The sequence below is a fragment of the Amblyraja radiata genome, chromosome 28 (genome assembly GCF_010909765.2).
Source record: "Amblyraja radiata isolate CabotCenter1 chromosome 28, sAmbRad1.1.pri, whole genome shotgun sequence".
Taxonomy (NCBI): Eukaryota; Metazoa; Chordata; class Chondrichthyes; order Rajiformes; family Rajidae; genus Amblyraja; species Amblyraja radiata.
The window spans coordinates 12,225,678-12,369,856 of NC_045983.1; the positions used below are offsets into that span (position 1 = coordinate 12,225,678).

At 42.3% G+C, this 144,179-nt stretch overlaps 1 protein-coding gene across 3 annotated transcripts; it reads right to left on the reverse strand.

The window, feature by feature from the left end:
- Positions 1-4,932: 4,932 nt before the first annotated feature.
- On the reverse strand, positions 4,933-111,916 carry tbx4 (T-box transcription factor 4). Of its 3 annotated transcripts, none has more exons than XM_033045805.1 (9): positions 111,768-111,916; positions 70,551-70,709; positions 64,162-64,256; positions 41,615-41,734; positions 40,364-40,511; positions 27,048-27,200; positions 17,434-17,546; positions 15,195-15,430; positions 4,933-7,381 (listed from the first exon to the last, which is right to left on the reverse strand). In XM_033045805.1, exons 2-9 carry the CDS (start codon positions 70,704-70,706, stop codon positions 6,765-6,767), a joined length of 1,638 nt encoding a protein of 545 aa, XP_032901696.1. In that variant the 5' UTR covers positions 70,707-70,709; positions 111,768-111,916; the 3' UTR covers positions 4,933-6,764. The 3 variants fall into 3 exon arrangements, with proteins under 3 accessions (XP_032901696.1, XP_032901697.1, XP_032901693.1); XM_033045806.1 differs by lacking the exon at positions 111,768-111,916 and adding an exon at positions 104,279-105,490 and having other exon boundaries at positions 17,458-17,546; XM_033045802.1 differs by lacking the exon at positions 111,768-111,916 and adding an exon at positions 104,279-105,490.
- Positions 111,917-144,179: the final 32,263 nt, after the last annotated feature.

The window sequence follows — 144,179 nt, forward strand, 5'->3', positions numbered from 1 at the left end:
GCAGACCCCTCCCGATCCTGTCCATAAGCCTTTGGAATGCCTGCGCGGCGTTCTTTAATCCAAAGGGCATACGCAGCCATTCGAACAACCCGAACGGGGCGTTCTTGGGGACGTCGTCCGAGTGAACAGGAATCTGATTATAGCCCAAGGTCGACTTTAGAGAAGAAGGCGGCACCCTCGAGATGGGCAGAAAAGTCTTGGATGTGGGGCACCGGGTAGCGGTCCGCAGTTGTCATGGCGTTCTGACGCCGATAGTCCCCACATGGTCTCCACCCCCCAGATGCTTTGGGGACCATGTGTAGCGGGGATGCCCACGGGCTGTCCGAGCGCCGGACGATCCCCATGCCCTCCATGAGCTGGAACTCCTCCCGGGCGATGCGCAGCTTGTCCGGTGGAAGACGGCGCGCCCGGGCGTGTACCAGAGGGCCCACGGTGGGGATGTAATGGACGACCCCTTGCTTGGGGGCTGCCACGCTGAAACGGGGAGTGCAGAACTCAGGGAAATAGGTGAGGAGGGAGGAATAGGGGCCATCGACCTCGGCGACAGCGCTGAACTGTGAGCTGGGTGGGGGCGGGGGTTGAGGGCCGATTGCGGAATCATGCACCCGCCCTGCACATCGACTAAGAGGGAGTAAGCCCGTAGGAAGTCGGCACCCAGGAGTGGCTGTGCGACGTCGGCCACGATAAACGTCCACTCATACGGGCGGGTGTCAAAATAGATCGAGAGGGACAGCGTGCCGTAAGTGTGAATGGTACTTCTATTAACGGCCGTGAGCACAGGACCCGGCTTACCAGCACAGGTGTTGCGTCTGGTTGGCGTGAGGATGCTAACGATAGCCCCGGAGTCGATGAAGAAGCGCCTGCCGGAGGCACGGACATAGAGGCGGTTGTTTGGGCCCATCGTGATCGCCTCTACAGACGATCGGCCGAGGCATTTCCCTGAAACAAGCAGGGTTGACGGCAGCGTCGAGCCTCAGCACCCCAGCGGAGGTCGTAGAAGCACCATTTGTGCTTGTCCCGGTCCCCGGCGCGTGGCTGTGGCTCTGCGATGGAAGCCGAGGGCGGGGCATCGCCGCAGTCCCGCCGAGGCGGCTGGGACGGAAACCCGGTTTATGTAGCCACTATCTTGCTGTTTTGCCAGCCAGAGTTCGTCGGCTCTCTCGGCGAGCTGTATGGGGTCAGCGAAATCGGTGCCGGTGAGCATGAGGCGGATGTCGTCAGGCATCTGCTCTAAGTATGCCTGTTGGAAGAGCAGCTGAGCCCGAACGTGCAGAGAAGGAGGGATTTGAGGCCTTCGTATTTAGCGAGCGCCGGCGGGTCTTGTAGGAACGGCAGATGCCGCGAAGCCGTCTCCTGTGTGAGCGCGCCAACGACATGGAAGTATTTGGTGTCGTCCACCACGATGTTGCAGAGCTGGAATTGCGCTTCCACGTGGGCGGACCAAACCTGTGGCTGTTCGGACCAGAACACGGGCAGTTTGAGGCCAACGGCATTCTGCTGAATGTCGGGAACGGTGGCGGCTTGCATTCTCGGCGTCCAATATACGATTGGACACGTCAAGGTCACCAGTTTGGCGAATCAAGGCTGAGTGAATTCAACGGGTTATATTTTGAACAGTAAAACAATGAATAAACTCGAGTCGCTAAGACAGCCAACAAAACGATGTTGCATCCACAAGTGTGGCGCTAGAATGAATTAACTCGGTAAAAGCGCGCAAATAACGCGCCCTGACTGGAGCAGCCACTCCGAGGGTTTGACTACTCCAAGGCACCAGCAGGTGCCGCTACAATATACAAAAATGTTGTTAAAGTTATGGTTCAGGCCTCTAGCAAGATGCAGTTTTCATTAGATGTAATTCTGCTTGATGGAACTGTTTGTTATCCAAAAAGTGGAAAGTACTAATGCAAGTCCTTTTAACAATTACAATGACAACACATTCATTTTAAGCCGTCATGATGTTGAATGTCACATTCAGCCAATGTTTTCAAACGAAGATGATTTGAGATGCAGATGAACTTTGTCCAGAAGCTTTCTCTTTCACAATTTAATCTTTCTACTATTTATTCTGTTATAATTTCTACCTATTCAGTTCTCTTGTTCTCTCCTTTACTTCCAAAGACAATGTGACCTATCAATATAATGCTAACTCCATCGGCTCCCTATTGCAGCTGAAATAGGTCTACTGAGCATCAAGGCCAATGCATGTCTTTTCCCAATCCCCTGTTTTAAAAAAAATGTTAATTGGTTACTTTAATACAGCAGCCCAGTTAAAACACAATTGTGGTATGGTTCTTCCTGATGACGATATTCACGTGGCTCGGGGACCTGACAAAATATTTCTGAAGGTACACAAAATTGCTGGGGAAACTCAGCGGGTGCAGCAGCATCTATGGAGCGAAGGAAATAGGCGACGTTTTGGGCCGAAACCCTTCTTCAGACTGACACATTTCTGAATGTGTTATTAGTGTATTACTTCTTGACTTTTCTTGCATAATACAGCATATTATACAAAAATGAACCCTGCAAATATACAATATATGATTTTTAAAGCTGAATATAATATAATATAACATAGTTAGAATGTTTTTTATATATAACCAAGCTGCATAATTCTTCATTTGGTGCAAAATCATGGACAAATTCCATAGAAGAATTTAGATTATTTTCAGGTAAAACTCATAGCAGAGAATATAGGAAATATCTGATTAATGCTTTCAGAATCACCAAGGCCATGTTGTTGCATGTGAAGCAGAGCTTTGCCATAAGCCAACATAATTTGATGGAGAAATGTGATTTTGTAAAGAATTATAAATATTAGATTTTCTTGTTGGTGTGTAAATGTTGTTATCAATTTGCTTCATGTAAGAAGAACCCACAATTTGTGCAACTAAGACTCTATTTCTATGAATCCAGCACCAAAGAAAAGTAGATGCTGATTCTGCTTCTTGTCCTGCACATAAATATCAATTTATCTATAAACATAGAAACATAGAAAATAGGTGCAGGAGTAGGCCATTCGGCCCTTCGAGCCTGCACCGCTATTCAATATGATCATGGCTGATCATCCAACTCAGTATCCTGTACCTGCCTTCTCTCCATACCCCCTGATCCCTTTAGCTGCAAGGGCCACATCTAAATCCCTCTTAAATATAGCCAATGAACTGGCCTCAACTACCTTCTGTGGCAGAGAATTCCAGAGATTCACCACTCTCTGTGTGAAAAATGTTTTCCTCATCTCGGTCCTAAAAGATTTCCCCCTTATCCTTAAACTGTGACCCCTTGTTCTTGACTTCCCCAACATCGGGAACAATCTTCCTGCATCTAGCCTGTCCAACCCCTTAAGAATTTTGTAAGTTTCTATAAGATCCCCCCTCAATCTTCTAAATTCTAGTGAGTACAAGCCGAGTCTATCCAGTCTTTCTTCATATGAAAGTCCTGACATCCCAGGAATCAGTCTGGTTAACCTTCTCTGTACTCCCTCTATGGCAAGAATGTCTTTCCTCAGATTAGGAGACCAAAACTGTACGCAATACTCCAGGTGTGGTCTCACCAAGACCCTGTACAACTGCAGTAGAACCTCCCTGCTCCTATACTCAAATCCTTTTGCTATGAATGCTAACATGCTAACATACCATTCACTTTCTTCACTGCCTGCTGCACCTGCATGGCTACTTCTAATGACTGGTGTACCATGACACCCAGGTCTCGTTGCATCTCCCCTTTTCCTAATCAGCCACCATTCAGATAATAGTCTACTAAAGAACTTACAGCAATGAAACAAACCCTTTGACCTAACTGACCCATGTTATAATGTATGTTCATCATAAATCTCATCCAATCATTCATCTAATCTCATCAGCAAATCGTTTTCCCTTACTCACTCATATTTTGATCTACTCCTTAGCTACATCTATGCGATTCACCTCAACCAAGTGAGTTTCACATTCCAAACACTTTCAGTGTAAGGAAGGTTTTCAGCGATTCCTGATTGGAATAATTTGTCATTATTTTTTATCGATGAACCCTAGTTCTGGTCTCACCCATAGGGAGAACCATCTTTTCTACAACAATCTTATGAAATTGTTTCAAAATCTCAGAGCTCTTTCAAGTAAGCATAGCCATACTGAACTTAACCAGTGACCTGAGTTCTACCTGTATAGAGCCTGCACGCTCTTCTCAAAGCTGCACAGGTTTCCTCCGGCTGCTCCAGTTTCCTCCCGCATCCCAAATACATGCTAGTAGTTGATTAGCTGTTATATATTACTTCTAGTGCAGGTTTGTGGCAAGAAAATGGAGGAGAGTTGATGACCATATCTGGAAGAAGACATATATAAAATTAGGACAGGCATAGATAGGTAGATGGTGACATTCATGTTTCCACGGGAATGGTATCAAAAACAAGAGGGCATAGGTTTAAGGTGAGAGGACAGAGGGCATTAACTCTGTTAACAGTCCTGCCGTTAACTGTATACTTTCCCCTTAAATCCAATCTCCCAAAATGCAACATCTAACATTAGCTTGGATTAAACTCCATCTGCCATTTCTCCATCCATTTCTGCTGCAAACTTACTAATCTATCCACCTACATTTATGTCCAAAGTCATCTATGTATCATCAAATACGTGTTTTTCCTAGTTTATAGGTAACATCACTCTATGCACTGCATCATTTATGAATTTGAGATGGTAGCTGCCTATTTTAAACATACAACGGTGCCATGCCACAAAATACAACCTGGGCATCTCATCATGTACATTTGTCTTTTCTTAGATGTGTTGTAGATACAAAATGGTGCTGTAAAAATGTAAGTTCATTCCTTCACTCAGCAACTCAGTAATGTTTGGACAATGAGCAAAATAGAACTATCCGTTTGCAAAATGCAGAGAGATGATATTAAACTGATAGCTTACATTTGCATATAATTGCATTTCAATTATTCTTTGAAACTAGTTGAATATTTGCAGAATAAATGAAGGTTTCTGATGAATTAGTGTTGCAATGTCATTACCACATTTTCTGCATTCAATGGCCTGCTGATGTCTGATTTTAAGGGTTGAGGTTATCCACAGAGAAGAGAGGCCAAACATAATTTTAAAATCCTGCTTGGTTAATATCAGACTATCAGCTGAAACAGACCAGAGGGCAGGAAGATCATTTACCCTTAAACTGAAATGTAGCAAAAGAAAGGTGATTGATGAAAACCAAAATGAGCCAATTTCCCTGTAGATAGAATTGGGGGAAAATATAAACTCATTCATAAATAACTTTTTTTTTTGCTTCGTCAAACATATGGAGAAATATTCCCTTTCGCAAAAGTGTAAGTATCTAATACTCCTGATCTAAAACACTTTGGGATGCAGCACGATAACACAAGTAAAACCATTCTTTACAAAAGCTCCTTTGAGTGCTTGTTCTTGACAAGCTTTCTTCAAGCGGTTTAGTGAGCGGCAACAGTTAGAAGGTTAATTGACAGCTGACAAACATAATTTCTATGCAGCATGGACTCTATCATGAATTAGAATATAAATGGATTGGAAAACTGATACAGATGTGTGAAATGCTTCAAAGATTCAGAGCTGAATTTAGCATGGGATTTCAGAGAAGTTCACTCAATGTCTTTTAATATTTTTAAGCCATAATTATATATCAAACTGAACATTTGCATAAAATACTTACATTTTTTTTCAAATTTTCTCTGCATCAATAATTGAACATCATGATTTACACAGGTTTTACACTGCAAACAATTGATTACCAAAGTTCGCAAATATTTCGCTTTACTTATCAGAAACTGCATGTAAAAAGATTGTATAATTATGCACATGAAAATGGCTAGTTTACATGGATAATTAAGCAAATGAATATATATTTGGCACTAATCAGCAACTGGGCACTTATTCAAATATTAAATTACAAAAGGAATTACAAGTTGGTGATTCTGCAGTGGATTCATTCACTAGCACACGACAATACAGAATGAGAGGATATTCATTCTCCTTAGTCTCCCTGCAGACGGTGGACCTCAAAGATCAACAATTGGAAGGTGCTGGGTTCAGTTATTCCCATTCCCCGTGGAAGAGCAGAATGATGCTTTATACAAATGTTTTGCATCTTTCTGTGGCCAGTTCAGTACAGCAACAGCAGCCAGCTGGCAATGAAATTCTTGCCCACAGTCTACATAACAGAATAAAATACCACGTGAGCACACAATAGGAATTGGTGGGTAGGGTATAAGCTAAGAGAATGGAAATTAGTTAGAGAAACAGAAATAATTACTGCTCCAGCCACTGAATTCACAGTCATCCAAAATTATTCATAGATAGATGAATTTAAAAAAATATTATACTGTTATTTATATATTCCATTATTGGATATAAGCACATAATACTTGTCTTTTAGTGCTGTCCATAATACATAAAATAATTTGCAGAACCCTTAGATTCCCAAGTCTAGTAATAGGAGATTACTGCAGGATTGCCCCCTTATGTTTTTCTTGGTTTTATGCTTATTTGCAGAACTCATCTTTGCCATTGATTTTGGGAATTCACCATAGACCAAGGAACTTATAATCTCAAGCAAATGGTGAGAAAAGCAGTATCGTTGGAGAAGTATTCTGGGTGGTTTCTTTGGTGTGAGGTGGAGTCTTGATATTGACCTTTTGAGGGCTATTGTAAGCATCTGAAGTGGGACAACCGCTGGACAGTAGACACCCAGGCCTTTCCTACATCCTTGGTAATAATACTGCTTCTTCATATCATTCTGAGTCAGCTGTCGGTCCAGTTTGTCACGGGCCCCAAACCAGAATGGTACTGGCTAGGTAGATCCCTCGGTAGGGAGAGGCTTTGTGAGAAAAGGAACTCGCGAGGGTTCTGGGCATGAGGAGGAGGTGGGACTCTGTCGTGGGGGGAGAGGGGCACTCTGTCTCGGGGTGAGCAAGAGGAGATGGGGACTCTCTGTCGGACCTGCTGTTGCGGTGGCGAGTGATAGCCACTGAACTGTGACTCGCACGGGGGCTGTGAGCTCTGTCCAGGAAGACTGGAGAGATGTGGCATCATCGCCGTGGTGGTAAAGTGGGCTGAGAAATGCTGGTAAGGAACGGTCTCCATGGTCTGAACGCTGCAGTTACCGTACGGTGGAACAGAAGCCCACATGTTGCAGTTTAGCGTTTGAGAAGGATGCTCTTCGACCGTGGCTCCCGCAGGCACATCACTTCCAGGGGCGGAAAACATACAGGCATCCCTTAAATCTTGCTCGTTCCGATACGACGGATTCATCACCTGCTGGTCGTAAGGTGGTGGACGGAAATAATGGTCATCCGCAATGGAGGCGGGAGCTTCGAGAAAAGGCCGCTTGCAGGGCAACTCTGGATGGCCATGGGCTTCTGAAAGTGAACAGGAAAACAGGGAAAGGTGAATGTTACGAGCGGACACTGGGCTTGAGGCATCAAACGACACCGATATCAATCAACTTCAGCGACACAATATTGAAGGCAAGAAACTGCGGATGCTGGAATCTTGAGCAAAACACAAAGTGCTGGAGAGACTCAGCGGGTCAGGGAACAACTGTGGAGGGAGTGAACAGACGACGTTCAGGATTGAATTTGTCTGAAGAAGGCTCCCGACCCGAAACGTCGCCTCTCCAGTTCCCAACTCAGATGCTGCCCGACCCGTTGAGCTCCCTCAGTCCCTTGTGATCCAATCAAAATATTATTCATCTTCAGTTTCACAATGACACCCGGTAATGTGTTTATTAGTTCAAATGTCAAACGTTTTAAAATGTTCTTCCATGAACCGATTGAATTATAATACGATATATTAGCTATAATGGTTCAAAGGGAGAATTCGGCACTCGGCTTATCTTTTGGGCAATAGTATTCACATTCTTGTAGCTACAAAGTGAAATAAACCATTTGCCGAGTGAAAAATACATATCTGTTTCACAGGTTCTTCTTGTGACCTAGAACAATACAACACAGAAACCGACACTTCGGCCTACAATGTCCATGCCGAACATGATGCCGATATAAACTAATCTCTGCCTGGACGTGATCTGTATCCCTCCATTCCTTGCATGTCCATGTGCCTATATTAAAGCCTTTTAATCGCCACTATGGTATCTGCCTTCACCGCCACCGTTCCAGACACCCGCCACTCTCTGTGCAAAAAATACTTGCCCCGCACATCTCCTTTAAACTTTGCACATCTTATCTTAAAGTTATACCCTTCTGTCTTTGATATTTCTATATTGGGAAAGGGGTCCTGACTGTCTACCCTATCTATGCTTCCCGAACTTTAATATACTTTTGAGTTTTCTCCCGAATCCCAAAGACTGGCTCGATGGCGGGTGAATTGCCAGCGGTATTGTGGTTGGACGGTAGAGCGTCAGAGTGGAGTTGCTGAAAGATAGAAGAAGTTACAGCGAAATAACTGCCGGAATGGGATTGCTTCAAGCGCCGATATAGACTTGATGCGCCGTGGCCTCATTCCGTGTATTAAGACAATATGAAGAAAAGAAGTGAGAACACCGTAACAGATACTGCGTTTTCTTGTGTCATCGTGACACACTCTCGAGTTTCTTTTTCTACTACCAAAGATAACCAGTGAATTCAGTCCGACAGGTAGAGCTGCGGCCCATCAAAGTGTAGCTAGAGACTCTCCCCTCCCTTACCAGGTGGATAGTATTGAAGAAGGACTGGTTTCCCTTCACTTTCCTAATCCCCGCAGAAGTGTCTATACCCTCTATCAGGAATCGACATACGGGAAAATATTGTGGAAAGAAACAAGTACAACCAAGTATGTAGGAGGATTACAAAGGACTTGGCTTCTAATGGTGCAAACTTGCAGTTAACAGTGAAAGAAGCAGTTTGAGAGACAAGAATCTGCAGATGAAAGTGCTCGAGTACAAAGCGGGTCAAGAATGGAGGGAATAGATCAGCGACCTTTCTTGATATTGTCAGTGTAGTGAGATGGCCCACTGTTGGTACAAATGGCCCCCAACTAGTTCAAATTTGAAGACGAGGAAGAAAAGTCCCGACCGGAAACATATGTCCGTTCCCTCCACAGATGATGCCAGGCCCGCCGAGCTCCTGCAACACGTTGTGTTTTGATCAAGATTCCAGCCTCTGAGATCTCCCAGTGCAAGATTGAGCCGGGGACCTGAGGCGCGATTACCACGGGACGCGTCGCAGCGGCTAAACGTCTTAATATTGGGTGAGATGTTGATAACAAAATATGAGAACGTTTCCCCGTGTTGACGAGGATGCGGGAGCTGCAATCAGTAACCCCTTTCAACGCACTGCATGACACGAAACTCAAAAGCGAAAGAGCGTCTAAGAACTGTGTAAGTGAGAACGTGAATGAAATAGCAATACATTAAAAAATATATATCTTCTTAAAGAAACCGGTGTCGGTAAATGCGGTTTCTTTTCATTAGCCTTTTTTTCCTAGAATATATACGTTTCAATCATTTACTGCCATCCATAAGTGGAAAAAGCTTGTCCAAGGAGGAATCGGAGGATCGTTTCAGCTCTCTGTTGTAAAAATACCATTACTGTATAGCTACAAAGACAAATCGCCTCAAACATCGGTCAACAGAAGGAATGCTTATCAGCCTAAGGTCAGTTAATTACTAACCATCTGCTGTCAGGCCCCGTTCTTGCACTTACCCAGATAGCAAGAGTCAATTTACCGTCACATTCCCTGACAAGATCAAGCAACCTTGGTCATTCACCTTATCGCCCCCTGCCCTCTCATCCTCACCACAGTCAAATTGCATTTCCCATTAATGTCAGCAAGATAATATCTCCAGAGAGACACTAGAAACTGCAGATGCTGGAATCTTGAGCACAACAAAAAGTGCTGGAGGAATTCAGCGGATCAGACAGCGTCTGTGGAGGGAAATGGGTGAGCGACATTTCATGTTGGGATCCTTCTTTAAACAACAAATATCTTCGTCTGGATAGACGCACCAGTGAATAAAACATCTATTAATATTAAGATATAAACTGGATTGCCTATTTATATTAATAATGTATAGTATATACAACTGATGTACAGATTAATAAATACCTGTTACAAATAATGATAGCCCAGAATGTGCGGAGAAAAGGAAGCTTTGGGCGATCGAAGCTGATTGTCAGTGTGGAGAAAATGTGTAACCTCTGTGCCGCACATGCAGCTAACCGTGGATGTGCTGAAGTTGATTTCAGTTTCCCCGTCCGTCCACGGGGAGCGCAGCAAAGTAGCGACTGTTTATCGTATTTCGCTTCAGATAAATTGTTCTATTGACGTAATGGGGCCGAAGTTTGGAAGCAGCGTTTAGTCAATTCCGTTTGTGCGTTTAGCCTCGGTATTTATGTTATGCGATTGGAGCAAATGGCTACGGAGGTAGACAAAAATGCTGGAGAAACACAGCGTGTGCGGCAGCATCTATGGAGCGAGGGAAATAGGCAACGTTTCGGGCCACTGTGATCAGTTCAACATATAACATAGAAAAGTACAACACAGGAACAAGCCTATTTCCTTTGCTTCATAGATGCTGCCGCGCCCGCTGTGTTTCTACAGCATTTTTGTCTACCTTCGATTTTCCAGCATCTGCAGTTCCTTCTTAAACAAATGGCTACGGATACTGGTAACCCGAACCAAAACAGGAAATAGAAAATTTCAAATTCTAAAAAGTTATCGTTTACCTGAAATTCATTTATTTTCTCCTTGCTGAGATCTAATTTCTCTCTCCTTGCTGCGATCTTCCAGTACTATTTGTTCTTGTAATACATTTATGTAAAAATGCATTTAAATTGTGTAGAAAGCCCGAAGCATCGCCTGATAACATCTCTAGGCCGAAACTAATTGACATTTTTGAGTCTATTTATATTGTTGTTTGTTTATAATATTTCAATTTCTACTTCAATCTTGAGACTTATGTCACAATCTTTATTTTGCTCCCGATAAAATATTTAAAAAATGTATTATAGATAAGCACATTAACTCCATTGAGTCTGAAGAAGGGTCTCAAACCGACACATCATCTGTCTATTCTCTCCCCAGATGTTGCCTGACCCATTGAGTTTCTCCAGCACTTTGTTTTTTTGCTCAGGATTTCAACATCTCTTTCTTGGGTGAGCACATTGGACACATGAAAGATGGTTGGATTAAATTACATTTATTTCAATGCTAAAGGCATGACAGGTAAGTTGGATGAACTCAAGGCATGGATTGTTACGTGCTACTGGGATGTTATGGCCATTATGGAAACCTGGACAAGGGAGGGACAGGACTGGTAGCTTAATGTTGCAGGGTTCTGGTGCAACAGGCGAGATAGAGGTGGTGGTATAAGAGGAGGGGGAGTGCGTTACCGATTCAGGAGAACTTCACGGCAGCAGTCAGACATGACTTTACTGAGGGATTGTCCAGTGTAGCTAAGAAACAAAAAAGGGATGATCACCTTGTTAGGATTATACTGTAGGCCCCCAAAATAATCAGAAGGAATTAGAGGAGAAAATATGACAGGAGATTGCAGACTGCTGCAAGGCTAATAGGGTAGTCATAGATGGGAATGTTAACTTTCCCAATATAGACTGAGACTGACATTGTGCCAAGGCTTGAAGGGATGGAATTTGTCAAATGTGTTCAGGAAACTGTCTTATATAGAATACCCAACAAGGAAAAAGACAAAGCTTTACCCATTCTTAAGGAATTGCACAGGGCAAGTGCCTGAAGTGTCAGTGGGTGAGCACTTGGGGACCAGCTTAAATGGTTATGGATATGGATAGCTCTGGTCTACAAATGAAAGTTCTAAATTGTGGCAAGGCTAACCATGATGGTGTGGGGCAGGAATTTGCTAAAGTTGATTGGGGTAGGTTATTTGTGGGGAAAGTGACCTCCAGAAAGTGTGTTGGTGAGAGTTTAAAATATGCATGTTCCTGTTAGAGTGAAGGACAAGTTGAGTAGGTGTAAGGAGCCTAGTTAAGTTTAGTTTATTGTCACGTGTACCGAGGTACAGTGAAAAGCTTTTTTGTTGCGTGCTAACCTGTCAGCAGAAATACAATACATAATTACAATCGATCCATTTGTAGAGATACATGATAAGGGAATAATGTTTAGTGCAAGGTAAAGCCTGCAAAGTCCGATCAAGGGTAGTCCGAGGGTCACCAAAGAGGTAGAGAGTAGTTCAGCCCTGATCTCTAGTTACGGTAGGATGATTCAGTTGCCTGATAACAACTGGGATGAAACTATCCTCAAATCTATTTTCACACTTCTATACCTTTTGCCCAATGGGAGGGGAAAAGAGGGAGTGGCCAGGGTGCAACTCATCCTTGATTATACGGATGGTTTGTGTGACGGTCTGGGCTGCATCCACAATTCGCTGCAATTTCTTGTGGTCTTGGATATCAAGAGAAATTAAGGGTCAGGAGAAAGAAGGAGGCATGAGTCAGGTATAGGCAGCTGGGATCGAGTGTATCCCTGGGCAAGTGTAGGGGATTGAGAAATATACATAAGAAGGAAATCAGGAGAACATACAGGGGCAAGAGATAGCTCTAGCACATAAGATTAAAAATAATCCAATTCGATTTTATAAGTATATTAAGGGGGAAGAGTAACTGGGGAGATAATATGACCACTAAACATCCAAAATGGTCATCTATGTGTGGAGCCACAGGAGATGGGCAAAGTCCACAATTAATATTTCTCTTCTGTTTTTACCACAGAGAAGGACATAAAGACTAAAGAACTTGGGAAAGTTAATGATGATATCTTGAGGACAGTCCTGATTAGGTTGATTAGGGATAGTCATCATGGTTTTGTGTATGGGAGAGCATGTACCATGAATTTGTATCTAATGCATTTGCAATAGGTTTCAATCATAGAGTCATAGTGATACAGTATGGAAACAGGTCCTTCGGCCCAACTCGCCCACACTGGCCAACAATGTCCCAGCTACCCTAGTTCCACTTGCCTGCGCTTGGTCCATATCCCTCCAAACCTGTCCTATCCATGTACAGTACCTGTCTAACTGTTTCTTAAATGATGGGATAGTCCCAGCCTCAACTACTTCCTCTGGCAGCTTGTTCCATACACCCACCACCCTTTGTGTGAAAAAGTTACCCCTCTGATTCCTATTAAATCTCTTCCCCTTCCCCTTGAACCTGTGTCCTCTAGTCCTCGATTAGAGGTGGGGGCGATCCCCCTCAATTATTGTAGTCCGGATTTTACAACCCGGTGGAATCTCGAGACAGTGGGGGTGGGACTGATGTTCGAGGGCGCCGATTGGACGAGAGAGATGTCAGTCAGCAGGCAGTGGGGGCGGGACATGATGATTCAGTGCGATGATTGGAGGAGGGAGGAGTCGGTCAAAGGCGGAAGTAGGGGGGTGGGACTGAGGATAGAGCGCAGTATTGGAGGAGGGAGACGTGCCCAGGTCATAGGGTCACAAGCGAACAACACTCTCGGCAGCCCTGGACACAGACCTGCATCTCATCCGCAACTAGGATCGATCCCGGCTCTCCAGTGCCGCAATTGCTGCCGAACCGCCACTGGACCATCCCTGTCCCCATCCGAGTGCCCCCCCCCCCCACCTCCCCACTCATGGGAGTGGCCAGAGATGTCGGGAGTCAGACGGGAGGCCCACAGCCAGCGCAGAGAAGCAGCGCTAAATCCAGCCCAACTCTGCCTGTCCCGCCCGGTTAACCTACAGCCCTGCCTGGACTTACGGGAAATATGGCCATTCCTCCGCCCACCTGGCCAATCAATCCTGATCCTGCTGCAATCGTTCACAACCAACTTCACGATCTGCAAAACCACCAACTTTTGTATCATCAGCAAACTTGCCAATCTTGCCCTATATGTTCTCATCAAAATCATTGATTTAGATCAGGGGTCAGGCAACCATTTTTGCATAGGGGCCAGGACCCATGTTTGTGAGCGGATGGTGGGCCACATCTATCGCCATAGTTAATAAATGGAGGTAATAATAATACATACTAACTAAATTAGTAATTAGTAATAATACATACTGGTAATATATAAATTAGTAATAATACATACTAATAATATAGTTTTCACGTGTTTTTCAATTAGTTTTCTGCAGTTTCAAGATTGCTTGTGTGCCCTGGGACTGGCTGCAGTTCCAAGATCCCTCGAGTCCCCCGTACGAGCTGCAGTTTGAAGTTGTCCTGTGAGTCCTGGGACTAGCTGTAGCGCCCAGGTCACCTGCAAGTCCCGGGACTGGCTGCAGTTCCCAGGTCGCCTGCCCCGGGACCGGCAGTAGCACCCAGGTCGCCTGCGAGGCCCGGGACTAGCTGCAGTTCCCAGGCTTCCAGTCTGAGAAGCAACCTTCTACTATCACCCTCGGCTTCCTTAGGACTGTCCCTAATCAGCCCTTGCCCATCCAAATGCCTGTATATCGTATCCCTCAGAATACTCTTCAGTAACTTAGCAACTACAGATGTTCAGCTCACCGGCTTTTATTCCCAGCATTTTCCCCTTTTGAAAAGAGGCACAACATTTGCCACCCTCCTGTCTTCCAGCACCTCTCCTGTATTTAAGGACGACTAATAAATTTAAACCAGAGCTTCCACAATTTCCTCTCTAGTTTCCCGCAATGTCCTTGGAGATTTGTCTACCTTCAAACACAACAGTACCTTCAGTACTTCTTCGACGAATCTTGACTACTCTGAAGACACTTCCAGTGACTGCTCCAATTTCCTCCGTCCTACTGTCTTCTCAGTAAATACAGAGGAGAAATACTCATTTAGGATCTTGCCCATCTCCTGTGGCTCCACACAGAGGTGACCTGAGGAGGTCCCACTAGTTACCCTTTTCCCCCTTACGTATTTATAAAATCTTTTGGGATTGTTCTTAATGCTACCCGCCAGAGCTATCTCCTGGCCCCATTGGAAGAATAACATAATCATTCTTGGGGAATAGGATATGAATGACCAGGGGAAAACTTAACATGATCGTGTGTGTGTGTGTTTATATATATATATATGCATACGGACACATGCACACAGTGGGGGATAGAGGCAATTAGTGTTCATTGTGCATTTAAATCTCAAATCAAAGGAACACTTTTGAAAATTAACCGTACAATAGAATTTGTTGGAAAGACTGTTGCAGTACCATCCTTTACCTTTTCCTTGAACCTTATATATGAATCACCATCTGTTTTTGCACTTAAACATTGCTATTAGTTACCTCGTGGTTTAAAACAGTGATAGATCAGTCCTGAATCTCTTTGAGGTGCGAATGGGCTGATTGCCAGATCTTGGGCGCCTGCTGCCGTTATTTGTATTGGTCCATTGTTGTCGTAAGCATAGTGCTGATGACCCTGTGTTCCATGAGGCCCGCTGCCTTCCATCTTCGGTGTCAATTGACCGTGGTTTGAAATAAGTCTTTGTCTTACAATGCTTTTTGAAATAACTGGATATTCTCTGAAAAGGAAACAAAGCAGATGGGAAGAACATTCTGCAGGTAGGTTCACCTGTAACATTAGATATACATTAGATAACATTAGTTAAGACTAAGAATGAATTCAAGAGAGGTGATAACTGGACTTAGTTGCCCAGATAAAAGACTGTTAATAACATATTTATGTGGGAAATATAACTGGCAATTTTGGGAAGCAACACCTAAAGTATGAAAGCACCACCAGACTTGGGAGCTTGCAATTGCAAGGAACCATGTCATCAGAATTATAGTAAATGGGTATTTGCATTGCATCTGTGGATATTACATCTTTAATTATATTATTAATAATACAAATGTAACTAAACTGGGATGAAGTATGTAGATTCTGAGATTGAAATATAACATTTTTATGAAGTTTAAAAAATTGAACTGAATCAATAGTTCATTCTTCACAGACAAAAATTATATTTAAAAATCTTATAAATTCTGATGACAGCTTCCCATATTTACATAGAACATTGAACAGGAACAGGCCCTTTAGCCTACAAAGTCAGTGCCAAACACAATACTGAGTTACTCTAATCTTATCTATCTCCATATCCCTCCATTCCCTGCACATTCATGCTCCTACCCTCATTCATCTGTTTCCATATTTGGTCTATCCTTCTTTTTTCCATTTTCTGTCATTCTCTCATTTTCACCATCCAAATGTTCAACTTTGTATATTGGAATTTTGGATGTTGACAGTATCCTTCTGTACGTTAATAGTTTTGTTTCCAGTAAATTCTATGCTTGCTTTTGCTTGTTTGAACTCAATTTTGCTTGTTTTATACCAGATAGTTTTTTTATATTCATTCACCTCATTCTAGACTTCTAGTTACCGAAAACAGTGTACTTCTGTCAATGCACACCCTTCTTTCATTATTGTAAAACCTTGCATGACTTGTCTCAATGTATGTATTATTATAGGTAGAAAACACCAATGTTTCATAGATTCTTTGTTTTGGGATTTCCCTATAACAGGAGGCACATTGGTACTCTGTTTATGTTCTCATGATATCTCTTCCACAATGTGGAAACAAACATAGTACACCATATTCCTGGGATGTTATTTTGATACAGACTCATCAATACCTCTCAGATCTAAACCTCATAAGATAAAATCAAGAATTACATTACTTTGTTCTATCAAGCTGTTTTTATTAATCTGCTCCAATTAGCAAGCGGAGAAGAGACAGAATGAGTGTAAAAAGGTGCTTGTGTTTTGTGCTTTAAATCTCTTCCAACTTCATCATTCTGGAACCTCTGTCTATTCACGATTATTCTCTTTTCTGAAATGCAGTCAACAGGTGGTATAGTGGCGCAACCATAACCTGGGTTGAATCCTAACCACTGGCGTTAGCTGTGTAGAGTTTACATGTTCTCCCTGTGACCATTATCTTTCCTTTTGTTACTGCGATTTCCTCCCACGAGGCATGTAGGCGGAACAGGTTAATGTCACAGAAAATTCACCCCAGGTGATAGGTGATAGAATTAATGGGATGAGGGGTAAATAGATTACAGAGATAATTAGTGGAGGAATAGAGTAAAACACAAAACTCAGGGTCAGGCAGCATCTATGGAAGAAACGATGTTTCAGGTCAGGACCCTTCTTCGGGACTTGAGCGGAGGAATTGGATTTGTCTGTGTGTTGGCATAGATTTGATGTGACAAATAGCCTCCTATTTTGTAAGGGAATATTTAATAATTTACTTACTGATTTTAAAACGTACCTGAAACTTTAAATCCATTCACATATTTTATGGATTAGATGTATTCTCCATCCATTTTCTGATTGATTTAACTTATTACATTTGGAAATGGGCATTTCTGATTGGAAAATAAGATTCCTGACTTCTAACCTACTTTGAAAGAGTTAAAGAAACTTAGAAATAATCCAGTTTGCCAAGCCAGGAAACACATTGCGTTATACACAAGGGAAATGTAAACATTAGAACAGAAAAATAATTTAAATAAAATGTAGTACCTGCATGTTTGTTGCATAACGTACCTCTGCAAACGAGATACGCGCAAGTCACTGTCATCTCCTCCTCTAAATCCCTTAGCAAATGGATTGTTTTCAATCTTCAACTGGGTAATCTGTGAAGATAAAGCACAACATTCATATTAATTTGGTCTTCATCTTATTTCCTCATTTCTTACTGAAAACATCCTTTTAAGATTGTAGTTCAAAGTCTGCGACCACTGCCAGTTTATGTCATAAACGATAAGCCCATGTCTTGTGAATATTGATTCCATGTTTTAATTTGAATTGGTGCCCCATACAATGTAATAGAAGCCACTTTGTCTCAGTAGTCCATTAAATCTGAAATAGCGCAGAAGCCTATTTCAAATTAAGGAACAAATGAACCACAGAATATACCCCTGGGTCCTTCATGTGCTGAGTTCAAGTGGAAATTAATCCCTATCTGTTACAGAAAAACTGAAGCGGGGCAGTGATTCGGAAGCCACCCTCCCCCTCATTTTTAAAGTGGCTCTTTCGTACTCCTAGCATTTGCTTTCCTCTTGGAAAATAAAGATGTCTTCAGAACAGATTTAAAACATGATAACAGGATCATCATCAAGATGTCAACATTCTAACTGAGATGGAGCGCAGGAGCTTTAAACCAGAGGGTAAATGTGTGGCTGTTATCCAGATGAGGGCGAGCTGAGGTCCAAAGCTTCCTGCCTTTGGAGCTTAATTGGGTGTTTAGTCAATATTGAAGTATCACGTCTGAAACTGTAATACATTCATTTCATGCAGTCTATTAAATCACAGTGAAGTTCATGGAATTAAATACTTTGAAAGCTCAGTTCCAATATCATAAGTAGTTTCATCTTTGATCATGTTTGATATATATTCTCATATTTCTTACCATCCTACATTTCCCTGTGATACTATTTTCCTATTTAACTAAACATATTTCATTCATATTAATTATAAGAAACACAAAAGCAAGCTCAAGGATTTGTCATATTTGGCTCATTTTGTCACCGTGATTCGAGTTTATTATCATATGCACGCATACTGTGAGGTACAGGTACAATGAGAATCTTTCTTACAGTAGCATCAAAGGCACATAGACAAACACATAGACTCAGACATCACACAAAAACATAAATTAAGCATAAAGGCAGTGAAAAGAAAAACCCTGAAGAAGATATTAGTGCAAAAATAAACAATTAGTGCTGGAAATTGTCCATGAAGTTCAATTGCTGAGGTAGGATTAGGTTATGCTGGTTGGTTCAAGAACCTGATGGTTGTATGAAAAGTAGCTGTTCCTGAACCTGTTAGTGTGGACTTCAGGGTTCTGCCCGGTGATAGCAGTGAAAACAGGGGACTGAACATTCCTGGTGCCTGGATCCTGACTACATTCCTGTTAATAAGAAAAGTTTCTTGTACAGAAGAGCAACCTTTCTAGACTTTTGTATCACCACACTGTCCTGTTGCAAAACAATTGAGTGGCATAATAAGTCTCCAATCCCAATAACCCCCAGCCCATGTTTAGCTCAGTTTAGTTTAGTTTAGTTTAGAAATACAGCACAGAAACAGGCCCTTTGGCCCACCAAGTTTGCGCCAACCAGTGATCCCCACACACAAATACCATCCCACACACCGTGGGGACAATTGACAATGATACCAAGCCAATTAACCTACAAACCCATATGTCTTTGGAGTGTGGGAGGAAACAGGAGTACCCAGAGAAAACCCACGCAGGTCATGGGGAGAACGTACAAACTCAGTACAGACAGCACACATAGTAAGGATCGAACCCGGGTCAATGACTAACAATCCAACATATTAAACAAAATATTGTCTTAACATGCTGCTAACTGTTAGCGTGTCATTTATGATATTAGTATTTGGCATGAGGCATAGCTTTTAGGTGAGAGGGGCAAGATTTAAAGGGGACACGCAGGACATGTTATTTACACAGAACATGGTGGGTGCCTGAAAGCCTTTGCCAGGGGTGGCGATGAAGGCATATATGAAAGTGGTGTTTATAAGGATTTTAAATAGACACATGGACATGCATAGAATGAAAGAATATGGATTATGTGCAGACAATTGAGAATGGTTTATGCTGGCATTTTTTCAGCACAGACATTTTGGACTGAAGGGCTTGTTCATGTGTTTAAGAAGGAACTGCAGATGCTGGAAAATCGAAGGTACACAAAAATGCTGGAGAAACTCAGCGGGTGCAGCAGCATCTATGGAGCAAAGGAAATAGGCTTGTTCCTGTGTTGTACCTTTCTATGTTATATGTTGTACTGATCACAGTGGCACAGTAGCACAGCAGCCACTGTGTTCAGTAGGCTATATGTCTATGCCTCAGCCACCGCTCTATATGGTTTTCTACTTTTAAAATATTCTACTCAAGACGACAGCCTCAGGAGTGCCAGGTTAGTGTGAGTTTCTTTGAGTAGTTGCTATATTATTCACGATTAATTGTGTGGTACTCTATGATGTTTGAAATGCTCTCAATGGCAACAGAAGTTGCCAAATCTACTGTTTGACTTTTTAATTATCTTTTAGCAGAATACGAACGAGTTGTGAAAACCGGTGGAATATTTTTGACTTTACGTAGTTACTTAGCCATAATTTTCAACTAACACATATATGAAAGAGGGTCAGGTTTGCCATGATGTATTGTACTGAAGTATGGAAGTATTTAATTTCAAGTTATGAATGTTTTGGCCAGTCTCCCACCCATGATCACTCAATTAGTAATTCCTATTCTGCAGCACATGAAGAAATCTCAAAGATACATAGCTATGAATAAAGGACAAAGGTCAAGCTTCTGTATAAAAGTGCCTGTTCCTTATTCCCTATCCTTCTTCAGATGGTTTCTGATCCAATATTTGCTCTCCAAACAGGTTTTTCCCCCATCTGTATAGAGTTTTACGTAAAACTGGGAAGGGGGCATTCTGTGGCAATGCTATAACTAGCAGAAATAATGATTGTGTATTTCCAGCACCACACTACTATTGGAAGAGATTTTATATATTTAATTTATATTTAGTTATCTTTCACATTATATTTTGTTCTGAGAAATGAACCTCATTTTACTGGTGGAAGCAGGAAATAGTGTTGGGTAGACTGATGGGACTGAAGGCTGATAAATCCCCAGGGCCTGATGGTCTGCATCCCACGGTACTCAAGGAGGTGGCTCTAGAAATCGTGGATGCCCATTGGTCATCATTTTCCAATGTTCTATATATTCTGGATCAGTTCTTGTGGATTGGCGGGTAGCTAATGTTATCCCACTTTTCAGGAAAAGTGGGAGAGAGAAACCAGGGAATTATAGTCCAGTTAGCCTGACATCAGTGGTGGGGAAGATGCTGGAGTTGATTATCAAATATGTAATAGCGGCGCATTTGGATAGCAGTAAAAGGATCGGTCCAAATCAGCATGGATTTACGAAGGAGAAATCATGCTTGACAAATCTTTTGGAATTTTTTGAGGATGCGACAAGTAAAATGGACAGGGGAGAGCCAGTGGATATAGTGTACCTGGACTTTCAGAACTGAGATGAAGAAAAACTTTTTCACACGGAGTTGTGAATTTGTGGAATTCTCTGCCTCAGAAGGCAATGGAGGCCAATTCACTGGATGCATTCAAAAGAGAGTTAGATAGAGCTCTTGGGGCTAGCGGAATCAAGGGGTACGTGGAGAAGGCAGGAATGGGGAACAGATTGTGGATGATCAGCCTGATCACATTGAATGGCAGAATGGCCTACTCCTGCACCTATTGTCTATGTAACTATGTATCTATCTGTAGATTATTATTCTGCTATTTAAATAGACTGTTCAATGAGTAAATTGAGTTTGCTGTAGATTAGACTGTTTGCTTGGAGTCATTTGCCCCACTCCACTTCCAATTCACTGGCTAATACAGGGTTGGTAATAAGTACTCTGAAATGGAAAAAAAAATCTTTCATGTTCCTTAATGGATTTGTATAATTTAAAATTTGAGATTGAATGAGCTGAATTTGCTTTGGAGTATTTAACTTATTGAGGCTTTACGTTTTAATTGAAGATCACAACTTGGTTTTGTGTGTTTTTTAAAACGTGAATGTGATAATATTTCTGGGCACAATCATATATTTCCAATCAATATCTATTGATACACCAAGTTAAAATGTTACTCTAACTAACAGGGTGTTAGTAATAAAGATCCAGTCATATTTTAATTTATTTAGTTCAGAGATACAGCACGGAAACAGGCCCTTCAGCCCACCGAGTCCGTGACGACCAGCATTAACACTATCTTACACACACTAGGGACAATTTACACTTATACCAAGCCAATTAACCTACATACCTGTACGTCTTTGAAGTGTGGGAGGAAACTGAAGATCTCGGAGAAAACCCATGCGGTCATAGGGAGAATATATAGACTCCGTATAGACAGCACCCATAGTCAGGAATGAACCCGGGCCTCTGGCGCCGCAAGCCCTATAATGCAGCAACTCTACCGCTGCGCCACCGTGCCGCACCATGTTTTAAAAGCGAAAAAGACAAATTGCTGGAGTACTTCAGTGGGTCAAGCATCATCGATGAAGGCAAAGGGTTTGGCTATGTTTCAGATCAAAGCCTTGCATCAAGGCTGAAAATGTAGAGGGAAGATAGCAAGCAAAAAGAAATGAGAGGGAGAGGTGGAATGGATCTGCTCAACATCCTCTCTTATCTGGTTCCACCAGCCTCTGTCCCCTCCCTCACTGGGTTCCATTGCCCATCATCTCCCCTCTCTTACCTTATTCCATCTATCACCTACCAGCCACTGTCTCGTCCCTCCCTCTCATTTCTTTATACAAGCATTTTCCCCTCTACATTACGTGCAGGAAAGACATCTGCATTGTCCCTCCACATCTACACTAATGGGGGGTCGCAACCCAAAATACTGACCATCCCTTTGCCTTCACAGTTGCTGCCTATCCATTGAGTTCCTCCAGCAGTTTGTTTTTTGATCCAGACTCCAGCAACTGCGGTCTCTTATGTCTCCAGTCAAATGTTTTTGTTTGCGGATGCTCCAGCTCAATCTAACCGATTCATGGATAGAATTAATTCATCCAATGTGCAATTTTCATGGGGCGACTTGACGCAAGATGTAACCAGAGTGAAGTGGTCATGGTCTAGCACGATATCACACGATATAACGGGGTGTAGATAAAGAGTTCCCACGGTACTCGGCATTTCCGTTATTTGTGCGAGTGACTTGTCCGTCTCCTGAGCTTTCCCGTTAAATCTTGAATGAACATTGTGAACTACACGTGGCACAAATGATGTCACTTTTTTTTTCACACACTATAAATATCCTCCCTTGGTTGAATTGGCTCATTTGGAGACATGCCTATACTAAGTAGTTTCGAGTACAGGATGGTGGGTTTTTTCATTGACGCGCTGTATGTCCTGTTTATCACTGCTGCTGTCCTAATTCCCCATTTACTCCCCCAATTCCCCATTTACTGGTGCGCTCCCCTAATTCCTCATTTACTGGTGCGCTCCCCTAATTCCTCATTTACTGGTGCGCTCCTCTAATTCCCCATTTACTGGTGCGTTCCCCAAATTCACCATTTACTGGTGCCCTCCCCTAATTGACCATTTACTGGTCCCCTCCTGTATTGTTCTATTTTCTGTAAAAATCACCCTTCCCATTCCCAGGTTTAAAGCTGGGCTGGGATATTAAAACACACGCAGACAGGGAATTTTGGAACGGCACTGCGGCACAATAGTGGAGTTGCTGCCTAACCCAGAGATTAGTGCGGGTGTCACAGGTTATGGGGAGAAGGCAGGAGAATGGGGTATGAGGGAGAGATAGATCAGCCATGATTGAATGGCGTAGACTTGATAGGCCGAATGGCCTCATTCTACTCCTATCAGGGAGAGTTAGATTTCGCTCTCAGGGCTAACGGAATCAGGGGAGATGGGGAGAAGGCAGGACGGGGTACTGGTTTTGGGTGATCAGCCATGATCATAGTGAATGGCGCTGCTGGCTCGGAGGGCCAAATGGTCTACTCCTGCACCTGTTTTCTATGTTTCTAAAGCCACACCATCATCTCTCATGGATGGACGGATGCTAGCCACAAGGTAACCTCTAACAACCTCTCTCCTCCCATTTCTTACCCTTCCCTCGCCCGCACCCCACCCCATCCCACTGTGGCCCATCTAGACTCGCACCTCTTTCAGCCCTCCCCTCACCCCTCTCACCCCCCCCCCCCCAAACATTCCTTCCCCATGCTTCACAATCCTATTTTACAGACTATGCTTTAATCTAGGGTCTTTGTTCAAACCATCTGCCCCCTCGCCCGTGTCCATCTATTACCTGAGATAGACACAGAATGCTGGAGTAACTCAGAGGAACAGGCAGCATCTCTGGAGAGAAAGAATGGGTTTAAGGAATGGGTGAGTTTGGGAACCCATTCCTTCCATCCAGAGATCAAAATGCTGGAGTAACTCGCTGAGTTACTCCAGCATTTTGTGTATCTTCGATTTAAAGCAGCATCTGCAGTTCCTTCCGACACCTGCCACGCTTGATCCTGCCTCCTCTTTCCCAGCTGGAACCGAAACGTCACCTATCCATGTTCTCCAGAGATGCTTCCAGCCTGAGGTTATTCAAGCATTTTGTGTCGAAAAGTGGAACTTGCTACGAAAAGTGGAATCAGATACAATCAACAGGTTTGAGAGACATTTGATTTGAAGTTTGAAATTTCCAAACACTTTTTAATCAACTCGCACCGAACGACTAGTTCCAAAGTTTTCGCCAGTTAAAGGATATTGAGAACACCTTTTTTACTCACCTTCTGTCCCCTCTGTCCAGCTTCCGGGTTTACCGTTCGCAGGAGTTCCCACGGTAACCGCAAGAGTTATTACGGATATCGCACTGGCCACTACGTTCATATAAAGTTGCAATGCTCAACCACAAGTGTACAGTCACTCTTGGAGAAATTCAAGCTTGCTTGAATTTTCTCCCGAGTCACCAAGTTACACGATTACCTGCCGTTAGCGCCACGGTGGTCCACGGTGGTCCACGAATGCCGTACTGTTATCGCACGAGGTTCCCACGATGTTAAACTCTGGTTAACTCTTTTAGGAAACTGCAGACGTGGTTAATAGGAGTTTGGAGAAGTAAAAAGTGAAAACATAGGACTCCATAGGTCACAAGGTCATAAGGAATAGGAGTAGTATCAGGCCATTCAGCCCATCAAGTTTACTCCGCCATACAATCATGGCTGATCTATCTCTCCCTCCTAACCCCATGCTCCTGCCTTCTCCCCATAACCTCTGACACGTGTATTAATCAAGAATCTATCTATCTCTGCCTTAAAAATATCCACTAACATAGGAATAGTCCATCTAAACACTCTACCCCATTGTGCCATTCTATTACATTGTGGTTCATCTGTATAAATGTATTAAATGGCATTTTGCCTGATATAAATACAAATCTCTTGATCTCAGCTTTGAAAACTTGAATGAGGCAACCCACCCCCAATTGCGCAGGCGCGGCTGACGGGGCCGGGGGTAGAAAGTTAATTTAAGTTTATAAAGGGAAATATTTTGTAAAATCAAACAAAACCTGCTACTGCACACCACGGGCGAATGGTGAGAAAGACACCTCTAAAATTGTTGAGCTATCGTGTACCGATTTGGCTGTATTTTAGGAACATACAAACATACCTACATACATACAAGATGAGGCTTTTAGTTATATACTATATGACCCGTGGACCCGTTGGGCCCCCGTTGTGACGCCAAAGATCCCCGTTGTGACACCTGTCAAAATGGCGATCTGAAAATGTCGGCGGGCTCGTCAACCCTCCTCCAACTGTGCATGTGCGGATGACGGGGCCGGCAAGTGGAAGCGCAGCGGGCCCAGGGGATAGAAAGTTAATTGAAGTTTATAAAGGGAAATACTTTGTAAAATCAAATGATTTTACTGCACACCCCAGGTGAATGGTGAGTAAGGCGCCCCTATGTAGAGATGATTAGAAATGGTTGAAAAGTATTGTGGCTAATCTATTTCTATTGAAGAATGGTTTTGTGATCTACCATAAAACAATTCTCAGATGAACATCTGAATTATTAGTCACGATCTTAGTTATACAAAATCTATCTGGCAATCGATATATGGTCAATCTTCCACTACTAACTATTTAACACATTTAAAATGGGGAAAATGCTCTAGAAGTGTAGTCAAGTCAAGTCACTTTTATTTCTATAGCACATTTAAAAAACAACTCTCGTTGGCCAAAGTGCTTTACAATTGGTGAGGTACTAACGTTATACAACATTGGTTCATAGATTAAGTACATACATAAATACATACATATAGCCCTCCTCAGAGGACGTCAAGAAAGGCTTGAGAGTAAAGATGAGTTTTAAGTCTCGACTTAAAGGAGTCGATGGAGGGGGCAGTTCTGATGGGAAGAGGGATGCTATTCTACAGTCTAGGAGCTGCAACCGCAAAGGCGCAGTCGCCCCATAGCTTATGCCTAGATGTTCAGTAACCCCAAGTCGGCCGATCTGAGGGACCTGGAGGTGGTGTGGACCCATGAAAAGTAATACTGAGCCAAAGGAGAGATATATATATATGGAATAGGACTGGATACTAAACTAGTTTAACTCTCATAAGAATCTGTGCCTGAAAGCCCTGTTGTTACATTTGGAGACCTAGTACGGGGGGGGAGTGATGTTAGGAGTCATTTTAATACAGCTTAGTATCAAAGCAATTATTTTAGATGTTGTCTTTATTTTTTCTCACATCAAGCCAGGGTTGGTTTACTTGTTGTCCTATCTTGCCCCATTAAATCAGTACAACCCGTTTCATGGTTGAGTTGTTGATGACGCCATTTGGTCTAACCAAGATGAGGAGGGTATGCAGACATTTAGCTAGACTGTCCAAGGGCAGAAGAGGTTCTCTGATAACACGGCTCTTTAAACAAGATTGTTATTTTAACTTTGATGTGAATTGCAGATGGATTATTTAAATAATTATGCCATGTAATAATAATTATTCATTTAATAGGTAGGCAATTGATAAATAAATATGCAAATAACGAAGTGAAATATGCAAATAACGAAGTGAGATATCTAAATTCTGGAACTACATGTATATCTAATAGCACTGGCAACTCATGGGCTACAGGACAAAGTAGTTCGCTGTTAGTATTTTGAGGATAACTAAGGTCAGGCAGTACTATTCTTGTCAGTGACACTCATTCTCCAAGAATACATTTATGAGCCATGTGCAGTGTAAGCTGCAATAGTGACTCCTATACCCACACGAGCCACTGTGATTTAGCTCATGGGAAATGGATCTTTAGTTAAAGATAAAGAGAGTGACCAATATTATTAGGCTAATAGAAAAGTCCTAGGAATGCACACTACATCCACTTGCCATCTATGATAGTGGGGCTTAAGAGGCTTTTAGATAGAAGTGAATACGCAGGGATTGGAGATATATAGATCATGAGCAGGTAACTGAAATTAGTTTATTTTGGCTCTAATCCTGTGCTGTGCTATTCTATGTCATATGTTATACCAACACAGTGGTGAGGAGTGGGTAGGCTCAGTGATAGTATGTGAGAGAGAGCTTACCTTGTGATTCTGATATGATGTGACTGAAATGAATGTTGTCTCCGTAAATACATGAGTAGAGAAGGCTGTGTTTTTTGAACCAAAGGCATTATTTTCATCTGCTTTCACAATGTGGAGTCTTGGTTGGTACTTGTGCATGGAATTCAAAATGATCTATGGAAAGGGGAGTAAAATATATCATTATTAAGAGTCGGCAAGATAAACAGAAAAATGTTCCGTGAATTATTTGTCCAGGTCCAAGCAATGAACAAAAGAGCTGCAGCTAATAGCTTTGTCCACCTATCCATTCCATTGCAGCTGAGGTTGTGGAGTGTCCCACTGGTTTGATGGTGTATTAAGAGCAATGGTCACGTTGCAATGGAAACTTTCTGAATCACATCATTGTCCAGTAACAGGACAGCTGGGGTTTCGTTTGAACAGAGATCATAAGTAATGATCTCAGGTAAAAATTCCCTTTTCTAAGGAGGGCAGAAACATCAGTTTCCCTGACCTGGGCAATATTTATGGAGACTCAAGGAACTGCTTAAGCTGGAATATTGACCAAAACACAAAGTGCACTAGGAGCTCAGCAGGCCAGGCAGCATCTGCAGAGGGAATGGACCATTACATTATAGGTGAAGACCCTTCTTAAGACTGAGTTCCTCCAGCACTTTTATTTTGGTTGATATTTATGTCTTGGTTCCCATTTCCACAACAGATCAATAAAGCTGCAGATGCTGGAAATCCAAAATAAAAACAGTAAGTGCTGGAAACGCTGAATGGGCCAGGCAGCATCTGTGGAAAGAGAACAGTGTTGATGTTTCAGAATCTACCTCAGTTTTGAGGAAAGTTTCTTCCACAGATACAGCCTGACCCACTAAATGTTTCCAGCATTTTCTGTTTTCATGTCCACGATAGATCTTCTGACCTTTATTCCATTGTTGTTTGTAGGAGCATGATGTGTGTGAATTGTCTTGGACATTTCTAAAGCTGCAACACTGACAATACCACCTCAGATTTAAAATATTTTAGGATACCCTACAATGAAAAAAATATTTTCTGCCTTTCTCGAAATTGCTGTCTCACGATCTTCCATCTCCACTGTGATACTGAACATTCCACACTGGATTTATTAATTGTGAATAACTGTAATTGTAACTTTTAGGTACGACGGGTCACTTCAGTTAAGAAATTGCAGATTTGTGGAGCTAATAAGTGACTAAGCATGTCCTGTGGCTTCTGAGATAAGTATCTTTGGTTTTGTGTTTATCTGACAAGGTGCTGCAGAAATGAAAGGATATATAAATATCTCTTCATTAAATTAGCTTTTCCATGCAGTAACCATTAATGCAATTAGTTGCCTGTTTGCTTTTTAGAAAGCTGGCAAATAATGACAAACCAGACTAAAATCAATTGGCCGTTAAGGTGACAGAGACCAGGGAGCATGAGCGATTGCTAATGAGATGGGCAGTTTGCAGGGAGAATGGGGTAGGAACATGTGGACGAAGTGTTGGAAAAGTAGAAATAATTGAACAGGGACAGGGATGGTGGTTTTGAATGAAATCTAAACATTTGGCCTTTTTTATTCTAAGAGGGCAAAGTCTTTGTGAGTGAGAGAGATGATGGTAAACAATGGCTGAAGTGCTATGAGTGCTAAGGTCACATGGGATCATAATCCACCGTGACATTTTTGACCATTAGAAACAATTAAATCAGGTTGATTCTGTTCAACATGGAGACTCAATGCAATATAGAGTCTCTTGCTTTAGGTGCACTTGATGTGACCTTCTGTACATTGGTGGGACCAAGCGCAGACTAGGTGACTGCTTTGCCGAGCACCTATGCTGTGTCCTTCATGTCCATCGAGAGCTCCTGGTTGCCATTTCAATTCCCTCCCTATTCCCATACTGACATGTCTGTCCTCAGCTTCTTCCATTGTCGAGTTAAAGGCAAATGCAAACTAAATGAACAGCACCTCATATTCCACCTAATAGCCCACAACCCAAAAGCACGAACATTGAATTTTCTAATTTCAGGAAACCTGCTCCATCTCGGTCCCTCTATCCACCCAGATCCTCCCACACATACTCTTCTTTCACACAACACACAGGTTCTGTCCCACCCACTCACCTGCCCTTCACAAACATTTCCCTCCAAGGATGCTGTCTAGCCCGCTGAGTTCCTCCAGCAGTTAAAATCATAGAATCAGAATCTTTTGCCCAATGCCATGTATGATAGTGCCATTTGCATGTGTTTGACCTACATCCCACTAAACCTTTCCTATCCATGTACCTGTCCAAATGCTTTTTAAAAGTCTGGTCAGCCTGGGGAAGGGTCTCGGCCAGAAGTGTCGCCCGTTCCTTCTCTCCAGAGATGCAGCCTGTTTGGCTGAGTTGCTCCAGCATTTTGTGTCTGCTTTCAAATGCTGTTTAAATGTAGTTATCATACTGCCTCAATTACTTCATCGGGCCGTTTGTTCTATATACATAGGACCATCTGTTTGAAAAAGTTGACCCTCATGTTCCTATTAAATCTTCTCCCACTGAAGTGGAGCTTGAATCCTTTTTCTTCTGACTACTGACAAGGAAACTAAGCCCAGTGCTTGATAACGATATCAAGTGCTAAATGTCACCTCTATTTTTATTGTTGATTTTTTCCAGAGAACAACAGGGACAACAGTCCAAAGAATGCTTGGAATGCAAGACCATTTCAGAATCTGGGTTTCTTTGCAGACGAAAAAGGTAATTTACAGGCAGGTTCTCTTATCTCATGTATCTGGCAGAAATCCAGCTTTGTTCCAGGTATTTGGATCTTTATTGAAAACAATGGAGCCAACATATATTTAGACACAAAGTGCTGGAGTAACTCAGAGGATCAGGCAGCATCTCTGGAGAACATGAATAGGGAACATTTTGGGTCAGGACTCCTCTTTAGACTCTCTTAATAAGGGCCCTGACCAGGGGCAGAAATCACTATCAAAACATGGGGGAGGGCATAATTTTTTTTGAGTGGCCACGCGTATGCGCGCACACACACACAAGCGAGGCTTTGGTCGTGGGCCCTGTGGACGATAACATTGGGAGCTGGTTGGTGACCGACTCTGAACTCCAGCAACAGCAGCTTCGTCCACCCCGAATCGTGGGGCTTCAATCGGCCCGTTCGCGGGGCCTTTCGTCGCCCGGCGCGGCTTAAAATCGGCCGCGGAATCTTCCAACGCTCGGCAGGGGTTTCAACATCGGGAGCCTCGATCGTCTCGACGCAGCAATTTGACCGCGAGGCGATGGAAGATCCCGCGGCCGATTTTAAGCCGCGCTGGGCGATGAAAGGCCCCGCGAACGGGCCAATTCAAGCTCCGCTCTATGATCTTTGCTCCACCAGGACATCTCCCCCTTCCAGTCACCACGCTCTATCCACAGTCCCACCCCCCTTCTTCCGCCTCTGACCGACACCCCCCTCCTCCAATCATCGCGCTGAATCACCATGTCCCGGCCCCCCCACTGCCTGCTGACTCATCCAATCGGCGTCCTCGATCATCAGTCCCACCCCCACTGTCTCGCGAAAAGCGAAGATTTTTAATAGATTTTTTTTCACCGAATTTAAAAATCCGGATTACAAAACATGGGGGGGGGAATTGTCCCACACCTCTCAAAAGATGGAGGGGACATGTCCCCCTGTCCGCCCCCTCGGGATTTCTGCCCATGGCCCTGACCAAAGTCACCTATCCATGTTTTCTCGACTATACACTATACAGTGTAGAGTATTCAGTATACTATGCAGTGTAGAGTAGCTGGATATTTGACTTTTCTACGGTACTTTCTGCAGACAGTGACCTCTAAGGTGCCCGCCAGGGCTCAGTTGACATCAACTCCTGAGTCAGAAGAATATGGGCTCATCTTCCTCCAGATATTGGACACAATGGATGGACACTCCAATGTATAGTTAATTAATCAGAGGCTCTATCAGATGGAAGCAAAACATCTTGCAGCAATTTTCAAAAGAAAATGCTCAGGTTTCATTGTGATGAAATTAATTTTCTACTCAAGATCACAAAAATAAATTACCTAGTTAAAGCTGTGCTCAGATTTAGTCTCACAATTTCATGTCAGAATAGGAAAACACTTCAAAAAGTAATTTGGACACATAAGGAACTGCAGGTGCTGAAATCTCGAGCTGAACACAAAGCACTGGTGGAACTAGCGAGTCAGGCAGCATCTATGGAGGGAATGTACAGGTGATGTTTCAGATCAGGATACTTCTTCACACTAATTATAATAGGGGGAAGAAAACTGGAAAAGAGCAGTAGGAACTGAACAAAGCCTGGCAAACGATAGGTGGATACAGGTGAGGAAGGATGAGGTGGGGGAGGTTAATTGACTAAAAATCAAATTCACGTGTTCCATCAACTGGCATGCAAAACAAACAATAGGTCTGTCATCCCAAATGCTAGAGATCCTTTTTCAGATTCTAAGGACACAATCAATTGTATATTCCATCTGCACGAGTGCCATATTAGAGCCCACCAAGGCAGAGTGACTCACAGTCACTCCACTAAGGATCCAGCCAAAATTGTATCAAGCTCAAAGAACCAGTTACCTAAAATAATACTAAGCTCCCCATGGGAGTCTTGCATGCCCAGCTCGAGATTTCAGCACCTGCAGTTCCTTATGTGTCCAAATTACTTTTTGAAGTGTTTTCCTATTCTGACATGAAATTGTGAGACTAAATCTGAGCCCAGTAAAATTGTTGTTCTGCCCTCGGGTCAGTTGCAACTGCTCGCTTTTTCAAGAACTCAACACAAAAGTGGAAGTGCTGACACAGTTGTGCAATTCTTCCAATCACTAGATATCACTCCTCAATATTGTGCGGAATGGCACGGGGATAGGGCCCAAGGTTGGTGTTACATTCACCCAAGTTCACCCCTCCCCTCCTCCCACTGAACTCCAGTAAGGGGTCAGAAAAATGGCAAGACTGAGTTTTAATGATCCTTATTTCTGCTGAGACCCAAACAATTGAACTTGAAGTTATAGTCTTTAAGAGAAAAATTTTAAGAGCAGTGCTAATGTGTGTGCTTTTTTCTGCTAGAACTGAAATACAATAAGTGTTCTCAATACAATTTAATAACTAGCAGCTCGGAAGTAATAAATCAAAATAAGATGTAAGGATGCATTGGACTAGTACCAGAAAAATAACCACGAAGATTGTTGGAAGAACACATATGTTCACTCAAAGAGAGCCTGCCACCAATCATGCCTACATATGACCAAAACACAAAGTGATGGAGGAACTCAGTGGGTCAATAGACCATAGGTGATGGAGTAGGCCATTCTGCCCTTCAAGCCATTCAAAGTGATCATAGCTGAATGGTTAGCTGAAGAGAGAGTGAACGCTGGCGCGCTTTGGCTGCCGCTGCTCCCTCTTCACACTGTGTTTTTGATTTTCTGTTTTTGGATTGAATCCTGTTTTTTAATTTGTGTCTCTGTGATGTCTTTATTACTTGTTTTATTCCGATTATATGTTATTCTGATATACTATGTAAGGTGTCCTTGAGATGTTTGAAAGGCGCCCATTAAATAAAATTTATTATTATTATTATTATCCTCAATCAGTACCCCGTTCCTGCCTTCTCCCCATATCCCTTGACTCCGCTAACTCTCTCTTGAAAGCATCCATAGAACCGGCCACCACCGCCCTCTGAGGCAGAGAATTCCACTGACTCACAACTCTCTGTGTGAAAAAGTATTTCCTCATCTCCGTTCTAAATGGCTTACCCCTTATTCTTAAACTGTGGCCCCTGGCTCTGGACTCCCCCAACATCGGGAACATGTTTCCTGCCTCTAGCGTGTCCAAACCCGAGCAGCATCTGTGGAGGGAATGGACAGGCGACGTTTTGAGTCGGGACCCTTCTTCAGACCACTTGATGTGTTGAGTTCCTCCAGCACTTTGTGTTTTGCTCAAGGTTCTAGCATCTGCAGTTCCTTATGTCTCCACATCTAAAATTCTGCTTCTGCATTTTGACAATGTCCTTTCAAAGTAAAAGCTTTAATAATAAGAAGAATAACAATCAGACCTTCAACATTGCAGGATATGACCAAGGGAATTTAACTCAGAATATTGCGCTACACAAAAGTGTAGACTATTAAAAAACCATAAGGATTTCCTGGTCACTGTTGATCACGCTTTCTATCAGTGACCTTGAAATGTGAAGTATTGTATGATACTTCCCCATTGATAGTCTTTTTTTTTTCTTTTTTTTTTAATATTTTATTTTATTAGAAGTAAGTACAGTCATATGGCACCAAAGTGCCTAATATATATTTTCATAATACATTTTATGTACAACTTCTTTTTTTTTTTTTGTTACACTGAAAAAAGATTAGAATAAGAAAAAGAAGTTAGATACTGTAGTAAAGGATAGAAAGATGTGAAATATATAGTGTGTGAAAAAAGAAAACGAGTAAATGAAAAAAGTTGAGAGAGAGAATAGAGAGAAGAAAAGAAAAAAAAAAAAAGAGGAGATCATTATTTATAGTCTTGACCAACCCTCGTCCAGTCCTGAAACAGTTATTTTTTACAATTGTGTTGCACCATATGATTCCAAAAAAACGACGAATGGAGACCAACTCGTTATGAATTGGTCTGATTTATCCATTAGGAGGAATCGCATTTCCTCAAGATGAGCGGTGTCCAACATACTTGCAATCCACATTTTAAGCGTTGGTATTGATGTACCTTTCCAAAATTTAAGAATTAATTTTTTTGCTATTATTAAACCATAGTTAAGGAATAGATTTTGAGATGTGTTCAATTTATTCCCATCTTCCATTACGCCAAATATAATCATTTCAGTATTAGGTTCCATTCTTGTCTTGAATAATTTTGTAAATATTTCAAAAATATCATTCCAGAATCTATAAAGTTTTATGCAGGAGACTAAGGAGTGTGTTATAGTTGCCTTTTGGGCTAGACATTTATCACAAGTGGCGGATATATTTGGATAAAATTTGTTCAATCTTGTTTTTGAGTAATATAATCTATGTACAATTTTAAATTGAATTAAATTATGTCTTACATTAATTGAACATTTGTGAATATATATCAGGTATTTTTCCCATTTAACCTTCGTAATTTTTATCATTAGTTCCCGTTCCCACTCTTCTCTAAGTACCTCTGTCGATGGTAGGTCTATATTTAGAATACTATTATATAAATATGATATTAATTTTTGTGAGTCAGCTTCAATATTCATTGCCTCTTCCAATAAGTCAGGAGTTACTTTTTGATATCCTTGTATATATTTTTTCACGAAATCGCAAATCTGAAGATATTTAAAATATTGGTTGTTTTTCAATTTAAATTTTAATTGTAATTGTTGGAATGATAGTAAGTTTCCCATTTCATACATATCCCCGATCCTTCTAATTCCGAGACTTTCCCATTGGTTATATGTCTTATCAATAAGAGATGGTTTAAATAAAGGGTTATTCGCTATTGGCATTAACAGTGATAGATTTCTTAATTTTAAAGATAATTTTATTTGTTTCCAAATTCTTATTGTACCATATATAATTGGGTTCTTCTTATATATTGTGTTATTCAGTTTTTTTGGGGAGAAGAGGATCGTTCCTATATTACTAGGATGGCAATCCTCCTTCTCCATTTTTATCCATTCTGTCTGTTGGGTAGCACTATCCAACCAATAAATCATATTCTTAATATGCACTGCCCAGTAATAATACATAAAATTCGGAAGTGAAAGTCCCCCGACCTCTTTTGGTTTACATAAATGTTTTTTTGTGATTCTATGTGATCTATAGTCCCAAATATAATTAGTAATATTAGAGTCTAATTTTTTTTTAAAGTATTTTGGTATATATACCGGTATAGATTGAAATAGGTATAATAATTGTGGTAGGAAGATCATTTTTATTGCATTTATTCTACCTAATAATGATAAGGGAAGTGTTTTCCAAAATTTAATCAACGTATTAAGTTTATTTAATAAAGGCATGAAATTAGCATTGAATAATGCTTTATATTTTCTAGTAATCTGAATACCCAAATATTTAAATTTTTCTGTTGCGATTTTAAAGGGGAACTTCAGTAAGTGTGTAGGTTCTTGAGGTTTTAATGTCATGATTTCACTTTTATTCCAGTTTATTCTATATCCAGAAAAAGACCCAAATTCCTCTATTAAGTTTAATAAATTTGGTATGCTCGTTTGTGACTTTGTAATATATAAAAGTATATCGTCTGCATATAATGAGATTTTATTCTTTGAGTCTCTGGTATTATAGCCCTGAATATTCGGATGAATTCTTATACTTTCAGCCAGGGGTTCTATCATAAGGGCAAATAGCAGGGGTGATAGTGCACATCCCTGCCTATTACCCCTTGATAGTTGAAATTTTTGAGATAACATGTTATTAGTTAAAATTCTTGCCATCGGTTTATCATATAATAATTTTACCCATCTTATAAAATTCTCTCCCATATTAAATTTTTGTAGTACTTTATATAAGTATTGCCACTCTACCTGATCAAATGCTTTCTCTGCATCCAAAGAAATAATTGATATATCTTCTTCCTCTACTTTATGCGAGTACATTATATTAAACAGACGTCTCAGATTATTAAATGAGTGTCTTTTAGGTATAAACCCCGTTTGATCAGGGTTTATCAATTTACTAATATATTTGCTTAATCTTCTTGATAGTCAACGGAATCAATCAGCACATTCCTATTCAAGGACCGAGCAAACTACAAATGCTGAATGCTTGTATATGACACTTTTACGCAGACGTTAACCATTTCACAGTGAAAGAGCACATATAAAAAGTAGGAAAGCATGAACTTTGCCAGTCAATTGCTCTCCTCCTTGCATCTATTAATAAATTATAATCAGCAGCATATTTGGTCACCAGTAAGCTGTCTGAATTGTTTTAACTTAACGCACATTTAGTGTGCTCTCCAAAAATAGCAGAAGAGCCAAGCTCAGTGTAAATAATCAATAACTGGTGCACACATTCACCTTCAGAAGTGTTTAATGAATGAAAACATTTGCTCTTGTGTCACTCGCTTTTCCTTGGCACAATGAGGTCTAGTCTGGACGACAGAGTGATGTCTGCTTGCTTCCTCCGTTCCAAACTCCTTTCTTATCATTTGCAAATGGTGCAAGTGATTCTGACAATGAGATTAAGGTTGCGCCTTTCAAACTGAGGACCTAATGAGCTCAAATGAGGGGAAATACAATGAGGCAAGCGCTTCAGGGCTCCCTTGTGTCAGACTGCTCTTTGCTCATGTCATAGTGCTGCATTAACTCCTTTCCAGTATTTCACAGTTGATGGACCGACTTTATTTTTTTTTAGAAAATGCAATGTCTTTCTTCTTCGTGGCCTGTTGATTTCATTTTTGAGAATTGTGGACGAGCTGATCCATGGAGAATGAGAGACGAGCCAGTTGAGCGAGCATTGGAATGGTCACGTCAGGAGGTACAACGTTATAGTTCCCACCCTTTCAGTTTCCACTGCCAGTAAGTTGCCAACTGAATTATTTTTCTGAATCATACTGCTCAAGAAGTTATGCATAGCTTCACGCCTGTGCTAGTAGTCTCACTTTACTTATTTTATCATCCGCAAACTCTGTTATAACAGCTTGCTTATAGAGATGTGGTTGATGGCAGCAGATTTTTAATTTAATCTTTTATTCAGCAGACGGCGCTTTGAGTGAGGTTAAATCCTAAAATTCCAGTCCTGTCTACATATGTCTGACTAGAATTAAAATGAATGCCCAGCATTATTATTCTTGTTCCAGAATGAATTCCAGTCTGGGCGTACATGAATGTCAGAGGGAACATAATAGTATATTTTTATTTGCAGCCCGCATTCTGAGTCTGGTCAAATCAAATTCAGTTTATTACCTTATGTACAATTACAGTGTTGATGCAGGTACAATGAAAATTATTTATAAAGATGAAAATTGCACCAAGTCCTAAATAGAGTGGATATGGAGAGTCTGTTTCAAGTAGTGGAAGAGTCTAGGACCAGAAGGCACAGCCTCACAATAAAAGTACGTACCTTTAGAATGGAGATGAGGAAGAATTTCTTTAGCCAGAAGGGTGATAAATCTATGGAATTCATTGCCACAGACAGCTGTGGAGGCCAAGTCATTGCGCATTTTTAAAGCGGAGATTGATAGGTTCATGATTAATAAGGGCATTAAAGGTGTGGTGAGAAGGGAGAGTGGGATTGAGAGGAGCAAAATAGATCAGCCATGATCGAATAGCAGAGCAGACCCAATGGGCCAAATGGCCTTAAAGTCTTGCTTGCAGCAGCATCGCAGGCACATAGACAAGAAAATACATTAAAAATCATAAATTACACAGAAATTATAAATAAATGCTACAAAATGGTGAAATGAAAAAGACTGCAAAAAAACAAGACACTGCAATAACACATAGTGAAAACATGTTCATGGCAGTGCAAGAGGAGGTCAGTGATATTACACTGCTGAGGTAGGATTAGGGTTTTGCAGGTCATTTCAAGGACCTGATCATTGTAGGAATGTAGTAACACCTGAACTGGTGGTGTTAGACTTTAGGTTTCTGTACCTCCTGTGTAACATTAGCAGTGAGAAGAGGGTATCCTTGATAAAAGATGTTGAGGTAGTGCCCCATGTAGATGCTTTCAATAGTAGGGAGGACTGTGCCTGCAATGAACTGGGCTGTACCGCTCTCTGCAGCCTCTGGCTTTCCTGTGCATTGGAATTACCATACCAGGCCAGGATGCAATCAGCGGTGATACTTTCTATAGTAAATCTGTGGAAGTTTGTTGGAGTATTCAAAGACATGCCAAACCTCTTTAAACTTCTAAGTAAGTACGGACACTGGCATGCCTTCATCATGATTACATCCATGTGCTGGGCCCAGAACAGATCAACCAAGATGTTAATGGCCAGGCATTTGAAGCTGTTAATAGGCACAAAAAGCTGGAGTAACTCAGCGGGACAGGCAGCATCTCTGGAGAAAAGGATTGGGAGACGTTTCGGGTCGAGACTCTTCTTCAGACCCGAAACGTCACCCATTCCTCTCCAGATATGCTGCCTGTCCTGCTGAGTTACTCCAGCTTTTTGAGTCTATCTTCAGTTTAAACCAGCTGTTCCTTCTTACACATTTGAAGCTGTTAACTTTCTTCACTGCCAACCCATCAATGAAAGACTGCCCTGGTACCTCATTGTTAGAAGCCCACTTCAGCATTGAAAATAAGCTGCCATTTTAGTATTGTACTGAGCAAGTAGGCATTGATAAAGGACGGAATGTCAGCTGATAGCCCTGTAATTTTGGTTGAATTAAAAGCTGCTGGGGCAGGACTAGAAGAAGACCAGAGTTCTGGTGATCGCCACCATTCTTTACACTTCAACCAACATCAAACTAAATACACGAGCAGTTTATTTCTGTTTATGGGATCTTGCTGTGCAGAATAGTTGACATTCATCTGCAGTAGTTCAAAGGCTATGAAGACCTTTCTAATTAGTTGAGGATGTGAACTGTGACATATCACTTTAAATTCCCTTTTCAGTGTAATATTGTTATCTCAAATCTACACTCCCTGCAATAAGACCTTAGAATTAGTCATTAAATCGTTCACTTTGAAATAGAGCACTGTAATGTTAGTGTGAAAATAGTTAAATACAACTTATGAAGTTCATTTGGATGCTATTTCAACATAGCCTTTAATCAATGAAAATAGATGGTTTAATTCAATGCTATTAAATGAGGCAAAATAATTTCATGCATTAAACATACACTTATATCACAGGGTAATTTCATGCTGTAAATTCACACAGAGCGCAGATTGCATCAGGACATCTATCTGCTTATATATGTATTGATGTAAAGTCCATGCCTATGCCATTAACAGAATTACACAGTGACATCACATAGCATCCTGACATGAAATACCTATGATCATTATCCAGAGATCCAGGTTTGACCCTGACCACGGGTGCTATCTGTGTGAAATGCTGTCCGTGTGGAGTTTGCACGTTTCCTTGTGACCACATGGGGTTCACCTCGGTGCTCCGGTTTCCTCCACATCCCAAAGATGTGCAGGTTTGTAGATTAATTATAATCTGTAAATTGCCTTCAGTGTGAAGGAAGTAGATGCGAAAGTGGGATAACATAGAACTGGTGTGAACTCCGTAGGGTGAAGAACCTGTTTCCTTGCTGTATCTTTAAATCAATAAAGAGCAGAATTGGAAAGGTGATTGAACTTCAGACTTGATACAGTCGAGACCATATTAAGGAGCTATGTTTGATTCCAGAGATGCTGCCTGTCCCGCTGAGTTACTCCAGCATTTTGTCTACCAAACGAGATCAAAGACAAGGAAAAAGTTGTGCTGCACGCTGGGACTTAAAGATATTGCCTGAACATTTATGATGTATATAATATAATACCACTAGAATGGAGCGTTCATGATTGGAGATGTAAACATTGGTGGGGCAGATGAAATGTGTAGGAAGGAACTGCAGATGCTGGTTTACACCGAAGATATTGTAGATACAAAAGGGGAATACTCTCGCCAGAGACAGAGGCCTGAGCATGTACTTGCTGCTTTAAGGGAGCATAACATTGTTGGGCACCCTGGTCATCACCCCTCTCCGGTAAAAGGAAAAGCATTTTGAAAGATTTATTCATGGCTTCCTGGCCAGTATTTATCCCCATTCAATATCCCTGAAACGGATTATCTGGTCACTATCATGTCACCGTGTGTGGGATCTTGATGTGCTCAAATGTTCTTGTTCCCACATCAGATAATGACCTCTCTTCAAAGGTGCCCCATCCACACAGTAAAGAATCATGGATACTGCTTAAGAATGTGAAAGGATTTATAGTAAGGTAAGCATTTTAGAGATCTTTATTCAGTTGGTTGATGCTTTAAACAACCAATGAAAGAGTTGATAACATTCCTGTTAGAGTAACAGGATCATGAAGAATTGATAGTGGAAACAAGGTGATATTATTCTTTCACTTAAAGGGGAATTGATCATGACTCTTGAATGGACCTCTGATATACTCAGGATGAATTCCCAATCTTCCAATCTATCTAATTGTGCCCCTTGCACTATTATTCTCTGCACTCTCTCTGCAGCTGTGGCACTAAATTCTGCGCGCTGTTTATTTTCTCTTTAACACTACCTGAGGTACTCCTGCACTTATGATATGGTATGATTTATCTGGATAGCACGTAAAATGAAATGTATCACTGTATCAGGGTCGGCATGACAATAATTAGCCACTACCAAGATCAAAAAATGTTGCCCAAAATGTTCGCTCACTTACATGCCCAAATGGATCCAGGTGATTGTTGGTCAGTTTCAGTTTCTGGAAGGAGACGAGTTGTCGCATCCAGTGTGCCCCCGTAGCTGGTGAATCCGGATGCACATACAGCCTCCCGGGCATGGCCGGCTCTGCCTTTCCAGCCACCATCCTGCACAAAATGAGCAGCTGTTAAATGTGAATGAATGAATGAATAAGTTTATTGGCCAAGTATTCACATACAAGGAATTTGCCTTGGTGCTCTGCCCGCAAGTGACAACATGACATACAATGACAGTTAGGAATGACACATAATATATTAAACATTAATAATAATAATAATAATAATAATAATAGTGTCGTATGGAACCCTAGGCAGTGAGTATGCTGTGATTTTCTGGCCAGACAGTCCATACCAAAAGGAGATTGATTTATTGATAACAAGGTGACAGAAGGAAACATTTATTCTATGCAGCAGATTGATAGGGTCTGGAATCCATGGACTAGTCATTCAGCAAAAACATGTTCAAAGGACTTGGATAAACACAGAAATTATAATCCTGGAAGACTAGAGCAGGGGAATGGGACAAATTGGCTATCATCCAGTGGGGGAACTGGGCAATGGCCTATTGGGGCAAAGGTGAAAGGAGACGTGTGGGGCAAGTTTTTAAACAGAGAGTGGTGAGTGCCTGGAATATGCCACCAAAAGTGGTGGTGGAGGCCAATATGATAGTGGAATTTAAGTGGCTTTTAGATAGGCACAGGGAAATGCAGGGAATGGAGATTTATGGATCAGCTGCAGGCAGCAAAGAGCATGTTTAATGTTGCATCATGTTCAACGTTGTAGGCCAAAGAGACGTGCCTGTGCTGTACAATTCTCTGTTCAATAGCATCTGGAGAAGGGTCCCAAACTGAAACGTTACCTGTCCATTCCCTCCATAGCAGCTGCCTGACCTGTTGAGTTACTTTGTGTTTTACTCAAGATTCCATCACCTGCAGTTCCTGTGTGTCCAGTAGATTCAAATGCCCACTCATCATTTGTCGCTAACTAATTAGCAAAAACCTTGGGGTCACTTGTGATTCTCTTTACGGTCAAATAGCCACAGATTTGCTGGAACAAGGTGATCCTTCTAGTCACTGTCATTTATTAATTTATAGGAGCACCTTCAGCGTTAAAGCTTCCCCTGGCCCACAATCAAGAACAAAGAGACTGCCTTTGCTCCAAGTATCTATTGATACATAATGACTTGGAAGATTCAAGTTTCAAGTACATACCACTTGTTGTCACAGAATTTATATCGATGATCATCTGCAGGCACAATGTCAATCAGCAGAATGTACTTGGTTTTTGGATTCATCCCGGTAACCTTCACCTTGTAACTCGGAAACATTCGCCTGGACGAAGTAGAGAGACGGAAGTTACCAAATGATATCAAGATGGCAAATTATGACGATAGACAACTGTCAACATGTACCAAACCATTGCATCAGCTCACGAAGATTGTACACCACAACTCCACAAGATTGTTTAAGGAGTATAATACATTTTAACCTCACAAACCACTTGCACATCCTGAGAAAAAAAAAAAAAGATTTACAATCAGGAAAGAAATAAGCAGTTTACGACAAGTAGATTTTGAGAATAATTTGCACAGACTAAGCGTGCATTCTATTGAATTTAGAAGACTGTAACTGTTTAATTAATATATAGTTTAGGAATTTCGATAGAGAGAAATTATTTTCCCTGGTAGCAACTCCATGATCAGGTCATTCATCTTAAAGCTGGAATCATGGCGTTCAAGGCATTGAGAGACACTTCTTCACACAGTAGTATCTAGAACCTTCTTTCGCAAATTTTCTACTGGAGACATCGCTTTGAAAATTTAAAGGTCAAGGCTTCCAAGAGGCAAGTGTTTAGTTGCCAAATGCATCAGGAACGGAACAGTGAGATTTTTACTTGCTGTAGCTTTGCAGGACCATTAATATAATAACACACAAATACATTTACAATAATCAATAACACAATAAATACTAGGTAACCAGATAATAATAGTACAAAAAGGCATTGATGATTTTATTTGTTAAGTGAGGATATTAAGAATTATGTGACTAAAGGGAGCAAATAAGGATAAATTACAGAACAATCATAATCTATTTCATTGGCAGAGCAGCTTTAAAAGACTCAATAGTAGGGTCCTTATATTCCGACTTAAATCAATTTGAGTTATATTAATTGTTAAACTCTTAATGCTAATCCCTCACATTCAATTTAGTCGAGGTATTTAACTCACTCAGAATAAACAGGTCATCACCTACATTAGAATAGTGGACTGGAGAATGTCTCCTGAAATTTATTAAGTCTTTCTTCATTAATATTGTCACTATTATTTCTGGCTAATGGATGGGAAGATATGCGATGTGGCATTTCAGTTGGACTTTGATTTCTGGGTGAAGGAAATATAATAGATTCTATTCCTGGTTGTTGTTCAGCGCCAGTAATGAAATGAGAACTCAACACCAAGAAGGCCCAACACCAATAGCATCATTCATGCCAACACTGCAATAAAGTCTGTAGCTCCAGGATCGGCCTCTTCAGTCATCTCAAGACCAACAGAAAGGATCCACTAGTAGGACAACCCTACTCGACTTTTAGTGATTACCAATGATGATAATTGTTCAATGGCCACTGTTATTCCGTGTTCAGAGAATTTGGATGGGTGAAGGGATTTCTAAACTGACACAGAAGGCAGGAGAAGCAAGGAAGGAAAGTGGGAGAGAGTGGGGGGAGTTAATGAGACCTATCAATAGGGAGAGCTTCATACTGACCGGGATTTATTAGTCATGGCTTCTGGAAAATAATTTGTTGCTCAGCCCACATGCCTGAAGTTAGCCGCTAAAGTAGCCTGGCCTTATAAATTTTAAGTGCTTTTTTAATGGCCGTAAAAAAGAGTCGAGGCATGTGAAATTCATATTGTTGACATATCTGGACATTTTTAAGTGGGTTCACAGAGAACTCAAGTAGCAGAATTATAGTCCGCTAATGTAGTTGAAAGTATCAGAGCTTTACCAGAATGGAAGTGCTTTTTTAAGCTCTTGGAGAGTTTGCTGCCTGGTTGACCTGCTGATCTCTGGTTTTCATTTTGTAATTTTTATTAACATCCTCATGGGATTTTTAACTATCTGTGATCCACTGTGAATTTTCTGGACCTTGTCACTGAATATGATATGCTCAAAATTTGTCCGCTTATATTCAGGGAATGTGATTAATAAAAATGTTTTATGGGTTCATTTTAAACACCCTCCATTTCTTTTTCTCAATGTAATTCCACGGGACAGTTGATTATTTTGATAAGGTCCATGTTGTATGACAGAACGCCAGAGATAAGTTGCTTTTAAATGTTTTCATTACATTAAGCTTGTCCCCCTCCTCACTGCTGTTCTTGACAACTCCCATGCAATGCACCAGAGTTACCACAGGTCACACACTGTAAAACATCCCACATGTTTTTTTACTCTTTCACTGTTTTGTCCTGGTAATTGTGTTTTAAAGAGACCTGTAACTATCATAGACAGTTTTCTGACTGTCATACCTACCAGTATCAATGTTGTTATCCCGGGTGTCGCCATAGAGACATACCTACCAGTGTCAATGCTGCCATTCTGACTGTTACTGCCTGCCTGCCAGTTTAACCATCATTGTCTGCCAATAATACATTCTGACTGTCTCTGAGTGTCCTGCCGCCATTCATCAGTGTTGTCACTGGTTCTATGATTGTCTGTCAGTGTCAATGTAGTGTCCTATCTGTCACTGCCTGCAATCATTATAACTATCACGGTCATCATTCTAACTATTACAGCCTCCCATTGTCAATGTCATTATTCCCAGCACCTGTGATTAATAGTATAAAGCTGCATAGTACCAGTGCATAGAGCGACAATATCTTCATTTACTGTTTTTTGCTTCATTTGTTGCAGTTTATGAATATCACCAGCAAGGCAATGGCATTTATGGCCAATTCTAATTGCCCCTTCAACTGAACGTCTCTCTGGGTTATATCAAAGGACACCAATGAATTATCCACAGTGGTGAGTCTTGGAAAGAATGGGAACCATAAACGTTTTTGCAGTAATCCAGTTGTTTCATGGGCACCTTCAATAATCCAAACCTTCCCTTCCAATTTATATTAACAATGGTTAGACAAAATATTGTCAGGTGCTTATTGTCCCTTGGACTGAGGAACAAAGGGGTACCAAGTGTCAGAGATTCCAACTATTATGATATATAGGAAGGACTGCAGATGCTGGTTGAAATCAAAGATATACACAAAAAGCTGGAGTAACTCAGCAGGTCAAGCAGCATCTCTGGAGAAAAGGAATAGGTGACGTTTCGGTTTGAGACCCTTCGGACTTTTTCAGAGTCTTGGATAGAGTGGATGTGGAGAAGATGTTTCCATTAGTGGGAGAGTCTAGGACTAGAGGTCATAGCCTCAGAATTAAAGGATGTTCTTTTAGGAAGGAGATGTGGAGGATTTTTTTTAGTCAGAGGGTGGTGAATCTGTGGAATTCTTTACCACAGAAGGCTGTGGAGGACAAGTCAGTGGATATATTTAAGGCAGAGATAGATAGATTATTGATCAATAGACAATGGGTGCAGGAGTAGGCCATTTGGCCCTTCGAGCCAGAACTGCCACTCAATGTGATCATGACTGATCATCCCCAATCAGTACCCTGTTCCTGCCTTCTCCCCCATATCCCCTGACTCCGCTATCTTTAAGAGCCCTATCTAGCTCTCTCTTGAAAGTATCCAAAGAACCGGCCTCCACCGCCCTCGGAAGCAGAGAATTCCACACTCACAACTCTCTGTATGAAAAAGTGTTTCCTCATCTCCGTTCTAAATGGCTTACCCCTTATTCTTAAACTGTGGCCCCTGGTTCTGGACTCCCCCAACATCGGGAACATGTTTCCTGCCTCTAGCATGTCCAAACCCTTAATAATCTTATGTTTCAATAAGATATCCTCTCATCCTTCTAAATTCCAGAGTTTACAAGCCCAGCCGCTCCATTCTCTCAGCATATAACAGTCCCGCCATATCCGGGAATTAACCTTGTAAACCTATGCTGCAATCCCTCAATAGCAAAAGGAGTCAGAGGTTATGGGGAGAAGGCAGGAGAATGGGGTTAGGAGGGAGAGATAGATCCGCCATGATTGAATGGCGGAGTAGACTTGATGGGCCGAATGGCCTAATTCTGCACCTATCACTTATGATCTTATGATCATCTGACTCAAAATGTCACCTATTCCTTTTCTTCAGAGATGCTGCCTGACCCGCTGAGTTGCTCCAGCTTTTTGCATCTATCTCCGACTATTATGATGTTTTGTTTCACAAGTTCAACACCCACTGTGCCAATTACTAATTACTGCACATTCAGGAAAATTCACATGACCAAGCTAAGACTGGTGAGTTACTGTGTCATCAGGAAGACTATTTCATTTACAGTTGAGCAAAAAATTGTAGAACTTTATAGAAAATTAAAACATGGGCATATCAATGAAACTAGCTGCCTCTGTGTTTGCTACCTCTACAACTGCCCTCTAATCTGGCAATACTGTATCTTCCTGTGCCAGAACTACATGTGGCAGAGAGTAGTCTATCTAAGGGTCTGTATCAGTACTGCTGCTCCAACAGATATACTAGACTGGCCTGGAGTCGATGGTTGAAAGGGTCAAGAGCTTCAAATTCCTGGGCGTGCACATCTCTGAAGATCTTTCCTGGTCCGAGAACACTAATGCAATCATCAAAAAAGCACATCAGCGCCTCTACTTTCTGAGAAGATTACGGAGAGTCGGATTGTCAAGGAAGACTCTCTCTAACTTCTACAGGTGCACAGTCGAGAGCATGCTGACCGGTTGCATCGTGGCTTGGTTCGGCAATTTGAGCGCCCTGGAGAGGAAAAGACTACAAAAAGTAGTAAACACTGCCCAGTCCATCATCGGCTCTGACCTTCCTTCCATCGAGGGGATTTATCGCAGTCGCTGCCTCAAAAAGGCTGGCAGTATCATCAAAGACCCACACCATCCTGGCCACACACTCATCTCCCTGCTACCTTCAGGTAGAAGGTACAGGAGCCTGAAGACTGCAACAACCAGGTTCAGGAATAGTTACTTCCCCTCAGCCATCAGGCTATTAAACCTGGCTCGGACAAAACTCTGATTATTACCAACCACTTTCTGTTATTTGCACTATCAGTTTATTTATTCATGTGTGTATATATTTATATCATGGTATATGGACACATTTATCTGTTTTGTAGTAAATGCCTGCTATTTTCTGTGTGCTTAAGCAAAGCAAGAATTTCATTGTCCTATACAGGGACACATGACAATAAACTCACTTGAACTTGAACTTGAACTTGAACTTGAGTTGATCAGAAAGTTTACGATTTCCTTCCCCACCCTCCCCTCTTATTTATTGTAATGTGCTTTTTACATGCTCTTATGGTTAAATTGTCAGCCGATGTTCACTGTGTTGCACCATCACTTCTTAATCATTTTGGGCACCTTAAACTCCTAATCTGTTGTTGCTGCACCTGTACCATGGGTCGGAACCTTGGCCAGAGGTACTAACACTAATCGCCAATCTCTCTCATTAAGAGATTAGGGCACTGAGGAAAATCAGGAGGAGTTCATCCAATATGTGTGAAAATCAGAATAACAGTTGTCAGCCGTGTATTTTGCCATCCTGTGTCTACCTACTTTGGAGAAATAACTTGTTGCATCAATAACTAACTTCTTAAAAGTCAATTTATTTTCCTCTGAGGTTTGGTTGTGGGGACCCAAATTAATACTTTTGGAAACAGGGGTTCCCCTCTTCCATTATAGATGAGACTCACACGAGGGTCTCCACAATATCCCGCAGCTCCGCTCTTACTCCCCCTTCCCCCATTCGTATCAAGGACAGAGTCTCCCTTGTCCTCACCTTCCACCCCATCAGCCGTCGCATACAGCATATAATCCTCCAACATTTTTGCCACCACCAACGGGATCCCACTACTCACCACATCTTCCCATCTCCACCCCTTCTGCTTTCTGCAGAGACCGTTCCCTCCGAAACTCCATGGTCAACTCGCCCCTTCCCACGCAAACCACTCCCTCCCCAGGTACTTTCCCCTGCAACCTCAGGAGATGTTACACCTGTCCCTTTACCTCCCCCCTCGATTCCATCCAAGGACCCAAGCAGTCTTTCCAGGTGAGGCAAAGGTTCACTTGCACCTCCTCCAACCTCATCTACTGCATCCACTATTCCAGGTGCCAACATCTCTACATCGGCGAGACCAAGCGCAGGCTCGGCGATCGTTTCACTGAACACCTCCGCACAGTCGATCTTAACCTGATCTCCCTGTGGCTCAGCACTTCAACTCCCCCTCCCATTCCCAATCTGACCTTTCTGTCCTGGGCCTCCTCCATTGTCAGAGTGAGGCCCAGCGCAAATTGGAGGAACAGCACCTCATATTTCGCTTGGGTAGTTTACACCCTTGCAGTATGAACATTGACTTCTCCAACTTCAGATAGCCCTTGCTTTCACTCTCCATCCTGTTACCCTTCCCAGTGCTCCCACTAGTCTTATTGTCTCCGCCTACATTCTATCTTTATCCCGCCCCCTCCCCTGGCATCAGTCTGAAGAAGGGTCTCGACCCGAAATGTCGCCCATTCCTTCTCTCCAGAGATGCTGCCTGACCCGCTGAGTAACTCCAGCATCTTGTGTCTACCTTCATGCACATCTCCATCTTCTGCCAAATCCCATAAACATGACTAAAAAAACAAAATCTGAACAGATTTCCCACTCAATGTTGTACCAGTTGATCAGCGTAGATAGGGTGGACTAAAATGCCTGTTTCTGTGCATTTTGACACGATGATCCAACTAAAGTTTGACTGTAAGAAGCAAATATCATCTGAGGGGGAAAACATCCCATCCGTGTGTGTGTATCTTTCACAACAGAAGAGCCAGACTTATTTTCCTGAGTGGTGACATTTAGCTCAGAAATCCACACAATCTTGTTCAACTCCAGGAAACATAGTATTGGTAACAGCAGCACCATGTGGCCACATGTCAATGCAATGGTCGCTGAAGTAGAGAAATAGATCAAGTAATTGCCATTTTTGTTAGAGGGATGAATCTGATAAGGGACTAGCCACATATTATATCTCATTCCCTCTGCCCTAAACACCCGATCCCTTACCTTCCAACAACCCCCCCTTCCAGGGTGGAAATGTCAATAACTTGAGGACATAGCTTTAAGATGAAAGGAGCAACATTTACAGATGATATGCGGGGCAAGTTTTTTTACACAGACGATGGTGGGTTACTGGAACACACAATCAGGAGTGGTGGCAGATACAACTGTGGCATTTCATTGGCTATATTTAAGAGGGAGTTAGATGTGGCCCTTGTGGCTAAAGGGATCAGGGGGTATGGAGAGAAGGCAGGTACAGAATACTGAGTTGGATGATCAGCCATGATCATATTGAATGGCGGTGCAGGCTCGAAGGGCCGAATGGCCTACTCCTGCACCTATTTTCTATGTTTCTATGTTTCTATTTACAGTAAGAAGCTTTCTGATAGGCATGTGGATATGCAGAGAATGGATGGATATGGATCATGTGCAGACCGATGAGATTTGTTTATTTTGACCTTTTGTTCGGCACAGATATGGTGGGCTGAAGGGCCTGTTAGCTGTAAGTTCCAACCTCTCTTTATAAGCCTTCACATTCTTCCTGTAATGAGGTGACCAGAACTGCACACTTCAAACGTGGCTTCACCAGAATCCTATAAAGCTGCAACATCACTCCATTATTCTTATATAATGCCCCGACCAATGAAGAGAAGAAGACCCATTGTTTACAATGAAAATGCCATTAACGGGTATACGACATTGCCATTGTTTACAATCAAGTCTGAGAGGTCGCACCTCTGATCATGTAAGTCTTCCTTGGCACTACTCTGGGACTATCAGGGTATATTTTGAACTCTGGTCTCTGACATAGAACTTGAATCTGTAGCTCCTGACAGAGCCAAGCATGCCAGCCACTGAAGAGGAAGGGAATTTTGAATTACCCAGCCTATTGAGCTGAGTATTTATCATCACCTGGCTGCACAAATCACACAGCGGAGCTAAGTAGCAGTTGTTAGAGTGTTGGGTTCTGGCACCTTATGGATAAATTAACCCATTGCTTTTAAAAGCTGAGTTATTTTATAGTGTTTCTCTGGCTGGTCTACTTTTAGTGCTTTGTGATGGATTTTTACTTTAAGAAAATGCTTCAGACAAGATCAAAGAGGGGGTGGGGGCGCGGGTGCCTGACAGAGCCTGCTCCGCTCTAAGTATTTAAATGGTTTAGGTCTCTGCGTCTTCTTATCATGCCTTCTTCCAGCAGCCCTCCTGGTGCTGTGTATACAGTGAAGTCCATTCGCTTTGAAGTGCTGGATTAGGGTCCGCCAGAGGCAATTCTCATAATAACAAACAAGGCCAGTTCAATGGGAGTTCTTGTGTCATGTTAATTTTTCAAATCTAACCTCACTGTCACCAGCACAAACAAAAGAAATGAAGTCTCTGGACGTAAGGAGGTGTTGTCTGCAGCCACATTAATCTGGTGTCGGGTCCGTAGACAAGGTGCTTTTTGTGCTCTGTCAGAGTCCATGAGGCTGAGAAATGAATTTGTCAGATTTCCGACAGGGCACCAGTTACTGGGTTCATGTCTTCCCGTGGTCAGCTCTGTCAGCTCTGTATGACAGATGGAACAGACATTCGCTTTCATGCTTTGTAACAGTTTCATCATTCACCACCACCTCATCCCACCACAACCACCATACTATGCAATTCACTTCTCCCGCTCCATTCACTTTCTTCCTACATCATTTCCCCACCTCACTGGTGAGAAGAGACCAAAGTACTTTGACATTGCACACCTGTTAACATGACTTCTTCTAAGAAGCATCTCACAAGGACTTGATACCTCCACCCATTTCTCTCTTCTCATACCCAATTTAAGGTAACAGCCCACACCCTTTTTCCCCTCTCTTTCTTGTGCCCACCTGGGTGTGCACCCATTTCTCCCACTGCCGTACTATTTTTCTGTAAACCAGTGTCTGCAGTTCCTTACTTCTCTCTTCTCCCTCATGATTTAGAGAAACGTTTGCCATGTTGAACCCATCAATGTCCAGTTGGACAACCGAGAGATGTCGACGGGAATCCCATGTGCAGACTGTCTTTGAGCTTGTCGTGAATACATGTGGAATGAAGTGAAGCACGGTTGGAGGTTGGTGTGGAATATAGCTTTGTTGTGGTCTAGTTGGGCTGAATGGCCGGGGGCCAATTTAGTCTCAGCTCCAACTCAGGCATCTCTTTGTAACTCTTCCTGAGAAATCTTTAGGTATTTTTACGACTCACAAAAGATGTCAGCAGATTAATGGTAATCAGAGTTAAGCACTATCCCACATTATATTTTTTGTTTCTCGTTGGTAACAGAAGTATTTTTATTGCCCATATGTTAGGTGTCTTGCTTTCATCTGGGTCGGCACTCAGCGCATTAACGATGTACCACTCCCCCAGCCCCATCCAGTTAGTTTCCTACCTGGCTGATCCCAAGCTGCTAATCACACAGGCAGGCAGCGAACACACAGCTTCCTGGGAAACCTTGTCTCCGACTCCATTGCCAGACGCAATTATTCCTGGTGAATGTCCGTGCAGTAAAGTCACCACAAAGCATGGATCTGTATCAGGAAAATGAATCCAGCACTTCCCCAGCCTCCCTCAAGAGACAGAAAACAGAATTTCAGACATTCCTAATCCCCTCCCTACTCCCGATCAAGGTAATTAATTCTGAAAGCAGCTATCCAGGGGTAAAACATACTCGCTCTATCCTGTGAACTGATGTTTAATGGAGTTAACTTGAAAATAAATCTCCATGTGTCATTCCAGCCTCAACTTAAGTTCTGCTCAACATTCCGAACCAACCTCATGTGAGACAGTCTTGACTTGTATTTAATTCCAATCCAAATATTAAAATGTTGACCGGTCAGCTCCAAATATTTATGGACCAAACATCTTCAGAAAATATTAACAATTTATAGGCAGCCAGGTCAATTAATGTATGGGAAAAGACTTTAATGATTTGTTGAAGACCTACTACAGATGAATTATCTAATCTTTGATTATAAACTCCACAGATTTTCAGTATCTAATGTTTTGAAAGAGGGCACGCTGGGTCCTGATGTAATCTCTCATCACAAGCTGTAGCAGGGAAGAAGTTATATACTATTATTGAGCTTGTTACTGCTCAATTCCTTTTTCTACAACATCAGTGAACTTGTTCAAGTTTTTGATGTAAACAAGAAGTAAACAAAAACTCCATTGCCAAATATTTGTTATATTGCTTGCTCTCCTCCACCAATTTGTGAAGCAACTGTAAAATCATATCCTAATTCGAAGGAGCTGACATTTTCCCATCTGTTTCACTGAAGGACGAACAAGTGATTTGATGCAGACTGAAAGAAGAATAGGTGCTGGAATCTTGAGCAAAACACAAAGTACTGGAAGAACTCTGTGGGTCAGGCAGCATCTGTGAAGGGAATGGACAGGCATGTTTCGGGTCAGGCACTTTTGTCGTCTGTCCATTTCTCTCATAGATGCTGCCCAGCCCCCTGAATTCCTCCAGCACTTAGTGTTTTGTGCAAGTGATTCAAGTCTGCTGTAAACTCCTCCCTTCTCAGATAACTAAATCACTGAATGATTCCATCCGAAATTAAGGTGACAGGCTACAGTCACCTAAGTAATTATCAAGTCTCTGTATTTCAATATTTAATGTGGAACCAAGAATAAAAAGAGCAAAGTCTAATTTAAAGATACAATCCGCATGACTAATTATTATTTTTAGTGAGACCTCACACCATAGCCCTCGAGAATGATACCACCGGTACATTCTGAAAGTATTATGATAATGGATTGTCTTTGGAATTTTGGATTACAAACTGAGCTAGCCTGGGATTACAAGAAACCCAAGTATGAACATTGAATTCTCTAATTTGTAACTAACCACACACTCTCCCTCTCCACATTTTCTCCCCCTCCCCCTCCCCCTCCCCCCCCCTCCCCCCCTCCCCCTCTCCCCCTCTCTCCCCCCCTCTCAATTCCATGGGCCCCACCTGGGCTCACACCTATTTCTCCCCTTCCCCTTCCACCTACATACCTTCCTTCTTCACAATTCTTCTATCCTTCCATCTCTGGCCTTTGTCCAATCATCTGCCTATCAATTACCCCCTCACCTGTATCAATCTATCACTTGCCCAGCTTTATCCTGCCCTTCCAGCTTTCTTTCCCTTCCCCACCAAAACCAGTCTGAGGAAGGGCCCTGACCTGAAATATCATCTATCTATGTTCTCCAGAGATGCTGCCTGACCCACTGAGTTGCTCCAGCATGTTGTGTCTTATTATGTGGCTTAATGATGCAGCCCACAGGACACAAAGGTTCAGATGTGACGTCTAGTCAGGACTAGAACTGGACAGATGTTATGATTGGCTTTTTGTATTTTCGAAAGCATTGTCCTTGTTCACTCGATACTAGTGAAACGTGGGATTGTTCTGTATTTATAAAAATAAAACCAATCTCCTTGCCCCACCTTGTTCTTTGATGTTTTAATGCTGTACTTGGTTCATTGTGTGTTAGATGGGCAAACGTTTGGAATATTTTACTTTTCAAAGTGACTGAGATAACATTGTTTCCCTTCCCATGTCCTTCAGACTACTACTATATTAACAATATAATTCTTGATTATGTTTTTATTTGCTATTCTCGTTCTTATTTTCCCATTACTTTGTTCTGAATTGGCAGGTAAGAGTTTGTATTGGCATAATGTTCAGCACAGACATTGTGGGCCGAAGGGCCTATTCCTGTGCTATACTGTTCTATTTTTGAATTGAACCACCTCAGTGTGCATCCCCAGGGTTATTTTGTTGCCTTTGGATGCTTTCATTGCTGAGCGAACAAGTGCTGATTTGCAACCTAGGTTCTTCCATTGTCACCCTGGCTCTGGTTAGTTTCTGGCATTAATTACGTAACCAACTATTTTTGGTTCTGTAATAGTGAGAAATGGCAATGTTTAATATGCAGCTACTGGTTATAGGATATGAGCTAAAATCAATTCCTGTACCTGGGTAGGAGGTATTGGTGAGAACAATCATGAACATTTGCTTCAATTTTTTGCCGTTTTGGGTTTCTGAGAGTCACTCAGCAGATTCCTAGATTGGGACCTTGTGTGGGGAATCAAGAGCACAGATCCAAGTTCCACTAGGGCATTACATATTAATACACCAAATAACTTCTATCTGCTCACTTTAATATCAATTCCCTACCATTTATTATCTCTGCTGCCAATTTTAGAGTTGGTTAATTGGAACCAAAGTCGTTGATACAATGGAAATTTGACAACTACCGCAGTTGCTCAATGATATTCCTTCATTCAGTTCTCTTGAGGCTGTTGATTATTAATAAATGTTGTTCCCGGTTGGGAGAAATCATAAGGATAGAACAGCTAGCCTGAACTGCCATCAGTCTACCCCTTTACTATTCGTTATTCAGATGCAGGCAATGGCATCAGAGCCACGTTTATTGCCAAGATCTAGCTTCTCAGACAAGGTGATAATGGGTCTTTCGCTGGAATCATGTCACTTCTCGTGGTGTTGCTGCTCCCACTACACAATTTGGTGAGAGAGAGTTACAGCAAAGCGACTCAGTGAAGATGAATATTTCATTAGGTGTTTGAAATTCAGGATACTATGTAACTCAAGGGCTCCTGTGCTGCTTTAGTTAATATTGGCAACTGATTTTGCAGAAGAGGGAGGTCCTTATCTTGGTGAGTTCATCTTTAGATTATACGTCCACAGTGAGTCAGGGTGCAAGTTCAAGCTAACAGCTTTGATCTGGTTGGGATCAAGCTTCATGCGTCCCAAGTGAATTAAGAGATTTGCAATCACATCTGACAGTGGCTCAGACTGGCTTCTTAACCCTTAACCCAGCATTTAAGATTTCAATCAGAACAATGGATGTTGGAGGTAGCACAACTATATTTTTAGTTTTATGGGAAAGCAAATACTTGCACCAAAAGCATCCTGATGTTGAACGGTGAGTCAAGGGACAAAGGGATATTGAGAAATGAAGTGAATGGATAAAACTATATTTAATTTATGTTGGGCCGGCTGGATTTTTGGATCCAGCAAATCAAATTTATTTTGGATCTAAGACTTAAAAAAGGAGTATAAGTGGTGAGAACAAGGAACTGTAAGTGAATAAGGATGTTTGGTATACATGTACATAAATCATCTAAAATTAGCAGACATGTACAAAGAGCATTCAAACAGCCCAATGGAATTGTGAGTGGACCAGCTACAAAGAAAGGATGTGGTGTTTCAGATGTACAGAGCCTTGGCCAGATTCCAGCAGTAATGCCCATGTCACCTAAGGAAGGATATATTGGCCTCAAAAGACCATAAGCCTTGATTCAACAGAATAATACTGGACCTTAGAGGATAAATTACTGAAGCCAAGTTGCTTAAACTTGACATATTCATTGAGAGAGACTGAGTGATGATTTGATTGAGGTGTTCAAAATGTTGAAAGGTTTTAGAGGGTAAAATCAGAGCCGTACATGATCTGTATGTGAGTACTTACTGAAGTCTGTCTGTGCATTTTCTACTTATTTCTATCAGCATGTATGCACATGCGCATAGACCATAAGACATAGGAGCAGAATTCAGTCCATTCAGTCCTTCAAGTCTGCTCCACCATTTGACCATGATTGATCTATTTTTACCCTCTCATCCCCATTCTCCTGCTTTCTCCCTGTAACCTTTGACACCCTTACTAATCAAGAACCTATCAATCTCCGTTTTAAAAATGCCCAATGTCTTGGCCTCGACAGCCTCTGGTGGCAATGAATTCCACAGATTCGCTACCATCTGGCTAAATAAATTTCTCCTCGTCTCCATTCTATAGGTGAACATCATTTTATTTTGAGGTTGTGTCCTCCTCTAGTTTTAGACTCTCCCACTACTAGATAGTTAGATTTAGCTCTTGGGGCTAAAGGAATCAAGGGATATGGGGGAAAAAGCAGGAACGAGGTCTATGTTTTTACGTTTCTACTGGAAACATCCTCTCCACGTCTATTCCATCTAGACCTGTGGGGTGGGTCGGACCTGCGTCTAAGGCTGGGTCGGAGCACCAACACTTCTTTCAATCTTCCTCACTGCACTGCTGACTGCTGCACCTCGCAAATGGGAGGCAATGCAGCCTGCCACAGTTCCACATCAGACATACAGTCACCCCGGCTTCAAGCACTGAGCACCAGGCTGCAGACGATGCTTACGCCAATTGATCTCCATATCATCTTTGAATTATTCACTGAAGATATAAGAGAATGAACCATAGTAAACATTTGAAAAACACAGTTATTCTCCCTCAGTTCATGCCCCCCCCCCCAACCTGGATCTCTGGCAACACCGATCCATGATTAGCATAGCCTTTGGTCATCTGAGGAAAAGATGATTGAAGTTCGAGACCTCAAATCTGGCCAAAAGCCCTTGGACTGCTGGGCAGCAGTGCCCTGTGCCCTCCTGTGTGCCTCTGTGATATGGGCTAATACAGCAAGTACCTCAGAGTATAGGAGTCTCTGCAAAATCCTCCGACTCCTAAATCAGAATCCTCACCCAGGCAAACACCTCAGTGGGGGAGCTGGTAGAGCTGCTGCCGGACATGCTAGGGACCCAGGTTTGTTACTGACCTCAGGTGCTGAGAGTGTGGAATTTTCACGTTCTCTCTGTGACTGTGTGGGTTTCCTCCGAATGCTCCAGTTTCCTCCCACCTCCCAAAGATATGCAGGGTTGTAGGTTTATTTGGCCTCTGTAAATTGCCCTCAGTGTGTAGGGTGTGGATGAGAAAGTGGGATGATATGGTACTAGTGTGAATGGATGATCGATGATTGGCATGGACTCGGTGGGACGAAGGGCCTGTTGCCGTGTTGCATCTTTCAATCAAAATTTCCAGCACCAAAGTTTCAATAACACATGTCAGCTCCATCGGGCAGGCCATATCATCGCATGGCCCGGTTCCAGACCCTTAAATCAGGCATTACTCCGAGAAGCATACTGTCAAAAGATTGCCAGGAACATGGAGGAAAGGATTCATAGATGTTCTGAACGCCTTCTTGAAAAGAATGCAACATTTCCACTAACTCCTGGTAATCCCTGACACATGACCACTCAACCCGGAAAAGGAAGAAGCCTGGGACGAGAATGAGCATCTTGAGTCTATTCATCAGGAACAATGTTGGAAGAAGTGCACAGCCTCTCTGTGATAGTGTTGGTGGATCCCACAAGATATTGAGAAAATTGATGTGTTAGTGATCTAGCACTTGTGAGTTCATGGTGCATTTTGTAGCATTGCTTCCTGCTTGGTGCCATTTCACTCCTAGTGAATTGCTAGCACTTGCCCAACATAAGTTAGGGGTGGTGCGGTGGAGCATCTCAAAGATGTCCGGATTTATGGGTTAATTGGCCTCTGTAACTTAGCTGGTTTCCTTCCACATCCCAAAGACGTGGGTTTGTAGGTTAATTGTCCTCTGTGTAAAAAAATGCCTCTAATGTGTAGGGAGTGGCTGTGAAAGTGGGATAACATGAAACTAATGTGAATGGGTGATCGATGGTTAGAGTGGAACCTGTAGGCTGGAGGGCCTGTTTCCATGCTGTATCTCTAAACTAAATTTCGAAGCAATTTCCTCCAGTGAGGAAGAGAACAAGAACAGGCAGAAATAAAGTTAGGCATCAGCCTTCTGGGAGCGGGATGTGGGAAGAATTTCTCCGTTCAAAAGTGTTATGCAAATCTAATTTCTCTAATCAAAACACTTTCTCTGGATAAAAGGAATAAGTGACCTTTCTTCAAACTTTTCCCTGACTCTCAGTCTGAAGACGGGTCTCGACCCGAAACGTCACCTATTCCTTTTCTCCAGAGATGCTGTCTGACCTGCTGAGTTACTCCAGCTTTTTTGTGAATTACTTTTGTTCGGTCGGGATGGGAAAGGAAGTGAATTTACTCCGTGTGAATGAAGGCAATGTACAGGCAACCTGATCTGAATTAATGGCAGACACATGGAACGACAGATGCTGGAACATGAGCAAAACGCAAAGTGCTGGAGGAACTCAGCGGGGTCAGGCAATATCTATGGAGTAATCAGTCCGAAGAAGTGTCCAGACATGAAAAGCCATCCGCCCATTCCCTCCACACTTGCTGCCCAACCCCTAAATTCCTCCAGGCTTTGTATTTAGATCCATGGTAAAATGGGCTCAAGAGGTCCCCGTGTAGCTGTGCTGGTTTAGCCTACGATGGTGTACACTGTCTGGACCACTGCACGTAGAATCCAACAGAATTAGCTTTGGCAATGAAACAAAAACAAAAAAAGCTGTCACCATGTCAGAATTTAATCTGGCCTTTGGCTTTTGAAGATTGTGATCTCAATTCTAATGAAGCAACCACTGTGCAACAAAGGTTGTATCATTTCTTTCACAATCTTATAATGGTGATTTCTTGCTCTTCAGTCCACAATGCTAACATTATTAATCCCGTTGAATTTTTACACACACGTCTGGTCCTTCCGCTGTTTTGTTAACTTATGAGGGAACAATCTAATTTTCTCGATTTTCTTTCAGTTTGTTCATCTAACCCGCCTTTTATCCTTCTGAAGGTTTGCCCTGATCCTCATTCATCTCCTGGACACTTTAACAGTGAACAGTAAATCTTATTAACAAACTGTGAAGGGGCAGACATGTCTGCTGTTATCAGTGAGCTGTGTTTATTTGTCTTATGTATCATTGAAAATGTAGCACTGATTCCTCTTCATGATGTACACTCTGAGACTTTTTAAGTTATCTATTTCATGCTTTTTAATGGCCACGTGATAACTTGAGAGGCGAATGTGCTTTCTGTACTTTCAGGATGAATTTCCACTGAGGTAAACAAATCTAATTAAATCAGCAAGCCTTTTGCACTTACATTTTTCATACTCTGTACCTTGTTTACGTAATTCAACTAAGTATTATTGTGGAATGGAATGGGATCTGTCCATGTATCACCTGATATTTCTGCAAAACTGGCTTATTGCAGAGATGTATTAAAGTAATCAAAAAGTTGCTTGACAGGACTGCTTCATGCAATCCAGGACACAGAAAATAGATTTGTGAAGGGGATTGGGTGAAGGCTGAAATTGTCCAAAAGAAAAGTTGGGGCTTTTTTAACGTAGCAAGTTAATCATTTGCAGCTATTCGCTTTGTTTAAGAGACGACACAAAGTGCTGGACTAACTCAGCGGGTCAGGATGCATTTCTTGAGAAGATGGATAGGTGAATTGAATTGAATTGAATCCTTTATTTGTCATTCAGACCTTTCGGTCTGAACGAAATGTCGTTGCCTGCAGCCATACATGCAATAATAAACAACACACAATAAACACAAATTAACATCCACCGCAGTGAGTTCACCAAGCACCTCCTCACTGTGATGGAGGCAAAAGTCTTAGGGTTACTGTCTCTTCCCTCCTCTTCTCCCTCTGCGCTGAGGCAATACCCCACCGGGCGATGGTAAGTCAGGCCCGCGGTTCAAGCTCCGCGGCCCGGGGGTGGTCGAAGCTGCCGCCCTCCAGTCCAGCGGACGCAGCTGTTGCCACGGGAGCGCCAGAAAACAGGCACCAGCCTGTGACCTGCGAGCTCCCGACGATGTCGTCCACTGGCCAGCGGCCGAGCCCCGGATTCAGGTTGCCGCCGCCAGAACGCCGCCTCAGCCACCGGAGCACCGTCTCCGCCCCACACGGGAGCGTCTCAGCCCCGCACCGGGCCGCCCACACGGGAGCGCCTTCCAGCCGGGAGCCGGGCCGCCCACACAGGAGCGCCTTCCAGCCGGGAGCCGGGCCGCCCACACGAGAGCGCCTTCCAGCCGGGAGCCGGGCCGCCCACACGGGAGCGCCTTCCAGCCGGGAGCCGGGCCGCCCACACGGGAGCGCCTTCCAGCCGGGAGCCGGGCCGCCCACACGGGAGCGCTTTCCAGCCAGGAGCCAGGCCGCCCACACGGGAGCGCCTTCCAGCCGGGAGCCGGGCCGCCCACACGGGAGCGCCTTCCAGCCGGGAGCAGGGCCGCCCACACGGGAGTGTCTCAGCCCCGCGCCGTCCGCCCTCACTGGAGCGCCGAGTCGTGCCGCTGCCCGAACGCCGCCGCAGCTCGAAGACGGCCAGCCTCGCGTTGGTAAGTCCTGGCTGGCTCTACCTCCGGAGCCTCGAGGTCGGTCGCAGGATGGAGGACGCCAGCTCCGCCATTAGGCCTCAGCTCAGACGGGGGAAGAGAACGGGGGGATACGACAAGAAAGTCGCATTCCCCCGAAGGGAGAGACAGAAAGCCCTGTTTCAGCCCCCACCCCCCACACATAACACAACCTAATAACCAAAAGTTTAACTGAACAAGACAAAAAAAACAACACAAAAAAAGTAAAAACAGACAGACTGCAGGCGAGCCGCAGCCGTTTCACAGCTCCGCCACTTCCGGAGGTGACGTCTCAGGTCGAGACTCTACTTCAGACACTTCACATTATGTATAGGTATTAGTTTATTATTGTCACGTGTACCAAATGTGGGTGAGTCATGCAAGCAGGTAAGCAGTGACTCCTGAATATTCACATTTTAGAGATTGATCTGTGCACATCCTGCACTGTGATATACAGGTACTCTCTCTCTCTCTCTTCCAATATTGTGAATTGTTCTGTAGCTTTTAGCTTACAGCGTTTTGCAGAAATTCTCATTTAATGATATATGTATGGTTGAACATCTCAAAGTTCCTCATGTGAGTGTTATTGGAAAAAAATGACCTTGAGGTACATTTTAGGTGAGATAGGGGCATGAGTCATCATCATCATCATCATCATCATCATCGTCATCCCATTCCCCCCCCCCCCCCTCCCTCAACAGTCATCCAAAATGCATCCTTCTGTAAAAATATATTCATGCCTATTTAGTTATGATCCCCAATAATACTTGGCTGAATGACATAAACAAGTATGAAACAACTTGTTTAAATCACACTTTTTGTGCAGGCTTTAAGTTTGCAACTGTTGATACATGCAGGTTGGTAGGTTGTAAATTGCCCTGCTGTTTGAATGAATGAATGATAGCATGTGGGGGAATACATTGGAATTGAGAAGAATAAAGTGGGATTTAGTGTGGGATTAGTTGAAGGATTGTCTGGAAATGATGGGCTGAAGGGCCTGTTTCCATGTTGTCTGTCTGTCTGCATTACTATAAAAGGTGCATTTCCATGGTACTACTTTGCATAACCCCATTTACAATAGATGTGGAATAACAATCAACTGCAGCCAGGGTAATCTGGTTCAATTCTGAAAGGGAGAACGATGAAATATTAATAGCTATTCTTTACCTTTTCACTGCATGGATCATAAATAGTGAGCAAAATTGAGCGTGAGTAAAGGAAATGAGAGTGTACATTTGGTTTGTGTTAAACTGGCAGGTTGTTTGCATCAAAATCAAGTTCACATTTCAATATCAACCTAATAACAGCAACTGACACAAAATATTAATATCTCCATAATATTTTCAATAATGTCTGGCCTGCCTTTGACTCCAGTTATAGTGGTGAATTTTTTGAAAAATTACAGAGTAAAATTCCAGTTGTTTATATATGCCGGTGGAGCTCAAAGCTTAGTTTAGTTTAAAGATACAGCTAACATAATCACCGGCTTTTCCCACCATAGTCATTCCTTCTTCTCGCTTCTCCCAATTAAAACTATCACGATAGCAATTCTCACCCTATCAGAAATATTCCTTTTGGCCAATCTATATCTTCCCCATCCTTTCTGCAACTTAAAAGTCATTTATTTAATTCTGATAAGGAGTTTTCAACCTCAAATGTTAACTCTGTTTCTCCCTCTGTAGATGTTGCCCAACTTGATGAGTGTTTTCGGCACATTGGAACATATTCCACAGTGACATCAATCAAATTTGGCCACACTCCATGAAGGAAGTTTTCCCATCTGAAGAATCTTGAACGAGGGGACACAGATTCAAGGGACAAGGGAGACTGTGTAGGACTGAAATGAGGAGAGGTTTTGTCATTCAGAGAGTGGTGAACCTTTGGACCTCTACAGAGCCAGTCGTTGATTGCATACAAAATAGTGATCAATAGATTTCTGAATGTTAAAGGAATCGAGAGACGTGGAGACTGAGCAGGAAAATAGGGTCCAGGATAGAAGATCAGCCTGACCTTTCTGAACATGAAGTAACCACAAGGGACAGGAACCATGATCACCACATTCAAGAATAGCTTCTTCCCAGTAACTTTCAGGCTCTTGAAAACAACACGACACGAACCTCAACTATCAACTTCTATGGACTGTGTCTTTGGTTGTACTATAGAGTTTGTTTTTGCACTAGGATGGCTATTGAGTATTCCGGTTATTGATTTGATGAATTTTATTGATCATGATTTTTTTAAATCTCTGGGTATTGCGTTTACGGTTCTGTTAAGCTTCTGCAAGTAAGAATTTCACTGTTCCATTATCGGTACAAATGACAATTAAACATTCTTGACACATTAACTGAGAAAGTGCGCAGGGCAATGGGTGGAACAAAAGGAATAACATATAACATATAACATATAACAATTACAGCACGGAAACAGGCCATCTCGACCCTTCTAGTCCGTGCCGAACACATAATCTCCCCTAGTCCCATATACCTGCGCTCAGACCATAACCCTCCATTCCTTTCCCATCCATATAACTATCCAATTTATTTTTAAATGATAAAAACGAACCTGCCTCCACCACCTTCACTGGAAGCTCATTCCACACAGCTACCACTCTCTGAGTAAAGAAGTTCCCCCTCATGTTACCCCTAAACTTCAGTCCCTTAATTCTCAAGTCATGTCCCCTTGTTTGAATCTTCCCTACTCTCAGTGGGAAAAGCTTTTCCACGTCAACTCTGTCTATCCCTCTCATCATTTTAAAAACCTCTATCAAGTCCCCCCTTAACCTTCTGCGCTCCAAAGAATAAAGCCCTAACTTGTTCAACCTTTCTCTGTAACTTAGTTGCTGAAACCCAGGCAACATTCTAGTAAATCTCCTCTGTACTCTCTCTATTTTGTTGACATCCTTCCTATAATTAGGCGACCAAAATTGTACACCATACTCCAGAATTGGCCTCACCAATGCCTTGTACAATTTTAACATTACATCCCAACTTCTATACTCAATGCTCTGATTTATAAAGGCCAGCACACCAAAAGCTTTCTTTACCACCCTATCTACATGAGATTCCACTTTTAGGGAACTGTGCACAGTTATTCCCAGATCCCCCTGTTCACCTACATTCTTCAATTCCCTACCATTTACCATGTACGTCCTATTTTGATTTGTCCTGCCAAGATGTAGCACCTCACACTTATCCGCATTAAACTCCATCTGCCATCTTTCAGCCCACTCTTCCAACTGGCATAAATCTCTCTGTAGACTTTGAAACTCTACTTCATTACCCGCAACCCCACCTATCTTAGTATCATCTGCATACTTACTAATCCAATTTACCACATCATCGTCCAGATCATTGATGTACATGACAAACAACAGTGGACCCAACACAGATCCCTGTGGCACCCCACTCGTCACTGGCCTCCAACCTGACAAACAACCATCCACCATTACTCTCTGGCATCTCCCATTCAGCCACTGTTGAATCCATCTTGCTACTCCACCATTAATACCCAACCATTGAACCTTCTTAACCAACCTTCCATGAGGAACCTTGTCAAAGGCCTTACTGAAGTCCATATACACAACATCCACTGCTTTACCCTCATCAATTTCCCGAGTAACATCTTCAAAAAATTCAAGAAGATTAGTTAAACATGACCTTCCAGGCACAAATCCATGTTGACTGTTCCTAATCAGACCCTGTTTATCCAGATGCTTATATATATTATCTCTAAGTATTCTTTCCATTAATTTGCCCACCACTGATGTCAAATATTGTCCATTGACACCTATCAGTAATTCGATGAAATGATGGAATTGAATAGCTTCTTTGTGCAATGTGATGCTTGTATTGTGAAGTCTGGGTTATGTTGTACAGTCTGCTCCATAGGGATGTTCACAGCAGACCACATTATACAAATGGAAGGAGGGGGGAAATCCTTCAGCATAATCCATATACCCACCACCCAGAGATTTGGGTTACATCAACCTATCTCACTGCGCTAGTGATCATGCATTCTAAACTAATCCATTGAATGAGAAAAGATAATATTTGTAAACTTATAGTTCTGAGATTGCAGTATTAACGAGTCACACAAGGGGACCTTTAAGCAATACCTGTGTCAGCTCCTTGAAATAATTATCCATTTAATCCCACTTGCCTGTTCTTTGCCTACAGTGCAGCTAACATTCTCACTTTAGAAGATTTATCCATTTCCCTTATGAATGCTAATTAAATCTACACCCATCACCCCCTCTAATGACACATTCAGATAAGAACTTCCCACATAAAACAACATATTCCTCAAGTCACCATTGGGTTTTATTCTTGTGATTAATTTAAACAAACTAGCAGCAAAATTGCACATGTAACAGAATCCCAAAGCAGCAGAAAAATAATGCATGTTGTTCCATGAAACAATCCAAATCAATTTGTAGGGAAATGTCCGGCTAATCTCATTTACACAATAAACCTACCTGCCAGCCTTGGTGATGATCATTTCTGTTCCAGCTTCGTGAAATTTCTTCCAAAGCTCCTTTTCATGCAGATAAACCTTGATGTTCTCGATGCTCTGGAAGTGAAAGGGTCTGTTTAGTACTGTGAACATTTTGTGTAACAACAATATTTCCAATGGTAATAGACTTAACTTTCCAAAAAATCTGTAATCAATGAATAGAATGGCTGATAAAATCTCATTGGATTGGTTGTTCACCAATGGTTGTACAATACTCAATTGCTCCTCAGAAATACTCAGCAAGATCTGGACAGTATTCAGACAAAGGCTGATAGGTGTCAATGGACATTCATACCACATTCATGCCAAGCAATGCCATTGAGGAAATGGCTCTTACCATTGAGTAAAGAGCCAAACCGTTTATATATTCAATATTTAACGGTTCCCCAATCTTGGGAGTCACCATTCACTAAATACTCAGTTAGACCTGCCATCGGAATACTGTGGCTGTAAGAGTAGATCAGAGGTTGGGTATCATGGTGCAAATACAGTGATGGCATAGGGGATCAGCTAGTGTGGTTGCTGCCTCACAGTGCCAGAGAACCAAATTTGATCTTGATCTCAGGTGCGGTCTGTGTAGAGTTTGCAGATTCTACCTCAGACTGCATGGGTTTTCTCCCGGCACTCTTTCCTCACACATCCCAAAGACGTGCAGGTTTGTAAATTAATTGGCCTCTGTTAATTGCTTCTATTGTGTAAGTAGTGGATGCCAAAGTAGGAGAAGATAGAACGAGTGTAAACAGGTGATTGATGGTCGGCGAGGACTCAATGGGCCAAAGGGCCTGTATCCATGCTGTATCCATGCTGTATCCATGCTGTATCTATGCTGTATTTTTCAATCAATCAATCAAAACTAAATCACATCCTAGCACCATAAAGATTTTCTGATATCTTTAAAGCACGTCAGGACGGTGATGGGATATTTTCCAAGTGCCTGGATGAGTGCAGTTTCAGAAACTCTTAAAAACTAAAAAATATTCAAGACAAAGTAGCACACTTGATTGGCACCATCCATCATGACCACACTGTGGTTGCAATGCGGGGCCATTTTACAAAATGCACTGGAATTCCTTCCTGATATTATTCCAACTGCACCTTCTTAACTCATGACCACTGCCATCATGTAGGACAAGGGCATCAGGTGCACTGGAACCTCACCACCAGCAAGTTCTCCTCCAATTCACACTGTGCTGATCTGGAGGTATACCATTGGTCCTCCTTTGTTGCTGGGTCTAAATCATTGGACTCCTTCCCAATGGTTTTGTGGGAATATCTTCACCAGTTCAAACATTCAACAGAGGGACCACCACCTTCTCAATGATCATTAGGGTTGGCCAAATGATAGCCACGGTGTGAATAATGATTACATTTTACAAAAATAGAAAGTAATTTCTAATTGATAAATAATAATTTATCAATAACAATAAAGGATTCCTGGGAAAATTAGATCAACTCCATAGCAGAAAATTACCAATAAATGCCCTTTCTAGTTTGATGCCCAATGCACCAAAGACTTTCAAGACCTTGGCTCTTTGAAGAAATTAATTTTACTCCTTGTTCTTGATACTTATTAAAGCATAAACAGTCAGAACCTATTACCCAGGGTGGAAATGTCAAAGACTAAAGGTTATAGCTTTAAGGTGAGAGGGGCAAAGTTGAAGGAGATATGTGGGTCATGTGTGTTTTACACAGATAATGCTGGGTGCTGCAGGGGTGGTGGTGGAGGCAGATATGATAGGAGCATGTAGTGGCTTTTAGATGAGCACATGGATATACAAGGAATGGGGTGTTTATGGATCACATGCAGGCAGAGGAATCTTCTTGTCATGTTTGGCCCAGACATTGTGGGCTAAAGGGCCTGCTCATGTGCTGTACTTTTCTATGTTGGTTTTGGGAATGAAAAATTGTGGCAAAGATTTAACCTGAGACAGCAACAATATTCATAAAAAGGGGAATTAAGGTACAGCACATCCATGATCTAATTCAATGGTGGAAGTGGGGTTTAGGAACCCAATATCCTTCTTTTTCCCATTCTTTATATGTATCAATAGTAGGAAATGTAAATGAGGCAGGTCAGAGGAGTGTATATGTATGGTCAGGGACAAAAACTATGGGAGAATACAAACAAGTTTCACAAAATGCATCACTCAGAAGTCAGAACATAAAATACATAATTTATTACTCATTAACATGAACCCTGTTGAAAAATCTGAATGATAATATGCAATATTTTCCATATAAAAATAGATTTTTGTCTCGTACTCTGGGCATATTTCCGGTGTGGTTGTGGAGTAAACACGTACTTGTGGTGAGTAGTAAAATGGAGAAACAAGTAACTGCAGACGCTGGTTTACAAAAAATGGCACAAAGTGCTGGAGTATCTCAACAGTTCAGATAATATCTCTGGAGAATATGGATTGGTGATGTTTCAGATTGGGACTCCTTCACACTCATTGTTGTGGGGGGAGGGAAAAAAATGGAAGAGAGGAGAGGCAATACAAAACTCGGCGACAAACGATGTGAGATAAAAATAGAGGTGAGATAAACAATTGTGAAACCAGAGGAAGGAATATGGGGGAAGGGAAGAAATGGGTGGAGTCCAGGTGAGGCACAGGGGAGAGAGAGGGGGAGAAGGAAGGTGTGAGGGGGGTGGGGGAGGGGGGGGGGGGAGGGGGAGAGTTGTAGTTGGTTATCCAAACTTGGAAAATTCAATGTTAATACCATTTTTGCCGAACAGTCACAGTTAATCTGTAAAGGGCTGTTGGATCCCCCAGATGCCAACTATTTTAACTCCCAATTCCAATATCGTCCATTCTTTCTTGGGACTTCTCCATTGCAAGGGTTAGGCTACATGCAAACTGAAGGCACAACACCTCATATCCTGCTTGGGTGCCTTACAACTTAACAGTATGAACATTGAATTCTCCAATTTTTGGTAACTGAGCTACGATTGCCTCCTCATCCTCCCCCCGCCCAATACTCCCTCCACCCTTCCCCCCTCCCCGCCCAATACTCCCCCCCCCCCCCCCCCTCTCCCCCCCCCCCCCCCTGTTCCCAGTGCTACACCAGGACTTGCACCCATTTATCTCCACCCCTTCCACTTATATTTCTTTCTCTGGCTGCACAATTTGTACATCTTCTATCCTTATCTCACACGTTTTATCTTTTCATCTGTGGCCTTTGTACAACCATCTGCCTGTCAACTCCTCACCTGGATCCACTTATCACTCACCAGGCTTTTTCTGCCTCTCCTCTCTTCCAGCTTTTCCCCCTTCCCACCATTCCCCTTCCCACCGTTCCAACCCAAAACATCACCTATTGGTGTTCTCCAGAGATGCTGCCTGATTCTCCGAGTTACTCTAGAACTTTGTGTCTTTTCTCGTGGTGATTATATTTGTTCAATCACTAGGCCATTGGTATCAAACATGATTTTAAATATATTTTGTATCTCTGCCATGTGATTTGGCGCAAAGTTGTTGACAGGCTGACCTTTCACCTCCAGGACCAATGTGTAAACTCAGCTCTCATTGGTGGCTGGAAAAATAAGTTGAGACCTTTTTCAAGCACACGGTAGGGACTTTAAGTCACATTCACAACAAGTAGCCATTAACGTGGTGGATTGAGGTAATGTGGTGGGTATGCAAGGGACTGAATAAGTGCATCATTTTAACATCAGATGAAAACATTTCAAATATATCATTGTGCAGAACTGATACATAAAGTAGGAGATCGTCACCAGCAAAGTAATGTAATTTCATAGTTAGTCATCTAGAGTAATTCCTAAAAATCCTTTTTTTAATTGAATTATTTTATGTTATAATGAGCAAAGTCCAAAGGGACCAGGTTTTTAAAGCTTCTCACTCAGGTTAAACATTTCCAGTCTGCCCAGTGCCAAGAGTATTTTAATAGGTTTTATCATGTATTTGAAATATTACCCCATGGTTTCCTAATATTTTAACAAAGCCAAAACACGAGGTGCAGGAGGCCAGGCAGCATCTGTGGAGGGAATGGGAAAAAAATGTTTTGGGTCGGGACCCTTCTTCAGACTGATTATATCCTAGGCGAGGGGGTGGGATTACAATCAGTCTGAAGAAGGATCCTGACCTGAAATGTTGTCTGTTCTTACCCTCCACATCTGCTGCCAAACCCGCTGAGTTACTACAGCAATTTTGTGTTTAGCTCAAGTTTCCAGCATCTGCTGTTTCTTGCGTCCTATTGGGTTATTGATTCAAGTTCTATTTCAGCAAAGTTAACTGTATGTTAAATTCATAAAATAAATATCTGCATATTTTCCCTCACTATAAATTGGGGTTGGCAGGGGCCATGTTATGCCATGGTGATGTAACCCTTAAGCAATAAATGTTTCTGTTGGTCATCAGTGATACCCCTGTGACAGAACCTTGAGCTAAACCTCTAAAATAGCATTTGGTTCATCATCATCGACATCTTCAACATCTTAAAAAATAAAATAACCATATCCTAAATCAACTCTATTGTTCTAAAAATTCTCCCAAGCCTTACCTTAACATAAATTGCTTTCTTGTTACAAAATTCAAAATTAATATTGTGAAAACAGGAGCATGTCTCCTGGAGGTGTGTACTGGCCTCCTTTATCCCGATCATAAAATATGTTTATGGAAGAAACCAGTAATGTTCAACTTGAAAGAACATCTCGTCCAGTCTCACAGTTTGCAGCATGCGTCGCCAGATACTCAAGATGCTTGCCAGTTCAGGGCTGGACCCAAACAAATATAGGTGGGGAATTAAGGGAGGCGACTGCTAAAGAAGTTGATATTAAGGATGATTAATATGATGGTGAAGAATTAAATAGCATTGATTAGTTTAGAGGAGAATAATTGTGTGGAAGATGAGATGACTCACAGTCCATTCGCCAAAGGTAGAGGCTACATTAGAGTCATTGAGTGAACCAGGTGCTTTGGCCCAGTTTGACCGTGCCGACCAAGACTGGGTAAGGACAATAGATTTCTATGTTAGTCCCACCAGCCCAGATTTGGCCCATATTCCTCTGAACCTTTCCTATCTATGTATCCGCCCAAATGTCTAGTAAATTCTGCTACAGTACCTGCCTTAACTACCTTCTCGGGCAGCTCGTTCCATATACCACCATCCTCTGTGTGAAAGACAGGTGCAGAAGAGGGACCAAAAAGTGGTGAAGTTGCTTTTTGGAAATGGAGACTTTTGTATCGGGGAGTAAAGCACAAAATGCTGGAAACACTCACCTGGTCAGACAGCAGCTGTGGAAAGAGAAAAAATAATGTTTTGGGTCCTAGACTCTCCATCAGAACTGGAGTCTCCAGCATTCATTTTGTTTTTGTTGCTTAATCATTGGGTCTGCGAATGCTTCAAGTATAAAGTCCTCAAATTTGATGCCAAATGTATCCTTCCATGAACTTGCCCCTCCTGACCTCCTGACTTCCTCCAGTTAGCATTGAGAACATTCTGTTTTCTTCTGCACCCTTTGTATCCCTAGTGAAGACCAGATCGCTGAAGTGATCTCATTGTTTACCGAGCAGTTTGGTTAATCGATTAATGAGGGACCTTGTGTAGAGCGAAACAAAGGGTTAATTCGGCTGCAAGGTAATCTATTAGTGATATTAACTCAGTTTTCCTCTTTCCACACACACTGCCTGATGTTCTGGGCATTTCCAGCTTTCTCCTTTTGTTGACATGAGGCTGCAGATACTGGCATCTTGAGCTAGTAGGCAGCCCATTGGTAACGTCAGGGGTGCAGGTTACAAAAGCATGAGATTTTCACAACAGATGATAATAAGCAAGTGAGTTCCAAAGATGAGAGGGGTGGTTTTGGTGACTGATAGAATGAAGATTTGAAGCTCAGATTGAAGTTTGCCAATGCATTGTCCCATACCAACAGATTCAGGAAGAGCTACTTTCCTGAAATTATTAGGTTCTTGAACCTACCTGCACAACCCTAACCTTACCTTGACAACCTAACACTATTGACCACCACTTGCACAACCATGGACTTGCTTTTCTTCTGATTGTGTTTTGCACTAATTTATTTGCAGTCCTTTCTTTGTCGTTATGCTGTCTTGCAGGATTTTATAAGTAATTTATATATAATGTGTATTTTGGTGTGTCTGAATCTGTGTGTCTGTGATGCTGCTGCTGCTGCAAGCAAACGTTTCATTATTCCCGTTCCTCTGTACTTGTGCATATGGTGATAAACTCATCTTGATGTGTTATGTCCACAGCATCCACAAAGGAGAAGGGAATCGAGGCAGAATCATTATTGGGGTGAACAGGGTGGGTTGTCAATTCCAAATAATCCTATGTTATTCTGCGTCACAGGTAAAGATGACGCTTTCTTACCTGGTCGGGGTCCTGTCCCTGTGGGCTGCCTGGAGACATGCTACTGGCCCCTGGAGCTCCGTGCCCTGGTGACTGCACATTGTGTTCCTGGTGTCCATCCACCTGAGCTGCTGGATAGCTCTCTTCACTTTCTGCAGCACTCTTTTCTTGCAGCATCTCCTAATGAAACAGTGCAGATATACTCAACATAGGACATTATGAATATGAACTTTGGCTGCAATGACCAAGTGAAACTCTAGGTGGTAATTAGCGGGTTTTACCAATAACATGCATGACGAGCCAATAAATCCTATGTTTGTTTCTGTTATCATCACTTTCGATCGGCGATCACCGATTCACATGAGCTGGATGACACTTAATTTGGTTCCACACCCAGATGTTTATTTAATCATCTATGAGTTTAGAGATGGAAGGTCAGCTACACTAGTGTGTCTGCGCTTAGGCGGGTATCAGTTAGACTGTAAGGCGTTCGAGAATATACCAAGCCTTCATTCTGAAGAAAGGTCCCAACACGAAACATCACCCATCCTTTTTCTCCAGGGATGCTGCCTGACCCTCCGAGATACTCCAGCACTCTGTGTCAACAGTAACTTCGGTATATATCAGTATCTGCTGTTCCTTTCTACACAGTATAGCAAGCCTGTCTGTTTAGAGTTCACACATCAACTGCCTTGAAGACTTAAGTCCCTGGTCTTATCAAGTAGAATAGAGATCAATGTGGCAGAGGAGCAAATGATGCCTACGCTAAAAGATTTGATTTCAGGCTCTACAATGCTCAACCTTATTTCCCAGCAAAAATATAGTTCCACTTTCATTTGATGTTCAAGCTCAAGTGCACTTCCCTCTCATAAAATCTATTCCACATTCCTTGTCCTCAGGAAATACAACCTTTTCCATTACGTAAACTTGTTTGAAGCTTACAGATTTTTCACCTGACCGATTTACTCTTTGGTTTATTGCTCAAGTTACACAGTGCATTTACGTCAAATCACTTTTGAAATTCTGAGCCAAATCTCTCCGCAGTCACCATTCACGAGAGGCAGCACTAGAGTTGTTCATTCCAATTTTCAGTTGGCTGTCCTAATGTTGAAGGCACTCCCTCCTGATGTTCTTTAGATTCACGTCAGTAGATAAACATACTGAAGGGACCTAACACCTAATCTATGTTATGTTAGCTCATTGGCCCAGGAGAAGCAACCTACAGTTCCCATCTCAGCATTCCATGAGTGACTTACAAGTGTCCACATTGTTGTTGTACCCAACAATTACTATCTCTGATAAAGTTAATGAACAAAATGAATACACTGTAAATCACGTTTTTTTTTATAGTACTGGTACTTTAATGCATCAAATTTACACTTCCTGAAAAGGTCATGAAAACAGTCAACATTCTTCCTTGTAGGCAATCCTTCGGGATTAAGGATGGCTTTCATCCACTCTAGTTCTGTGGTTTCTGAGGTGACTAGGAGCCTAATGCTGGCGCCACAGAACCTATTTCCTAGAATAGAAAAGTCATAGACTCAAGTGTATAGCTTTAAGGTGACAGGAGCATAGTGAAAAGAAAATGTGCGGGCCACGTTTTTTTACACAGGGAGCGGTGGGTGCCTGGAGTGCATTGCCATGTGGTGGAGGCAGATACATTTGTGGCATTTGAGATGTTTTGAAATAGGCTCATGGATATGCAGGGAATTGAGGGATATGGATCACCTGCAGGTTGAGGAGATTAGTTTAACTTGGCATTGTGTTTGACACAGACATTGTTGGACGAAGGGCATGTTCCTGTACTGTACTGTTCTATGTTCTATGAAAATGTATAGCTCTCAATGACTTATTGCTGGCTTATCAACTAATAGTTTTAAAAGTATTATTTATGAATTATTCTTGCCATTGATAGAAAATTTAATCTTTGTGTGACATCCATCAATAATTTGTTCAATTCTAATGTTTTTGAGATTTGTGCAGGATGATACGGTAATTATCTCCCTCTCTCTTCCTTATATGATCAAACTTTGAATCCCCCTGATTTCAGAATTATGCCTGGGGGTTCAGCATATGGAAAACTTCAAGCACCAGATTGACTCGCCACCAAACCACCACCTGAAATCTAACTGAACTAAATGTAACTACTAACTAAAATGTGTTGACTGCTCCATGTGTGGATTGTCCATTGTCCCGGAGGCCTGAGCTGATAAATTGAGCTTGGCCTGAGATAACTGAAAGCAGATTCAATTGTAACTTGCAAAAGGAAATTAGATATGTATTCAAGAAAGAGAAATTAGCGGGGTTATGAGAATAGGGCAGGTGGATTAAACAGAGAGCTGTCAACAACATTCTACTCTATCCCAACTCCCACTCTGATGCCTCAATTTCTCACTCTACTCCCACACTGACACCTTAATTCCCCTTCCTACCCCCATTCTGACATTTTAATTCACCATCCCACTCCTACTCTTGCTACTTAATTCGGCATCCCAGAAGTAATCATATGTCCCTGACATCCGCCCGCTGGTCTCTCCCATGAAGTTTAGCATAGGTTGGAACAGTAGCATCTCATCTTCTCACAGGGTGCATTGCAGCCCTGCAGATGTAACCAATGAAACCGCTGGTGGATGGAAATTTCAAGCATGAATGCAAGGCTGAAGCCGAGTTTAACTCTGATCTATCAAAGTGTAGATTCAATTACAAAAGTGCAGCTGGACGTGCCGGAGACCATATGACAATGCTCTTCTCCAGGAATCGGACATGCTGGAGATCTGGGCTTCCTTTGGAACATTGGTTTTATAATACCATATCTTTGAATATGATGGCCTCAAAATATAATGTAAACCAGTATATTTTCTTTACAAGTTTTTGCCCGCATATAGTGTTGGAAATCGATTTTGAAGTGTTGACATTCAGTCTCGTGTTGGTTGTAGGATCTGACCATTGGCTGGACTTTGCAGGGAGTTCCTGTTCATCATCTTTTTGGTACTCTGTCCATAAGAAAACTATATTTGTAGAATCATATCATTGTTATTAACCTGAAGTAGGACACTTGGCTCTTTGAGTCTGCCACTTAGGGCGATCCCACAAGCAATTTATAAATACCTCTATTCATTTTTTAAATGTGTGCGGTCGGGAAGATACAATGATTGTATTCCATTGTATGATTGAAACCTGCACGTGTTGGTGCCTGAAACGGATTCCAAAAGCATTGTGTACTCAATCCCCACTCTAAACATTTGAACACCTTATCTAACCTGGCACTTCTATTTACAGTAGTACAGACTGAATCTCTGGTGTTGGACAGATGATTGAGCCATTATACTGAGATCCCCTTTGCTCTCTCAGCTATATGCAAAATGGACAATAATACAACTTTGAAAACTGTGCCCTAATGTCCTAACCACAGTTATCCCCAATTAGTACCAGTAAAAACAGATGACCTGGTCATTATTCTCACTCTGAAACCTTGCATACTGGATGTTGGACTTTGCTTGAATTTCCTTACCTCCACCTCAGATGCACCTTGAGTGTACAACAATTAGGGATAGCCGAAGACCATGAAAGATACTTTAACTACATGTTATTTCATTTTTATGTTACTGATAATATCAATCGGAGGTAACGAGTGAGACGGATTCACTCTCATCGGTAGTGCTGTATCCAACACACAGTGCAGAAAGGACACAGACCATCGGCTAGCAAGCTACATCTCTTTACATGGAGCTAATTCAAAGAACCAAAGCCTTTACAAAAACAGAGAAAAATCATATTAAAATCATCATCTATTTCACAAAATTTAAAAATTGAATGTAGATGCCAAGATATCCTGAAGCATTTTCACTAGTTGCCAACATGCTTGAACTAATTACACTCCTGTTAACAAAACCCATTGATTCTGTTCTTTTCTTTTAAGTGAGCAGTTTCCAGTTTTGCTCGCTTGGGAGTAAGGAATAACAACTTTGCTCTTTTTCGTGGTTTTTGCAGCCTGCACATTAATTAGAACCCCATTTAAATGCACTTCACAACTCTCCCAATTGCTGTAAGCATAATCGCACCTCTCATTCTAGTTGGCTTCCGATCTTTGTGCCATCTTTGTAATGATTTACTTAGTGTCGCAATAAATAACATAGAGATGACAAGTAGGGAATAAAAGTTTTAAATTAACTAACTCCAGGTATTTAACCTACATATTTCTGTACAGTTTAAGGTTGAGTTCAGGTTTACAATATTTACAAAATTTAAACAGCATAAAGGGTTGCAATTTGCCCCATTATTCTTTTGATGGACTTTTAAAGAGCTCTCCGATTGGCCCCATTCCCTGCAACACATTTTACCCTGCCTCCTTTAAAATTGTCTTCCACTAACTTTTCAGGAAGATTATACTGAAACAACACTTCCCCCGATTCTCCACCAATCAAAAGGTCACCCAGCCTCCTCAACAATCAAAAGTGCTGGAGTAACTCAGCGGATCAGACACAAGTCAGACTCGAGAGTCTGAAGAAGGATCCCAACCCAAAACGTCACCTATCTTTTATTCCAGAGATGCTGCTTGACCCCCTGAGTTACTCCAGCACTTTATGTCTATCTTTGGTATAAACCAGCATTTGCAATTCCTTGTTTCTACAACCATGGCTTTTCAGTTTCCTTCCATCTTAGCCTAATAGGTTGTGGGTATAAGCCCACTCCAGTAACGTGTACACGAGCACAAATATCTAGGTTGACAGTCCACTCCTGTACTGGCAAAATATTGTAGTGTCCTTAAGACGACATTGGATCAAGGTCCTTTCAGTTTTCTCAAGAATATGTAAAATGTTCCTTGGAATGACTTTGATGGGAAGCATAATAGTTATCCAGTGACTTCTGGAATATTATACAAAGTGCAACAAAATTATCTAATGAGTATCATATTGCTGAGTGTGGAGTCTTGCTGTGCAGGTATTGGCTGGCATGTTTCCTTCATAACAACAGTGACTACACTTCAAAGAGCACTACATAGGTTGTAAAGTGTGCGGTAGTTACTTTTCTGGTGCTGTTGTCCATTTAATTTAAAGATACAGCATGGAAATAGGCCATTTGGCCCACTGAGTCCACGCCAACCATCGATCAGCCATTCACCCTAGTTCTGGTATCCTTATTTCACATCCACCGCCTACGCACTTGGGGCATTTTACAGAGGCAAATTACTATAACTTACAAACCCGCACGTCTTTGAGATGTGGGAGGAAACCGGAACACCCGTTGAAACTCAGTCATAGGGAGAACATGCAAACTCCACACAGACAGCAACCGAGGTCAGGATCAAACCCAGGTCTCTGGTACTGTCAGGCAGCAGCCCCACCAGCTGTGCCACTGTGCTGCGAACCCAAAGACTATTGAGAACTGTGATGTATTTTCAAGCAAAAAGAGGTACCAGGCCAAACAAAAACTGCAGATACTGGAAATTTCAAACAACCATATATAATTCAGCAAGTCCACGGGCATCCATGTAGAAATAACCTTTCTTCAGAACTGATCTTACCATCAATACTTGGTCCACATTCCTGCTGGTTACAAGCTCTTCAAGTACTTGTCTGAAAACTATTTAAACGTAATGAGGTTTTCCGTCCCCTAGCAATATTTCCAGCATTGGGATCTAGACTTCTAATACCTTTTGGAAGTTTTTTTTCTCATTTACCCCCAAATATTTATACTAATTAGTTGAACCACCCTAACTACTAGCTAATGTCTTCAGTTTATCACGTCTGATGCAAATTGAAATGGGTCCTTCCTAGTTATAACATAACACCCTTGCCCTTACATTCTATGATTGACAAACAGAGAAAACATCCAATATGTTTTATTATCCACCTTACTATGGACAATAGACAATAGGTGCAGGAGTAGGATATTCGGCCCTTCGAGCCAGCACCGCCATTCAATGTGATCATGGCTGATCATCTCCAATCAGTACCCCGTTCCTGCCTTCTCCCAATATCCCCTGACTGCTATCTTTAAGAGCCCTATCTAGCAATCTCTTGAAAGTATCCAGAGAACAGGCCTCCACTGCCCTCTGAGGCCGAGGATTCTGCAGACTCACAACTTTCTGTGAGAAAAAGTGTTTCCTCGTCTCCGTTCTAAATGGCTTACCCCTTATTCTTAAACTGTGGCCCCTGGTTCTGGACTCCCCCCAAAACAGGAACATGTTTCATGCCTCTAGCGTGTCCAAACCCTTAATAATCTTATATGTTTCAATAAGATACCCGCTCATCCTTCTAAACTCCAGAGTATACAAGCCCAGCCGTTCCATTCTCTCAGCATTTGACAGCTCCGCCATCCCGGGAATTAACCTTGTAAACCTACGCTGCACTCCCTCAATAGCAAGAATGTCCTTCCTCAAATTAGGGGACCAAAACTGCACACAATACTCCATGTGTGGTCTCACTAGGGTCCTAAACAACTGCAGAAGGACCTCTTTGCTCCTATACTCAACTCCTCTTGTTATAAAGGCCAAAATGCCATTTGCTTTCTTCACTGCCTGCTGTACCTGCATGCTTACTTTCATTGACTGAAGAACAAGGACCCCTCAGATCCCGTTGTATTTTCCTTTTCCTAACTTGACACCATTTAGATAGTAATCTGCCTTCCTGTTTTTGCTACCAAAGTGGATAGCCTCACATTTATCCACATTAAACTGCATCTGCCATGCATCTGCCCACTCACCCAACCTGTCCAAGTCACCCTGCATTCTCATAGCATCCTCCTCACAGTTCACACTGCCACCCAGCCACTGCCACCCACACTGTCATCTGCAAATTTGCTAATGTTACTTTGAATCCCTTCATCTAAATCATTGATGTATATTGTAAATAGCTGCGGTCCCAGCACCGAGCCTTGCGGTACCCCACTTGTTACTGCCGGCCATTCTGAAAGGGACCCGTATCCCTACTCTTTGTTTCCTGTCTGCCAACCAATTTTCTATCCATGTCAGCCCTCTACCCCCAATACCATGTGCCTTAATTTGGCCCACTAATCTCCTATGTGGGACCTTATCAAATGCTTTCTGAAAGTCCGGGTACACTACATCCACTGGCTCTCCCTTGTCCATTTTCCGAGTTACATCCTCAAAAAATTCCAGAAGGTTGGCCAAGCATGATTTCCCCTTCATAAATCCATGCTGACTCGGACTGATCCTGTTACTGCTATCCAAATATAAACATTTCATCTTTTATAATTGACTCCAGCATCTTCCCCACCATCGATGTCAGGCTAACTGGTCTATAATTCCCTGTTTTCTCTCTCCCGCCTTTCTTAAAAAGTGGGATAACATTAGCTACCCTCCAATTCAGTGGAACTGATCCTGAATCTATAGAACATTGGAAAATGATCACCAATGTATCCACAATTTCTAGAGCCACTTCCTTAAGTACCCTGGGATGCAGACCATCAGGTCCTGGGGATTTATCAGCCATCAGTCCCACCAGTCTACCCAACACCATTTCCTGTCTAATGTGGATTTCCTTCATTTCCTCTATCACCCCGGATCCTCTGGCCACTAGTACATCAGAAAGATTGTTTGTGTCCTCCTTAGTGAAGATGGATCCAAAGTACCTGTTCAACTCATTTGCCATTTCCTTGTTCCCCTTAATAAATTCACCTTTTTCTGTCTTCAAGGGTCCAACTTTGGTCTTAACTAATTTTTTCCTCTTCACATACCTGAAGAAGCTTTTACTATCCTTCTTTATATTCTTGGCTAGCTTACCTTCGTACCTCATCTTTTCTTCCCGTATTGCCTTTTTAGTTATCTTCTGTTGCTCTTTAAACATTACCCAATCCTCTTGCTTCCCGCTCATCTTTGCTACGTTGTACTTCTTCTCTTATATTTTTATACTGTCCCTGGCGTCCCTTGTCAGCCACGGTCGTCCCTTACTCCCCTTGGAATCTTTCTTCCTTTTTGGAATGAACTGATCCTGCACCTTTTGTATTATTCCCAGAAATACCTGCCATTGTTGTTCCACTGTCATCCCTGCTAGGGTATCTTTCCAGTCAACTTAGGTCTGCACCTCCCTCATGGCTCCATAGTCCCCTTTATTCAACTGTAACACCGACACCTCCGATTTACCCTTCTCCCTCTCCAATTGTAGATTAAACTTGGCCATATTATGGTCACTACCTCCTCATGGTTCCTTAACCTCAAGTTCCCGTATCAAATCCGGTTCATTACATAACACTAAATCCAGAATTGCCTTCTCCCTGGTAGGCTCCAATACAAGCTGCTCCAAGAATCTATCACGGAGGCACTCCTCAAACTCCCTTTCTTGGGGTCCAGTACCAACCTGATTGTCCCAATCCACCTGCATGATGAAATCTCCCATAACAACCGTAGCATTACCTTTACTCCATGCCAATTTTAACTCTTGATTCAACTTGCTCCCTATATTCAGACTACTGTTTGGGGGCCTGTAGATAAGTCTCATTAGGGCTTTTTTACCCTTACAATTCCTTAGTTCTATCCATACTGATTCCACATCTCCTGTTTCAATGTCACCCCTTGCAAGGGACTGAATTTCATTCCTCACCAACAGAGCTACCCCACCCCCTCTGCCCACCTGTCTGTCTTTTCGATAAGAGGTATACCCTTGAATATTCAGTTCCCAGCCCTGGCCCTCTTGCAGCCATGTCTCTCTGTAAGTCCCACAACATCATACTTGCCAATTTCTAACTGAGCCTCAAGCTCGTCCACTTTATTTCTTATACTTCGCGCATTCATATACAACACTTTGCCCTCGGTTTTCACCTCCCCTCTCGCACCGCTCGCAATTAGCCGTGACCTTAATCTCTTACCCCTTCTCGAACTTTCCTTCCCATTAATTTGAGAATCTTTTGTAACTTTTCCTGCACTCACTTCCCCTTCAACTCCATCTTTATACTCCCAATTTGTCAATCCCGCTTCCCCACTATTTAATTTAAACCCACACGTTAAAGCCCATACTAATCTGTTCTGTTATCTTTATCAGGATTTGTGGACGTAGATCCAGGGTCTCTTCCTTTGATCCTCCATGCCATTTCATACATTTGCTTAACATCTGGTATCTCCCCAAATATTTTTTCTTACTCTTCCCTGGATTAAATTCCATTTGCTATTTTCCTTGCTAACTGAATGGAGCATTCATATCCTTGCTGTAGGGAGTGTTCCTCAACCATACGATCATTTTTTTTGCATCATCTACACACATCTTTCATTTGCTTCCTACGTTTAAGTTTGAATCATTAATATTTCCCATAAAAGCAAATAGCCAGGCATTGAGCCCTGTGGACACTTGTCTTCCAGTTGCAAGAGCACCTGGTGACTGTGACCCATTCCTTCCTGCCAATGAGCCAGTTTTAAGCCTAATTGGCGACTCTCTCTTGGTTCACTTGATCTTTTAATTTGGTGACCAACCTGCCATATAGGACTTTGTCAAGAACCTTTCTAAAATCCATGTAGGTTTAATCAAACACAGACCCTTCCTTGATCATTCCTCAAGGTGTATGCCCATTGAGGTTGGCTGCAGAGGTTTTTCAGGGCAATCGCTCTACAAAGCCTTGAGTGCACTGGGCATCAACGGAGTGGCGAGGAGAAGGGCCATCAAGACACCACAGAGGCAGCGGAGAAGGCCTCGAGATGGCTCTGGATCAGGAGAGGAGGTCCATGGGGAGGAGCGAATGCCACCTGAACACAAGTCGTGGTCTGATCAACCACGGCTGGGTCGCCTGGGTGAGGGTGTCTGATGTTGAAAGACCCGAAACACCCAATGACCCCAGGTTACATCACTGATGATGTGTTCAGGAGCATCTATCGATGTATTTGTATCAACATTTAAAATGTGTAGGAAGAAACTGCAGATGCTGGTTTACACCGAAGATAGGCACACATGCTGGAGTAACTCAGCGGGGCATGCAGCATCTCTGGATAAAAGGAATGGTCTCAACCCGAAATGTCACCCATACCTTTCTGCAGATTTATACCATGCCTCAACATTGATTCCAACCATTGTCAAAGTTTTTGCTTAAACCTTTTACCATTGCCAAAGTTAAACTAACTAATCTAACTAAACCAAGTAACTAATCTGTTTACTTGGTTTATCCGTTCATCTCATTTTGAAAAGAAGGTATAATGCTTGCAGTTCTCCAAACTGCTGGCGCCACTTCTTTTTTAAAACAATGGTAAGAAACCTGAACAAAATACAAAGTGCTGGAGGAACTCAACGGGTCAGGCAGCATCTGTGGAGGGAATGGACAGATGAAATTTGGGTTGGGATCCTTCTTCAGAATCCTGCAATGTCATCCTTTAACATCTACTAAGTGATGAGATATATCAACCTACAGTATTACTAGCTCTCAATCTGACATAGGTTTTGATCAGAACATTGCTACAAATGGCTCAGTTCTCCTTCATTAAGGAAAATAAATAAAATGGGCTTCTTTGGCCTTTTTTGTTGCCACCTGGCAATCCCTTGCTGGAAGCACAGGGGCATAGGGAGGGTCAGATGTAAATGCAAGCCTTATTTCTTTAACATCCATCATTAAAAGTGTACTTTTCCTTCCAGGATTGGCAGTGTGTCCTGTTACTGTCTCAGAACTTTCAGTAACTAACCTATTTCCATAACAGCGGCTTTGTATTGAGTCCTGTAAGAGTGCCTCGAGTTTATACCACCACTGAGAATTAGGAAGCAAATCTGACTTGAACGGAACTTCTGGCTATATTTTGACTGTTTATGAAAACTATAATCAGCATTCACTAGAGTACTGGGTCTATGATGTACAATTGAAGCACTGATTTAAATTTAAAGTACCTCCATCTGACTGACCAGGAACAAGGCTGCTGCTTTAAGTTACATCGGAGTGGTGTCAAACACCAACTTAAATCTGATTCCTTCAAAATTCCATCAAAACTCAGTGGAATTTGACGTATACCTGGATTATCCCAGAAATGAATCCACAAGGAAGACTTCCATTTAGGCAGCTCCCTTAATGATATCAGGATGTCCTAAAACACATTACAATCATACAAGGTAGACAAAAATGCTGGAGAATCTCAGCGGGGGAGGCAGCATCTATGAAGCGAAGGCAATAGTCGACGTTTCGGGTCGAGACCCTTCTTCAGACTGATGTGGGGGTGGGGTGGCGGGAAGAAGAAAGGAAGAGGCGGAGACAGTGGGCTGTGGGAGAGCTGGGAAGGGGAGGGGAAAGAAGGAGAAAGCAGGGACTACCTGAAATTGGAGAAGTCGTTCATACCGCTGGGGTGTAAACTACCCAAGCGAAATAAGAGGTGCTGCTCCTCCAATTTACAGTGGGCCTCTCTGGCCCCGGACAGAAAGGTCGGATTCGGAATGGGAGGGGGAGTTGAAGTGCTGAGCCACAGGGAGATCAGGTTGGTTATTGCGAACCGAGTGGAGGTGTTGGGCGAAGCGATCGCCAAGCCTACGCTTGGTCTCACCGATGTAGAGCTACTGACACCTAGAGCAGTGGATGAAATAGATGAGGTTGGAGGAGGTGCAGGTGAACCTCTGCCGCACCTGGAAAGACTGCTTGGGTCCTTGAATGGAGTCAAGGGGGAAGGTAAAGCGACAAGTGTAGCATTTCCTGCGGTTGCAAGGGAAAGTGCCAGGAGAGGGGTTGGTTTGGGTGGGAAGGGACGAATTGACCAGGGAGTTACGGAGGGAGCGGTCTCTGCGGAAAGAGGAGGAGATGGGAAAAGATGTGACCAGTGGTGGGATCCCGTTGGAGGTGGCGAAAATCTCGGAAGATTATTTGTTGTATGTGACGGCTGGTAGGGTGGAAGGTGAGGACAAGGTGCAGTGTGGGATTGGTGAATTTATCCATTAAATATATATATTTTTAATGGATTAAAACTCAAATCTCAACTCTCCCTGCTATATTTTTCCCAATGTTTCTCTCTTTCTCTACTGAGGCTCATGATGCTCATTGGAATGGGGTTTCATTCATTCATGACTGGTTGTCGTTCAATCTAGTAACCAGGTGTCTGCCAATTTCTGAACATTGAGTTTAAAAGCAAACAGCCTTGCTGAGCATTTCTACGAGAAGAGGTCATTGGAATCTTTGTTGATCTGCTGAACATCGCATAGATATCCAAAGCAGCAACTTGAGCTATTTTTTACCTCACTCAAGACCCTAGAGACGTGCTTATTCTAACCCAGCCAAGGCTGAGGTTCACATTTTAAATCTGCCTCTTGATGGTGTTCTCACCAAATCTACTCACCACAGACATGTGCACAGGACATCAGTTCAGTTCAGTTCTAGCACACTTGACCGTATCAGAGACATAGACCATCAACTCATGCACAAACATCTGAGCTAACACCTCAGCACAGTATTGAGGGAGTGCTGCACTGTTACTTGTGCTGTCTTTTAATGAATGTCCAACCAAGACTATAGCTGCCCTCTCAGAGAGATATTAACGATCCCACGGTGTATTTCAAAGAAGTGAAGGAAAGCTCCAGTCCACATTTATCTGTCATTCAAAGTCACTAAGTTAGATCACTAGTCAAAAAAACAAAGCGCCGGAGGAACTCAGTGGGTCAGGTAGCATCTGTGGAGGAATGGACTGTGGAGGGAATGGACACATGATGTTTTGGGTAGGGTGCTTCACACTAATGCCTGGATAGAGTAGATTTGGAGAGGATGTTTCCACTAGTGGGAGATTCTAGGACAAGAGGCCATAGCCTGAGAATAAAAGGACATTCCTTTAGGAAGGAGATGAGGAGGATTTTTTTAGTCAGAGGTGGTGAATCTGCGGCATCATTGGCACATAAGGCTGTGGAGGCCAAGTCAATGGATATATTTAAGACGGAGATAGAAAGATTCTTGATCAGGGTTCTATGAGGAGACGGTGCGGGAGAATGGGGTTGAGAGGGAAAGATAGATCAGCCATGATTGAATAGCGGAGTAGACGTGATGGGCTGAATGTCCTAAATCTGCTCCTCTCACATGAACTTATGAACTTAATGGAGTAGGAAAGAAAGTTGCGGAAAAAAAGGAGGGGATGGGGCAAAGCCTAGCAAGTGAGAGCTGGATACTAGAGAGAGTATGACTGGCAGATGGATGGAATGAGTGACAAAGGCCAGAAGTGAAAAGGAGACAGAAGGAAAGAAGAGGAGGACTTAAATGTAAAATCAGTGTGTGGGGTATGGGTGAAAAGGTTCAGAGAGGAATAGAAGAGGAGGGTTTAAGTGCAATAGGGGACCCAGGGATAGAACGAGTGGGACATGAGTGTGCGGAAGAGAGGAAAGGACCAGGGTAACTAGAGTAGTGGGAGATGGTGGGAGAAATGTATGTGCGAGGGCCGGTGAAGGGAAAGGGAAAGGAAATTGGAGAATTCAATGTTCACAGGTTGGGTTGTAAACTACCGACGAGGAATATGAGCTGCTGTTCTTCCAGTTTCCAGTGTAGCCTTTCTCTGGCAATGGGGTAGGCCAAGATCAGAAAGGTCGGTATGACAATGGGAAGGGGAGTTGAAAAGGTTTGCAACCGAGTGATCCAGCAGGCCTTGCCAGATGGAGTGCAGGTGTTCACCAAAGCGGTCGCATCATCTACACTTCATTTCGCCAATGTAGGGGAGACCACATTGGGAGCACTAAATGCAGTTGATGGGGTTCGAAGAGATGCAATCATGCAAGTGAACCTCGGTCTAATGATCAGAGGCCAAGCTTTGCCCCACCACTACCTTTATTTTTTAACTTTCTCCCACCTCCCCAACCCCATTAATCTGACACCTTGAATATGATTCATGCAGCCTGCAATGCATGGCAACTAAAAATGTATCACAGCATCACACCGTGACTCCTCATTAATCGAGGAACTGTAAATCTAAGATTTACATAATTATACAAAGAGTGATAGAAGTTCTGCTGTGCTGCATCACAACATGGTACAGTAATGTCAAATGGAATTCAGATATGTTTCATTTAAAATGACAGCTAATTAAGGCTATTGTCTTAAGCAATGCATTTTCTGTGCATTTTCTGCAATACTTCAAAGGTTGCTAAAGGAAATTCACAAGTGAATCAATTGCAGGTGTAAATCACAGTGACAGTGGAATGCAGTGATGCCATTCACCGATGAGTAAGAAATAAATATGATCACATTTCAAAACTCAAACAGCAGATTCAGGACTGTGGCAAATATTTCAACATTCTGCAGTCCCAACCTTGGCAGTGACCTTGTGTTACTCAATCATTTTTCATTGAATTAAACATATGTATTTAGGAACTCTCTGAACACATTCCCATTTCTTATTTAGAGACTACTGAAAATAGTCAAGCTACAAGAACAACACAAGCTACAAAGCAAGTCTGAGGCTGGATATTCTGTGGTGAATGAGTCACTTCCTGACCCCATAAAACAATCTTAATCTCCATCACTTACGAGGCATGTCACAAGTTTGATGGAATATTTAGTGTGGCGCCGTTGAAGAATTGCACCAAAATGGACAAAATGGCTTGCTTAGTTGGCACCCACCTTCAATATGGCTCATGCTGGCTGCAGTAAGGGCCATTTAAATATGGACCACAGCAACACATCGTTGCTTCTTCTCTAGAGTATCTCCCAAACTCTACCACCTCAAAAGAGTAAAGGACATTGTTGGGGACACCACCATCTCTAGGTTCTCCACCAAACCATACATTATACTGACTTGGAAATAAAACACTATTCCTTAATTGTCAGTGGGGTTCAATACTGAGACATTCTACCCAATAACATGGTCTTGCCAACAGCACGCACAATGCCAAAATTCATTTGTTAATAAACAAGCTTGTATAATGAGCAACCCTACCATTGACATGGTTTTACAATGCCAGCTGAACATTAAACTTCCACCAATATAATCGAGAATTTTTTTGAAATAGGAGCATTGGTAAAGTGATTTGCAGAACAGCCCAAATCTTTAAAATGTACTAGACTAAGTGAGACCTGTTGGATCCCAGTCACATGGGAGGCCTGGTCCCCCAACGCAAACCGTTTCCCCAACGCAATATTCCACCACTCACCCATAGCCCCTAACTGTGCAGGCGCGGCTCATTTCCTCTCATCACCAAGCACTCCCTCCCTATCCTCTTCATGTGTGGGAGGGAAGGGAAGTGGGGTGTGTGGAGGGGGGTTGTGGGGTGGGAGGGGAGGAGTGGTGTGTGTGTGGACGGGGAGGTGTAGGAGGGGGGAGATGGTGGTGTGGTGGGAGGGGGTGTGGCGTGGGTGTGTGTGGCAGAGAGGAGGTGTGTATGTGGGCAGGAGGGATGTGGGAGGGGGGAGGAGGGATGTGTGGGGGAGGGAGTTATCTGGGATGGGGGTGTGTGTGGGTGGGGGGGGTGTGTGTTGGGGGGTTGAGGGGGTGAGGGGTTGTGTGGACGGGGGGGTTGTGTGGGCAGGGGGGTTGTGGGCGGATGGGGTGTGGGGCGGGGAGTGTGGGGGTGGGGGCTATGGGTGGTTGGCGTGTGGGCGGGGTGGTGCAGGCGGGGGGAGACGGGGATGTGTGGGCGGGGGGGAGTTGTGGGGGGAGAGGGGTGTGTGGGCGGGGGGTGGGGGAGGGGGGAGTGAGCTCGGATAAAAGACGGGGAAGGGCCATGGGCGAGAGGGGGGTATCATGGGGGAGGGGGGAGGGGGGAGGGGGGAGGAGCCAGCGAGGGATACCAGAGGGATAGTGGCTGGAATTGGCAGTGCAATGGGGACGCACAGCGGGCGCTGGCCGCTGGTTGTTCTCCTCTGCCTGGATCAGAGTCTCCCCGTTCCGTTTGGCAACATCGGTGTCATCTCCGACTAGGCTGGGCTGGGTCTCCGACTCTGGGCTGGGCAGGGTCTCTGATGCTGGGTTGAGTCTCCGATGCTGGGCTTCTCGATGCTGGGCTGCTCGGGGTTGGGCTGCTGCGGGTCCTTCCGAAAATTGTGTCCAGTTGGAAAGCTCCGCCAGCCAGCCTCAGCTCCAGTAAAGACGCGATGGCGCAGGAAGGGGCGGACCATCCCGGTGAGTGACAGGGGAAGAATACGGGTGGTGCTGAACGGCAGGAGAAGAGATCGATCTGCGCACGAGTGGTTTTAAAGATTTTTTATACCTCGTTAACTTTTACAACATTCAACCGATCAGAACCAAACTTGGTGCAATCGCAGCATTGGAGAACGGCGAATGAACTGGCGAAAAATCATAGCGCTATCGTGAACTGTTTTTGCGCAAATAGAGAGACCGCACAAACTGGAAGATAACAAAATCAGAGTTTTAGTTATGTATAATAAAATAATAATAAATGAATACAAAATAATAAAATAATATAATATATAATAATAATAATATATATTTATAATATAATATAATAAATATATAGAAGATAGATAGATATAGACATAGATAGAATATAGATAGAGATAGATAGAATATAGATGAAGATTGATAGATAGAAGATAGATAGATAGATTTTTTATTTATGAATCCAACAATGTTTCAATATTATTTCATTAGAATTAAATGTTAAAAATTAATAATTTTACAAAGGAATGTGTTGGTTTGATCCAGAGGAAAAAGTATGCTTGAAGAAGTGTAGAAATGATTTACATTCCTGTTGCACCTTCCGTAACCTCAGTGGATGTGGTGCATTTTGATTTACTGAAGGAATTTGGCAAGTGTTTTACACAGAGAGTGGTGGGTGCATCTATATTGATTCAAATTGATTCCAGACACAGAGAATGGGCTCATTCTGCAGTGGCAACTTGCAGACAACGTTTGGGATTCAATGGAACAGAACCCAGTGCATATACAGAACTGGCACCTGAATAATTCCTAGCAGGCAAAAGCCAAGTAGGGTAAGAGGCTTCCAGTCTAGCTTACAGTTGAAATGCATTTTCTAATCTCAGTTTGTTCAGTCTAATGTTAATAGAATGCAAAAAAACAAAGATGCTAATGGTTTAGATGTAGCAATTATTTCTAATGTTAAAAATATTCACAAAGAATGAGAAGTAACTGAAATCATACCACTAAAATTTGGTTTGATGAATTATTCCAATGCATGCTTTCTCTGAAAGTTAATTCTTCCCAAACATTCTGAAGAAGGATCCCAACCCAAAGCATTGCCTGTCCATTCCCTCCTCTGAAGCTGCCTGACCGACTGAGTTCCTCCAGCACTTTGTTTTCTGCTCAAGATTCCAACATATTGTGTCTCCATTGTAGCTAAAAAAGAAGTTTTGTTGTGATTTTGATTCTGGGTATTGCTCCCTCTATTCTAATTAAGATTTAATTGGGTACAGTCGTATTTGGTAACAAACTGTTCAGACTCAGCAGTTTGATTTTCGTAAATTCTAAAGAGAATAAGTTTGAAAACGTATGGGAAATATATTTGAAGATATATTGTTATTCTGATCCCACAGATATATTGTTAATCCATTTAAATATCCTTTATATAGAGGAAAAATACTGAACTATGTTATAATCAGATGGCACACAGCATTTGGAAAGTAATAACTAGGCAGTAACAACAAAGATTTATGAAAGGGAAAAAATGTTTGACAAATCTAGATGTTTTTAAGTTTCTCACTGAGCCGTCACTTAAAGTGCAGGATGCATTCCTGTGAACCTGTATTCCTGAGAGTTCATGGAACTAGTGCTAGAGTGTTATACACAGAGTGGTGTATCACCAACAGTACATTGCTGTGCCTTGCTGTGCCAGCAAGCTAGTGCTAGAAACCTGGCATGAACCCCTGCTCTCTCCATTGCTGCACACTGCATTAGTCAACCCACAGCTTGCTGTGTAGATCTTTCTGGAAGAGCAGGGCAGCTGTGGGTGAGAGGTATGATCACTCAGTGCTTGGTTTCAGGAATACACCTTGCTGACTAATTAATGATGAACTAAATGACCTTCACAGTGTTTAAGAAAGAACAGCAGATGCTGGAAAAATCAAAGGTAGACAAAAATGCTGGAGAGAACTCTCCTTCGCAGTAATAATCCAAGTTCTGAGGGTTATTATTATCCTATTGATTGTACTTGGAACATTGAACAGTACAGCACAGGTACTGGTCCTTCAGCCCACAATGTCTGTGCCGAACATGGTGTCAAGTTACACTAATCTCATCTGCCTGCACATGATTCATATCCTTCCATTCCTTGCATATCCATGTGCCTATCTAAAACATCCACCACCTTCCCTGGCAGCCAGTTCGAGGCATCCACCACTCTCTGTGTTAAAACTACCCCCCATATCTCCTTTAATCTTTGCCCCTCTCACCTTAAAGCTATACCCTCTAGTCTTTGATGTTTCCATCCTGGGAAAAAGGTTCTAACTGTCCTATCTATGCCTCTCATAACTTTATATGCTTTTATCAGATATTTCCACACTTCATTTCACACTTTTTATTAATGTATGATCTAAATTGGTACAAAGAAAAGAAAAGACTTGGATTTCTATTATGGCTCTCATGATATTCCAAGGCTAATAAACAAATATTTTGAAGTATAATATTTGTTGAAATTTGAGATTCTCAGCAGCAAATCACAACAGGGAGCAGAATATGATAGAAACTAACTCAGGGGTGGGGAACCTTTTCATGTTGGAATGCCGCATTAAGTTAGCTGTAATCTAATAAGACCGCATCCACGAAACTTCGATTAGATATACTGCAAAATGTACATTATTTTGTAAAAATCTAACTACTATGTAAAAATGAAAAAAAAATGGTTAATTCTAAAATTAATTAACCTTTTAATGACTTTGTTGTGACTACCTTTTGTGGGAAAGCATTTGAATATTTGGTTGCAACATGGAGGTACGCAGTTTCAGCTGATCTTCTAGATGAGTATCCGTCATTTGTGACCTTAAGGGCGTCTTGATTAGGGTTAGGTAGGAGAATGTAGATTTGCAGCAATAAGTGGGTGAAAAGCAAGAAAGCATTTTACGTGCATCTCAAAGTTAACGTACATTCTAGAGTCGCATTAGAACTAAATCATAAGCATAACGGGTGTTAAAATAGCCTTCATGACTTACTAATGTTTTAATTGTGGCCGTCAGTCGGGGAGGATTATTTCATTGAATCTTCTTTTACTCTTTGGTATTTTAAATACGTTCATTTTAAGATTAAAATTAAAATAATAAAAGACGAACAAAAACATATTAATAAAAATAAAAGGATTTGTTCTACAAAATTTGGATTCATTCAAAAGGCCGCACTTAATGGCCTAGAAGGCTGCAGGTTCCCCACTCCTGGACTAACTGTTCCCTTTGTGGTGTTGAATGAGTAAAGATATGAGTCTCTAGGAATAATTCTGTTTAAAATATTTTTTTCTTTCAATGGAAGAAAATTTAATTTATAGCTGATGATTTCACCACAGCTGTTCGATCACTAGGCACTCTCGTGAGTCAGAGGGAAAATACTATTTGTGGGTTTTCCTAGCAACGTTCTTCTCAGAGATTGAAAGCTGTTAGCACATTGTACTCCAATGTGAGGAGCTGTAATGGTAATTTTCTGTGAATGGGATCATAGTCTGGAACTGAAAAGGGTGGTGTCTGCTTTAGAAAAATGTGTGTGTCGTTAAAAGGCTGCGTAATTTGGGTGAAACCCTATTTACAAGTTTTCATTATAGGAGTAGAATTAGGCCATCTGGCCCATCGAGTTCATTCCGCCATTCTATCATGGCTGTTCTCTGCCTCCTAATCCCATTTTCCTGCCTTCTCCCCATAAACCTTGACACCCTCTCTAATCAAGGATTTGTCTATCTCTGCCTTAAAAATATCCACAGACGGCCTCCACAGGCCTCTGTGGCAATGAGTTCCACAGATTAACTACCCTCTGAGTGAAGAAGTTCCTACTCACCTCCTTTCTAAAAGAGGACCCTTTAATTCTGAGGCTATGACCTCTGGTCCGAGACTATCCCACCAGTGGAAACATCCATTCCACATCCACTCTACCTAAGCATTTCATTATTCTGTAAGTTTCAATGAGGTCCCCCCTCAACCTTCTAAACTCCAACTAGTAGAGACCAAGTGCTGTCAAACGCTCATCATATGCTAACCCACTCACTCCTGGAACCATTCTTGTAAACCTCCTCTGGGCCCTCTCCAGAGCGAGCACGTCTTTCCTCAGATATGAGGCCCAAATCTGCTCAGAGTACTCCAAATGTGGCCAGATCAGCACCTTAAAGGGCCTCAGCATTACATTTAGTTCAGTTTAGAGATACAGCATTGAAACAAGCCATTTATCCCACCAAGTCCACACCGAACATCGATCACTTATTCACACTAGTTCTATGTTATCCACTCCCTACACATTAGGGACAATTTTACAGCCACCAATTAACCTACAAACCCACACATCTAGGGGATGTGGGAGGAAACTGGAGCATCCGGAAAAGCCTATGCAGTCAGGGAAAACGTGCAAACTCCACACAGAGAACACCCAATGATAGGATCCAACCCGGGTCTCAGGCACTGTGAGCAGCAGCTCCACCAGCTGCACCACTGTGCAGTCAGCATATTGAAATCTGTTGACACCCAAGCACAACGGGGAGACTCATTCCCTTGACTTAAGTTATTTAATAGATATCAAGGAGACATAAAGCACAGAATGCTTCACGTGCAAAGGAGCCTGTGTTACCATGAGAACTTTGAAGGTCAGTAATCTGGTAGTTAACAAGTTGTTTTCCTCTCACTTAACTCCAAATAGGTTTTGTTTTTAATGTTCTACTTTACTGCCATTAGATTTTTATAACTGTAGTAGAAAACTGAGACAAGTTATCTGCCATCATCTTTTAACCAGAGTCTTAACACCAACCATCTTCAGCTACTTCATCAATGGCCTTCCTTCAATCGGAAATAGATTGTCCGCTGATGATTGCACCATGTTCAATTGCATTTGCAACTCCTCAGCAAGTGAACCAGTCCATACATGCACGTGGGTAGAACTAGAAAGCATCCAACTGAAGTGGCAAGTAAAATTCATACTGCAGAAATGGCATGCATTAAATATCTCCAATAAGAGAGAGCCCAATAATTTATCCTTAACATTCTGCAGCATCAACAAGTCCCCCCACAGTCAAAGTCCTGTGAGGATTTGGAATGCTGTAAGAGTTGCCAAATCGAGTAACTGCAGCCCTTCTTGTAGATGATCAGAAACTCGAGTGAACCATTGACATATATATCAACACTACAAGAGATGGTCAGATGCTTGGTGTTCTGACTCACCTCCTGACACCACTCAGCCTTTCCACCATCAGGAATGCAACAGAATTCTCTCCACTTGCTGCATAAATGGACCTCCAACTCTCAAGTAGCTCAATACCATCCAATCTTGATTGATACAACTCCAATCACCTTAAATAATAATTCCCTCGACTACTGCATACAGTGACTACAGTGTGGACCATCATGAAGAAACAACTCCAACAGGACTCCCAAACATTTGACATATTGACCAGGTGCAGGTTCCCCTTAAAAATCACACAGAGTCCATTCTTGGAAAGGTGTCACAATTCCTTCATCGTCACTGGATCTAAATACCAGAAATCCCCCTCCACCCTCCCCTCCGCAGTCGTGTGGGAACCTTTTAACAAAAGGTCTGCAGTGTTTCAAGAAGGCAGCTTGCTACCTACCACCTTCTAAAAGGTAACTAAGGATAGGCAATGTATGTTACTTTTGCCAACGATGCCCAAAGAAAAACAGAGTTGTAGATTTTGAGTAACAAAAATCAAATCTAATATAAATGTCCCATGTATTCGTTTTGGGGAAAACCCTTGGCTTCCATCAGCTCAAAGCAAATCTGACAATTTCAACAGCAATACTGGAAAAGCGCAGGGTTATTCATTCGAGAATTTGTTCTTCATTTCAATTGATTCCGATACTTTGATCCAAAGGATGTCTGGAGAAAGATCCCATCAGGTGGGCTGCCCACAGTGGGAGCTGGTTTGAACAGGTCATCATATATTAGTGGTCAAGTGCACTATGCATGTTTTTGATTCATTGTCAGGTCACTAACTGATAACTAATGCTATTGGTGAAGTGGACCTGTGTCATGAGCAGTTCTTCTAATGCTGAGTGCCTATCATTAATGTCTTTGTAAAATAAATAATAGCCACTCACATTAAATAAAGGTGTTGTGGCCAACAATGGATTCAAAGAAAAATCAGGGGAAATATCTTTATCTGCAAAGTAGTAAAAATGCAAACATCTGTGGTTGAGTTGAATATCATGGTGACAGTTCAGGGAATGAATCGGAGGAGATTCTGACAATATTGTTTAAGTTCAGGAGGAAGCTTCAATGTTACTGTAGGAACAGATGGGTTGAAGTTACTACTGTGCTGCAATTACAATTGTGTTTAGTTTGTATAATCAACACATATCTCTGATACTTGATATAATATAGATTAATCTTTCATCCTTATGCTGCTCGACCTTTCTGAATGTGGTTTTGTTTCACCTGAAGAATATCATTGTCAATCTCAGAGGCAGGAGATGTTTAACATAAATACATTCTGAAAGAATTTGAAGCGAGTTTCATTAATATAATTAGGAAAAACTTAACATGGTTCTGAAATTGGCTAAATTGTTAGATTCTAAACCTAAATTGTTGGATTATACCCTTTTGCCTTTTTTCAAAGTAGATTCTCTGTTTTGTATCTGGATCTGTTTCTGCAGCCTGTAATACTATAAGTAACTAGTTGCTGGGGTGCTGACATTAAAAAAGGTTTACGTGTTGGAAGGCAAACTTGGACATGACATCTCTTATGAAGATATGACTTTAAAAGCAATACTTCATCTGGTTTGCAAGCTACCTCAACATACCTCTCTACTCACATGAAATAGAACATGGAATCACATGAACAGGCCCTTTGGCCCATAATGTCTGTGAAGAACGTGTTGCTAAGTCAAAGTATTCTCATCTACCTATACATAATTTGTATATCTTCCATTCCCAGCATATCCATGTGCCCCTCTAAAAGGCTCTTAAAAGCCACTATTATATCTGCCTCCACCAGCATCCCAGGCAAATTCCAAGGACCCACTACTCTTTGTGTAAAAAAACTTGCCCCTCTCATCGCCTTTAAACATTAGCCCTCTCACCTTAAAGCTATGCCCTCTAGTATTTGACATTTCCATTCAAGGCCTAGGTCATTGCTTTAATCTGATTTATAAATCAAATGTTCTTTTAATTTCACAGCATTCCCTGACTTTTAACAATAATTTGCAATTTGCTTTATATAATTCAGTATATTTTTCCATGACAACTAAAAATGAATGCCCTTGTCTGTAATATATGATGGCTCCGCTATTCCCTATAATCAGATGCACTGGTGTATGGTGAGTGACTGAGTGAAATTCCATTTGTATTACATGGTATGCCTGTTATTTACCAGTGATTTGGGATTACTTTCTGGAGTTCTCTCTTCTTTTTTTATCCAAAGCCCACAAACTTTGACTCATGTAATATCAATGCTATTTTTTAATTCCGTTTCTAAAAATGGGGAATTGATAAATTTCAGAAGGGTGCTAATTAGCTCTGTCTCTGTTACTACTAGTGTTACGAGTAGGATCCAAAGATTTAAGATAAGCCATTTCCAGCCATTTTCAAATTTCACGGGCCAATGCATCGCTTTCTAACAAAATCTCTGGTTTCTTTGATTTTTTTACATCAAAGAAATGTTCAAATTGCTCAAATATTCAGAGCAATATCCAAACCCACATCCCAGGATAATGGGCCTGTTGGCACTCACACACCCTGCAGCTGCACTGGAACCAAAGTACAAACAAATCTCATGCAGCAGTCCACCCTTCTTTATTAACAAGGCCCAATATATTCTGCTCAAGTAATGAAAATTGATACCACGTCAAATGGTGACTTTATGCACAATGATTTTCAAGTTGCTCTTGGGCTGCCTTGTTCATCAGTCTAGAATGCAAAGTCTGGACTTACATTAGATTCCTTTATCAGCAGAGTTCCATGCTGGTTAAGAACGAAGCTGTGCAGTAAAGTAGTTGCAGCTCTGGTTGGATCATATTCTGTAGTATGCCCGGCGTGTGCGATTCCCCAACCAAAATTAGACAGGTAATCGGATGTCCTTTTTAAGAAACCCCAAGAAACTGCAACTGCTAGAATCCTGAGCAAAACACAAACCGCTGGCTGGATGAACTCAGCAGGTGATGATTGATCTGGTTTGAGAACACTGCGGTACAATTGAAAGCATTGCAAATTAAAACAAAGTTAAGTGCAGAAGCCTGAAGCCCCACACCACACGGTTCACGAAAAGCCACTCTACTGCAACCATCAGTCCCTGAACCGATCCACACAACCCTAATTCTACCTCGGCAATGGAACCACCATTCTGTGATAAAACTTATTGTGCGTGAAAATTCTAAAGCTCCACCTTCTTTTTCTAATTGTGTTTTGCATTAATGGTTTGATTTTGCAGTATTTTTCATTACCCCAATGAAGATGACTCCAATGAAGTCAAGATATTAAGAAGGTGCCAATTATAGTAGGGGTTGTAATATCACGTCCGAAAAGCTCAACTATTCACTGTCTTGTGGGATGTATGCATCATTCTGTATGTGTATGAGCCAAAATGCGAATATGTTCAATAACACAATGATTGTAGAGAAGTAGCGGCTGCAAGCAAGATTTCCAATGTACCTGAACCTCGTCGTAATTATGCATGTGACAATCAACTCGACTTGACTTGACTTTTGGATTGTATATCTCCTGAGCTCTTGGGTCTTCTAAACTTGCCATGTGAACAATGTGGTGTGCTGGATTCGCAAGAGTTCTCTTTGTTCACGTTAGTGAATGGCCGAACTTCTAAATCGTTTTTCCGTAATGTTCAATAGCAGATTGAATAGAATCTTTCAGATTCAGATTCAACTTTAATTGTCATTGTCCGTGTACAGTGTTTCAAACGGGTATTAGATGTTTAGATGGTTTCAAAAGTCTTGTCGGGAATGTGGGGCGAAGCCACTGGATTGGAACGAATTGGCGAACTCTTTCAACGAGTTGACACCTACACAATGGGCTGAGACCATTCTTTAAACGTACATTCATCTTTCTATTTTATTTAAGAATTTTGTTGTAAGCTCATTCTTCTGAACATGTAACTCAGATATGTTGCTGCGTGTCGCCTTAAATAGAGCCACCGTTTAGTATAATAAAGCTGCAAATCTGTCTTTTTATTTTGTTTCTAATCATTTCATAATGATATAGGTATATAAGCAGGTAGAGAGCACGATATTTTATTATTTAAAAAAAAATAAGGAGCATTAAATACAGATTAGAACACCCCCATACGATGAGGGGGAAATCTTAATAATATATTCATTTGATAAACTTTCAAATTATTATGTTTTGAAATATTTACGTGAAGGAATTAGAGACTTTAACTTCAAGATTTCTGTGATAAAACTTATTGTGCGTGGAATTTCTAGAGATGCTGCCTTACAGCGCCAGAGACCCGGGTTCAATCCTGACTGCTGGTGTTTGTCTGTGCGATGTTTGGACGTTCTCCCCGTGACCTGTGTGGGTTTTCCACGGAGGCTCCGGTTTTCTCCCACACTCGCACACGGTTTGCAGGTTTGTAGGTTAATTGGCTCGGTATAATTGTAAATTGTCCCTAGTGTGTGCAGGATAGTGTTAGTGTGCGGGGGTCGCAGGTCGGTGCGTACGCTGTATTTCTAAACTAAACTAAATTCCGAGCAACTGTGTCAAGCAACCTCAATACACGCAGATAATCCCATCATTGCCACTGAATGACTAAATCCTTCACCAGTGGTGACAATGCCCTCATAATTGTGAAGTGATGTATAGATTGGATTTATATATATAGAAATGTATAGAAGTGATGTATAGATAGCGTCATACAGCACAGAAACAGGCCGTTCGGCCCAATTTACCCATGCTGACCAAGCTGCCCCATCTACGCTCGTTTCTCCTGTCCTTGTTTGGCCCATCTCCCTCGAAGCATTTCCTGTCCGTGTACCTGTCCATGTAATATCTGTTAAATATTGTTATAGTTATCTGCTTCAATTTCCTCCTCTGGCAACTCATTCTATATATCCAAATATAATTACAGGAATATATAAATATATAAAAATAATTACAGAAAAAGCAAAGTTCTGCAAATCTGCACATTTGGAACAAAATCAGAAAGTGTGCGCATGGCGGCGTAGGAGCTGGCCCTTCCGCACAAAATGCTTGTGCGGGGCAAGATATCAAGTTAAAATTAATCTCTTCTGCCCTCACGTGATCCATATCCCTCCATTCCCTGCATATCCATGTGCCTATGTAGAAGCCTCTTCAAACGCCACTATCCTACCTGCCTCCACCACAACCCCTAGCAGCGAGCTTCCCGGCAACCACTGATCTTTGTATAAAAAGTTAGAGCTAACTTGCCCCAAAACACATAGACGGAGGAAAGAAAGTTGCTGCGCGTTTGGCCAGTGTGTGTTCCCAGTTGTTTATCTCTATTGCTCCGGGTTCCTTGCACTTGCTTGTTTAGTTGTGATTAAGACGTAGTCCGATATGCTCATCGTATCATCGTTTTTATTTTTTGACACAACCTCTCTAAGTGAATGGTATGTTTGTTTTGCGTCTGTATCGCAACTTCAGCTCTTGTGTTTTTCCAGTTGGTTTTGCACTTGGCAGTGATGCCCAATTGTTGGTTTAAATCACCCTCATTCGGGACGAAGGAGAAAACGGTTGCTCTGGGAGGCACCGACCCTTGGTTTGGTGCAAAGTGTAACTGCCCGTTTAGGACCATGCTAAACGCCCCCACTCTTCACCCGCCCCACCCCTACCCTAAACCCCAACAACCTTCCTTCGGACCTCCCGGCAATTTTAATACTTACAGTTCACTGAAATGTTTGGACAGAACTGCCTGCCCACTCTAAACATTTGGATGATTTTATTACTATGAAAAACTCCTCTGATGTGTGTCTGTGGCAGAACTGTGTCTCAGACGGGGCGTAGAAGGGTCTGCCTGGTTGGAAAACCCCAATAACGAGCCGAGATAGTAAAGGAGGTATAAACTGATCTGGCAGTGGATAATAAATGGGTGGTCTTTGAAAGCCAGTTGGGAAAATACTGGAGACAATCTAAGCACTCGTCCCAAAAAAACATGAAGAAGGCAAGTCTTTTCAGGAATTACTGGATGTACTTATAAAAATAATACAGATAATGCCATCGCACAATCAACTGTCCGCCCATTGTTAGATAGGGGAGATCGCATTACCATTGTAAACGTTAACATGATGCGATCTGCATGTTAAACTATCGTGGTGTTGACTTTAAAATAACCATCTCCTTCTCCCCGGTTATACGTTCAAACTATGTAAAACGTTGACTCTGAATAGTGGCGACAATAGAAGGAGATCGGCACATAAGGAACAGCAGACGCTGGAATCCTGAGCAAAACACAAACATAGAAACATAGAAACATAGAAATTAGGTGCAGGAGTAGGCCATTCGGCCCTTCGAGCCTGCACCGCCATTCAATATGATCATGGCTGATCATCCAACTCAGTATCCCGTACCTGCCTTCTCTCCATACCCTCTGATCCCCTTAGCCACAAGGGCCACATCTAACTCCCTCTTAAATACAGCCAATGAACTGGCCTCGACTACCCTCTGTGGCAGGGAGTTCCAGAGATTCACCACTCTCTGTGTGAAAAAAGTTCTAGAGTAAATGGAAATAGATAATTATAATAAACTATATTATATTAAATTGTTTGCTCTTATTTCGCTCAGGCTTTCTGAAGGAAAGGCGAGCGAGAAACACAGTTTGTAAGGTCCCTTTACCCGTAAAGAACTGGCTCAAGAAGATTACCAGCCATGGCCGCTCAAACTGAAGAAGCAGCGTTCAGGCCAGTGTGTAGAATCTAGAATCGTGCATCAGGAGCACTCAGAAGCCCTGTGGAAGCGAAACAGAGCAGAACCTTACAGACTACCACGTCTGGGAACAGTCTATGTTCTCCACATTAGCCTCGGAGTCCCCACCAAACAAGAGTGATTCTCAGCCAGAAAAAAAAAATGTTCTAAATTATAGAAACAAAGAACTGCAGATGCTAATTTATACCAAATATAGATACAAAGTACTGGAGTAATCCCAGCACTTCGTGTCTATATTTGGTCCGACTAGTTTGAAGATCAGATCGAAGGCCACAAATTAATATCAGACACGTTTGGAGCCCATATATTCTCATTAAAAGTAACTGCGTTGGTTAAAATTATCCTATGCTGGAAATATGTTCCCGAAAATATATGTACATTTTAAATGTGTAAAATGAATCCTTAGAAATATCAGATAAGGATTAATATAAAAATAAGCGAGACTGTTCGGCATATGATAGACGACCCGAATGGTCCGCACCGCGTAGTTTCCAGAAGTTCTCAAAGTTATCCAGCACTGTTTCAAAAAGCGCTGGCCCAATAAATGTAGAGGTACTCCATCAATTGTTCCAAATCTAACTTGGCCGGGTAACTTGGTGTGGAACAGAACTCGCTGATGGGATCGGAGGGAGCGAGTAGCGACATCGATTAGTTAACATAGAGTGGGAATTAATTAGTCATGCCGATATGCCAAGGTGTACGAAATGGCGAGTTGCAATGATGGGTTCCAGTTATTTAACTTCATATCAATTGCAAAAGAGCAACGCAAACGGATTATATCAGCGACGACACAATGCCAAGCGGGAGAGCGGGTGTTGAGGAGGATGAAAATATGACATAAATTGAGAAGCGATCGTGTGTACAAATGCTACATCGCGGGAATATGCTGAATTCGCCAATTTGGTATAAAGAAGAGAAAATTAGAATAGTTAAAAAATAGTTAGTGTAGCCTTCAGTGGGATTTGTCTGCCCTTGTGCACAAATCATATGAGGTTAAGGCGCAGGTAAAGCCAGGTATCCGACAGGTAACTGGATCGCTAATCATCAATGTGTCAGACCTGCTGCAATTGGACATTATTTTGGTTTAGCCGGACATGGTCTGAAGCATTGCTTGGCCCTCTTCGCTGATGAAGTCCCCCAAATATGTTCACTAAACTATTGCCTCCAAGGGAAGGACTGCCCTGTGATGATGATACTCGTTTGAGTTTTGAAGAATAGATGATCTCATTGAAATGTATAACCTTCAGAGAGCGTTACTTGGTGGGCGACTAGGGTCTCTGGCTGGAGATTGATGAACCTGGCCCATACGCCGCCGGAGAGGTAGGGGACGCAAAGAGATCCCATCACTTAAAGTGTTGCGAATCTTTGAGAATTGCCTACGACTCAGATGCTCAGCTGTTCAGCACAGTCGGGAATGAGATCGTGTATACTCAAGACTGGGATAGATGGATTCGGGTTCCGGACCGGAATGCTGAGATTGGCAACGGGGATGCCAAAGTGGCGTTGACGTGAAGATTCAACTAACAACATAATGGTTGCGGGAATGTGGGAACTAAATTGGTCTGATACAGTTTCCTAAATAGGGATTGTTCACTTCCTTGAGCAAGCTCGGCCATTTAATGAGTTCGTAGCTGATTTCATGTCAGTATTTTGGTTGCACGTCCTTTACTATTTATGCCGAACGAAAACTATCAACATTACAATTGAACGTTGATACACAATAAACTCACTGAACAGGATGTCCCAGACACCTGAAATATTATCTGCCATGAACCTCTTGTGGCTGTAACTCCACGCGTTCATGTTTCAATTAAGCGAGAAATTGTTTCTGATGTATGATGTGCAATCTCACAACTATGAAAATAAAACACCCTGTAACATATATTTTGAGAAGTCGTTTCGAAGACTTATTTTGGCACAGAACGTCCTCCAATGTCAAGGCCGCACGCAACGTAAATCCTCCCATGAAATCAGCCGCCGGTTTACCAAACAATCGGGTCAGCAGCCTAATTTCAACTTCCTTCGTGAAATCCAACCAAACTCGAGCCAGAGTAAACTCCGATCATTAGGTATCCGTGGGGAACTAATATACAACATTAAAGATAGACACAAAATGCTGGAGTGACTCAGCGAGACAGGCAGCATCTCTGGATAGAAGATCCTGCCTGTCCCGCTGAGCTACTCCAGCATTTTGTGTCTATCTTCGGTGTAAACCAGCATCTGTAGTTCCTTCCTATACAGAAAAAAACATTAGCCCCCATAAGATGGAACTGTCCTATTATGCACGTAATTGAAAATTTGTTTACAACTTGCAGGAGTTTGCAGTCTCGATACTGGCTGGTTCTGTTCACGATATTTAGCTTATAAATCAATCAATAATCGATTATAAATGACCTTGAATTAAGTATATTTCTGGCACTGTTACGTCACGCAAAGGCCTCCTTGTTCATTTCTCATCTCCCTGCTCCCTCACTTTATCAGCTTGTCAGTTTCAGCTTCTGTATAATGTGACCTATTTGTACCTGGATTCTATCATCGGAATGTAATATGACCATTTGCTGCAAAACATTGCCATCACCTTTTCTGTCGCGTGTTTCTTTCCTCCTCTGCACCGATTATCGCCTTTTATTTCGCCTTATTACTGCCCACGTGTTCAAGCCGAGACACTTAAGGGGCACAAAATCCGTGCCCGGAGTTTTCAGCAACCAGCACGTTGAGTGAAGCTCAACACCATTAGATATTTCGCGAGAGTGGGAGACGAAAGAGCTCCACGCAATTTGTGCGAGGCGCTGCAATTATTCACAAGAGAGAATTCAATGGGAAGAAGTTGCTAACTTCAAGAATAAACCGAGAATTGATAGAGACAACCCAAACCATCAGATACCCATACACACAAAAAATAAGAGTCTGATGTATAGATATGTGGGTAAGCCGGAAAGAAACTGGAATCGAAAATCTCACGCCCCTCTTGATTCGGTTAGGTCATTTTTTGTTGTTGTCAAAACTCTCTGATTTTATACTCAACTTTTCATTAAAATACTTTGACCTTGGTATCACTGACAAGTGGCACAACCATTTACAGACAGGGACCTCGCCCTCACTTATCGCTGAGTAGATGGTTTTGGTTCTAAGACCCTCGTAAGCGAAAAAACATTTCTAACAGAAAAATACATGTGTAAATTGGAAGAAGGCTTAAATTAAGTTAAAATTATCAGAGGTAAATCTAATTGTATGTTGGGTTGATTTTGGAGCTTCAATACACAGGAAAACACATTTGACAGAATCGCAACAAAACAAGTAACGCGCGCATTCTCTCTCTCTCCTTCTCTCCCTCTCTCCCTCTCTCTCTCGCTCTCTTTCACACCCTGATCTTCAGAGCGAATTGTATTTTCTACTTGTTTTTAAAAGAGAAAGGAATTAAAAGTGTGTTATATTTTTTGTGTTTTATTTAGGTGTATGCATTAGGCCCGTTACCTGCAGTTGTAGCGGCTTCTCCTCACATCCCGCCCTCTCCATTCAATATTTCATTAATGGCAACAACAAAAAATGTTCCTTGTGCTATATTTTCGCACATCGATCACATTATCCCCGCGTCACATTAGATGCTTTGGACATATCTCCACTTTAAAAAAAAATCAATTTCACTTAGTTTTTGTCTGTTCCTCTTTGAGTGGCTCTATAATTATAATGTTCCCCAAAAATATCGGTCTCGTTAAACTCTTAATGGCAATGATCTGTCTCCGATTGTTTGTTGTAATCTTGTTTTGAACAATGGAATATGGTTAGAAAAAGAATGGAGTTACAAGAAGTTACTATCGTCCGGAACATCCACGGTTATTCTCCTTTATAGTTGGCGATAAGGGTAGGGGGGGGGGGGGGGGGGTTGTTGATATGTTGTTGGGGGAGAAATCTCGACTACAGCGTTGATGTAATTACTCAGCACAGCTAAATATTCTGCTTTATTATCAACATTTTGTTGAATAACCCAATTTAACGATATCACTATGGGTCTATCTTACCCACGTATCTAAACGTTGAGGATCTATTCCTCGACGGGATCCCAGAGTAAGGATTTGCAACCCCCTTATATGCCAGCCCTGGATTCTCGCTCTGTCTGGGTTGCACATTGCTTTGGTAAGGTACCAATATACACAACTCAATGTGTCAAATATATAGGGCGAGGAGTCAGCAATAATTTAAACTCGCAACCTTCAAATAACAACTTGGAATGTGCCTGATGGCGCGGGACAGTGATTTATATCTCAAAGAATAAATGTCCAGACTAAAGTGACGAGATGTCGATCTCTTAGATTCGCTGTCGAGCACTTGCTGTTTTAGAACAACAGGCATTAAATAGAAGAAAAACACCTTTATTTTTGTTCTCTGCAGACACTCCGTGTTGCTTCTGCACACTCAGATAGACATTTACAAAATGTTTCGCGATAATTAAGTTTATTACTGGTCGTCAGGATATCGTATACATTTCCAGACGGAGTCACAGATTCAAAACCTTCAAATCCTGCTGTATCTACCTTGACACATGGCGTGCATGCAGGAAGTCTTCTCGGAGCATGTTAGACTGAAACACCCCAACAACATTAAGCAAGTACGTAAACAATGCATTTTAAAATATACTCTTAAAATAAAACATTCAAACACTCTTGCGCCGAGTTAAATAGATTCCTTGCATAAACGTCCGGTGCAAGTTTTAGCGAATGCGGCTCGGCATTTTCTCTTAGGTTTTTCCCAATTATTAAGTTGTCTTTATTGAACTCGCCGTTGCATTCATATCTCACATTTCTGCCTCTGTGTGATTGTGCGCGCACAATCTACAATAGAGAGTATCAGACGCCAAGCAATTTATAGCCATTACCATATGTGGATTCAAAGCTATCGAAGGTTTTAACTGTAACATCACATTTCTTAACAACGTTAGGTAATGGTTAATGGCAGAGAGAATTCAGATTAATATTTGAGACCAATGAAATGGGATGGAACTAGTGTTCCGTGGTTTGCCAAAATATATAATGAAGATATTCTTGGTTTTCGACAATTAGCATTCACAAAGCGGGAAGTAACATACCCTGAACAAATTAAATCAGGAAATCAGGAGGTGAGTATTGATATAATAATTGCCATTTGCCAATTTAATGTAGATTAATAAACATGTGTCGAACCATCAACGTGGGTTATCCATACACTCGGCTATAATGAACAGAAGTCCGCATTATTTGATTAGATGTAGGTAAAATCTGATTGAGATTTTCTGTAATCTGTCAAAATCATTTTATTCACTGGTTAGCGAGAATAAACATTGCTGGAAAACGTACAAATCCAACGTTCAATTTGGAACTTCGACGTTTTGGTTTAAATGGGAAAGTTGAACCAAAGGTTGAAAGGCAGACAAGGGGAGACAAGTTTTCTTGTAAAAGACTTCCACTCCTAGGCCGATGTGACCAGACAAGCAAGAGTAAGATAAAAATAAAATATACAGAAAGGTCCACAGTAGGGTCACGAAGTGGCGGAGAGACAGATAATATTCTGGTCCGCCAGGTCTAGCAAAAACTGTCTCCTCTAAGGTGTTGTACAATTAGGAATTAAACTGCAAAACTTCAAACTCAAGGGCCTCCTCCTTTTGACAGAAGCGTTTCAATGCGAAAACTCATTTCCCTTTCTGCAATCAACATCTGACGGAACGAGAGAGAGGCGAGCGAGAGAGAGAGAGAGAGCGCGAGAGAGAGAGAGAATGGGCCTTTTCAATTACGATGCAACAGTCCGGTTATAGATTCTAACGGATCAGTATTTTAATTTCATCATACTCCCTTTGCATTGCATTTCGAGTAAACAACCGTCACGGATGATCACTTACAACAAACTGAACCTCGACTTCTATCCGAATCGATCAGCGGTTCGCCATTCGAAGTTTTTCAATATGCAGCAAATCCAGATTATTTTATAAGGGCCCCCAGTAGTTCCACTGGTGAAAGTACGACCCTGGACCAAAGTCTCGGAATGTACGGCCGCGGGCGAGCCCAGTAAAAGATATCCCAGGTCTTGCAACCAAGTTGATTTCTGCAGAAATCCCCACGATTGAGAGCGTTCCACTCCCCAACTGCTCCTGGAATAATTGGGGGAGGGGGGATGTCTGATGTATATCGTTATATTATCAATGCAGATAAAGCGAAGTTGAAGGTTATCGGATGATTCTCACGGTGAACCTGCTGGATGCTGCAGAATCTCTCCGTTGCTCTGGTGCTCGTTAATGTTGAGTACAGGGCCTACTTGCCTCAGCGCTGACGTCGATCTGTCAATCAGAACCCGCCTCCCTGCACACATACAGTCGACTCCAGCACTCTTTTGCATTCAAGTCTCATTGTAACAGACTACGTTAAAAAAAAAATCTTTCAGCGACGTTCAACAATAATAAACGGCCTCAGACATCGATCATCGTCAGCTCCTTAACCCACAAGCTCCTACAAGAGGACCAAATAGCATTCTGAGCAGCCGAGCTGACCCGTCCCTTTTCACTTCAAAGCAAACCACTCTCCAAAAAAAAAAAAAATCACCATGTGTCCATCTACCTCATTGCAGAGAATATTCTGAAGCCCGTCCATAACTTTCTAAGAGTGCCAGTTCCACATACTGCATCGTGAATACTGGATCTAATAACCCTTTCTTGCAGAAGTCCCAAATAAAATAAAACCCAGCGAGTTAACTGAAGAACGGTCTGCATTGTATATTCATTCATATTTGAAGAATCGCAGACTTTTCAAATAAACTTTAAACAAATTTTACTCCATGTGTATAAATTCCACAAAATGATTGTCTCATTTTTGACTTCTCACCAACGTCTAACGTTCGCCAATCTCGGGAAATGACTGGTTTTCCCAGTGCACTTGCGCCCAGACTTAATAGATAACCCAGTACACACTCAATAAACGGTGTTTTGTGCTTACTCCCTTCCCCGATGTCAACTCCTCTCTGCTACCAGATTAAGGGTCCTAACCAGAAACGTTGCCTGCCCGATGCCCTCCACAGATGCTGCCTGACCCGCTGAGTTCCTCCGGCATTTTGTGTTTTGGTCAAGATTCCAACATCTGCAGACTCTTGAGTTCCCACATCTGCCCATCGTCACCCCACAAACCGCGCGCAACACATAATGCAGCACTCCAAACGCAATTGTCCCAGGAGCTTGCTGTCAGCCCCTGTATAAATCAACACTCACTTTCAGTGCAAATCTACAGCCTGAAGTAGCCTATTTATATAAAATCAGCAGCAATCTCCGACCACGATCACGTTGGCCAACACAATCTCGTAGATGTAAATGTACAAAACAAACACAATATCGGAGTTCTCTCGCTCTTACAAGTCACCCCAACAATGGACACTCGTGTATATTCATGCTGCTGTACGCCGAAATAAATAACATTACAACAGGTATTCATCTCCCTCTTCGACTAAACCCACTTCATGCTCGGACATTACTCATGCATAGAAGTCCTAGTCAAGCAACAATTAATATCGATCATTTGCGTCAGCACATTGCCACTTTGTGAAGTAGGCCTTAGATTAAACCTCCTTGCGAGATGCAAGGATTTCCAGTGACTTTCAGCATTGAAGTGTGATAAACAGCATAGAACAATTATGCATAATTATGTCGGAGGTTATAATTGCTGTTCTAAACAATCCAGTGTTGCAATTTCTGGGTTCTGGAAATTCGGGAGACATGCAATGCCCATGAAAACTGTTCACTTTAATTGTTGTTGCAATATAATAAAGGGTTCGTTTTAGAATAGTCAAGAAAAAGAAAACACGTACATTCTTGTCAAAGATTGAACGAAATGCATCGGAGTTGCTTTCCTAATACCTCGCCGTGTTTTGTAAGTTAGCCATCCAAAATGGAAACGTATTTCTGTTTTATTGGTCCTTTCCTTTCCTGTACCAATCTAGGGTCTGGTCTGGCTAGTTTGAATCTGACTTTTCCATGTGCTTTCAGTAACCACGATAATGAGAAAGGCGGAAATCGTTTACCTGGGGAATCATGATGAGGAAATTAGAGCATTGCGGATTATTTGAGATGGTCGTAAAACGGCGGGACAAAGAACCAACAAGGAGCCACTGTCTGGGACCCATTAGGGTGTTTCAACGGGTTCCCCGGCGCACATTAGGCTGCCAACTGGACCCTACAGTACAGACAATCACCACCGACCAACCACCCCACCCCCATCCGCCCCAAAAAAGTTGCGCGATTTTACCAGGATCTGCGTTTAGCCCCTGTCTATCCTGGCCCAACCTCGCTGCTAAACTGCAGGGAGCATTCAGAGGAACAACGGAAAATTCCAGGGTGCCTCCGAAAGAGAAACATTGAAATGTACCGAAGGGGTTGGAGAACTGGAAAATTCGTCACCGCTCAACTCACTCCAGGCGGTTTTAAAGTTTATTCCAGTGAGTTTTTTTTCCTATTGTTATTTTCCCATGGAAGTCGTGTGTTACTCCTGATAAAAAATTTAAAAGTTTTTTTTTACTGATAGCGGGCATCCACAAATATGCGTTTTTCCAATACTAACAGCTCCATTTAGTGTCATCAGATAAAAGCACCATTTCCCAGTTTATATGGGAAGGGAGGAAAGTGATGAACTCTCAATAATGAGAGACTGTATACAAATAGTCAAGTTTATAACCTCATCTCTCGCCATCATTCAGATGTCGGTTTAAGAAATGTAGTGGCTGCTTCATGAGTTGTGGGTGAAGACAGAGAGCTAATCTGATTTAGAATGGAACTGTGGACAGACAAGGTTAAATTCTCATTCGAGACACCGTCTTAATCCACCATGCCCAATATCCTGCTCAGCGGTTTAACATGAGCAATGCATAAACTGTGGGCGCGGAGTTAATACTCTACCCCGCGATTCTATAAATTTAAAGGCAGACAAGTTGGCGATTATTCTCAAGTAACTGTTCTATACACCTCTACAATTGATACTCTGTTCATTCTGTGTTGGGCCCTGGCTGCCTTTGTGGGATTGGACCGTTATTCAGGTTACATTTTTTTTTCTCTTTCCCAAACCAATTGAACTAATGGCCTCAAAGTGTTTTCACTTTATCCAAATGTATATCTCTCCAAGCGACCTCCCTGCCCGCCCTCTGGTGAAAAGGAGTAAATATTGAATATGAAACAGTTTAACCATAAATGTGAAATATTTTTAAAGCCAAGTTATCAGCCGGCGGAATATGAAAAAAGTAAGCCCAGTACCAATTGCCAATGGAGTTAACGTTTCCAACAAACGTTTAACCAGTCATATCTAAGGCTGGGCGGTTTGTATGAATTGCTTTAGTTTTCAATACAAGGACGATTTGAAATGATTTTTGCCTTGATTATTAACAATGACATTTTAAGGTTTATTCTTATGAATCAAGATTCAGAGCTAAATGTTCCATATTCACCGACCACCTCAAAGATCCAAAGACAAGAGTAGGTGGTTTACATCTAGTCCAAAACTATGTTGCTAAAATATTATAGGTTTGAGAATTATTCAGTTCTGACCATTGTCGTACAGAGAAAACGTGCTGGTGAGCTTGCGTTTCCCACTCGGATATTAATGTTGCCACAGGAAAGGAGTGTACATTGATATAATGACTGCAAAATATGTAGTCACAGCTTGTCCGTCCTTTGCCGTGAGAACATTCAAAGGATAAAAAAAAAATAATTAAAGGCATCAATTGAATCTACAATTAACGAATAAAATATGCCCCGAAATTTCTCCTTTACTTCATTCACTCGCTTCCATGAATTAGAAACATAATTCTTGATGATATGACAGATTGTTAATGACGTTGAATTAGAATTAGAGACATAATAACGGGGCGGGGAAAATAATGCAAGCGTTATGACATTTTTACTAAGTTTCCTTGAAACATCACGACGGTAACGGAAGAAAGTAACGTTAATTCCTAGGCCGATAATGTGTGCTTTTGGTGCCTAATTAAATGCCAGAGAAAGTCAACGGAGTTTTAGCTTAGAGAGTTCAACCTACTCGTGATGCATCTTAGCAAATATCTGGAGTCAACTCCAGTCGACTTGACAATATTCCCACTTTTCGATCATTGCCTTTGTAACGTAGACTATTATCGTTCTAAATGAGCCTTCTGATATTGGCCAACGACTTAATTCATAATTAGAAATAGGGGAGCGAAGGATTAACCGAGAATGGACGGATTAGCCCGGAATACAACTCCGCTCACGGGCATTAGAGGTTTGTTGCCCTGTTTTTTAAGGGTCTGTTAACCTTCGGGTCCATTCTGGAGATACAGTTCCTTGTTCACACCGACCGATACTGATATTTATCCAGGCCACAATACACAGCTTTCACGTGTATATAAATTGTGATTGTGAAGTTACACTAGTTAATCTTCAACCCCTGAATTGTTATTAAGGCATTCAGTACAGCGGATGTTAACTTTTAGAATGGTTAAATATCACTATAATAGCCGTCGTATCTCTCTGATTTCGACGAATGTATAAGAGCAGAGTTTAGCTTGTTAGATCCCTTAATTCGTGAATTTTGGGGGGAAATGAATTGTAGGACGCAGAGTAGCTGTGCCGTTGTCCTCGGTTAAAGAACTACGTTTGAGATACAGGCGGCTGTAATCCCCAAAAACTCAAAATACGCTTTAATTAAGGTCAATTATTACAGCAAATGCGCACTTTAAGTGTTGCGGGATGCACTTTAATTAGGCTCGGTTCCCAATATAACCACTAATTGCCTGTGATTATTTAAGTAAACTTCATTCAAAGGGGCGGCGACCGTCGGGTAACGCGATGTCACTATTCAGCAGCACACGGTCAGGGACGCATTCCCTCTCCAAGGCCAGGACAACTTGCTGTTGTTTTGTCGCGCCGTGGCCACGCGGCATGTAGATACTGTGGAGCTATGCGGGAACGTGCAGGAAGCGCTGGAAAGTAGTGAGTAAAAGCGTCAGGAAAATTCATTTCAGCCAAGAATGATTGGGAGCGAGTTCGAATTAGGCCGGGTGGCTCACTTATCGTTCCTATTCTAAATCCTGCAATCACATTTCTCCCAGAAAGACGAAATAATATCTACTTCTTTATGTGTAGCAGGCATGAAAATTCAAGATTCCTCAATCCACAGAATCCAGCTATGTTCGGGGAACGGTTTGCTAACGGTCCGAGGTCTTGCTAAACTTAAATTGCTAAAGCCTTTTATTTGAGTTTATTTTTTATTTGACAATTCTTATTTTAAAGTTCTCTATTAGTCTCTCAAATTAACTAGCGTGTGACTAATGTGGAAGACGCGTTTTTTTTTTCTAAACCGTTCAATCCACACCCAAAGTTTATTTTTCAAAATGTATCTCCCAGAACTAAACATTAATAGACCCACACACGTCAGTCAACAGTCACCTCTGCTGCAATCGTCACTCTTGACTCCCCACCAACCCCCCCCCCCCCTCCCCCAACGCCCATTCGCCGTCGTTAATGGGGGAAATCGGAATAAACGGACCCTTCCTCGGCGTTGAATTTTTAAATTGAGACAAGAATCGTGTTTACAACTGAGGATTGTTTTTAGGCTAGTCTCGGTAGTCCTCCCGCCTCACCCCGCCCCCGCCAAATTTATAAAATGTCCTTTACATTCCTGTACCCATTGAATGAAAATGATTTAATGATATTGCTGAAATCTATTATCGACGACCCTCCCGGCATAAATCATCCAGATGTGAGAAAATGGAACGCCTGGCCCTGTATTGAAGCAAGTTTATTTCACGGTAACAGGTCAAGTGCATTTATACATTTTTTATATCACATTGGTTTTAAGTGTAATAAATAATAATGATGAACAATTCTCCGTCTACGTCCACTGAACCTTTAGTGATTTACTATTTTAGTCGAGCAGGGTAGTGGGAGGGGAGGGGGGGAATATGTTTTGATTTTTAAACCATTCAACATTAGTATGAAATTATCTGCAATAGAACGTTTTGGGACAGGTTAGGGTGGCGGCCTTGTTGCAATTGTTACACGGTTGTCACAGGGTAGTTTAGAGTCCAGGGAATGGGTTTTTAATCGAGATTTTCCAAGACGTCAAAAAAGACACAAAGTACTGGTGGGCCGGGCAGCATCTTTGGAGAACATGGATAGGTGACGTTGCGGACCGGGACCCTGCTTCAGACAGATTCCAACAGATTCCAGGTGGCGACTAGGATTCCGACTTAACGTAACGTAGAACCTGCCCGGATCGGGGAACCCGGGGACGGTGCGGAAAACCCCACGATTCAGGAACTCGGGAAAACATTTTGCCACTCCCTCCGCTAAAACTACAATTCTAATGGGACGTGACTGTTAATCGCCGCATCATTTACATTAATAAACACAAATGATAAATTAACCAAAGTCCCATTTGCACACCAGCACACCAAAACATGTGGACATTTATGAAACCTACAGATTCTCCCCCAAAACGGTTTCATGGCATCTTATCTTGTTTCACAAGAGTATTTTGTTTATTAGAAAATTGGGCACGTGATGGCTAGGATTCTTTCTATACCTGAGCGTAACTACCGAACAATAGAGGATAAATTGTGATCAAGCCCAACACTAAACTCAACATCCCACCATTAACTTACAAAATACTAATCGATGTCAGTGCACACAGAAAAAACCCCAATAGTGTTGCCCAAATCTTACCCACACTCTCTGAAAGGGCACATTCAGCTTGGATGCTGTATTTGTTTGTATTGTTTCACTATAAAATTCTTACAGATACAGTAACAATCATCCAATATAAACACTCCCACAATTTGAGTGTTTCACTTTTGCCGCCCCCGCCCACGGTTCCCTCTTCCTAACTCACTGCTACTTCTCTTCTTTCTGCCTGTTAGTCGGTGTCCTGTGTGCTGCCACTTTCTTCCAGTGACATTCTGCACCCAACCCCCACCTCTCACTGGTCTCCCTCCTATTTATCATCTTCTGTCATCGCTGTCAGGCTTTCAACCAACCAGACAATGATCCCAAAGTTAGTTGGATACTTTAGATGGAAAATCTCCTTCTTTAATCTCCTGTGTTCGTTTTAAACGCCGCGTGCATTGAGAATTAGTTGGAACTTGTCAGCTTAACGCCGGAAAGTATCATTTCAATCCAGATATTAATATCGGGCCATTCGGGTTGTATTGAATTAAAGCGCGTTTGCTGGCTGCTGACATTCTCAATGCGGCCTGTGGGCTAGAACAATAAACTTGAAAACAATTCTTCAAATTAAACCTGAATTAAAACCACTCTGGTTTCTACATTTATGCTTGCAAGTTTGATTTTTTTTTTAACCCCTCTAGTTTTTTGAGAAAGTTCTTACCTAACGCGAACTGTCTTTGCAAATAGATAATCCAGTGTTTTTCTTGGTTAGGTTGATGAGCAGTCCAATGCCGTGGTAAATGGTTCTTAAACTGAGGGCCCCGTTCCTTCAAAAGGAATATGCGTAGCAGCCAGGGGTTGGGAGCTTCGTTGAGTTTAACACTGAATTTTATCTGTGGAGACTCCCCTGTCACGTGACGCAAAAATCGACCTTACAGGAATTTAATGAAACGAGTATTTGGAAAGGGGGGGGGTGGGGGGGGACCTTTCAAAGAGAGTGTAGCGTGAAACCTTTCAGCAAAATCAACCCCTTTAATAAAATCTCTTAGAGCGGGAGATGGCTGAAGAAATGTATTTCCAGCACTTCTGTTTTTTGTAATTTTAGACTTCCAGCAGTTAAAAAAAACTTTCATGCTAACGATGACAATTCTAATAAGTTTATTGGAAATTTTACAAAACTAAAAAAAAAGTTGTGACATTTCGTTTCAATGACCGTTATCTGAAATCCATTTAGAATATTTCTGAGAAGAGGGGTCAGCAAATAAGCAGCGAACCAGTCAAAGATATTTGGGGGCAACAATTAAATAGAGGCAGAAGTTGGACCTGAGTATATTTTTAATTTCCTTCTTCTCCCTTTAATTAAGAGCGAGCCCTGGGTTGTGCAACCCACCGCTCGCATCACTGGGGTGCTTCACTGTACAAAAGCTGAATGACGTGGCTAAGTAGTCTCACACCTACCGACCGACCCCACCTTTCCCAATCCCCTAAAAATGTGCCACGGCCAGAAACCTCACTCACCTGTCAAAGCAAGGAAACTCCCGCTGTGTCCCCAACAGAAATCCGTCCACTTAGTTTTGCTTTACATTTGAAAGAGATAATTAGTATCAGAAGGGATTTGAAACATCGCATCCAATTAGGAGCTGATAATACATAATCAACAATTGGTCAAGAGCCATATTTATAATCGGAAAGAGATTTTATTAAACATGTGAGAACCGAAATTCGTGGTAAAATTATTGATTGAAGGGGGTACAATAGAACATTTTTAATATCGGGTGTTAATTAAAAGCATTATTTACAGAGTTTAAATGTTTATATGTGGATTCAAAGCTCAGGAGGAAAATTATACTTTAATCGTGTTATTCCAATTCCTCTCTGCTTCCTGTGCTCAGGGGCAGATTTCGACTTGATTTTAGCATCTCGGATGGATGATGGAGAGCGACGACTGTTCAATTTCACCGGTTTTTCAGACATTTTCCAATATTATGTTTTTTTTAATTGATGTAAATGTCCTGAAATAAACACCCCTCCCCCTCCCCCACCGTCTTCGCGATGCCCCTTGCACGTTCCCTTCGGCTTTTTACTCAATTTACTTTTCATTTCAATTCCGTACAAATAAATTGTCACAATTCTCTTGCATTAATAAGAAATTGTTTGTATAACAAAATTAGATTTTGTTTATGTGCAATTGCAGTATGTTATAGTTAGTATTAAAAGGACTCCATAGCCAATTCATCATCTGATTTCCCCGTGTCGTAAAATTAGTTACTTCTTAATTGCTTTCCATATTTATTTCCACGATAAGAGAGGCTTTCTTATTTACTGCTGGGCCCGATGCTGCCGGACCAGTGCCCTGTTCATTCCCTGGACCCTGCTGAATAAGCTAAAATTATACTGAGACAACTATTATGTGAGTGCTTCATACTCACGTTTAAAGTTGTTTCCTAATAGTGGTGCCTCACATCGATTCAAGGGATCACTGGCCGGTTGGCACAGAATATTTAAAAAAAACGTATACGTGGAAGCATATCCCCGATAAATCAGATTGTATTCCTTGATGTTAGAATTATATAATGAAAATATTGTATTATCGAGTCGACTAATAGACCATTCAAATTATTTGGCTGTTATAATAACAGAATATATTTTTTTAAATTGTGAATAAAATGTATTTGGATATTTTAGATTATTTCTGTGCTGTTTGCACGCTTTCTAGATGCAGTATCTGTGATGTTAACAGCAAAACACAAAATGCTGAGGGTCAGTGGGTTTGGCAGCTGAATTAAGATGCTGCCTGACATGATGAGTTCCTCCAGCACTTTGTGTTTTGGTCAAGATTTCTGCGGCATCTGCAGTTCCTTGCATCTCTGTGCAAAGTTTGATGTGAAGGCTATAATGTGGCGATGTCAAAACACTCGCAATTGGATTAAAGTCGTTTAGTATTTGGAGTGGGAGCCCCATTGAGAGAGTGAGCGAGCCGTGTCGGTAACCGTGCTGCGGCACAAGAGAAGCCCGGAGTTCAAGAAGCCGCTGCGACAGGATTGACACCTCGGCCGCATATCGAGCGTTGTCAGTGCAAGCGTTATTTTTCCCACTAGCAATCGATGAACGGAGGATTAAACCGAATGTGTTGTCTGTTTTTTTTTTAATTCAAGCAAGCGTGGGGAATGAGGAATACACAACTTTAGGGGATTGGCTAAATTCTCACAAGTCAACCAGAGCACAAGAGGGAGAGCAGTCGGTCGGCCTGAAGGTAGATCAGCAATGAGGTACTGTTACGCGCTTGAACGAGTGCACGCTATTTATTATCAAACACTCTAGGTGACTGGAAACGAGAGCAAAGATAGACCATTCACATAGATTTTTGGACCAATGTAAAAAAAATGCTGGAAGAACTCAGGGGTCAGGCAGCATCCGTGGAGGGAATGTTTGGTTCTGGACCCTTCTTCAGACAGATAGGAGTATGGGGGAGGGGAAGCTGGAATGGGGGAGGGGGAGAGGGGGAGGTGACCTTTAAGGTTCCATTTTAGGATTTGATTGGAAATCCTTATCATGAGGTTAATGCCAATTGTATGATAAAGTATTCAATTTGCTGCAATCGTCCAAAACAGAATAGCACTGCACAATTCAATTGCCCTTAGCTGAGGTTTTGGGACCGTTTTAAGATTCAAATTCAAAACTGTTCGTCATTTGATTCTGGTGAAAATAGAAGGTAGAATTTGTAAAAGATGTTAAGGTAAATATATATTTAAACTAGCAGCCGGAGAACAAGCGATGACTAAGCCTCTGGGACTCCAACATGTAAACACACATTCTCCGATAAATCACACTGAGTTTTCACTGGTCGGAGAGTTTCCAAGAAGGGGGCACAGTTACACATAACGCGTTGGTCATTTGTAACTGATGAACCTAGATTTTTTTTCACCCTCTGGGTAATGAATCTCTGGGATTCTCTGCCCCAGAGGGTTGAGAATGCGCGTCATTAGCTACACAATACAGATAGATATACAATATTTTTTAATCGAGGATTTAAATTCGGGGGGAAGCCGATGAGGAGCAGAGGCCAGTGCAAATCAGTCATGGGGATTATAAAACGGTGCGGCATGCTTGAGGAGGTTTCTAGCCTACCCCTGCTCCTATTTTCGTATGCTCTTGTGATCTAGAGTGTCACATAGGATATCTCCATTGCGAATAAAAATGCAGGTACGTCAATTAAATCTGTAGATTACAGAGTGAAACATGTGTCTTGCAGCGAGAACATGCATCTGCAGAATGGAACCTCATTAAAAGCTCATTACTCTAGCTCATTATTAAATGTTCACTGCTAGGAACTTTCTCCGAACTAATCGCGTAGCTGAGTTTAAACCTCCATAATCTGGCCCTTATAATAACAGCCCCAGGAGTTTGCACTAACCAGACCTGGGCCCACAATGAAATGCATACACTATATCGTAAGATTCATTATTCAGATAATGGGTTCATTGGTAACGTTGATATTTTAGAGAGGGGCGTCTCGGTGGTAAATGAACGAAAATGAGCCCTGATACCACCGATATAAAATGTTGCAGCCAACTTGACATAAAAACAGAAAATGCTGAAAATACTCAGCTGGTCAGACCGCATGTGTGGGAAGGAAAACGGCCGACATTTCAGGTCGAAGAGTTTAATAAATTGTGTTTGCATTTTTGATTTTCGTGGAGGTTTGCACACCCGAAACGTCGATCGTTTCTCTCTCCACGGTTACTGCCCGACCTGCTAAGTAATTCCGGCATTTTCTGGTTTTGTTTCAGAAGTAAATTCGCAGCAACAATTGAATGTAAACAAGGCACATCCCGAGAATCTGGCAGTGGCCTCGTTACTTTGGAGACGAGATTCCCAGTTTGCAAGGAAGCTCGCGGGCGCTTTCAGTTTGCAAAGGGCGATGCCCCCGTAAAACCAGCCTCGGTCTGGCTGCTTCGAGATAGACGGGACATACAGGTTACAATCCCAGCGTTCCTACACCGCACCTCATGACAAATTGTGACCCATATTAAAAACCATTGAAATAAGTTAAAATCAAGGATGGTTCGCTAACGTAAAATATCTGCAGATGCTGGAGACCTAAATTAATGATCATCTCCTAATTTCGGTACCTCCTTCAGGACGGGCAATTTCTGAGGAAGTGGTTGGGCGGTGAGGGTGTTAAGGAGGCAAGATTGCCAGCATTTGCAGTTTCTTGTGTCTCCAAGACTCGAGGCCAGTGTCTGGACCCGCCTCTCCCCCTGTTTCCATCGAATGATATAAAATAACGACAACACAGGAAAAGGTCATCGCCTCCATATCCAAGTGCACAGCTCTTGGCTCGCGGTTCTGTGATCACTCAAGTTTACTTTAAACAGTTTTACAATGCCGCAGAGTCCATCTTCCTATCAGGTAGCGAGGTCCAGAATCCCAACGACCTCCGGGTGAAAGGATTCTCATCTCTACTCGAATGGAGAAAAGGAAATGTTTAATTGTCGTTTACACTGACGATTGAACAATTACATTCTTACATTCTGCAGCTTCACATGCCCATTAGCGCAACGATGCAACAAATACATATACAATAAATCAATATTGCAATAAATCGATAATCAGTAATACTGGGTACCCAGACCGTGATAGAGCAAAATCCCGGTACGTAATGCAACCGAAGCAAAGTTCATCGGAGCTCATTGTTGCAGAGGTAATGTTGTGGTTGGTATTGTGTGGTGTTCAGGACCTTGTTACTGGGAAGAAGCTGTTCTTCAACCTGGAGGTCATGGTTCTCAGGCTCCCGTACTTCTATCATTCTACCAATAGCGTTAAATCTGTCTCTCTCTCTGCTAAAACAGTGTTGTAGGAAATGAGCAGAAATTACTCAGAGAATTAAGTTTCAGGTCAACATTCATTCATCAAAGGCATGCCACTGGCCTGAAACATTCCCCGAGACACAGTTTTCATTCATCAACTTTTATCGGCCTGAAGAAGGGTCTCGACCCGAAACGTCACCCATTCCTTCTCTCCAGAGATGCTTACTCCAACTTTTTTTCATTCTCTACAAACGCTGCAGGATTCTGTGAGAATCGCTACCATTTTATCCGCGCTGAGGACGTTGCACGGCGCGCCCTTGTTTTTTTCTTTGCATTCATTTAATAATTTGAACACCTACTTCCACTAACAAATGTACATGAACTATTTTTCTGCAATAGAATTATACAGCGCCATGGGATGCCCTTCGGTCGTTAGTATTCCGGCTCATTGAACGCGCTGACCAAATGTATACAAATCCCATCTCAAAGTTTCGGTTGAATCTGTTTCTATCATCTCTTTAGGCAGACGCTTTCAAATCGCAGCAACGCGCAGAGTATAATAAAACCACACTTATCTCCTCCTTTGTCTGTTTTCCAGTAAACTCCGTCTGCTCCGGTTACCGACTCACCGGGCAGATGGGACCGATTTAGTTATCCTCCGCGAACTTTGAATATTTTTATTAACACTGCCCTTAACCACACAAAGAGGGTAACGTCCTATTTATCTGGAGATAACGCCATTCACTACCTCTTGACCCATAATTGTGGCACGATGTAACATTCCAAGTATATTTTGTGGTTATTGATTAAAAAAAAGAAACGATACAATCAATTAGCACAAAGTAAGAACCAATAATTAACAAAATGATAGGGGTCTGGCTGCTGGATCGACGTTAAACAGGACTCTGTGTACAATAGATTTTATATATTAATTGAAGGGATGTGGGTTTTGCATGCTGAGACAACATGTAATTACCCACAACATAAAGGAACACGGTCAGGTCGCATCTGTGGAGGGAATGGACAGGGGATGTTTTGTGTTCGGAACCTTCTTAAGTTCTTCCAGCACTTTGTGTTTTTCTCAAAATTCCACCCTCGGCAGATTCTTGTGCCTTAATGTAAACAACTACAGGACTGCTTGGAGTCTGTGAACTGGGCAATGTTCAAGGATTCGGCAACGGACCGGAATGAATACGCCACAGTCGTTACAGACTTCATAAGGAAATGTGTGGAGGACTGTGTTCCAACAACAACCTTCTGAGTGTTTCCGACCCAGAAGCCTTGAATGAACCAAGAGATCCGCATACTTCTGAAGACCAGATCTCGGGCATTCAGGTCTGGTGACGCAGAGGTCTATAAGAAGTCCAGATACGGCCTTAACAAGGCCACCAAAAAGGCCAAAAGGGACCTCTGCTCTAAGCTGGAGGATGAGGCGGATGCTCGGCAACTGTGGTAGGGCTTGAATGCCATCATCACCTACAAGGCGAAATCAGGAGGCAGCTCAAATGACTGTCTACGGGCACCCTGAGGGAGTTCCGCGACCGCTGGGCACCGAGGGAGGTTGAATGTATCCTTGACAAGGATTGTAATATAGTTGTTTAGCAGTTGATTAGCATAATTGTTGATCTTGCATTATGGTGGTGTTTTGTTTTATTGTATTGTAAATACAATTTTAATATTTGAATAAATATCTTTGATTTAAAAAAAAAAAAAAAAAAAAAAAAAAAAAGCTTGTTACCAAGTTCATGGAACTTGGTCTCTGTGCATCCCTCTGCAATTGGATCCTCGACTTCCTCATCCACAGACCACAGTCAGTTTGAATTGGCAGAAACACTTCATCCTCAGTAACAATCAGTACGGGAGCATCTCAAGGCTGCGTGCTCAGCCCCCTGCTTTACTCACTCTATACCCATGACTGCATAGCTGGACATAGTGCAAACTCCATCATCAAGTTCGCCAACGACACCACTCTTGTTGGACGAATCACAGATGGTGATGAGTCAGATATAGAAGTGAGATCGACCAATTGACCAAATGGTGCCAGCACAACAACCTGGCTCTCAACATCAGTAAAGCCAAGGAACTGATTGTGGACTCTGGTAGGGGAACGACGAGGACCCACAATCCTGGTGGAGAGGGTCAAAAACTTCAAATTCCTGGGTGTACATATTTCCGAAGATCTTTCCTGGACCCATCACACTGATGCAATTCTAAAGAAGGCACATCAGCGACTCTACTTCCTGAGAAGATGAAGGAGATTCGGCATGTCAAAGAGGAATCTCGTGAACTTCTACAGGTGCACAGTAGAGAGCATACTGACTGGTTGCATCGTGGCCTGGTTCGGCAACTTGAACATTCAGCAGCGGAAAAGACTGCAAATAGTTGTGACCACTGCCCAGACCATCACCAGCTTTGACCTCCCCACCAACAAAGGGATCTAGCGAAGTCACTGCCTCAAAAAGGGAGCCAACATCATCAGAGACCCACACCATCCTGGCCACACATTCATTTCACCATTGCCATCGGGAAGAAGGTGTAGGAACCTGAAAACTGTAACGTTCAGGTTCAGGAACAGCTTCTTCCCTACAGCCACCAGACAAACATAACAACAAATAAGCTCTGAACTGCAACAGACTATTATTATTATTATTATTATTATTATTATTATTATTATTATTATTATTATTATTATTATTATTATTATTATTATTATTATTATTATTATTATTATTGCACTATATTTGTTATGTATTGAGTATGTGTGCATGTGTATACACACACTTGACTCTTTTTTCCTCTCCCGTTATGTACCATGTTTACATGTTCTGTTGTGCTGCAGCAAGGAAGAATTTCATTGTCCTATCTGGGACATATGACAATAAAACACTCTTGACTCTCTTGTCTATCCCAGGTAGCCCTTGAGATGATACCGTTGAGCTGCTTTCTTGAAATGGTTCAGTCTCCAAGGTAATTGCATACCCACATGATGCTGTTAGGAAGCAGATATTTCGCAGACAACCTCGGTTAGGTGCACGTCTTCAGGTCTGACGGCGTCGGACTAGCTTTATTTCGGTCCGCTGTCGGTGCCACAAGATTCTTCAGATGCTGGGATCTTGAGCAAAGCACGAGGTGCTGGAGGAACTCAGTGACTCAGGCAGCCTCTATGGACAGTATGAAGAAAGGCCCCAACCCAATACCTCGCCTGTCTAGTCCCTCCCCATATGTTACCTTGACCCGGTAATCTCTTCCAATGGGTTGTGTTTTGTTCAGGGTTTTATACGGCGTTCCACATCAATGAAACCAGCACCGCTTTCCTTTGTTGAAGAACAGACCACAGAAATGGATGTCCCCAATCCACCATTTTCATGCCAAAAGATGTCCACAGTTTTAGTTTCTAATGGGATTATGTTAAATATTCTATTCGCGGGTAACAATATTTATCGAAAAGTGAAAGATAATCGATATGAAAGATTGACTTTGTTTCCCTCCCCACACATGCTACCCAACCTGCTGAGAATCGCTGGCATTCTCTACCCTTAACTTAGATTTTTGCATCTGCAGAATGCCCTTTAACATTGATGTGGAACAATTTTAGAGGCTTGAGGGGATTTGGGGAAATAGTCATAGAGAGACACATTACCGGAAAAAAACTCCATCGGCCCACCCAGTCCACACCGACCACAAATCACACCTTTACATTCATCCTCAATGAACGCCAAGCTCTCATCAACTCTTCCATCCAGGTGATCCCACCACTCGCCGATGCACAGGGAGCAATTCACAGCGGCCAATAAACCTACAACCCCACACAATCACAGGGAATAGACACAAAAAGCTGGAGTAATTCGGCGGGACAGGCAGCATCTCTGTAGAGAAGGAATGGAAGACCCTTCTTTTCTTAACCCGAAACGTCACACCCATTCCGTCTCTCCAGAGATGCTGCCTGTCCCGCTGAGTTACTCCAGCATTTTGTGTCTATCTTCGGTTTCAACCAGCATCTGCGGTTCCTTTCTACACGATCACAGGGGAAACGTGCAAACTCCACGCAGACAGCACTGGAGGTCAGGATTGAACCCGCGTCTCTGCTGTGGAAAGGATAGCACTGCTCGATTTTTCCTATATGAGCTGCATTTGCAACATGGTTGGGCCATTCGGTTCACGTTGTATAATACATATATATGATGCACCTCTGTGTTTATTAAATCAATTGTATTTGCTAAGGAAGATTTACAATACAATACAATACAATACAATATTGTATTGTATTGTAAATCTTCCTTAGCAAATACAATTGATTTAATAAACACAGAGGTGCATCATATGTATTATACAACGTGAACCGAATGGCCCAACCATTTGTTCTCATTGTGACGCACGCCACGACACAGAAATTCCCGCAAGAACACACGCCGCAGATCTGAAGCATCAGAGAAAAGTGGAACAGCTCAGCAGGTTTCGGTTTCTGTGGAGAGAACCGAGGCTAAGATAAGAAACAAAATACCCAACAATTGCCCCATCGTTTGCCGCCGCTTGCGTCACCTGGTCAGATATTAATTCAGTTTCTGTTCTTATTTCAGGAATTCTCCCATACTGGATGCTTCGTGACTTTCTTCTAAATGAATGAATGAATGAATGAATAAGTTTATTGTCATTGCACAATACAGTGCAACGAAATTCCATTTCATCTCCTCCGGTTAAAAAAAATACAAACACGACAACCATTAACACATAACAAATCTTCCATATTTCCCCAAAATGTGTGTATTTGAGCCAATACACGCTGCATTAAAATTGCCCATCGGTTATACTTTCCGAATTGAGACGTAGACATCAAGACTTGCTTCAATTACAGCTCTGGGAGATACATGTGACCCAAAAAACGAGCACATTTCAGAACTCGCAGAATATAACGGAGCAGTTTGTGCTTTTTTTTGGTACGTAAACTCGTCGAAACCTGGAGATACAAAGAGCAGCCGATGTTGGAATCTTGAGCAAAACACACATTGCTGGGAGAACTGAGCGGGTCGGGCAGCTTCGGTGGAGGGAATGGGCAGGCAACGTTTCGGATCTGAACCTTTCTACGGGAACCTAGGCGTTAGTTCAAAGAGTTGAGATCAATTTCGGCGCTCATTGTACAACGCCGACGTAACGCATTCCAATAACAAATCGAGCTCTATATTTTAGCTTGAAACAAATTCATGACGAATTTGCAAACTCGGCTCCTATAACTTTTATGGGTTTTTTTATTTTGCAGATCAGGGACATATAGAATAACACAGGAACGGCCCTTCGACCATAATGTCTGTGCCGAACATGATGCAAAGACCGTCGCTCATCTCGTTATACGTAATCTATATTCCTTCATTCCCTGTATATCTATCTGCCGATAAAATAGTCTCTTAAATCGTGAAAAACTGAGAGATTACACGTGGACTCGACACTTCCCTCCACAGTTGCTGCCGGGCCCGCTGAGCTCCTCCGGCGCTTTGTTTTTGCTCCATTCTCCAGCATCTTCAGCGTACCGTATCCTTCTTAATTATTCCTATATTTTACAACCAACGCTAAAAAAAAAAGCTTCTCACTAATACCTAACTTTCGATGGCAAAATCTGAACACCTGGAACGTGGAGCTCATTTAATTCCAGCTTTACAAATTGTTACAGCCCTGACTATATATATTTCCTTGTCGTCCTGTATGCGCAGTTCCGTTAGTTTGCGCCGAACTTCTAATTTGCTGATTTAATGACCAAATACTCAGGTGTAGAAGTTGGATCGTTTGAACGGCTGTGTGAAGATTGGTCACCCAGTCAGATACATATGTCGAGAGTGGATTGCCTTCGGTAACTTAGTGGTTTGCTCCCTCCTAGCATGAGATGCAAGGGCTGTGGAATAAAACCCAGGCTCGAGTTCTTGAGTTCGCATGTGGCCCTCTCCTATGATGGGAGAGAGCAGTTGAGAACACAGAAGGGTACAGCACAAGAAGAGGCCCTTCCGCTCATAATGTCCACGTGGAATATGATGCCAAATTAAAACAATCTCCTCTACCTGCATGTAATTCATACCCCTCCATTTGTTGCATATCCACGTGCCTACCAAAAATCTACTTAAAATGCAACGATCGTATCTACCCCCACCACTGGCAGCATGTTACAGGCACCCATCACACTGTGTGTAAAATTTGTCCCGCACGTCTCATCTTAAACTATCCCCTCTGGGAAAAAGATTCTAACCCTATCTATGCCTCTCATAATTTCATATACTTCTATCAGGTTACCCCTTAGCCTCCGGCGCTCCAGAACAAAAAAAACCTTTGTCAACTTTTCCTTGTAGCTAATACCCTCAAATCCAGGCAGCATCCTGATAAGCCTTTTCTGCATCCTCTCCAAAGTGTCCACGTGCTTTCTGTCATGGGTCGATCAGAACGGCACTCCAAATGCGCCTAACTTAATTTCTATAAAGCTGCAGCATGACTTCCAACTCTTGGCCCCGGCCGATGAAGGCAAGCATACCACACGGTTTTCATACCATACCACAGCTCCCTGCATGGTCAGCGTGGGAATGAGGGTGAAAGAGAATCTAAAAGTAAAATATTGGGACATACCTCGAACATTCTGTAATGGGATGGCATGAACGACGATGTAGCATTGTTCGATCCTTTGAGCAGTAACAGTAGAACGATTACCATAACTTACACTGTGCCCTCAACATTGCAGCACCTCCAAGATGTCTCCGAGGCACTGATCCGGATGAGGAAACGTAGGACAGGTGATCAAAACCTCGTTTATAGAGGTAGGTTTTAAGAACATACGTAAGGCCAATAGGTCATTCGGTCTCACGCCCCGCTCCTCAATTTAACAGAGTCTTGGCTGATCTTTTAATTTCGCGTCAGTTTCACGCACTAACCATATTCCCTTGAACCTTAAAGAAATGAGACGTTGCGAGTTGAGGTCTGGGATGTGATGTCATCGTTCCGAAGGTCTATCCTATCTATGACTCTCATAATGTTATATACTTATACCAGGTCTACCTTCAACCTCAGGCGTTTGAGATAAAATAATTATGTTAGAACACTCGAATCTCAATAGCCTCCCGTTGTCACATTGTTGGACAACACGATTTAAGTTTAAGTAATTTGGATGGATTTATGAATTCTGAATGAAATCTTTATCTTCACCAATGACTTGAACACGTAATTTATAAAATCCAAAGCCCACGCCTTCGTTGTTAAATCTAGACATTAAGAACTCACACGCTTTGCATGACTGCAGAGAAAAATATAATGTACTGTGTATACAACACGTTAATTTATTTCACAGGGAGTTGGGTCTCAATTAATGAGTCCGACGGAATCTTCATTTTGCCAAAATATTTGAACGAATTGTTCCAACCAGAACATTATAGCATTGAAGTCATTCGAAGTATTTTCAACATTTGTAAAAATAATCGAAGCAGATCTGGCACCATAGCTTGTTCGATAAATCATTTCTAATAGACGATCCGTGGGGAGACATGGCGTAGAACACAGAGACTGCAGGATGAGTAATAGAAGGTGTTAGAAATAAATATTAGAAGATTTTATCGAGACCTTGAGCTTCAATTCAACTGAAAGATGGCTCGACAAAAGCTCCAGTTAAAATGCAAGAATAAAACAGTGAAACCTTCTGGTCTTCAAAATAGCTTTATTCCGGGTAATTTTTGCGGGTTTACTACTGATTTATGGAGTGAAAATTCGGAATATAGGTGAACCGAAGGCTACCAGGAGCATTAATAAGTTAGGATTTTTTTTCTATCACACCACTTTCATTTTCTGAAGGTCATGTGTGTAGAACAGAGGGGCGTGTCGCCATAAAAAGACTTAACTGTTTATACTAAGACCATTTAGGGCAGATTATCGCGTGTGCTTTAGTTAACACATTGGTAAAATGGTGAATACATCCAAACTCACTTCACTGTATCAAAATATCAGAGTTCCCCAGGAGGTGAATGAAGAGCCGCATTGTTCAATGGAGCATAGGGGAAAAAAATATCAGGTTTTCCATTCCTGGGTGGGGGTGTGACTTGGACACCGCAGCTAACCTCGTTAACACTGAATTGGGAGAAAATGATGGGTTGCCGCTCTCTTGGTTCTTGGTGACAGCTAGGGAACAATAGAAACATAGATAGAAACATAGAAAACAGGTGCAGGAGTAGGCCATTCGACCCTTCGGCCTTTCGAGCCAGCACCGTCATTCAATATGATCGTGGGTGATCATCCAAAATCAGTACATTGTTCCTGCTTTCTCTCCATATCCCTTGATTCCGATAGCCCTATCCAGCTATATCCAACTCTCTCTTGAAAACTTGCAGTGAACTGGCTTCCACTGCCTTCTGTGGCAGAGAATTCCACAGATTCACAACTCTCTGAATGAAAATGTTTCCCCTCATCTCAGTTCGAAATGACCTACCGTTTATTCTTACACTGTGACCCCTGGTTTTGGACTCCCTCAACATCGGGAACATTTTTCCTTCATCTAGCCTGTCCAATCCCTTAAGAATTGTTTATGTTTCTATAAGATGCCCTCTCATCCTTCTAAATTCCAGTGAATATAAGCCCAGTCGATCTAATGGACGAGAAGGGACCCAATCCCATTTGCGATGCAATTTAGGACCAAATGTCTTCCCGGGATTCATTGCCTGGGGTTGCAAACAAATTATATTCAAGTGCATGAGGTATTACACCAACTGGATGGGGGATCAGGTGCTTGACATTCGGTAGGATAATGGATACGATTGAGAATGGATACAGAAACCTTTATTTCTGTGCGATCAGATAATTTACTGGGTATCGACGGAAGTGACAACACGAAATTACCAGAGAGTCGAAGACCTGGAAATGACAACAAGAGCGATATTGGCAACCACCACTTTCTGCTGGAACCTCCAACTGTAAATTCACACCAGTTTCATGGAGGACTGAGTGAAACATTGAATATGGTGCCAACGCTGGCGCTACAATACCCAATATAGACCCAAGGCTCGGGGACATCCCACCATCCAAGTTATTTTAAACAAAACAAATTCCAGACAATTTCAAGAGAACTGAATTGTTTTCTTTCTGTAATTGTAAATAAGAAGCCTTTTCAAATTTTCGTCCATCAATGACAGTTAATCGCAATTCAACAGCCCGGGGATCTCTAAATTGGACAAATCCCAGAAGTGAAGGCTGTTAACTTCAATCTGGGCGTCAGCTTTGGCTCATGTGGGGGCATCCTCGCCTCTGAATCAAAAGGTCGCGGTTTAAATTAAGAGATTACGTGTTGAACTCGGCCACGCTGAGCTGTGTTACATGGATGTCTTACCCGGACTGACCTTACCCGGTACATTGAAAAGAACGAGCAAATGAATTATCGACATGCCTTGATTAATATAGGTCCACAGGCCAACATCTAGAAACGTTTTATCTAAAGATTCACCTCATTAGTGTTGAGAGAAGCTTGAATCGTTTTTCATCCATATCACAATAATAAGAAATTCCCAGGTGCCCCATTGCAAATTACAGCCAGAATCATTTTTTAAATTATTTTTATGTGGACCTAATGTATAATATCACCAATAGTTTCTCAGAGTCTTCAGATACATAGATCCATTTAGGCCTACATCATTACTTAAACAAGTATGACAAGGATGATTACAAGATTTTAATTCATTAGTGGGCGCCCAGTGGCGCAGCTGGTAGAGCTGCTGCCTCACGGCCGCAGAGACCCAGGTTCGATCCTGATTTCGGGCGCTGTCAGTGAGCAGTTTGCACGTTCTCCCTGTGACCGCGTGGGTTTTCACTGAGTGCCCTGTTTTCATCCCACATCCCAAAGACGTGCGGGTTTGTAGGTCATTTTGGCAGCTGTAAATTCCCCCTAATGTGTAAGAAGTGGATGCGAAAGTAGGATAACATAGAACTAATATGAACAGGTGATCGAAGACTGACACAAAAAGCTGGAATCACTCAACTGGACAGGCAGCATCTCTGGAGAGAAGGAATGGGTGACGTTTCGGGTCGAGGCCCTTCTTCAGGCGTCAGTAACTCAGTGGGACTTCAGACTGAAGAAGACCCGAAACGTCACCCATTCCTTCTCTCCAGAGATGCTGCCTGTCCCGCTGAGTTACTCCAGTTTTTGTGTGTGTCTATCTTCGGTTTAAACCAGCATCTTCAGGTCCTTCCTACACGTGAACAGGTGGTCGAGATGGAATAAGTGGCCGAAGGGCCTGATTCCATGGTGTATATTTCAATCAATTAAAACAAATATTATAACTACAAAGAAGAAGGGCTTCCCGAAACATCTTGTGCTGCTCCGAATGTATGTGACAGTGTTTTGTAGGACAGAAGTGGGGCGGATATAGAAGCATCACAACTAGCCGCATTTTTGAAGAAACTCACAAATAGAGAGGTGCCAGGTGTTCGACGCTTCGCAAGGCTGGAAAGCGTGAGTTCACAATCCTATTTAATGTTAATTTCCCCGCGAAGTTGTTGCAAACAAGATTTTCATTGTACCTGTCCCTTCCTGAAATGTTGCATATGATTTAAAATTACTGGACCTGACGTGGCGTGACCTGTGTTGCGATATATTAAATGGCATAAGTTACCCAGACCACAATTCTGACATCGTGGCCCGGATAAACACAACAGACGCGTCATTACTGTGGCATAACATAGTGAGAAACGGCGAGAGATCAAAACTTCCTTGAGTCTCATTCCTCTGGTCGTTTGTGGTTGCAGTTAAACCACCCCGTCTACAAAAAAAACAACGGGATCAAACCGGCGAGTGAATTTTGAACCCCTCAACCTCACTGTGTCAGTTTATGAAGCCAGAGAAGGGGTTTCATTATGACATGTTACTGGAAGTTAGCAGTCGGATTATAGAAGGACGGTCAGTGCCTAATAATGTGCTTCAGCTAAAATCGCCTGACAACGTTATATCACCAGAAGGACTCAGTTTCTGCTGTTTATCATTTGAACCACTTCCTCCGCGGGTATGTTCTTGATTAGAGCCGGCCATATTGTGCTCTGGTCTGCCTTAGTCTGAAGGGCAGATAACTCAATCCATTGAGATGGCTGAGATTTATGAGTTTGACATCTAACACCGTAATGCAAAGCAGCATGGACATGCTAATTGATTGCCACGTGGACGATGTATGGACTGGAGACAGAATTACTAACGGGAGAGAAATTATCACTAAAACCTGAAGAGGGACGCCTTACAGACTCGGAATCAGATGAGCTGCCATTCAAGCGAATGAGATAATAGGTCTGATAAATAACGTGAAGGCAACTCATCAAAGCCAATTACTTCCTTTTGACATCATCTGAATTGGAAGCTTGCACGATAATTGGTTTGTCGAATTGCTTTCAAGGTAGGTTCTCCTCCCCCTCCCCGCGCCCCGCGTTGACGGACCAAGCAGATTCCTGTTCTCTGGCCTCTTGGCCTGCGATTGTTGACATATCTGGCGAGAGGGCCCCCGGCGACACAGCCTGCGAAGTTCCGTCCCTTCCTCGGGAGAAGCCCCTTCCCTCCCTGCCGGCTATAAATCGGAGGAGTCACGGCTGTAGGCTTTCGCCTCCAACAAAACCAAGACTGCTCCGTAACGCCTGGACTTTAAACTGTCTGATAGATATCCCCTGCTTACGAAAAGGCTTTATATCCGCAGAGCCGCATGAAGCTGTCCGAATACCTCCTCTAAATACAGCACTTGCAAACTCCATGTTTTAACAAGGAAATGTTAATTCCAGTGGGGTTTTTTTTGCACACAGGAACTGACTTTTCATTAACCAAATGAATGTAGGCGAAAAGAAAATATTCTATAAATGAGTCTGAGTCTTAGAGAGGCATAGCACAGAAACAGGCCCTTCGGGCCCACGGAGTCCAGACCGACCGCCAACCACCCATTTAAAACGAATCAATTAATTCTAACATTAATCATCCCCCCCCCCCCCCCCCCCCCCACACACACACACACATTCTTACCATCCTTCAATCTATGTTTGCAATCTAATAATGAATTGGCGTTTTAGAGAGTTGCGATGTTATAACACAGGGCAGTGTTAGTTTGCTGTCTTGCACAACTACGTACGCCCCCCCCCCCCCCCCCCCCCCGCCCCCCGCGGCCCGCGAACATACATCATTTCATAGATACCTCAATAACAGCGCTTAAGTTTCAATAACTTTCCCAGATACCAGAACCATAAAATTCAGACAACAACAAACCAATGATAACAAAAATGAAACGTTATGTTTACATGGAGACACGATAGTCTGCAGATGCTGGAATCTTGAGCAGAACACAAAGTGCTGGCTGGAGGAACTCAGCCGATCAGGCATCATCTGTGGAGGGAATGGATAGACTTCTGCTCAGCCGCTCTGACCTACCAGAGAAGGGCCCCGATCCGAAACGTCCCCTCCAGACCATGGATGCTACCTGACCCGCGAGTTCTTCCTGCATTTTGTGTTTTTCTCAAGATTCCAGCATCTGCAGTTCCATGTGTCTGTAAAATCTTACACCATTCAAATAAAATACAACGAAGCGGACATCAAACCAAAGTGTGTCTACTCAACACCAGCAGCCGCAATCCTCGCAACACCCCCGCTAAATGCGTGCGGGGGCAGGCTGTCAGTGGCGGTGGGAGCGCAAGGTTTCAGCAGCAGTTTGCAATTGCAACTAAACTTCAGCCAGTAAATGTCATTTCGCAAAATGTAACGAAGACTCTAACTGAAAAAGAGTAGAGTCCTATAAACCACCGGTTGCAATTCCCGCCAGCTGTTTACCTCTCCATAGAAGTTCTTAAATCTGGATGTTAACACTGGTTTTAATTTGTTAGTTAACCCTCAGGCCGGAACAGTTATTAAATGATAAGCCGTGTTCGTTCATTTTGGATGTTTCAATTTTAAAAGGCTGAAGGAGCCGAGTGTATGTTTAGATGTGGGAAACAAGTCCTTTGCACCAAATCCCTTAAAGAAGTGAGAATTCAAACCAACTCAGTAAGAATATAATCCAAGCAAACTGCGGAAAATACAGTCACCGAATTTATTAATCAGCGGTTGATTCCATGAGGGGGAAAAAGCCACTGGAAATATCTTTACCAAAGTGATTTAAAGGTTTTTGTTTGCGTTTGTATCAGTATTACAATTGAACAAAGAGGACTATGGAGGCATGAGGGAGGAGATGGCCAAAGTTGACTGGAAAGAGACCCTAGCAAGGATGATGGTGGAACAAGAATTGCAGGTACTTCTGGGAATAATACAGAAGGTGCATGATAAGTTCATTCCAAAGAGGAAGAAAGATTCCAAGGGGAGTAAGAGGTGACCGTGGCTGACAAGGGAAGTCAAGTACAGTATAAAACAAAAGAGAAGAAGTATAACATAGCAAAGATGAGCGGGAAGCCAGAGGATTGGAAAACTTTTAAAGAGCAACAGAAGATGCAGTAACAAAAAAGGCAATACGGGGAGAAAAGATGAAGTACGAAGGTAAGCTAGCCAAGAATACAAAGGAGGATAGTAAAAAGCACCTTTAGGTACGTGAAGAGGAAAAAAATAGTTAAGACAAATGTGGGTCCCTTGAAGACAAAAACAGGTGAATTTATTATGGGGAACAACGAAATGGCAGACGAGTTGAACAAGTACTTTGGATCTGTCTTCATTAAGGAAGACACAAACAATATCCCAGATGTACTAGTGGCCAGTGGACGTAGGATGACGGAGGAACTGAGGGAAATTCACATTAGGCAGGAAATGGTGTTGGGTAGACTGATGGGACTGAAGGCTGATAAATCCTCAGGGCCTGATGGTCTGCATCCCAGGGTACTTAATGAGGTGGCTCTAGAAATCGTGAATGCATTGGTGATCATTTTCCAATGTTCTATAGATTCAGGATCAGTTCCTGTGGATTGGAGGGTACATAATGTTATCCCACTTTTTAAGAAAGGAGGGAGAGAGAAAACAGGGAATTATAGACCAGTTAGCCTGACATCGGTGGTGGGGAAGATGCTGGAGTCAATTATAAAAGATGAAATAGCGGCATATTTGGGTAGGGGTAATCATGCTTGACTAATCTTCTGGAATTTTTTGAGGTTATAACTAGGAAAATGGACAAGGGAGAGCCAGTGGATGTAGTGTACCTAGATTTTCAGAAAGCCTTTGATAAGTCCCACATAGGAGATTAGTGGGCAAAATTAGAGCACATGGTATTGGGGTAGGATACTGACATGGATAGAAAATTGGTTGGCAGACAGGAAACAAAGAGCAGGGGTTAACGGGTCCCTTTCAGAATGGCAGGCAGTGACTAGTGGGGTACCGCAAGGCTTGGTGCTGGGACCACAGCTATTTACAAAATATATTAATGATTTAGATGAAGGGATTAAAAGTAACATTAGCAAATTTGCAGATGACACAAAGCTGGGTGGCAGTGTGAACTGTGAAGAGGATGCTATGAGGATGCAGGGTGACTTGGACAGGTTGGACGAGTGGGCAGATGCATGGCAGATGCAGTTTAATGTGAATAAATGTGAGGTTATCCACTTTGGTGGCAAGAACAGGAAGGCAGATTATTATCTGAACGGTGTCAAGTTAGGAAAAGGGGAAGTACAACGAGATCTGGGTGTCCTTGTCTCCGTCCAGTCACTGAATGTAAGCACAGCAGGCAGTGAAGAAAGCTAATTGGCCTTCATAACGAGGAGTTGAGTATGGGAGCAAAGAGATCCTTCTACAGTTGTACAGGGCCCTGGTGAGACCACATCTGTAGTATTCTGTGCAGTTTTGGTCTCCAAATTTGAGGAAGGACATTCTTGCTATTGAGGGAGTGCAGCGTAGGTTAATTCACGTGGTTAATTCCCGGGATGGTGGGACTGTCAAAGCGACTGCCCTTATATACACTGGAATTTAGAAAGATGAGAAGGGATCTTATTGAAACATATAAGATTATTACGGGATTGGACACGTTAGAGGCAGGAAACATGTTCCCGATGTTGGGGGAGTCCAGAATCAAGCGCCAAAGTTTAAGAATAATGGGTAGGCCATTTAGGACGGAGATGAGGAAAAACGTTTTCACCCAGAGATTTGTAAATCTGTGGAATTCTCTGCCTTAGAAGGCAATGGAGGCCGATCCTCTGGATGCTTTCAAGAGAGAGTCAGATCGAGGTCTTAAAGATAGCGGAGTCAAGGGATATGGGGAGAAGGCAGGAACGGGGTACTGATTGTGGATGATCAGCCATGATCACAGTGAATGGCGGTGCTGGTTCGAAGGGCCGAATGGCCTACTCCTTCAGCTATTGTCTATTGTATATTGTCTATTGTCTGCATGGAAAGTTCCAAATATTTTTGTAGCGCATTTCTGTAAACATAACAAACACGTGGGGCAAGCTGGGGACATGGATATGCAGGGAGTAGAGGAATATGCAGGCAGAGTGGAATAGTTTAGCTTGGCATTATGTTCGGCACGGGCTTTGTGGGTCGAAGGGCCTGTTCATGCCTGACAGCCCGGGATGGGGAGAACAGGTGTCAAGGGTTATGGGGAGAAGGCAGGAAAATAGGATTAGAAGGCAGCGATCAGCCATGATTGGATGGCGGAGTAGGCTCGATGGGCCGAATGGCCTAATTCTACTCAGATAAAATGTGACGGTGAACCTGTGGGTATATTACGGAGGAACATCGGGAGAGGGATTCATGGTATTGGGCAACAGGTTCACCGGGCGTGGCGGGGAGCGGCGAGTCATCTCCCCGATGACATTCCGTGTATGATACATTTCCCACAGAGTTCCGGGATTCTCTGGAAGCGTTGGGCAATCGGCGACCTGCTGCCCAATGAGGGCAATGTGTTCCTTTAAAGCTGCAGATCCGTTTCTTTTTCCAGCTCGAACTGCAGTATTTTTACTCCGACCTTGTCCAGCGGCAGGGGCAACGTGCTGGCCACATCATTAACTGCAACTAGTCCAGTAACATCACTGGCTGGTCTATTAACGACTGTATCCTTTTGATCCAAAACGTGACTCGCTATATCTGGACCATTTACGCGTTAGCACAGACATTGGCGTTTCCATAGTACATTAAGATTGATAACTTCCCAGATGCATCCTTGAACCCCGTGGAAAGCGAATGAACATTTTTTGTAAAGGCCCATCTAGAATTACTACATCATCTTTTGCCTCAGGTAAAGTTCTAGGAGGCTGGAGGGTTGCAAATATTGTATCGTTATTTAAGAAGGGCAGCAAGCACAAGCCAAGGAACTGCAGGCTGGTGAGCCTGACATCAATAACGAGAGAGTTATTGGAGGCGATTCTACCAGCAGTTAGATGGACAAGAACTGATTAGGGACAGTCAGCAGTGCTTGGTGCACAGGAAATTGTGTCTCATAAATATGTTAGACTTTTTTGAAGAGGTAACCAGGAGGATTGATGAGGGCAGGGCAGTGGAAGTTGTCCATATGGCTTTAGCAAGACCTTTGGTAGGCTAGTCTGGAAGGTTAGATTGTGTGTATGGGATCCAGGGAGAGCTAGTTAATTGGACACATGATGGTAGGAAGTGGAGGATGATGGTGGGAGGTTGCTCTCCGGACTGGAAGCACTCGACTAGTGGCCTGCCTCAGGGATCAATGCTGGACCAAGTGTTGTTCATCATTTTCTAAACAATTTGAGTGAGAAAGTACAAGGTATTATGAGTACATTTGCAGATTACACTAAAATAGGTGATATCGTAGACAGTGAAGAAGGTTATCAGCAATATCAGTGGGCTCTTGATCAGCTGGATAAATGGGCAGAGGAATGGCAAATGGTGTTCAATTCAGATAAGTGCAGGTTGGTGCATTTTGGGAAATCAATGCAGGAAAGGGTTTTCACAGTAAATAGTAGGGCCTTGTCGAGCGTGGTTAAAAAGAGAAACCTGGAGCACAAATGCATAGTTGCCTGAAAGTGGCATTAGTACATAGCGTGGTGAAGAAGCTGTTTGTCATGCTACCCTTCATCAGTCAGGGAATTGAATATTGAAGATGGTACATTGTGGTGCAGATTTCTAAGGTGTTTGTGAGGCTGCACTTGGAATATTGTAACGTAGAATATTGTGTTCAGTTTTGTTTACCTTGCCATAGGAAATATGTCATTAAGCTGGAAAGAGAGTAAAAAAGACTTACAGGGATTTTGTTTGGACTCAAGGACCTGAGTTACAGCAAGAGGCTGTATTTTATTTCTTGGCAGGCTGGTATTTTATTCCTTGAAGTGTGGAAGATTGAGGGGTAATCGACTAAAAGTGTATAAGATTCTGAGGGGCATAGATAAGGTTACACCTTTTTTCCAGGGAAGGGTGATCAAAAACTCAAGGGTGTAGGTTTAAGGTAAGACGGAAAAGATTTAATAGGAACCTGAGGGGCAACCTTTTTCACAGATGCTGGTGGATATATGGAGCAAATTGCCTGAGGCAGTGGTTGTGGCAGGTACAATAACTATATTTAATATACAATTGGACAGGTACATGGTTAGGAAAGGCTTAGCGGGAAATGGGCCAAACATGAGCAAATGGGACTAGCTTAGATGGGCACCTTGGTTGGCATAGTTGAGTTGGACTGAAGGACCTGTTTGCATGCTATAATACTCTGTGATTCTCTGACTACTATGGAGGCCTCATCCGTCAGTTAACTTTTTCTCTCTCAAAGAGGATTGACAGGAGAAATCATCAATTATTTTTGAAATTCTATGTCCATTTGGATTCCGATGGAATTTCATGTCCTACATTTAATGTCGCATACTACTCCCGAGTGGATAAAAATAATGGCTCTGAAAGAATTAGGAATCACGTGTAATGAGGCCCATTCTGGCATTGTATTCCATCTGAGCCATTACTGTTTCTTCTTCAGCAGAGATCGATGAGTTTAGGTATGCCGAGGCTGGGCAATGATGTCATCCTCTGTCATCCATTTGATGCCTTGCTCCTTATGAACCCAGATCCTGTTGACTTCCAGAGGTTGTGTGAGTGTCAATTTGTCTTTACAGCCACAATCTTCACAAAAATCAATTGAGATAAATATTTTGGACGTAGTTTGTCAATAGTGGTTGGATTACTGCTGTAATAGATTAATTAATTTGCAAAGAACAGCTTGAACCTCCTCTATCTCAGAGTGCCTGAGTTCTACTGACAAAGCTCAACTGGCAAGAGTTGGAGGTAAAGTCAACACATGGCTGGGGTGCTTGACAGGACCGTTCTGAATGGTTAGGGCATGGTATTAGTATTAGTTTATTCTTGTCGTGTGCACCAAAACACCCAGAAAAACATGCAATTGAGTAAAATCACACAAGTACAAGTAAGAGAAAAATACCGGAGTGAGGTATACAGTGTTACAGTTGCAGAGAACATGCAGATTAAAAAAAAGTGAAAGGTCTGCATTGAGGTCGTTTGGAAGATCAGGACTACATCCTAACATATGGAGAAGTGTTCAGTAGTCGCATAACAACAGGAAAGAAACATGATTATGAATTTGGTGGGACATGTTTTCAAGCTTTTGTATCAACTGCCCATGGGGAAATGGTGGAAGAGGGAATGACCAGGGTGAAACAGTCCTTGGTAATGTTGGTTGCTTTCCCGAGGCAGCATGAAGTATAGATTGAGTCAATGGTGGAGGGGAGGGGGGTAGAGGCTGGTTTGTGTGATGGACTCAGCTACATCCACAACTCTGCAATTTATTGTGGTCTTTAGCAGAACTGTTGCTAAACAAGGCTGTGATGCATCCCAATTGGATGCTTTCCGCAGGAGTAAGAATGTAGAAGTTGGTAAGGGTGCTTGGAAGTTTGCCAAATTTCATTAGTCTTCTGAGGAAGTAGAGGCATTGGTGTTAAATATTCTGCACTCTGGTATTTTTCTCTTTGCTCTATCCTTTGTATTCATGTCTGGCTTAATTGTGCTGATGTGCAGTATCATTTTACTGAATCGCATGTAAAGCTTTTCACTGTAGCTCACTACATGTGACAATAGTAAACCAATCCGAATAGCAAGTGGGGTCAAGCATGACAACCGCACAATTTTATTTTGATAGTTTTTTCCTGAATTGCCCAGATTCCTACTTTTATTGTTTATTTCTAAACATGGAATAGAAAATTCAATTAGTCAGCATGATGTCTCAATGTAATGGAGCGTATGTGGATGTCTACAGACAGTTTTTACACTGAAGGTATATATGTATTTGTATAATTATTCTAAATTATTTCCAAATAAAATTTGGGCATACACGAATGATTTTGTATATGAGCTGCTTTTTATATAATCCATATATCATAAATTTGGGGGAAATTACAAAATTACAGATACCAATAGAAAATGTAGAATAAAACAAATGAACATTTATCTCTAACTTGTCCCAGTCAGCCTACATTATAATCAGTCATTGGGGTGAAGTCCAATCGCTTCATTGTGAATCATTTCTCTTCCAAGTCTCTGACTTATGCCAGGTCAAGTACAGTCTGTTCCTATTAAGTAAATAAATAGTTTGTCCCAAACCTCTGCTCTCCTACCACGTTAGGTGGTGGGGATCGTGAGGAATGCTTGATATACTGGGACTGCAAGTTTTAAAGACTTTGTAAGCTTTATGAACTCAAAACTATTGTTTTTATTTTAAGTTTAAAGTTTCAAAGTGAAGAAGCTCGGTATTAAATGTCAGATGCAGGAAGGTCATCCCTTGTGAAATCCTAAAAATCATGAAAGGAAAGCTGAAATATTCCTTAATAAATACCACTCTGTTGTGCTTTAAACCAATCATCAAAGCACATTGCTAACCTAAAATAGTCACTGAAAGATTATATAAAGTGGAGTTCCATTGTTTGTATCAAATTATTATTCCTAAATGATTTTGTGAATAATTACATTGATCTTTATTGTGTGGGGACAATATGAACAGGCAAAATTATTGTGGGGATTATTGCGGATTCATCTTCAGTCAAATGACTGGATCAACACTCCCTTAATCAGAAAATTACTGTTTTAAATTCTGCTGCTGCTGTATTCTAAATGCAAAATGAGGAAGAATAATAACTCAGATTGCATCCCTTGTGTCTCAGATGTTGAGTTTGAAATTAGTGTTGGCTCTTTTTCCAACAGAGGAATACTTTGTGTGGACCATTGGAGGCTTGTCTGGTGGAAATATCCTGAGGACATTAGAAATATCCTCAAAAGAAGAACTTGTGCCAGTGTGAATATAAGATTAGGGATCAAGAAAGGAAAATCACACAATCTGATCTGATCCCTCATGACTTTCTCCAGGAACTACGCTAATGACTTTTTTTTAACAGCTCTTTTCCACCAGCAGCCAAGTAAACTATTGTGGTCTGATACTCTCAGTAAAGTCAGAATCCTATCTGGTTCCAACTTCCTTTTGGATGCTTCAATCATGATTGAATACTCTCGTCTAATGCACTGTGAACTGCGGGCTGGACAAGCTAGATGCAGGAAAAATGGTCCCTATGTTGGGCGAGTCCAGAACCAGGAGCCACAGTCTTAGAATATAGGGGAGGTCATTTAAGACTGAGGTGAGAAATAACTTTTTCTCCCAGAGAGTTGTGAATTTGTGGAATTCCCTGCCACAGAGGGCAGTGGAGGCAGTGGAGGCCAAATCACTGGATGGATTTAAGAGAGAGTTAGATGGAGCTCTAGGGGCTAGTGGAGTCAAGGGATATGGGGTGAAGGCAGGCACGGGTTATTGATAGGGGACGATCAGCCATGATCACAATGAATGGCGGTGCTGGCTTGAAGGGCCGAATGGTTTCTATGTTTCTATGTTAACTATCGTGAACTATCAATACCGAGTAATGAGGAAATTGCCCAGTAAACTAAATTTACTTGGTAGGATTTCACAACTGAAATTTTTTAATGAATTGCTTTAATTATGAGAATTATAATGATATCTTTAGTTAACATAAATTAAGGTAAATTCCTGTAGCTTTAGATGGGATATTCTGAGGCATTTTATGGCGCCAAAATGAGCAAGTAGCTCAATGTTTAGTTCAGCCAGTTTCGCTGACTTCATTCCTATTTGTATGGGAGTCAAATCAGTGAAATTGACAATGCAGAAAATTCTTCGGTGTCAAATAGTTTGTCCTTCATGTATGTCAAAAAATCAAACCCTTCCTTGCCTTTTCCTGTGACAAAGAAGGTGCATCAAAGCCTCTACTTTCTTAGAAATTTAAAGTGATTCACATATCACCAAATTATCCAAAAAACCTCTTCAAATGCATTGGCTAGTTGCATCATTGTAATTCCAATACACAGGAACATAACAAGCTACAGAGAACTGTTTTCTCAGCCCAGTCTATCACAGGCACAGCCCTCCCCACCATCAAAAGAATGAATGACTGATTGTCATATGTATGAGGCGTTGAAGAAGGCAATGTCTATCATCAAGGATCCAGATCATCTGGGCCATGCCTTCTTCTTGCTGCGACCATCAGGCAGGAGGTGCAGAAGCCTGAAGTCTCTCACCCCTAGGTTAAGAAACAGTTACTTTCCAATGACCATCAGTTTCTTGAGCGATCAACACACTCCTAATCCTATCTTGACAATGGAATGCTACAGACCACTTCTCACACTACAATGGACTTGTTGTCCCATATTGCACTAAAATGCCTTGTTTATTTTTTGCACCGATTTTTTCTTTTCACTGTCTTCTAGAATTGGTGTGATTTATGTATAATTTATGATTTTGTGTGTTGTCTGAGTATGTGCCTGTGATGCTGTTACCAGCAAGATTTTTTTATTGCACCTGTACCACCGCTTAAGTACACATATGACAATAAGTTTGGCTTTACAGAATCTTCAAAATCCTCCATGCAGTATTTCCCTCTCAACCAACAGTTAAAACCAAGTTAGTTCATAAGTCAATTTACTAATGTTTGTGATATCTTGCTCTACTCAGTGACTGTTCAGTTAATCACAGGGCTTCATACGTAAGCTAGCTGAGGGATAGAAATTAGAAACGGGCTCTTCGGTCCACAGAGTCCACACACAACATCGATCACCCGTTCACACTAGTTCTATGTTATCCCATTTTAGCACCCACTCCTTACACACCAGGGGAAATTTACAAAGGCTAATTCAGCTACAAACCCGCATGTCTTTGTGATGTGGGAAGAAACCAGAGTACCCTAAGGAAACCCACGCAATCACATGGAGAACGTGCAAACTTCATACAGACAGCAGCTGAGGTCAGGATCAAGCCTGTGTCTCTGGCATAGGAAGACAGCAGATCAATCATTACAGTATGTAAAGATATTTGTGACCTGTACTAGATTTGAATTGTGGCCTTTTGAAGACCCCTTAAGAATTTTGTAAGTTTCTATAAGATCCCCTCTCAATCTCCTAAATTCTAGAGAGTATAAACCAAGTCTATCCAGTCTTTCTTCATAAGACAGTCCTGACATCCCAGGAATCAGTCTGGTGAACCTTCTCTGCACTCCCTCTATGGCAATAATGTCCTTCCTCAGATTTGGAGACCAAAACTGTACGCAATACTCCAGGTGTGGTCTCACCAAGACCCTGTACAACTGCAGTAGAACCTCCCTGCTCCTATACTCAAATCCTTTTGCTATGAAAGCTAACATACCATTCGCTTTCTTCACTGCCTGCTGCACCTGCATGCCCACTTTCAATGACTGGTGTACCATGACACCCAGGTCTCGCTGCATCTCCCCTTTTCCTAGTCGGCCACCATTTAGATAATAGTCTGCTTTCCTGTTTTTGCCACCAAAATGGATAACCTCACATTTATCCACATTATACTGCATCTGCCAAACATTTGCCCACTCACCCAGCCTATCCAAGTCACCTTGCAGTCTCCTAGCATCCTCCTCACAGCTAACACTGCCCCCCAGCTTCGTGTCATCCGCAAACTTGGAGATATTGCCTTCAATTCCCTCATCCAGATCATTAATATATATTGTAAATAGCTGGGGTCCCAGCACTGAGCCTTGCGGTACCCCACTAGTCACTGCCTGCCATTGTGAAAAGGACCCGTTTACTCCTACTCTTTGCTTCCTGTTTGCCAGCCAGTTCTCTATCCACATCAATACTGAACCCCCAATGCCGTGTGCTTTAAGTTTGTAAACTAATCTCTTATGTGGGACCTTGTCGAAAGCCTTCTGGAAGTCCAGATACACCACATCCACTGGTTCTCCCCTATCCACGCTACTAGTTACATCCTCGAAAAATTCTATAAGATTCGTCAGACATGATTTACCTTTTGTAAATCCATGCTGACTTTGTCCAATGATTTCACCACTTTCCAAATGTGCTGCTATCCCATCTTTAATAACTGACTCTAGCAGTTTCCCCACTACCGATGTTAGACTAACTGGTCTGTAATTCCCCGTTTTCTCTCTCCCTCCCTTCTTAAAAAGTGGGGTTACGTTTGCTACCCGCCAATCCTCAGGAACTACTGCAGAATCTAAAGAGTTTTGAAAGATTATTACTAATGCATCCACTATTTCTGGAGCTACTTCCTTAAGTACTCTGGGATGCAGCCTATCTGGCCCTGGGGATTTATCGGCCTTTAATCCATTTAATTTACCCAACACCACTTCCCGGCTAACCTGGATTTCACTCAATTCCTCCAACTCCTTTGACCCGCGGTCCCCTGCTATTTCCGGCAGATTATTTATGTCTTCCTTAGTGAAGACGGAACCAAAGTAGTTATTCAATTGGTCCGCCATATCCTTGTTCCCCATGATCAAACCACCCGTTTCTGACTGCAAGGGACCTACATTTGTTTTAACTAATCTCTTTCTTTTCACATATCTATAAAAACTTTTGCAGTCAGTTTTTATGTTCCCTGCCAGTTTTCTTTCATAATCTATTTTTCCTTTCCTAATTAAGCCCTTTGTCCTCCTCTGCTGGTCTCTGAATTTCTCCCAGTCCTCCGGTATGCTGCTTTTTCTGGCTAATTTGTACGCATCATCCTTCGCTTTGATACTATCCCTGATTTCCCTTGTTATCCACGGATGCACTACCTTCCCTGATTTATTCTTTTGCCAAACTGGGATGAACAATTTTTGTAGTTCATCCATGCAGTCTTTAAATGTCTTCCATTGCATATCCACCGTCAACCCTTTTAGAATTAATTGCCAGTCAATCTTGGCCAATTCACGTCTCATACCCTCAAAGTTACCTTTCTTTAAGTTCAGAACCATTGTTTCTGAATTAACAATGTCACTCTCCATCCTAATGAAGAACTCAACCATATTATGGTCACTCTTGCCCAAGGGGGCACGTACAACAAGACTGCTAACTAACCCTTCCTCACTACTCAATACCCAGTCTAAAATAGCCTGCTCTCTCGTTGGTTCCTCTACATGTTGATTTAGATAACTATCCCGCATACATTCCAAAAAATCCTCTTCCTCAGCACCCCTGCCAATTTGATTCACCCAATCTATATGTAGATTGAAGTCACCCATTATAACGGTTTTGCCTTTGTCACACGCATTTCTAATTTCCTGTTTGATACCATCTCCAACTTCACTACTACTGTTAGGTGGCCTGTACACAACACCCACCAGCGTTTTCTGCCCCTTAGTGTTTCGCAGCTCTACCCATACTGATTCCACATCCTGCAAACTAATGTCCTTCCTTTCCATTGCGTTAATCTCCTCTCTAATCAGCAACGCTACCCCACCTCCTTTTCCTTTCTCTCTATCCCTCCTGAATATTGAATATCCCTGGATGTTCAGCTCCCAGCCTTGGTCACCCTGGAGCCATGTCTCCGTGATCCCAACTATATCATAGTCATTAATAGCTATCTGCACATTCAACTCATCCACCTTATTACGAATGCTCCTTGCATTGAGACACAAAGCCTTCAGGCTTGTTTTTACAACACTCTTACCCCTTATACAATTTTGTTGAAAAGTGGCCCTTTTTGATTTTTGCCCTGGATTTTCCGGCCTGCCACTTTTACTTTTCACCTTGCTACCTATTGCTTCTACCCTCATTTTACACCCCTCTGTCTCTACGCTCACACATTTAAGAAACTCTTTCCCTTTAACTCCATCCTCCACTAGCCCATTCGACACCTCACCCCCCTTATTCAGTTTAAAACCACCCGTGTAGCAGTGGCAAACCTGCCTGCCAGAATGCTGGTCCCACACCTGTTAAGATGCAATCCATCCCTTTTGTACAGTTCCCCCTTACCCCAAAACAGATCCCAGTGATCTAAGAATCTAAATCCCTGCCCCGTGCACCAGTTCCTCAGCCACACGTTCAGGTCCCGTATCTCCCTGTTCCTGCTCTCGCCAGCACGAGGAACTGGAAGCAAACCGGAGATAACAACCCTGGAGGTCCTGCTTTTCAGCATTTTTCCGAGCTCTCCAAAGTCACGCTGCAGAATATTCATCCCCTTCTTTCCGACATCGTTTGTGCCGACATGCACTACCACTTCCGGATGTTCACCTTCGCCCTTGAGGATTTTCTGCACTCTGTCCGTGACATCCTGGATCCTGGCACCAGGAAGGCAGCACACCATCCTCGCATCCCGTCTGTTGCCGCAGAAACCCCTGTCCGTACCTCTCACAATGGAGTCTCCTACTACAATGGCGTTGCCTGCCTTAGGCCTTTTTGGTTTTGGCTCAACAGCCCTAATCGCATCACAAGCCAGTCCGCCGCCCCGTGTAAACACCTCTTCTGTCCCGACAGCTTCTAAGTGGGTGAACCTGTTCACAAGAGGTACAACCCCCGGGGACGTTGGCATTCCATGCTTCCCTCCCTTTCTCACTGTCTCCCACCTTCTCTCTTCCAGTACCTTAGGTGTAACAATCGTACAATCATATTTTCTTTTCTGTTCTAGTTATAATCCTGGGCAAAATAGTACATTTATTGTAATGGAGTGCTCAGTTGTTGTTATGTTAAAACTTGGCCATTCACCTTTCACAAACTGAATTGAGACAGCCGAAATCTGTATTACTGTATGGTGATCACATTATTGTTAAAAGAATATAGTGGCACTGGAGAGAGTGCAAAAAAGATTAACATGGATGATACATCGATACTTCGATCATGGCTGACCATGGGTGTCCCCAGGGTGTTATTCCCTATATGGAGGATGCCTGTGCGTGACTTTGTTTAACGTGGGGAGGCAGGTGCACAGACAGCCATCCCACAGTCCTTGACAGTTCTGGGTCAGGATCCAGTCGCGTGGAGTCCAAGGCGACCGGAGATCCTTTTCTGCTGCAGCCTTCATCTGCCTTCCCAGACATTGTTCTGCAGCCTTCATCCGCCTTCCCAGATGCTCCACTAAGGTCAGCCATCATCCTCCGCCTGTTCCACTGTTGAGGTCTTGGTTAGATTTCTCTTTGTCAGAGACCTCCCCCTCGACCTTACTGCCATGGATGGCTCTGCCAGGAGCATAGCTCTAGACGGCATCGCTCTCAGGATCTCAGGTCCACACAAGCTGACAATCCACCACGTCAAGGTGACATCTGATGTAAAGCAAGATATAACAGGCTAAGCTATTCTTTTCCCTGAAAGATATTTCTTTGGAATAATTGACACATAGAAGAAAACAGAGGAGAGGAGAAGAACAAAACCAGAAATCACCAGGACCCAAGAACTGAAACAGGGAATGCAGAAAACAAAATATTTTTATAAAAAGAGTGTCATGAAAGCAGCGTAAATATTATTGTATATATTATATAGATTGATTTCAGTAAGAAGCTGGATGTACATTTAATGGAGAGATACTGTAAGTCTAGATAAGTACAAGTTGAGTGGAAGGTAATCGACTGGTTGTGCTGAATGGCTTGTTTCTGTGCTGTATTATCTATGTACTATGAGGTGTGAAGTACATTCAACCTCGGGTAACTGGGAGACAGGATGGTGATGGAATCTGCATGGCAATCACCTTATCTTATTTCTTGCTGATTCTGTCGATTTCAAATGGAACATCTTTATCACCAATAGATGTCTATGAAATTATGAGAGGTGTACATGGGGTAGTTAGTCAGAACCTTTTTCCCAGGGTAGAAATGCCAAAGGTTAGAGGGCACAGCTTTAAGACAAGAGGGACAAAGTTTAATGGGAGATGTAGGGAACAAGTTTTTTTAGAGAGAGTGGTGGGTGCCTGGACCATGCTGCGGAGTTGTGGTGGAAGCAGATATAATAGTGGCATTTTAGAGGCATTTAGGATATGCAGGGAATGGAGGGATATGGATCACGTGCAGGCAGACATTGTTTAAATTGGCTACAGTTAGTATAGCATTATGTTTGGCATGGAAGTGGTGGACTGATAGACTTGTTCCTGTCTTCTTCTGCTCCTTGCGTATGGAGTGCACAGCCTAAAGTTGTA

Excerpts from the sequence above, each read along its gene's own strand:
- tbx4 (XM_033045805.1), bottom strand. The coding sequence starts at position 70,706 with ATGCTGCAAGAAAAGAGTGCTGCAGAAAGTGAAGAGAGCTATCCAGCA. Across the intron at positions 41,735-64,161 it reads ATCATCACCAAGGCTGGCAG|GCGAATGTTTCCGAGTTACA; the intron begins GTAGGTTTATTG and ends TACTTCGTCCAG. Across the intron at positions 17,547-27,047 it reads CATCATATCAGAATCACAAG|ATTACCCAGTTGAAGATTGA; the intron begins GTAAGCTCTCTC and ends TTATCTTCACAG.